Below are 124,315 nucleotides of genomic sequence, written 5' to 3' on the forward strand. Positions count from 1 at the left end.
GGCAAAGTAAGAAATGTATATTTCCACTCTGCTAGTACTTAGTGAGAATTCTATATACGTGTAATAGGATACTGATTGGATTTTTTTCTTTTTATAATTAGGTATGCATTAAGAGTGCAGTTACACTAGGTTGCACCCAATAAAAAGTTACTAACGCCGCAAGTTACTCTGTTGTAATTATCAAGTGGTTATTACTAATTTGTAACTTTATCAAATCTCTTAAAAACGAAGTTATACAAAAATAAATTACTTTATTATATACAATGAATTAATCAACATTCTGTTACACTATTATGTTATAAATGAACAAGAATGATTTGTGAACAAGAATATCAAGTACATTTATAAAATATTAAAGTAACAAGTACTTCTATATATTATGTTAATAAGTAACACAATAATGCATTTACAATTACGTATGCACGTTTTACGATTTACAACCAATATCATTAACTCTCTTTTAATGTTATAGTTTTCATTTTGATATCTAATATTTTTAATTATATGACATGAATAATTTTCTTATATTAGTACAGTTTAACTTCACTCCCAGTAGTGTCCTTTGAAGATGAGGTTTATCTATGACACTCGTTATTGTCATTCCCTGAGTTAGAAATGCATTATTATACTTATACCTATGTTATTTATCAGAGAAAAGATATACCTGCTTGGAAAGGTACTCGCAAATTTCTCCATATATTTAAGACACGCTGTAGAGGAAGAAAACTCTGAGAAATACTTATTAGTAAATGTAATAGAACGAGGACATCTATAGTACAAGCAAAAACTAAGCCATAAACCATTTAAAACTTACATGTAGTTGTTTTTAGACTAACTCTGACCATTTCTTTACTTGCCTCGAGGGCATGTCCATACATGATAAGAAGTTACAATGAAGTACACAGGCGAGAGTAAGAATAAGATATATTAAATATAAAAGAAACAGCGCAATCTCCTAGACAATTCGTTGAACTAAGGAAGCTCTAGCAAGTTGTCTTTGCAATTTAGAGTACTTAATTGTCGAAGAGAATATAGAAAGATTGAATTACGAAGGTACGATAAGTGTTTTGACAGAAATAGGATTTTCCTTTTCAAAATTTGCGTAAGTAAATATTCTGGAAACTTGAGTGTTGATAGAATACAATTTCCGTATTTGCCACCTAAGTTATTAAATATTTTTACCTATAATGCAAATTACAGTTTTTGTTTATTTCAATGTATTAAAACTAGATACTGTTATGTTTATATAATTGTTTTCCATTTTTCATGTCTACTGTTTGCAACTAATTTTGCTTACAAGAGATAGAGAATGCTATGCATTGTCAAATTTTAGTGGAATGGCGTGACTCCTTCTTACTACTTACAAAAGTAACTAATGTTACGTTATAGTTCAAATTTAATCTACTCAGAGTTTTACTTTCAAACATAATAATTGCATATAGCAATCCCAAAGCCATAAAAAAAATCGTGATAAGGGCAGGTAAGTCATTGTACAAAATTCAAGAAAACTCATGAGTGATATTTGAAATAACACTATCCAGTATAGCATAAGAATGTTGAAAGTGAGACATGCTTTTGATCTATGAGGGAAATGTACTTCTCTGGGCACAATATTGTTAGCTAGATATGTATAAATCTAAGAACGATAGAAATAAAAATTCATACTGCTATTTCGGGTACATTATACCAGAAAATTGACTCAATTACGTATATGAACATACAAATAGAGTTTACGTTTTCGCTTAATAGGTATAATGAGTTCAAAGGTGAAATACAAGTATATATGAGGTAAGAAACGTCAACGTCTTTTGTACAGTCTTTCAAAAATTGTTCTCAAAGAATTTGTCACGAATTTGAAATTCTTCAATTGAAGGTTTTACTGATTCATGATTTTCCCATATCTTCCCAGCAATTCTCCTCCCATTCCTGTTCCTCAAGGTTAGTGCCTTCAAGGTATCCGTAAGTATTCAACTCTGAAATAAGAAAATACTGTAGTTTATAACTGGTAATATTTTAACTGTTGTCAAAACATACCTAAGTAGGGATATGAGTACTTTTGTGTTTTCTTCTTTTCACAATTTTAAAAATAACAATAAGAATACTAGGATAAAGCAATAACAAAATGTTGAAATAATAACAGAGTATTATTTGGAAAGTACTGTGAGCAAAGTGGCCGGTTTGTCTATTATTTCGTCCACCTAAATTTGATTGTCAGTTGTATAGATGTTTGTACTGTCGTTGGTTCCCAAACATGAGTGATAATGAAAAGCTGCATAAGAAAATATTTTATGCAGAGAGGTTTCGTCAGAGATACAATAGTAATAAGCCGCTATATCAAATTTTACTTGGATTCTTCGGCACAAGGTTTATCTACTAACAACTAAGAGGGTAAAGTTGTAGTACGAAAAGCAGCGCAATAAGGGAGTAATCACCCATTTATGAAATTACGAACCAGACATATGAATGACACATACTCATAAAACCAAAACCCCGATCAGAAAGTTCGATAAACTGTCAGTGCACATGTAATCGAGAAGTCAAGGAGATGACTTTAAGTGACAATAGAAAAAGGACAAATTCCTGAGATTGTTGTTGAGAAACGCTAAAAAATTTCGCATGTGTGTCTGTCTGTGGAAGTTACTATTAGTAACAGAAATGTTAGAAGGCTGCTGTATAAAATAAAAATGAAGTCACACATACCGGATTTAGTACGTTCCTTGAATTAGGGAACGGACAAAATGGCGAACTTTTATGAAACAATTTTGGTCAAATTAGGTGGATGACAACTTGCCATCGAAGCTAATCAGGAGAGATTACAATGCAGTTAAACCGTCATATAAATCGCTTTATTTATATGTATTGGAGAGACTCTGTCAATCAAAATTGCATGACTTACAAATAGAATTGTGGCCTATAGGTGATGAATTTCACGGAACACCATAACATTGTGCATGAACAGAGCTCGGGCTAACCACTAAACCAGAGGGGAGAGCTAATTGTTATCATCCTTTTAATTATCGGTGATTTTCGAGTCATCGAGTAAACTCTCAAATAAATATCAATATGCTACACAAATTTTATATTTTATGACTGTCACTTACCAAATTTATTTGGAAACATTTTAAGGATATATTGTAATTGTAACCCTAACGGAAAGGAGCTGTTGATATGCTTAAGAAGGACAACAAAACTTTTTTAAAAGAAAATAACTTTTAACAAAACTAGACAATATATTGAAGAGCGAATAAAATTGTTTGAAGAATTATGTTGCGTATACAGGGTGGCCCAAAAGTAGGTATACAATACCATACATTGCATTGTATATCATTTCTCATCGTTATCCATCAGGTAAACTTAGTTTCTTTATTATTAGTTCTTAATGTGTTTTACTTACATGTTGAGCTTGGAAGAGCCGAAGCAAATAAATCCATAAACTAGAATGTTATACTTTATCAGTGTAGGGTTGTATACCTACTTTTGCATATACGGTATCTGTTGTGGGAGCTCAATACAGTATATATATTATGTTAGTTTTTCACTATCATCCACAGTTTTTTCACACATAGTATGTCTATATACAATGGTTTGAAACAACAACATAAACAAACATATACAATGCAAGTGGATGAAAATAGTATTTCACATATTGTATAGTTTTAGTTCGTATAAAATAAGTTAGTATAGATACAAAAGAATTTTACAGTTTGTAGATTATATTATTATTTCCGTTTCTCTTGATTCTCATGGTGGGAAGCCGGCTATTTCTCTTATGTGACATATCTGGAGTCCCACGGAGCAGCATCCAACAGTAATTACCTATCATGCCAGCGTTTCATCTCACCTAATATCATCGTTCCATGTAATTGATATCCTGGTGAAAGTGCTACCCTTTCTCCCACGATTATTCCCTTTTATGCTAAAGGGAACAGATAATTAATAAAAATGAATGATTACTGTTAGTGAAGATATTCAGAAAAGAACTCTAGATGTGATGTAAAAGGTGTAGTTGCAAATTAATTGAGCATCCCATGATTTTGAACATTTTCAGCATGTTCTCAACTATGTGAATACAGTCAGGATCAGTATATTGAATGTTTCCCATAAAGTTGTAAACTGCACTGTTATAGGCAGTTAAAACCTCTCATTGTACGTCTTCATTGTTTTCAGGAATTAGTTGTTCGCCACCAGTTTCCGAATATCAGGACAAGGGAAAATATCCTCTTTGCATGTGAGAGATTTGGGAACCCATCGCATAGAAAAGTGAAACAATTGGTAATGAACTGAGAAGCCAGTGATTATGCTCAGTTTAGTATGTAGAGGTAGCAGGATAATTTTCTTTCTTTTTACATGACGCTCATACTCTAATATTTCCTCTGGCACCAGCACCATCTTTCATGGGTACTTTTTCTTCCTAATACTTGTCTATCTCAAATCACGAACTAAATAATTCAGTTTCGACCGAGCAAATAATTTAAGACTTTCATCATTGTCTACTTGTTACTCTACATCTTCGTATCTTCCATTTCGTCTGTGCCAGCACTATTGTCAGTGTTTAACGCATGTGAGGGATGTGAGACAGGTGGTATCTGGTACATATAAAACAGATCAATCGATGTGCTAACGTTTGAATACACAATTGTACTTTATCAAGTTGTAATTCCTCACGCCACAGAGCAACAATAGCACTCGTCACTATGATACTAAAATTCTGCATTTCCTTCCAAAATACAGGGAACAAATTATACAGTTTTAGTTAGTACAATATTTAAATTATATACACTTTGTATCAGCGAGTTATTACTGTTCAGATTTTAAAGTATCTAACGTAATTACTGTAATCTGAGAACTCATTCTGCAATAAAACTACATAATCGTACGCCGTAATGTACAAGGAAAGCATAAAAAGATAAATCATCTTTTATTTTCCTTATAATTACTTAATAAAAACACCAAAATTGATATAGTTATTCTAAACTTTTACGCTTTAGTGGATAACTAGCGGTTAATTAGCTACGACTGGATAAAAGTATATTTTAAAAATCTGAGCAAATAGTTTTGCCAATAGCTTGGACACAACATGAAATAAATTCCTAATAATATAAAAAGTAAATATAAACTTTTACTTTAAAATTTCTAAACTGAAATAATTAATCTGAATATTTGAGTACTAAATATGGATATAATTGATAAATATTAACTTGGCAAAAATTGAGTTTCATCTTCCTAATTGTTTCATTGTTGAGTTAAAATGCCAACATCTTTTATCATCTGCCAAATTAAAGAGCATCATTGAAATCTACATTTTAAAACGATTTCAAAGAATTTAGTGAAGACTTTTATACATACCTTTGAACATTTCTTCGTCTTCCAGTAAAGTTTTATACCACTCTGAGTTATCGAACTTTCCCCTCTTTCCACCGTATTCCTCAAACAAAATATCTGGACTTATCGTCGAATGGATATTTTTCACATTCTTTCCATGAAAATGTATCTAAGAAAAGATATTAAACATTTGTTTGAATTCTAACGTAAATTAATATACCAATGTGATGTATTCATACCTATCTTTTTGTGATTTCGAAGCTTTGTGATGTAATTTAGACAATAACAAAAAGCTTCAGTGTGTAATTGATCAAGTATCTTGTAATAAAAGGAAGTCTGTTTAATGAATAATTAATAATAAATATAAATTCTTAAGATATATTTAATTTTGGTTGGTTTCTCAAAGGAAGTCGAATTCCTCGATAAGATTATAAAGGTACCTTCCATTGAAAAGTGAATTAATATATTTTATAAAATAAAAGCACAACAGATGCTGCGGAAAGAAGAATAACATTAATAATGTAGAATTACAATTTGAGTCAGTCATTAACTGGCACTGTTACTTAATCTTTGTGAAAGAAAGGAAGTGTTAATGTGATTAAAAAAAATAGAACTCGATAAATAGGAAGTCTTTTTTATAAAAAGAAATATAACTTAACAAGTCTCTAAAATTCACTCCGAAGATAATTGGATGAAAAGAAACTTTGTGAAAATATTATATAAAAATAAGAAGCACTACCGTGATGCAGCACATTTTCTCCAGCTTCGCTCTGCACTGAAGCAAAATAGAGGCAAATGAAACTTATCAGTTTGTGATGACCATTTAGCATAGGTTGGTGAGTGTTTTCTTTGCAAGTAATCTTTTTATTGGAGTAATAAGTACGTATGTCATCGCATTTAGGACACATAGTTATATAGGTATATAGCTTTGCAAGCATATTACAAATCTGTATGCAGCTCGTGGGCAGATATCAAGAAAATGAGGGTCTAGATACACTAAGGAATAATTAGCTAAATAATTGTAAATTTAGAACTGTGAGGGGGCTATTCAACTTTATCTACTGTATGTCAAGGAGATAACGAAATGCGTTCAAGAAAAGAAGAGTGTAGAATGAATTATGATAACATTTCCACGAAGAAATGTTCCACTTTAGATAATTTTGACGCCTTATTCTTAATGGATATAAAATTAAATTATCATAATATAGGCCTAAATCCACTTTTAAAAAGCTGCAGATCATAAAAATTTCCAATAGGCTTATAAACGAATTTGCTATAAATGATATGCCCAGATATTTATGTTTCATAAACAATATGCATGTACATTTAATTCGCTTTTAAAGTGATTAGTTGTGATTAAAAACGTGCATTAATTTGTGTTAATTCTCCTTTAGGGCAAGATCAAACTGCATGAAACACGAAGTAGCACAGAGATGCATCTATAGGTAGGAGCCACGTAACCGAAGTGAAATCTTTCAGTTTTACGTCCAATGCTTATGCTGTGGTGGCTAAAGAAGACGGTAATGATGAGAATGAATGATATGGTGGAATGAAGAAAGTGGGAGGAAACGGAAAAATCTACAGACATTGTGTTTGTCCACCTCAAAGTCCACTTAATGAAAGTTGGGAACTAACTAACGATCCCAAGCACTACAAATGAACACTCTACCCCTGACCCACCGCGGCCCCGGGCTATGTGCTTAAAGGAAAACATGCCAACCTGTGCTAGCAGATCACTACAAATTATCTTTTCATTACGTTTGAATAGTAACGAATCACAATTTTTAACACTGTAGTCGTGCTGACAGATCACTTATATGATATTCTCCGATATAAATAAATTCATTAAGTATTGCTGTTCCTTTGTAAATTTACTGATTTTATCTTAAATTTAAAAAAAAAACGATACAGTGTTCTTAATTTGCACCATAAATATTGCTCAAATTAATTTCGATTTATTATTATTAGAATTACACATTGCAAAATTGAATTTATTAAAGGTGACTTTAGATTGTACGAAGAAATTAGCAAAATCAAACCATTAAACTTGACGTTTATTTCGACGAAAACAATGATAGCTTATATAGAAAGAAATGAATTGAGAATTCAAGATAGTGGGGTATTCAATCCCCTGTCGCAGAGAACGATTAAGTACTCTTTTTCTCCACAACCAAAAACCGAAATATTATTTTCGAAGCCATTTAGCCAGAATTGTTTTCCATTATCTTCTGCCATGTTTCCTGGCGAATACGGGGAAAGTTTAAGAGTATAGTCTAATGCTTACAATAGCATGAATATTTTAGTCGACTCCCTCCATTATCAGGGTTTCTAGAATACAATTGCATTGAAACATGTGAAACTTTGCCGAATAAAACATACCCTTTTTCTGAGTTTTTCTGACAGAAATGGCTTCATTAAAGCGTAGACAGCTCCAAAGAAGAACGGTTCATTAACTACGTTTATTTGGCCATATCGTAGGACCGTCGTTTCCTGAAACAAGACACAGAAACATTTTGTTAGAAATAGTATTACTTTTAATGTTAACATTAACTTGTATTTACAGTGGCAATGTCATAAAACAAACTTAAACAACATATTTTTTTGGCAACAACTTCAACTGTTTGAAGCTCGAAAAGACGTTTGTTATTCACGTTTAAACTGAAACAAACACACCAGTCTGATTTCATTATGATAGTATCTCAACACTGAATACATGGCAATTCAACACTGAATATACGACAATGTCTCCCAACAATAATGCCCATCCAAAGTATTCGAGTTTTTTATTTGTACGTAAAGAATTAAACAATTTCATCAAGAGGATGTTTAACCTACTAAATTCATACTCTTCGAGGCTTTTTACATACCGTAGGCCTACACACATCCTAATATGATAAAATTATTCACTATATGTTGTTCAAGGAGGAAGGATGAAACTTGGAAACGATACAACCGTTATTTTTTGTGAAATGTTTTAAAGGCTGCAATGAAATTGCGCACACTTTTCCGGTTTTATCAGTTTTGACTGATAAGCCGTTGACAAACTGTCATAATGTACAGGATTGCGTACAAAAAATTAAGCAGTGTTGTCAGATGGAAAATATTTTCCCTTCTGTTATGTTTGTATATATATATGTGTGTTACATTATCGAGAGGTATTTACAAGAACTGACTACTGTAATTAATTAGAGATGAATGGTAGCTCAGTAGCCTCCTCTGATTGATGGAATAGAAAACAAACTTTTTCAAGTAGCTAAAGAAATTATTTTAATTATAGAGTGTTGGCTGGGATGTAATGGTCAAAAAATATTCTTATTTATACCGAAGGTGATTATCTTAATCTTGATTTAAGACTTTAATACTTCATTCTATTCTCCACTAAAAAGTATCTGCAACTCAACAAGGAAATAATTATATATGATAATTAAATTGAAATTCATGGTAATATGGCCCATGACAAACACTTTACCACTTTACATCGTAAAGGTCAGAGTCAGATCGACCGGTATTTTAACAGAGCGGTGCTTGAGCGATGAACCGTAGAAATTCAAACTCCGATTAGTGATAATTTCACAGTTTTGTTTTATTACAAGTGTAAACTCCTTAGTCAGTGGAGAGAAGGGGGTGGATCATGGGTCAAAGTTGATGACGATGGGTTTTTGGTGGACCGGAGTGGATATGGTGTCACGGAGGATGGTGGGTAACGGTGGTTCAGAGTGAGTCATGGTGGGTCGCGGGTCACAGTGCGCCAATGGGTCATAGGTCAAGTTTTCGTTAATTCACCCTTTCTCTCATCGCTAGTCTTAAAGAAAGGATACCTGATTTGCGCACAGATTTTAAAGCTACCATTGTGGCAACGCTGGACAAACATCTGTGTTTAAAAAGGCCAACAAAGATTTGTGCGCAATTTGGAATCTAGAGTGTGTGCAATCCAGTTGCTCCCGTTTTAAACACTCTTTGTCCCTAGGATACGCATTGAAAGCGAAGTGTAATGATAAAAACCCAAGATTGTTATCAATAATTGATTTTGAATGGTTAAACCTTTTCCTGGCCCTATCCATTATTGTGAATAAAAAATGAGAAACTAAATATTAGAAATTATACCGCTTCTCTCTTTAGACATGGAATTTTCGAATATGCTTCGACGCAGATCAAGTTATTTTTAATAAAGAGTTTATGAGTATATACTAAGTTTATTATGCTTAACTTGAGGAATTCGTTAAATACTTTATAATTGACATACATTTTGAATCCCTCTAGGATACCATTTTGATGATAGTGACATGATAAAAACCCAACCCTAACCAATTGCTATGTTCGACGGTTAATTTCAAATAGAGACATTGTGTAAATTTACTTTCAGAACAAGTTTACAAACATTTAACTTCATATATAAAAATCATTAACGAATCGAAAACGAATGAAAGAAACTTCAATACTATCACTTAAAAGATATCGTTTCATGTTTCCTTGGTAATGATTTTCAAAGGAATTTTTCTAGTTCGGGTAAGACAAATATATTTGTAGTCGTATGTGATAGGCCGAGATTATCACAGGCTTGAATACTTTAACCTATAGTTCAACAGCAAATAAAATGTTCAGGACCTATATTGTCCAGTTACGAATTTGTTTTGAAGGCTTGAATTTGTCTAGATTGTATATAAACAGATATGGTGTAGTGTATCTGCAAGGGACACAACTTTGTATTCAATGTCAAATAACTTTTGAACTAGTACTAATAATGGAAATCTGCTCTCACCTTTATTTTATTTCACATATTTACGTTCGTACATTTTCTACAAGGATTGTTTAATTTATAAGTACTAAAGGAATAAGAGAATAGTAATTAAATTGGAATTTGATGTTTTGAAAATTTGACTTTTATCGTTTACATAAAACCGGTAATTTCCACACGCAGTCAGTAATTAACGTGTATGTAACTAAGACTTTTTAACAATAGTTTGCAATAGTAAAAAGTATCTCATATCTAGAAAACAGAAGACACAGTAAATTAAAAGGAAAAATATGCCCGAGAATTGCAAATAAATAGAATAAATCATTATAAATACTTTCAAAATTTCAAATTTTAATAATTATGTATTCTAATCGTATCACGTACTCTGGCTATAGGAACTCTTGAATACATTTAAGTAAAATGTGGCAAAAGTTATATAGAATAAAAAAAGCAATTGTTTAAGGAAGAACCCATTAACTTGCCAATCCTGAATTTACACTCTATTGTCAGATATGAAGAAAAACAATAAAAAGTATATATCGCTTCATAAGCCTTATCATAAGGAAAGAAGCAGAAATTTCGACGTATTGGTATGTTGTCAATTGATATTCTAAATACTTGCATGTTTTGTTCTTATTTTGCTATAATTTATCATAATGTCTAGCACTGAAAATTGTGCTAAGACTGGAGACAACAACGTGCTGTTCCTTTTGCAATGTATAGTATATTCGCACAAACTCCTTCTCAAATATACAAATTGATTTTTTTCAATCACACCTGATGTTCATTTTCCAAACAAAAAGACAGAGATGCTATCCAGCCGGTTTGCACCGGTTGTTAAAATATTTCGGGTTCTCAGAACCATTTGTTAGAATACCCAGACATAACAGTAAATTTTAGTTCAACTATCTTTACTTTTAGAAATTCTTAGTTACAGAATTTACTCAAAATTTACAGAATTTACAGTTCTCTCTGAACAAGGTATAAGAGTTTATTTCTTAATCTCAAATGCTCAGATATCAAGAATGAGAATTGGGATCACACGATAGTGGTGAGGGTTATTTATATTTGAAACAGGTACATACCTTTATCAATAATTATTGATCCATTGCTAGATAAAGATCTTTCTAATCCTTTTTTACAACCATCTATCTTGGATAATTCGTTTCCAGGATATTCGCAGTGCTACCTAATTTTGCCAACCACCTTATAATATTAGGATGCTGTGCAGGGTGCTACTTGTCATTTGCGGTATCCAGTAAAAACTTTGCTTTTGTTTATCTTGTATAGTTTGCTTCCAAAGAGAGTTATACCTATCTATCTACCTATGTAACATCCATCTACTATCTCTCTCTCTCTCTCTCTCTCTCTCTCTCTCTCTCTATATATATATATATATATATATATATATATATATATATATATATATATATATATATATTAAAACATTAGAATAGCATCACTGCAAAAAGACTATATTTAATCTGTTCGTAAGTTCAGAACGGGGAGTATTCTGGAAATCGAAGTTTGGGCCTTCAATACCAGGATTTAGAAATGTCTTTAGGATAAGTACTATTCTCTATTTCCGTGAATATCTGTCCGACATTTGTTCCATGGAAGTGGAATACCAATGCACACAATTTGTGATATGTCACGTAAAGGACTTTCCTTATTGCTATTGTTCAGGATATAACATAACCTGATTGTGTGAAGTGTGTTCACTTCTCTCTGAGGTGAAGACTTATTTCCAATCCAACGACCGTTCTCACATTGCTTCAATTATCAGAGTATATAAGTATGTGTATATTTATTTTATTTATTTATTGAACAAATTCCCAGATACAACATATATATAGTATATGCTGTATCTGGGAACATAGCATATATATAGTACTGCAGATATATACAGCAGATAGCAGATATATAGTACTGTTGAATTTACTGTGCTACGAACCCTTATCTCGATTAAGAACCTCTACATTAAAATACAAGAAAGTAATTTTCAGTATTTTTTTTTTATAAATTCATGGATCCCAAATAAATATAAATCTTTGTCAAACCGCTCGTTGTCAAAAACAAATTTTCCCTACAAACTGTCTTTATCGATGCCAGAGTATAACCAGAGTGGTGTTGCATATCACCTAATACTTACATATATTTATTAAAATTTCGGGAAAAATATTTATTTCGTCTTATGTTTTCCTTAAAATAATTATAATTTTTCTGTCCAGAGTATGCATTTCTTTATTAAAAATAAATTATTTCGTAACAGTTTCCATAACGAAACGTTTTCTTCAGATGTATGTTCATGTTAATGTAGGTAATAGAGATATATTCTAGGCCTACTCATTGATTATGATATCTCTATTACCTACATTAATATGAACATACATATTAACATCTGAAGAAGATAACGTTACATTACGGAAACTGTTACGAAATAATTTATTTTTACTAAAGAAATACATACTCTGGTCAGAAAAATAATTATTATTTAAATAATAATTCCAGAGTGAACATGGAAGAAGTTACGCGACGTTTCCCTCTAGGTCAAAACTTTTTGCGTTTAATTTCGCTTACCCTCTATTGTCTATATATTAGATTCTTGATAGTATTACAAATTCTGGTGTATAGATGCCCTCAATACATACGCATTTATTAAAATGTACATAATGCAACTGAGGATGGTATCGAGTTTTATATGACCGAGAAAGGTCCTTTTCAAATAATAAAATTACGATTTGCAGTTTTCATGAGATATTGTCTTATCTATAAATTAAAGTAGCAGTTCATACAATATATAGATGCATAATGTAACATTAAAGGAATCGTAGAACTACACTATTGAACGGCTTCAAATCTATTGGATGTTGGTATCCGGATTGTGTGACTTCTCGAGCATCACATAATCAGTTTAACTCACGATAGCGAAACCATAAATTTGTGTTCACTTAATATTACAATTTCATATAATGTTTATGTTTCGCAAAATCAAGACCGCAACCTAAAGTAAGAATTAAATTGAAATTGAAATTTTGCTTCTTATGTTTTAACTTATTATTATTATTATTATTATTATTATTATTATTATTATTATTATTATTATTATTATTCAAGTACGATGAATAAATTTTCTTTGTCGATAATCTGCCTCTCTTTGCGAAAACATCACATGAAAGAACACTGTACAAGCCAGGGGTGGACTGGCCCATCGGAGAATTGGGAAAATGTACAGTGCCTCTTCCATCAAAAGCTATATAATAACAAAACTTAATGCATTGATAAATTTTACTGAAATATTTAAATTACTTTTCTGGAATAATACGCAAAGTGTTATCTGTTAGTAATAACTTTCCAAGATGCATGTGAGGTTAACTAACATAAAGTTATAGCTACCGACACTAGGTATATTGCCGTGGCTCTGCGGCTATCTTGTAATTAAACATTAAACTACCAAAGTAACCAAAATGTTGGGCCCAACATTCTGTATGATTTAGTTAAATTTTTCGTGTGTAAAACAACTTTGGAATTCAAACATTTTATTGTATTCAAAACCATTGATTTCAACTAACGAATTTTCAATTTTAATTCAACTATAACTTGTGGTTACTAGATTGGTTTAATTCAACTAACCAATATCCATGAGTAGTAGAAAATGGATCGATCTGGGCCAGACCTGGAACAGCGTTTAACAACTCACAAGCCACTGGGAAAATGACCACCGTGCACCGTGAGCCCACGGTCTTTTACGACCTCCATTTTAGGGGTGAATTTATTCCCTTTTATGAGCACTTTTAAGGGGATGTATTCGTTCTCTTTTACGAGCACATTTTAGGGGGTGAACTCGTTCCCTTTTATGAGCATATTTTTCAACCCCTATGAACAAACAGCAGAACATCAGACTACGTAACATAACGAACATACAGAAGAGCAAATTGAACTCGTTCCCTTTTATGAGCACATTTTAAGGGGTGAACTCGTTCCCTTTTTCAACCCCTATTTTAACATAGCAGAAATTACATAGCACAGCTAATAAAAGAACATGGTTTATTTCAGAAATTACACTGAGACTACGTAACTCACAACATCCTCCATTTTAAGGGGTGTACTCGTTTTCAACCCCTACGAACATATAACACACAGCAGAATAGATAACAGATAAGAATATGAAACATAGAAGGGGTGTGTACCCTTATTTTAACATAGTAGAAAGTACACTGAGACTATGAACAGATAATACTTAAGAATACGTAACATAGCAAGGGTGTATTCATTCCAACCCCTATGTATGTTAATTACGAACAGATAGAAGAGCACATAAAACTACAACCTCCATTTTAAGGGGTGTATTCATTCTCCAACCCTTACGAACACACAGAAAATCAGATAATACATAAGACTACGTAACATTTCAAGGGTGAACTCGTTCCCTTTTCCAACCCCTATTTTAACATAGCAGATAGCACAGCTAATAAAAGAGCATGGCTTATTTTAACATAGCAGGCCTCCATTTTTAGGGGTGAACTCGTTCTCTTTTATGAGCATATTTTTCAACCCCTATTTTAACATAACAGAAATGACATAAGAATACGTAACATAGCAGGGTAAACTCGTTCCCTTTTATGAGCACTGTTTAAGGATGAACTCGTTTTCCAACCCTTATTTTAACAGAGCATAGAATACACTGAGACTATGAACATACAGCAGAACAGATAATACATAGCACAGCTAATAAAAGAGCATGGCATATTTTCCAACCCCTATTTTAACATAGCAGAAATTACACTGAGACTATGAACACACAGCAGAGCATAAGAGTACGTAACACACACAGGGGTGTATTCATTCTCTTTTATGAGCATATTTTCCAATCCCTATTTCAACATGACAGAGACTACGAAACATGGCGGGCTAGCAGAGATGATTATTTAAAGAATGCGAAAATTCCGTGTTTTGTTATCAGTTACATAATAACTTCCGCCATATGTAGATAATTCTCATTACGTCATTCATCCGGATTTTAAAAAACATTGACCTAGTTTTCTCTTTAACAGACAATAACTTGTCATTCAACGATAGGAATCCCTGAACGTAATGTAATCAATCACAAAGGTATAAAAAAAGAGGGGAATTCCCGAGGATGACTCATACTATTGCGCAATATTACGCAATGCAGTCAGACAGGTATAAAAGACTGACCGACATGTTTTTTTGTAATCACTTCATGTTTACCGTGTGAAGCGTAAAGTTCAGATATTTTTTGTGTGTGTGCGTTTATATTATTAGTGTGGTTTATTAATAGTGTGGTTTTGTTTTCTTTTGTAAGTAAGACATTTTATAATAATAATATTAATATTATATTATAAAAACTCAGTTCAAAATTATTATAGTAACTTTGAAGAGTTAGTTGAAGAGTTTTAAAAAAATGGCAACAAAAAGGTCAAATTAAATACTATCAATTCTGATACTCTATTTAATAATAATTTTTAAAAAATTATTTTAAAATGTGATACTGATTTAATTAATGATAATAGTGGATGTTTTTTAAAGAATAAAAGAAAAGACTGTTTAGATATATTAAAACAGGAACAAGATAATTCAGCATTTAAAGTAAATTTTTCGTTGGCTACAACTTTTGTAAAACCAGTAGATTTAGAAACATGTCGATTCTTTGTAAATAGTGGTAACGAAATTATTTTACCGAGTACAGATGTGAATTCTATAATAGAAAAACTATTTAATAAAATTTTAGTTGAACAAGAAAATAGAGCAATTAAGAAATCAGGGTGGTCTTTATGTTCTGAACCAAACCATCACTTAGAAATTAAAATCAGTAAATATGATCCTCTTTCCGCTTCTTCTTTTATAAAATTACCTCAATGGATTTTATCCAAAAAGAATTGTGTTTTAAATATTCAAAATAACGATAATATATGTTTTATGTACTGCATTCTAGCTGCGTTGCATCCCGCAAAAGATAATCCATATCGTGTGAATAATTACATACAATATAGTAATACTTTATTACCATTATTTGAAAAAACCAATATAAGATTTCCCGTCGAAGTAGAACACATAAGCAAATTTGAACATATGTATAATTCTGTATTTCCTAAGGAACAAATTTCCGTTAATATATATGGCATTGATTATGATCATGAAACTATTTTCCCGTTACGTATAAGCGAAAACACATGTGTAGATAAACGTATAGATTTACTGTATTGTGAAGAAAATTGCAACAGTCATTATTGTTTAATAAAAAATCTCAATGCGTTATTGAAGAGTCATAAAGAGAAAACTTATGTTAAATTGCCTCAATGGATTTTATCCACAAAATGTGTTTTAAATATTCAAAATAACGATAATAGAAGTTTTATGTATAGTATTCTAGCTGCGTTGCATCCCACAAAAGATAATTCACATCGTGTGAATAATTACATACAATATAGTAATACTTTATTACCATTATTTGAAAAAAACAATATAAAATTTCCCGTCGAAGTAGAACACATAAGCAAATTTGAACATATGTATAATTCCGTATTTCCTAAGGAACAAATTTCCGTTAATATATATGGCATTGATTATGATCATGAAACTATTTTCCCGTTACGTATAAGCGAAAACACATGTGTAGATAAACGTATAGATTTACTGTATTGTGAAGAAAATTGCAACAGTCATTATTGTTTAATAAAAAATCTCAATGCGTTATTGAAGAGTCATATAAAATTGCCTCAATGGATTTTATCCACAAAATGTGTTTTAAATATTCAAAATAATGATAATAGAAGTTTTATGTATAGTATTCTAGCTGCGTTGCATCCCGCAAAAGAACATCCACATCGTGTGAATAATTACATACAATATATTAATACTTTATTACCGTTATTTGAAAAATTTCCAGTCGAAATAGCACACATAAGCAAATTTGAACATATGTATAATTCTGTATTTACTAAGGAGCAAATTTCTATTAATATATATGGCAATAATTATGATAATGAAACTATTTTTCCGTTACGTATAAGCGAAAATACAGGTGTATTTAAACATATAGATTTATATTTAAACTCTCATTATTGTTTAATTACAAATTTAAATGGTTTAGTCAGACATCAGTTAGGTAGTCATCAAACATTTATTTGTAGACGATGTTTAATATCTTTTTATAACAAATCAAAATTAGATGAACATGACAAATTATGTAAAGTACACACTCCAACCAAAATTAACATGCCGAAACAAGGAGAAGTTTTAAAATTTCGAAAATTGAAATTGTTATTACAGAATGATGTGATAATAATTGCAGATATGGAAAGTTTATTAAAACCTATAAATAAACAAAGTGGATCTCATACAATACAAATTCACCAACATATACCATGCAGTTTTGGTTATATTGTATGTTGGAGTAACAACTATATGAAATCAGATTTAGTTATTTATCGGGGAGAAAATGTATCGATGAAGTTTATGTCTGCTATGGAGAATGAATTAAGAAAAATCATAAACATATTAGATCAAGAAAAACCATTAATACCATTAAATAGTTCTCAGTTACAGGAGTTTAACCTATCCACTGAATGCTCAGTTTGTGATAGTAAATATACGAGTAACAATAGAAAAGTGAAACATCATAACCATTTAACTGGTCAATTTATTGCCACGGTGTGCAACAAGTGTAATTTACAAATTAAGCGTCAAAGTAATTTTATCCCTGTCTTCTTCCATAATTTGTCTGGGTATGATGCACATTTATTTGTGAAAGAATTAGGTTGCACCCCTGGAAATATTTTTGTAATTGCTGAAAGCACTGAGAAATACATAACATTCTCTAAGCACTTTAATTTTAATGGTAGACCTATCGAGTTACGTTTTGTAGACTTATTTAAATTCCTACCGTATAGTCTTGAAAATTTGGTGTCAAAATTAAAACCTGAGCAATTTGTCTATACAAAGCAATATTTTTCTGATGAAAAGTTTCCTTTAATTCTCCGTAAGGGAATTTATTTTTATGAATACATAACAAATTTAGATACATTTAAAGAAACTGAATTTCCTGGAAGAGAAGCGTTTAGTAGCAAATTGAATGGAACACAAATTTCCGAGACTGATTATCAATATGCAAAACTGATTTGGCGTGTGTTTAAATGTGAAAATTTAGGGGACTACCACGATCTATATTTAAAATGTGATGTACTTCTCACAGCAGATGTGTTGGAGAATTTTAGAAAGACATGTTTAAATGCTTTTTGTATTGATCCGATTAATTGTTTTACTGCACCTGGGTTGGCATGGCAAGCCATGTTATATAGAACAAAAATTGAACTTGAACTTTTATCAGATATCAATATGTATATGTTTGTAGAAAAATCGATTCGCGGAGGTATTACTCAAGCTGTGTTAAGATATGCCAAAGCTAATAATCCTTACGTACATGATTTTGATGCGGAAAAAGAAAAATCTTATTTACTGTATATTGACATGAACAATCTGTACGGACTATCAATGATTGACTATTTACCATATGGTGGTTTTCGGTGCGAGGATAAAATTGACAATTGGCAAGACAAACATAAAATTATCAATTGGCCCACGGATAGTGAATGGGGATTTTTTCTAGAAGTGGATTTAGAGTATCCAAATTATTTACACGAATACCATTCTGATTTTCCGTGTGCTCCAACTAATGAAGTTCCACCGAATGGTAAATATTCAAAATTACTATTGACACTTAAATCGAAATCGAATTATATCTTGCATTATAGAGTATTACAATTTTATCTAAAACAAGGTTTAATATTGGTAAAAGTACATAAAATATTATGGTTTCGTCAATCTAAATGGCTTGCATCTTTTATTCAAGAAAATACTCAACGCCGTGCACATGCTACAATTGAATTTGAAAAAGATTTCTGTAAGTTATTAAATAATTCTGTATACGGAAAGACAATGGAGAATGTACGAAAACGAATTGATATAAAATTAATTAACAATGAAAAAAAGTGTAAAAAATTAGTAGCGCAAAATCAGTTTGAAAATTGGGTAAAATTGGCTGATAATTTGGCATTGTTTCATATGGTAAAAAAATCGGTAACCCTTAATAAACCAATTTACGTAGGAGCGACAGTTTTAGAATTATCAAAATTAGCTATATATAACTTCCATTATAATATAATGAAACCGCGATATGGAGATAAAATTAGAATTGCATATATGGATACTGACTCTTTCATTTACCAAATTAAAACTAACAATATTTATAACGATATAAAAGATATGATTGAGTATTTTGACACCTCAAATTATCCTGAAAATAATTCTTTATATAGCACACAAAATAAACACGTTTTGGGTAAAATGAAAGACGAATTAGGTGGAGTTCCTATGATTGAATATGTTGGGTTACGAGCAAAAAATTATGCTATAAAAACTGGTGAAAATAAAGAATTGAAAAAATGTAAAGGGATTAAGAAAAATATAGTTAAAGAACAAATTACGTTTGACGATTATAAATCATGTATATTTAAAAACGAAACGATCTATAAAACACAATTTGAAATTAAAAGTAAATACCATAATTTAACAACAAATCAGGTAAGAAAACTAGCGTTAGATCCGTATGATGACAAAAGAAAAATTTAAATTGTAATATACACACTGTTCCTTGGGGTATTATAATAATAAAGATGTAAAATGTACGATTTGTATATTGTAAATACGATATAATTTTTTTGGATATATTAGTATTAAAAAAATATGTCACAATCAGTTCGAGAACAAATAGTTGCAGAATTACATAAAAGTGCAAGACTAAACTATCCTCGAATACCCGTTATAACGAAAGGGATTCATGATTTATGGCAAGCTGATTTAGTTGAAATGAATAGTGGAAAATTGAAAGGTCTAGCAAAAATTAATCGAAATTTCAAATATTTATTAACTGTGATAGATACATTCTCGAAATATGCTTGGGCTATTCCTGTGAAAAATAAAACTGGGAAAGAAATTACACAAGCATTTATAATAGTACTGAGAAAAGCAAACAAAAGCCCTAAATTTTTACAAACTGACAGGGGTCGAGAATTTTATAACTCAGAGTTTCAGAAGGCGATGAACCAAAATAACATTAAACATTATTCCACGTACAGTGATGTGAAAGCAAGTATTATTGAAAGATTTAATAGATCATTACGTAATTTAATGTGGAGAAAATTTACACTGCAGGGAAATTATAAATGGGTTGGCATTCTGCCGGAATTACTACATAAATATAATAATACTATTCATTCCACTATTAAAATGAAACCTATCGACGCTATTAAAAAGAAAATGAAAAACATCTATTGACAAACATCTATTGCAAAAAGTTTTCTGTGATAAAAAGAAAAAGTAAATTTAAGATAGGTGAATATGTAAGAATTAGTAAACTTAAGCGTCCTGGTTTTGATAGAGGTTTTACACGCAATTGGAGTACAGAAATTTTTCTAATTGCTAAAGTTTTCTTCACTAATCCTCCGACATATCACTTAGTAGACTCAAATAATAAACCTATTGAAGGAAGATTTTACGGACACGAATTACAATTAACGAAATTTCCAAAAACATATTTAATTGAAAAAGTTTTGCGAAAGTAAAATAATAAGGCCTATGTGAAATGGTTAGGTCTGCCAAAAAGTGAAAATTCTTGGATTGATTTAAAACATACTATATTGTAAAAAAAAGAGAAGTCAAGAATTTATAGGTGAAGCATGTAGTCACAAGTATTCTGGACTAGAGATGGAATGGAAAATTCCTTTTACATGTATGATAGCAGGTCCTACAGGATGTGGAAAATCATATTTTGTTAAAACATTTCTTGACCATTATAGTAAGTTATTTAAAAATATTGTATGGTGTTATGGTGAATGGCAGCCGTTGTATGATACTGTTTCAGACTGCACGTTTAAAAAAGGTTTACCTCAAAATAACGAATTTCAAGCACACGAAGGTCCACATCTTGTCATTATTGATGATTTAATGCGTGAGTGTGACCATCGGATTGTAGATATTTTTACTAAGGGTAGCCATCATAGAAATATAAGTGTAATATTTATCACACAGAATATTTTCCATCAACAAAAAGGAATGCGGGATATTTCGTTAAATTGTCATTATATTGTTTGTTTTAAAAATCCTAGAGACCAAGCTCAAATTAATTATCTCGCACGACAATTGTATCCAGGTAATACAAAATTTATTCAAGAAGCATATCAAGATGCAACTCGAATTGCACATGGTTATTTACTCTTTGATTTAAAACAAAATACTCCTGATGAGCAGCGAGTTCGAACAAATATCTTTCCAACAGATTCTTTTAATTATGTTTATGTACCTGTAAAAAATAATAATTGTAATATGGTTTATATTCTAACAACTATTTGTGCTTTAATAGCCGTAAAAAAATGATTAGTAAGGAAAATGCACATTTGTTAAAACTTTTAGCAAAGTGAAAACCGAAAGCACGTAAGGCAATTTTACAAAATGCAGATCCTGATTTAATTCGCTCTATTTGTGAATGTTCCTATAACGTATTACAGGGAAATGTTCCATTAAATAAAACAGAGATAAATAAGCTAAAAAAATATAAAAAGGAACTGAGATATTTGGTGAAAAAAGGTCCGTCATTAAAACAAAAGAAAAAACGAATAATTATACAAAAAGGTGGTTTTCTTACTGCTTTGCTTGCACCTATTATTGGAGGTATACTATCTAGTTTAATTAAATAATTATGCAAAACGCACAAAAACTTATTTTAATCGCACCAGAAAAATTACATCTTTATCAAACGATATCTAATCTTGATGATGAAATGAAACAAATTTTAAATAATAAAAGTTTAAATGCAGAAGAAAAATGGACAAAATATAGAGAAGTCTTACAAAAATATTTAAATATAATTCAAAAACCGGCAGCAGTTACAACAACAGCAACAACTACTACGGAGGAAGAAGAACAAGAGGACGAGGAGGAGGAAGAGGAGGATGATGAAATAATATCTACTCTCCCTGAAATTTGTAAACGTAAAGCGAGACCTTTATTACGTAAATTGAAACAAAATCCAAATATTCAATGGGACGATAATGGAAATGTGAATATTAATAATAAATTAATTCCAGGTGCAAATATAGTGGATTTGATATCCGATTTTGTTAGATGTCGTAAGAAAAATATTTCAGTTGCCGGCTGGAAACCTTTTGCTAATAATGTAGCAAAAGCCAATATACCCTTAGAGTACATTGGTAATCCTCAACGAATAGATTATATTAGAAAACTAACAGAAGACGAAGAGGACGAAGAGGATGGTCCTCCACCCCGTAAACGCAAATGGTGTACTTATAAGCAATAATAATAATATTCTATTGTAATTTATTGATATTTTTAAGTATATAGAAAGAAAGAAAGGTGAATGAGCCCTACCTCAATTATTACATATATCAAGCAGGAGGTAATTATAACGTGTATAGAAGTACAGCATATCAAGAAGGTTATGGCATTGGTAGTTTTCTAGGAGGTTTATTTCGTACTGTATTTCCTTTATTAAAACAAGGTGCAAAAACTGTTGGTAAAGAATTGATACGTACAGGAATTAATGTAGCAGGAGATGTACTAGATAATAATAGACCTATTGAAGAGTCTTTGCATGATCGATGGCAAGAAGCTAAAACAAATTTAAAAAATAAAGCTCAAAATAAATTAAATCAAGTGTTGGAAGGATCTGGAAGAAGAAAAAGAAAGAAAGTTCATTTTAGTGGTGGTGCTGGTGTGAAACGGATAAAAAGATCCAAAGATATTTTTGATTAATTAATTATGGAGCAAAGTGATAGTTTTTATCTCACACTTCCTAGCAATAGTTCTATGGAATATTTTCCTCAAAATACTCTTGCTTGTTATACTACTAAATTATATCAACCTATTGTACTGGAGAAAGGAGTGTGAGAAACAGCTGTTGTTGAAGTACATTATACAAGTTCATTTCAGAATGTTTCAAAATATACAAATAATATTTATTATCGTCTCATGAATACAAAAAACTGGAACATAACTCAAATCTTACCAGGCCACTATTATCATGTTGATGATATTCTATCTCAAATTAATCATAAAAGTGATATATTAAATTTACAATTAAAAGTCAAAGCATCAGTGAAACGAATTGAGGTTAATAGAGTAATAAAAGATCAAGAGAAGCATATAGAAGTACGCCTATCTCCTGAACTAGCCAGAATACTAGGCTTTGATCATATTCAACAAGAAGATATTGCAGTTGTTCATCATGCTCGTTATCCACCTGATTTACAAAAAGCGCTACCTACACTTATGTATATTTACAGTGATATTGTAGAACCACAAATGGTGGGTGACACCGTAGCTCCATTGTTACGTATTATAAATACAAATATTACAGAGCATGGTATTAATAATGTACATATTTTTGATAATCCTCATTATGTCACTGTGCAACGTAAATAATTTGATCAAATTATTATTGATTTAAGAGATAGTACAGGTAATCCACTTCCTTTCCAATATGGCAGTGTATGTGTAAAATTACATTTTCGTAGACGTAATATGGTATTGTAAATTTTACCATGTGTGAATATTAATAGTAAGAGAAAAATGCAGTGTGAGTGTATGAAATCAGAATTAGATTTATTTGCTGGTTTACCCACTCAAACCAGTATTATAGGTAATAAAATAGTTCCATATAAACCTGTGGCTTCAATAGCTGATAATGCACCAATAGAATTTGTAGTCCCCGGTCATGGGGATGACTATATTGACTTACCGCACACAATGTTATATGTTAAAGGTAAAATTACTAAATCAGATGGTTCTAATTTAACTTCTGCCGATAAGAAAATCGGCCCTGTAAATGATTTTCTCAATGCAATGTTCAGTGAAGTGCAATTATATTTAAATAATCAAATTATTTCCTACTCTTCACATACATATCCATATCGATCGTATATTGAAAAACTACTAAATTATAATGCTGAAGCTAAGACAACGCATCTTCAAACATCAATGTGGTTTAAAGATACTGCAGGGCATATGGACAGTGTGACCGATGCTAATGTAGGATTTAAACAACGTTTTCTTCTCACTGCTTTAAGTCAGTCATTTGAATTATTGGGTTATATTCATGCTGATATTTTCAATCAGGAGAAATTTTTACTGAATGGTGTACAATTGCGTATTAAACTAATTCCAGCTAAACCTACATTTTGTCTAATGGGTGACGCAGATGCTGATGGAAAAGTTGTAATTACAGATGCAACATTGCTTGTGAAAAAGGTTGATGTATCACCAGCAGTTAAAATAGCACAAAATAAAGTATTACAAAATCCTAAATTTAGAATAAAATATCCTATAACAAAAGTGCAGGTGAAGACAGAAACTCTGCCACAAGGAATTATGGATAGTACACTTCCAGATCTGTTTTCAGGCATAGTGCCTAAACGTATTATTATTGGTTTTGTTACTAATGCTGCTTTCAATGGTACTTATCAAACAAATCCATTCAATTTTCAACATTTTAGTATGTCATTTTTTACATTGTATGTTGATGGAAATCCAATGCCCTTCAAACCTTTACAACCAGATTTTGATAATAAGCTATATGTACAAGCATATTCTACGTTATTTACAGGTTCAGGTATTTATTATTCTAATCAAGGTAATAATATTTCACTCGCTGAATATCCTAATGGTTATACTCTACTGGTGTTTGATTTAACTCCTGATTCAAGCGCAAGTGCTGCATTTCACACTAGTCCACAACGGCAAGGAAGTGTACGTTTAGAGGTTCATTTTAAAGAAGCACTGCCATCTCCTGTAACAACAATTATTTATGGTGAATTCTCTTCAGAATTAGAAATTGATTTCCAGAGAAAAATATATATTAATTAAAGAAAATGTTAAATACAATTGAGCTTTATGAAGCATTACAACAAAATTTGCCTAAAGATCATTTTATTGGTGTATATGCTGCTGATGAGTTACCTTTGTTCATTCATACATTTCCAGCCGCCATAATTATAAACACTGATTCTAGTGATAAGCCTGGTGAACATTGGGTTGCTTTTTATATATCTAATATGTGTGTGGGAGAGTATTTCGATAGCTATGATATACCTCCCTATATACAACATCATATAAGGTTTTTAAAACGAAACTGTCTGTATTATACATGGAATTATAGACGTATTCAAGGTGATTTATCTCAATTTTGTGGACATTACTGTTTCCTATATTTAGCATGTCGTGCATCTGGTTATTCGATGCAGGATTTTTTAAACAAATTCTCACTCACTACTATTGATGCTAATGATATTATGCTTTATTCATTTATGAGAGTATGATGATGTTATTTTTTTAAACTCCGCCATTGCCGGTCCCAAGCCCTGGATGAGAAAGGAGGAGGGTTGGGGGTGTTCCTACCCCCGTAAAAGAAAATAATGTTGGGTTGGAAACGAGTACACTTCTATTCTCTGCTATGTTCAAATAAGGGTGGAATCCAAAACGAATACACCCCTATTCTCTGCTATGTTAAAATAAGGGTTAGAAAACGAGTTCACCCTTAAACAGTGCTCATAAAAGGGAACGAGTTCACCCTGCTATGTTACGTATTCTTATGTCATTTCTGTTATGTTAAAATAGGGGTTGAAAAATATGCTCATAAAAGAGAACGAGTTCACCCCTAAAAATGGAGGCCTGCTATGTTAAAATAAGCCATGCTCTTTTATTAGCTGTGCTATCTGCTATGTTAAAATAGGGGTTGGAAAAGGGAACGAGTTCACCCTTGAAATGTTACGTAGTCTTATGTATTATCTGATCTTCTGTGTGTTCGTAAGGGTTGGAGAATGAATACACCCCTTAAAATGGAGGTTGTAGTTTTATGTGCTCTTCTATCTGTTCGTAATTAACATACATAGGGGTTGGAATGAATACACCCTTGCTATGTTACGTATTCTTAAGTATTATCTGTTCATAGTCTCAGTGTACTTTCTACTATGTTAAAATAAGGGTACACACCCCTTCTATGTTTCATATTCTTATCTGTTATCTGTTCTGCTGTGTGTTATATGTTCGTAGGGGTTGAAAACGAGTACACCCCCTTAAAATGGAGGATGTTGTGTGTTACGTAGTCTCAGTGTAATTTCTGAAATAAACCATGTTCTTTTATTAGCTGTGCTATGTAATTTCTACTATGTTAAAATAGGGGTTGAAAAAGGGAACGAGTTCACCCCTTAAAATGTGCTCATAAAAGAGAACGAGTTCACCCCTGAAAGAGTGTTCATAAATGGGAACGAATCTGTTCTGCTGTTTGTTCATAGGGGTTGGAAAATATGCTCATAAAAGGGAACGAGTTCACCCCCTAAAATGTGCTCGTAAAAGAGAACGAATACACCCCCTAAAAAGTGCTCATAAAAGGGAATAAATTCACCCCTAAAATGGAGGTCGTAAAAGACCGTGGGCTCACGGTGCACGGTGGTCATTTTCCCAGGGGCTTGTGAGTTGTTAAACGCTGTTCCAGGTCTGAGCCAGATCGATCCATTTCGTACTACTTCCATGGTGTGAGCAACATTTATCTTTGGTGGTCAAGTTGAAAACTAGTTGACAATTAGGCTACTTTTTCATTGAAAATTGGTTAGTTAAAAAAAGAAGACGAAAAGTGAATATAATCAACGTACTAATACTGTTGAAAAACGGTGAAAATGAAATGAAATCTTTAAGTTTTACGTCCCATGGTTATGCCGGTTAGGCTAAAGGAGACGGTGATGATGAGAGATGAGTGAAATGGTGGAATGAAGAAAGTGGGAGGAAACGGGAGAACCCCGAGAAAACCCACGAGCACGGTGTTTGTCCACCACGAAGTCCATACGGCGCGAGCTGGGATCGAACCAGGGACCCCAAGCACCGGAGGTGAGCGCTCTACCACTGAGCCACCGCGCCCCCTTGAAAAACGGTGATCAGTATCAAAAATCAACCGTTGGCCAACAATCATTCGGCTATTTGGGTACCGCGACCGGTAGTTTGAAACAAGACTTACTAGATTGTAATGTTAAGGCGACTCACCACCCGGAAGTCAGTACATATTTTAGATCGTCCCTTAACTACTGTGCAATGAAACATTACATATTATAAATATTGTACTATAAGATAGAGTTATGTTTCAGCTACAACACAAGACACTGATTCATTTGGTTGTGTCTTCTGATATCGAAAAAGATAGCAAATAAAAGAAAATATTTGATTCGATTTACAATGAGCACACAAGATGGCACTTGCTGGTAGATCTTAGTGGAAGTGCTCAGTTTTATGAAATTTTTATTTGTACGTGTAAAGTATTTAAAAGTAACAATCTTATAATGAAATAGATATGTTGTTTAACTGTTTCTCCTGTTATGTTTCACATTATTTTTAAATATTAATTTACATTTAAGGAAATAGATTTTGAGAAGAAACTTGCGCAGAACGCCATAATGCATTGTTGCCAAATTTGTACCTTTACTGTGACAGTCACAATAAGAAAATCCCTGAATTCTAGCGTTGCAGATCAAGAAGCGAACTTAGCTGTGAATCCCGGTAAGGATCGAAAATTAATTTCTCCAGTAAGTATCCAAGCGGAATTCCATGATTGCTTTATTATCTGGCATCAGTAAACACTCGACACTATATGGCAACGTCGCACTATTCAAGTAGCGTTTAGCATAGGTCACAGAACGTCTAGTGATCCACTTTAATTCGCATGTCTACCCACGTGTGTTACTTCACATGATAAGTCTTGAAGGAAAGCGATATTTTAAATTCTGTTTTTTTTTTTTTTTTTTTTTAGTATATAGCTAGAGCAATTTTCTCGGGCGAATTATTTAATGGAGTTAATCAGTTAATATTTTCGTAGGTAATGGTTATTTTAGCGGTAACTGTTTATATTCCATTTCCAACTATTGAAACAAATGTAACAGAAGCTGATTATCGTGCAACTAGATGACAGCGGTTGACATCTACTGGACGAAATTGAAACTTCTAGCGCTTTGACATATTTTTACTACCTACCAGAGTTTATTTCAAACTTGTGTCGTATGTTGTTTTCAATCATGTGTAGTTATAGGCATAATATAATACCCTTCTGCAATCAATTATTAATGACACTCTCTCAATGTCTGCACCTCAGTGTTGTCTTCAAACCAGTCACCACCCGGAATTGACGTTTCCAATTTTTGATATTTTTACCGATTGTTAATCGATTTTATCATCACTTGAGCTAATTGGCTATCTTGGCTATCAACATGTCCAGTGGATTTGAATAGGATATGCGTCTTCAAATGGTGGGACATATATGAAAAGATAAGCTTTTATAAATAAGCACAAAATGTTTGTTTGTGTCCCTGAACATTCTTCAATACAATGGTTTTATAAAACATATACGTTGTCAGTGCCGTGCCTTGAGAGTGGGGACCGGGCGACCGGCGTAAGAGGACGCAAAGGTCGAAGTAAGGGGACGCAAAATTCGGGAGAAAAAAGAAAAGGAAACAAGAAAAGGAAAAAAAAAGAGTGAAAAAATTACTCGAAATATTTTAGATCAACAACAGTATTTTTCAATCTAATATTTAATTTGACAAGGGTTAGATTTATACTTTTTCGTCCCTAGACACTTTCTAAAAGCGTCCACCCGTCTATTTATTTAAGATAAAAAATTATTGAAGATCCTGCATGTCGCAGGAAGGGTTTGTCAAATTTAGCCATACTCTCCATCGGAAAACAAAGAGCGTTGTTACTGAAATTTGACCAGTTAATCAATGACTTCGCATCGAAGAAAGCCAAAAGGATCAGTTTATAGTTATGTAATTTTTTGACAAATGCATTAGCAATGGACTTACTTGTGGTCTCACATAAAGGTATTAATTTAAATAGTTTTAAGTACAAAGTAGTATGTACTTATATTCTTTTCCTGCTTTAGTAAGTGCTCCTATAATGTTACTCATGATAGGAAAATGCATGTGAACATATATAAAAATGGAAGGAAAAAAGTAATAAAAGGTGCTCAAAATCAAGGAAAAGCAGGGTTTATTTTTGAAAATTTCCTTATTCTTTGCGACAACCATGGTGGATCTTCGCGGCTGGTCTGTCGACCTAATTCATATGAACGGGGACGGTGTCGTATACTTTCGTCCCGTTCTCTGATTTTCCTTGGCACGCCACTGTATGTTGTTAATTTAATCCACGATTCCCGCACTCTGAACTCGCAATGCTGATGTTTCATTGAAACTCAGTTAAAATAATAAGTAAATTATATGTACTGTAACACCAACAAATAAAAATATTATAAGTTTAATGGGTGGATGATTAGAATTGAATGGCGACGTCAGCAGCAAGGCGTGAATGAGGACATCCATGTCACAATATTTTTAGTTTAATTTATAGCCGTGAAAGCGTCTGACAAATGTCATAAATGAATTGTACACTATAACAATAAAGTTATTCACCTGTCAGTGTTACATGTAGTAGGAATATATGTTGTGTAACGTTTGCTACGGAAATTTAGTATTTTGTATTATAATTAAAAACTAGTTTTACATATTCTAATGAAACTTTACCTTATCTAACACCTTAACGAAATGCTGGCTCTAGAAGTATAAACCAGTCAAGTCAAAAAGTCAGAATGAAATCACGTAACAAACATTATATTATGTACTGTAGCAAATGTTACACTTCACGTATTAAACGTTGAAAATAAGCAAAAAGTTATAGAACATTTATACTTTGAAATTCCTTGCTGTTCCATTAGCAAGGATGTAGGCTGGAAAAGCCTATACCATTCATGCAGGTCTTAGCCACTTGGAGCACTATGAATCAATATCTCTCATCAGGTCTGTCTGACAGTACGTTCGTCTGATTCAGAGCTGAGGCGTTTATACAATCTCTGTAAGCGATACTTACAATTTGGAATTATGGAAACACTAAACTTCTTTGCAAAATTTATAAATCTTTTGAATAAAGATTGTAAGCGTATTCTTGTTTTTCATTGTATTCTTTGAAGTAGCAAACTTTTCCCTCCCTCCGTTAAGAGAAGTTTAAAATCCGAAGCACTTTTCTTCTACTACAATAAAGTGATCCGCGTGTTAGCTTGCAAGTCCCTTTAGCTTACATTCGCTCTGAACGAAAGATAAACACAGACCCGTAGCCAGGAAAAGGCTAGAGGGGGCACTGCCCTCTAAATTATTTCCCCCCCTCTAAAAATAACGTTAAAGAGAATTTTCAAACTGTCTGAAAACCAATGAAATTCTTGCAATTATATTTACCAAATTAAATTCAACTTTGCGACTTCTACTCATTTCTGTGTAAAATTATATGTTTCTCGGTAGATGCACCAAACATTTTCCATTGCCTTTATCCATTTCAAGAATTTCAAACTGTACCCTATTACAACAACCATGACAAGCATCCAAGAATACCAGGTTCATTTCCAAACAACAGTATCATAGTCCACAACATTAGGTGTGAATGTTAATAAATTGTAGTGTCTCGCTTATTTCGAAAGGTAGAAAATTGAGTGCAAACGTCGAATATATTTCTATTTTGTATCGATATAATTTAAAATTGTTATAATATAATTTTCTTCTAATGTTTTAAAAATAAATACTTCAATTCTAATTATTAATATGAAACAAAGTAGCTCGCAAAGAGCTTTCATTAAGCACACAAACATGAAACAAAACTTTACGGTTTAGATATTTCAACAATAAAATAAAGATTCTTTAAATAATAAATAAGTATGCAATTTTATGGTGTTCTTTGATGTCTTGGCCATTGCCCCTCAGTCTTCATCTTTACCCCCCCCCCTTCAATAAATCAGGCTGGTTACAGGCCTGGACGGAGCAGTCACGTTGCGAAAGACAGTCATGCAAGCATATAAATTAACAGCCTTCTTGAAGGTGGCTTTTCTGTTGGTATCTTTCTTTATATGTGCGAGATGTGTGTTTCTCATTTCGTGTGTGCGTATTTCTCGGTATATGTAGCTGCTACTCAGCTAGTCGAAGGCTGGAATGACGAGAGTAATTGCACTATTGATTGTCTTAAGATTCTTTTTCGGTGCAAGATCATCTACGAATAGTTTGGCAGTAACTTACAAATAAAAACCTACATCTTTAATTCCTAATTCAACAACTAAAGGCAATAATTTTACTCACCACCTAACATAACAAACTATAATTCCTTTAAGTAGTTGTCCACTTGTTAAAAATAAAATAAAATATTAAACTATATGGTTGACCATGACTTTTTTCGTATGAAAAGTTTTCTGTCTGAACTCTCGAGTAAGATTTACTTTAGCAACTAGAAAAAGAATATGATAATATCTTCTGGACTATGTAGTGACACTCATAACGATCTAATTAATAATTGTCTTTCGTACAGGTTATTGTCTGAAATTTTAGAAACGACATTTTCAGCCCTTATAATAAATTAAATCTTGTCGGGAAATCCAGATCCGGTTTTCGGTAGGATCTCATATTAAATTGTAGGTCTACATCTCATATAGCCTCGGTGCTGAAAGGGATGCTAACAAATACCAAATTTCCTTTTTTTTTTCTTTCTTGTATTTACCGGTTTCAGTAGTGACCACAAGGCAAATGTATTAACGAAACATGCTTTCAAAATCTTCAAAGCTTACCAATGAGAGGAAATGTTGATGACGCAGACTTATGATCAAAAGCTAGAGTCAAAGTTCAGTATAAAAGTGCACCGATGTTTGCTTATTGGCATTCGCATAAAATGGCAAGGAGCGACATGGTTTTAGAAGAATTACAAAAGAAAACGTCAGACATAGATTACTATCGGAAGAAAACGGAGTTTTTTTTTTTTTTTTTAAGTTTAACGTTGTACGCATTTGGCCTTCATGCTAAAGGAGACAGGCAATTCATGAAAAAGAAAGATTGTGCAAGTAAATTTTTAGTGCTCTCCTGGACCATGTACACCAAAGGTGCACGCACTAACCAGTGAACCATTGAGAAGAGATTTAATAAAGTAGCAAATGATTTTGATACAACTTGGTTACATATTAAAAAGTGAAGACCTTCCTACTGCAGTGGAAAATTAGAACTGAAAATGTGTCTGAAAAACTTTTACTAAAAATCCTACAATGAAATCATTGACATATAATAACAATAAAAGAGAGATTTTCTGATTTTGGTAAAATTTATTTATTGCTCTACTTGAACAAAAACGTTTGCTTATTTTTCGTTCTCCTTTACTGAACACTATTTTACAAGTTTGAAAATTTATTTGGATAATCTAATTATCTTCTCAGCTGTGAAATGAGCTTTCTATTGCTTATTCAGATGAAAATTTCTTAAGGAAAGTGTCAGAGATACTTAAATGTTTAAATTAGTTAAACTATTGTGATATAGTCCGAAAATGACTAACCTTGTTAAGTTGGAGGTTACAGGGTCTATACTTATAATACTTTCTATTGAAAACAAACTTCTTTCCTTTATGAAACATCAATCGACCTTCTGTGACAACGTGATTTGTTTACTTTGGTACCATGATATTTGGAGCTGTTACAAGCAGTAAAATGTATTCTTAAAATCAGAACTTATATGTAGTAAAATGGATCATATTATGAAAAATAATATCCTGAATATTCTGAACCTATATTTAAAGGTGGGATTGAGGCACTGTGATGTACTCAATGTTTTCCTTTCAGAAATCAGATCTGAGATCACGTATAACGACGGTGCGCTTGCTTGCTTGCTACTTGACCATTAGTAAGTGAATATTCTGTCAGTATCAAACAGCGCGTTACGCTTATAGTAACATTTTCCGTTAAATAATAGACGATCTTCTTGATTTAAGGTTCATTATAATGATATTATTCGATTCGCATTTTCATGAAACTGATTTATAAGGGAAAAATAGTAATATAAGGAAAGTAAAGATAGCCTCCCCCTGTGTCCTCATTTCAGGACCATCAACACACCACATGGACGGTCATAAAGTAAGGATAAGGCTACACACTTCCATAATATTGAACATACAGGAAATGATGTGCATGATACGGACATGTGAGTGGCACCGTTCGAAAGGGCTAGTTATACTAAAGAAAATAACATTTGAACCATGACTCTAGGCCAAATAGTAATGACGCAGTATTTTTTATAATACATATACACAATATATATATATATATATGTGTGTGTGTGTATGTGTGTGTGTGTGTGTGTGTGTATAGAGAGAGAGTGTCTAAATTTAGACTTTCAATAATTTTTTCGGACCTCAGTTTTCAAAATCCAATAATGAAATTTTGAACACCTATTATGTATGCACAATGTACGTATTTTTTGTTTTTTTTTTTAAAGAAACTAGATCCCTACGTCAACCCAGGCCTCGGCCAGAGAGGTAAAGTGTTTTCGTGGGGTTTCCAAAAAAACTTTCGGATTCTTCCCTAATTTTCCGGTTCAGGTGTACGTTACGGACATATGAGTGATACCGTTGGAAAGATCTCGTTATTCTGAAGAAAATGGCGCTTGAACCGTGACTTAAGTCAAATAGTAATGACACAGTACATTTTTGAAGTATTTTTTTATATATATATTTGTATATACATATATGAAAAAATGAGTCACCTTCAGACTTTCAAAAATTTTTCCCGACCTCAGTTTTCAAGATACAATAACGAAATTTTGCACACCTATTATGTACATAACGTATTTTTTGCAAAAAAAAAAAAAATCTTATCCCTATGTGAACTCAGGCCGGTCCAGAAGAACACAAAAGTTCGAAAAATCTTTTTTATTTTCAAGGTTTTGATGTATAATACGGACAAGCGAGTGATACCTGACAAACAGGTATGATCTATCCTGAAGAAAATTAGGTATGAACTGCAAGGAAAAGCGATAAATAGTAAGGAAGCAGTAGCTGTTTGAGTGAAAGTATAAAATTTGTTTGAGTGAAAGTATAAAATTTACCTCAAAAAGTGGAAATTCTAAAAGCGTTAAGGGATAATTTAGGAAAAAAGTATAATAAAGCATAATGTAAGGAAAAATAAAGCATAATATACAGTTATATAAAGCATAAAGTTGGTTTCCCTAGTCATGAGGAAACACGCTGAGTTTAGGAATTCACAGATAAAGCATGAGAAGGCACGTATGACATTTTCAAAGGCTGTAGGATTTACATGCCAAGGATTCAAGCTGTAAACGTGAAATGTTCTGGAATTATATATTGCTTTGTAAATAGTAGAATCCAATATAAGTATATATCACAAAGGAATGACTTTTATACATTTTATTCTGGTGCAAAATTTCACACAATTTCCTGAATCTTGTTGTTGTCAACGTCGCGGTGGAAATTTGCGCAATTTCAGCACTTTCGGCTCCTCGTTAATAAGTCAGATTGCAGAGATTATTAACGATCTAATCCTTAGAAAAATTTGCACAATGTCGTTGCACCGGCCATCGGGGCGTTAAGAAAGAAAAGTAAGTCTAGTTTGATATAAAGAGGCTATAAACAACCAACAACTACGTTGATCTATCATTTATTATTTAAGAAAAACGGATTTAAATCTGAACATATCTGGTAACCGTAGCTGAATTAGTTTTAATGCGCTTGTGCCAGAAAATGAGGACTGTAATGCAAAGTCATACCTTACCGCTTACACCCGGCGAAGAAGCATGCTTCTCCAACAGTCTATGTTTCAGTGTGAAGTAGCAAACAAAAAATCAGAGTATATAATACGTATGAACAATTTGAGAAATCAAGATAGTTGATAAGGGTCGGGACATCATGAGAAGACTTTCAAGTATCCGAAATTTGCACTGATACTGCTGCTCATCATTCAAGAAACCGAAAGCCTGCGTCATACCTCAGTACACTTTCAAACATACTAGGATGCAGGATTGTTTTGTTTGAAACAAAATGTTTCAAACAAATTATTAAAACTTATTTTAAACAATTGATTTTCTTTAAAACAAATTTTATATACGTTTTACACATTTTATTTTAAACACGTACATTTTTAAGACTTGTTTTAAACACATGTTTATTTTTATTATATTTTATTTTTGTAAAAAAAAATCTGCCAGAGGAAAAAACTGTCGAAAAGTGTTTTCCATTCAGAAGACTATTTCCTTCCCATGTGAACGTTTTGATTTCTCGTGGCTACAGTAGGTCAATGTGATGATCTACAATTTATTTTGTTATTTACCTCCATTGTTTTTGGTATTTATTGTGATGTTTAAATGCTTATCAGTTGACTTGCGAGAAAGTGTCGTAATCAAAGGTTGGACTACTTGTAGAACTGATATTAAAAAGTCAATAAAAGAATTACCATAGAAACAAGTTTTTGTGTTGTATTCAGAAAACAAACAAAGGGTTCTTTGCCAAATTGTGGTTTTCAGATTAAAATATCGCAGGCATTCATTGATACAGTACATGTTGGTTCTCAGTTTCATACATACATACTTTAGAGAAAGAAAGAACCCGAAATGCAGAGAAGAAAAACTACGTGACAAGGTGCAATCTAAGTAGTGTTTTATATGATTGCCGCTAGAGAGGGGTGTTCGTTTAGAGGTCATCCGCCCTAGCCTGAATTTCAGATTTTGGGGGCAAAAATGCAGATTTAGAAACCTTTTGCTGAGCAAAGTCCACAGAAAAAAATTGAAATCCTTACACCAAATAAATAATGACTTTAATCAGTTATCATTTTCATTGGCCATAGGGAGCTATAGGCCTATATTGCTCTCTTATATGTTTTTTTGGCCCAAGGATTCCAAAGGTGGCTCTACGTAGTTTCGGGCCTGCTTAAAATTCTGGTAAGAAAATTTCCAGTTTTGATCAACTATTTTTCCTCCGTATTTATTCGGTGTAAGGACCTCAAACTTGTTCTATTAGACTTTGCTTATCAAATGGTTTCTAAAACTGCCTTACTGCCCCCCTCCCCTCCAAAAAAACATCTGAAATTCATTGTAGGGTGGAGGCGGCCGCCCTCCTGACCCACTGACGCCTCTGTCTAGCTGTTGTCATGTGAAATTATCCTACACCCTTTTACGTGATTGTAGTTATATTTATTTCGGACTCTTGACTGCGAAGATATTACGTTTTGAAATAGAATTCATTTGCTGAGCAAAACTGAACCTTATTGAAAATGGACTTGGATCCATTGTGCTCTGAACGCCCCAAATATTACTTTTCTTCAACAAATTATCGAGTTAAAAAAAAAAAAACAATTACATAGAAAATATAAAATATTTTGTAGAAATTGTAAAGTTAGCACTACATGAAGTGTGCTTCAAACGTTACTTTTCCAAAATTTATTATTTTAAAATAATTTTAAAATATTTTAAAATATTTTTACAACCAAGAAAGTACTTATGAGAGTCACTGGCAACAGGGTATAATAAAAGGGGGGTCACGATATGAAATACGTTGAGAATTACTAATCTACACTGAAATATTCTGTACCCAATACAGTGTAGTCTTAACCAGGATAAAATAAATGATAAAGTCAGTTGCAAGTAAAGAACAAAAAGTCTTAAAAAGTAAGTTATTACACGATTTTGAAATATATGTTTAAAATAATGTTTTAAACTGTTCAAAATGTTTAAAACATGTTTGTTTTTCGTATGTATTTCCAAACATGTTTAAAATATTTTGAACATCTTTTTCATATTTTAAACACATGTTTTATTATTTTTTTTTAAAAAAAATCTGTATTTTTTCCAACCCTTCTAGGATGTGGTATTAAATGGGATCATGAATCGTAACACCTAAGGGCCCAGATGACAAATTCGGTGCTATACCTAAAACTAATGTATGGAAGCAGAGTTTACAGAGTTGTGCTAGTATACAAAAAGCAGAGCTGTTTTATAATGTTCCAAAAATTGGCACTCATAATATTCATTGTTAAAAGTGAAGTCTCATTTTAGATACATTACGGTTGCTAGTTACATCTTTCTTCTTGGAAAAGATACTTGGTTCTTGAAGACCTGAACTCGATTTCTGTGGAAACTCCTATATTTCTAAATCAAGATTCTAAGTCAAGATTTATGCCCATTTATAATACAGTCCTTTTTTTTGGTCGATGATTGTATCAATTATTGCAATCAATTTAGAAACATTATTATTCGGTGAAGCAAAAGTGTGTACGCACTTATTTCGAAAAGAGTATTTTGAAATGGAAATGAAATGTTTAAGCAAGTTCTCATGTTCCAATGCTCGCAACCAGTATGTATACCTCATCAAGTCAGATATTTTAATTTTGGTAAGCACTGGAGCTTATACATACTTACAAGAAAATTCTTTAGAAATAATGGCAATGTTGTTAAAAACTTGCACATATAAAAAAAGCCCTGTATTTTATTATTGTTTTTCTATTGGGATGTTCCAAACTAGTACAATAAACTGTTTTGTATTTTAATAGTAGTGAAGAGTAGCGATCTGCAAATATACAGTCTCAAAGTTCCTTGATGATAAGTTCTACCATAGACTAAAAATTAACGGTTGATTTTGTGGGGTCTTTCCTGGTTGGAATGACGCTAGTTCTTTGTTCATGCCTTAGGATTTTTAATATTCAGTTTTTTTTCTTTTTCTTTTTTTTTTTAACGGAAAGTCCACAATTGTTTCTTATATGTTGTTGGAAACTGAATTCTCGCATGATTTTATATAGGTTATATCTACGAGTATTAACCGACTTTCTTTTAAAATATGAATGGTTCTTGCACTATATTGTCATTCTTCTTTAACATACTATTTGTCTGATGTGTAATTTTCGTCCTATATTGATTTAGCTTGATAAAAAATATGCCGATAATTTATGATAGAAAATATTAAACTAATTCATGTAAACATGAGCAAATAAGTATTCCTAAATTTGATCTTTTTTTTAAAAGCAAATAACGTCCTAGGTAAGCTATTATAACTTTATATATATTTTATCTTTACTGAAATACGTCTTGTAGAATCATATTTTCAGTAAGATATAGGAACATTCCATGTCAAATCAACAAGTCATCAGACTTGACCATCTCAGATTTTTGTAAAAATTAGTGTACAGCTTTATTACAGTGGGAGATGGAAAAATCCCAAATATTACTCTACCCCCTGAAAGTGTCTCCATGCAAGGTGTTCAAAAATGTCAAGAAATTGCATTTTTTCAGTTACAGTGATTATTAAAATTGTCATAAAATGGTTAACATGTGCACTAGAGAAGTAAAGAAACCCTAGGAAAGCTTAAAGATTGCTCGACAAGTTGTACTATATTGAAAAGAACCTGTAAAATAAAAAATAACACTTCAAAAATTCAAATTAAGATTTGAATTTTGAATTTCGCATAGAAATGTCCCTCTGAATTGTTCAAAATTGTTCAGATTGTAGTCTCATATGTGTATTAAAACACCACAAAGTTGTATTTTGGGCACTCAATGGGATCCGATTCAAAATTCAACGTAAACCAAGCATTGCACGATATTGACCATGTGAATATTTGGGTTCAGATCGATAACTATTTGCCTGGAGCTATTTACCTGCAGCATCAAAGGAATTTATATTCAATTTCATTTGTTTCTTGATGTATTCATTTGAATTTACACTATTATCCACCTATCGAGTTATTTAGAGAGGTATTACGTTTCCGAACAGTATTCAATACAAGTCATTATTCTTGTTAGTTAGTATGGATGTTTCTAAATTTATATTGGCTACATTGATACATGTTATTTTCATTTCTTTGTTTCAGGATTGCTGTCACAGATATGTGGAAGTGGACAATTGAAATAAGAAAAAAGAATTTATTGACTAATTTTTTGTGCTGAAAGTGTGTGAAGTGATTGTGACCAGTGTCACTGTGTCTCAAAACACATTTGATACAAATATTGTGAAAGGGAGGAAAATATATTCCTCCCTTTCATAATATGTTCTGTAATAGCAATCCTGAAACAAAGGATTGAAAATAACATGTATCAATGTAGCCAACATAAATTTAGAAACATCCATTGTATAAATTCAGATGAATGCACCAAGAAACAAATTAAATTGAATATAAGTTCTTTGATGTTGCAGGTAAATAGCTTCAGGCAAATGGTTATCGATCTGAACCCATATATTCGCATAGTCAATATCGTGCAATGCTTGATTATATTGAATTTTGAGTCAGATCCCATCGAGTGCCCAAAATTCAACTTTGTTGTGTTTTAGTACGCATATGAGACTACAATCTGGATAATTTTGAACAAATTTATGCGAAATTCAAAATTCAAATCTTAATTTGAATTTTTGAAGTGTTATTTTTTATTTTACAGGTTTCTTTCAATATAGTACAACTTGTAGAGCAATCTTTAAGCTTTCGAATGGTGTTTGTTCCACGTCTCTAGTGCACATATTAACAATTTTATGACAATTTTTAATAATCACTGTAACTGAAAAACTGCCGTTTTTTGGTGTTTTTGAACACCCTGTATGGGGACACTTACAGGAGGACAGAGGTAATATTTGTTTTTTCATCTCCCACTGTAGTAAAGCTGTGCACCAATTTTTACAAAAATCTAAGATCGTCAGGTCAGATTTTGCCATTTCATTGGTTGATTTTACATGGAATGTCCCTAACTTACTTGTTAGATTTTCAAATCGAAACATGAATACTTACCTGTAATATACAGACGAGAACCCAAATAATTTTTGGCGTTGCGAGTTTGAAATGTCTGAATCCGAAGTCTGTGAAATCCGCTATCATATTCACCCCCATCACTTGAGACATTTGATCTTGTTGAACTTTTTCCACAGTTGTCATAAGAGAAGAAATTATTTTCTCTAAGCAGAAATCATGAACTGGAACTTTTCCTATCAAAACAAATATCATTTTCTATTACTGTTACTTAATTAGGTTCTTGCCTTCTTGCATAAAAAATAAATGTCTATTTAAATACTGTGCGTAAATAAGTTATACGACACTCATAATTCTCACAGGCGCTATAGGAGCCTATCTTTTTTCTCATTAGGAAAGCGACTGAGTTCCATGCGAATAGAGAATGTATTTGCAACAATGTTTGGTAAAGTATACTAGGAATATTGTTTGTCTTCAATTATGGTTGTGTATTTATTTTTTTTTAAAAAAAGCAAACTTTCTCAGTCATTTTTTATACAATGTGATCGATAATATTGGGCCAAAAATAAGCATAAATATTGAATAAACTACGTTTGGTGTCGAATCTCCTAGTGATTCATAAAAATATTTGCAGAAAAAGTTATAGCTATGAATTCAATGCCTTAAGGAAGGTTGTACGTTAACTTTCCAAATAAAAGATGAAACAAGTTATTAGTGACATCCGTTAAGTCTGATTACTTACTTACCACTTACCATCATGCTACGAATTTGCAAAATATTCATTTATCAGAGAGGTGTTCGTAATGGTGTTGTCTCCATGCAAGTCTCCGTGCAAGTTACAATAAAAGTGAACATGATTGATTAATGAAATTTTCATATTTGTCCTTTCTTTATGTACCAAAACTTTTATTGCCTACCATTACAGTGATTTATCAGATTACGTGCTCGTTAAAAAGTTTCACATTCCTGGGCTTATCTTTCACATTCAGCCTTCCTGTCAGTTTAGTGCCTGTATCGGGTAGTAGAAAATAGATAGGCATGCGAAATATGTGGCAAATAAAACTTTAAACAGTCTACCTTAAGGCAAGTTCAATATGTATTAGTATTATTGGGTGGAATTATTACAAAACAGTATTTCAAGCTCGTCCGTTTGCATTTATAAGTTTCTGAGTTCTGCTCGGGCTCCGGACCGAAAGTCTTAAAATCAAATGGACGAACATAAAAGAAACCAGTGAGAATCATTGCTTTTCATGTGTTCTTTATTATAATAATTGATATTCTCTAGTATGCTTTTCTGTTTCATCCACGCTTTAGTAGTTTTTAAATCCAATCCACTTACATTTCCTGAAGAAGTTCCTGAACATCAGAACTTACATAACTAATTAAATTACTTAAACAAAGATCGTACAATACGCTGGATGCTTATTTTTTTTATTCCATTGACTTTATTAATTGTAGTTTTTCAAATAGAGTTATATATCCTTTCATTAACATTGTTTCCCTGTTTCATGTATTTCTCCCAGTGCTAAACTAGATCTTAATTTGTTCAGGTCATCCTACAATATGTTTTATATAATTTAAGTTTGGTAATTGCGCACCTTGCAAAAGTTTCTTCTGTTGTGGAATTATTATGGTCACTTGATGCTAGATCAGACGAATAGAATGGATGTGGGAGTATTTGCCATAGAATGTCTTTGAAAATCTCTTTCGTCAAGTAGTTTGTTGTCTCGCATGATCATGTTGCAACACTATCCAGTATGGATTATTCCAGATAAATGATTGATAACTTTAATCGCAATGGACCATTAAAAGCTTAGAATAATATTCTTCGTTAATTGCGGTCCCCATTGACAAACAATTCATGAATGTTATAACCTCACAATCTTAAAATGTGTTAGTAATTCCCTTAACAACAGAAGGAATAGAGCATATTTTATGTGGAGATCCTACTTCTGGTCTCAACTACACTACAGACTCACTCTTAGTTCCCAGGTAAAGAATGAGATTAAATTTCATAAGTTGTTATGATTTTCTGCATAACAAGTCTGTGCAAACTGGTAATAGTTGAAGAAATTAATGATACACTGAGCGACGATGAAAATTGCCGCAAAACAAACACCTTTAATTCCTATGAAGTTCAGTGCCCTGATGACGATAGAAAAACAGTTTGTACCTATCGCATAAACTTTTTCTCTAGAAACGCGTTTATCAGCGTAAACTTTATGCTTTCCGTGTTTTGTATGAGAGCGAAAAGCAGACGGATGAGAACATGATGCGCGTTCTAAGTATACTAGGGTGTTTGTTAGTGACATTGCTTGGAAGGAGGGAACGGAGAGGGAAGATGTACAGTAGGTAGCAGATAGTTACTTGGTAAAGGTGTGGTTTAATAGCAGTGATTTGTGTCACTCGGTTGCTAGTGGAATCACGCAATGTATATGCCTGTAGTGTGTCATCAATATTTTAGACCTTGAAACTATTGTTTATACAGTATGTGACTGCGTGTTTCTTGTGTTCAGCAATATATAGAAAATGTGTTAATTCACCATACAGTTTCTGTTATGTGTGTGGTGAGTTTATGACGAAGTCCCAATGACATCCCATTCCCCGCTCTTCAATAGGGTGTTCGAGTTGTATTTTGAGTCAAAGGAAGATGAAGATAAGTGTTGGGCACCTCAAAACTGTTGGTCACGTTGCTCCCACTATTTAAGAGACCGGTTGCAGGGAACCCACCCATCCATGCCATTTGCTGTACTGTCATGTTTATTAATTTATTGAAATATTAAAAACGAAACTTTTGTATATGAGAGTACAATTAAGAACATTTCATCAGTGCTATACGGAAGAACATAACGTTAGACGTCATAAGACAAACAACTTTCAAAGAAAAAACCCACAACAAAAATAAGTAACAAGGACTGCTTACGTACAAGTTGTTTGTCACTCTCTCAGACCAGTATAAAAGCTTAAAATTTTGGAACTATTTATCTTCTCAATCTTCATCATTCTTTGTCTTCGCTACTCCGTCTTTGAAGCTTCGACGATGATGGTCAACATCGAGCTGAGAGAGAGACCTCCTAACGTTGTGTGTAAGTTAAATACCTTTTGAATAATTCAAGTCTCTTGGAAGAAGTAATTTCTTCAGGCAGTCTCCTGCTATGGCCTCAAGTATAACAGCTCTTAAAGCTAAATTCATCATTTGTTAATGAATTAATATTGTAATATTTGCAGACCTTTGAGCTCACTTAATATTTGGTATTTGATAATATCACGTCTGCACATTTGTAATAGATGATATAGAAATCTCTTGTAATAAACATATACATTGAATTTCTCTTCTTTCGTATACTACCAATTTATCATTTAGCTGTTAACTTGAGTAATAAGATACTAACCACTATACTCAACCAAGGTTCAATCTTTAAATTAAACATGGCTTTCCCTAGCGAACAATAGAGACTAATCATTCAAAAGGCGTATTAGCATTTGCTATGCCGATAATAAGAGGCCTACATTATGAAAATACTTCTTCATGAGCATTGAAATACTACATGTATACATATCTCTGCATGTCTTAATGGTTTCTGGCTTACATTTCTATTTTGGGCTTTAAAACTTAGTGCAAGAAATATTTACAAAATGGCTCGCAGACAGCACAACAATAGTACATCGTCCAATACTCCTTCTGTTACTTTCCCTACGTTTATAGATACCTTTTCAAATTCTGACGGTCAAGACGCGGAAACATTCATACAGAATTTTGAAAGATTTTCCTTATTACATAAATTGAATGAAGACACCCAGAAACAGGTCTTCAAACTTTCGTTGACACAGTTTCCAGCGCTTTGGCTTAATAGAAATGAACAGTATTTAAGTTTGTCGTGGTCTGTATTGAAGGACAAATTCTTGGAATAGTTTTCTCCCTCCTCCTCTTCCCTCGAGGCTACACTCTTATTTCAGAAACGACAACAAAACAAAGATGAGAAGCTCCTTCCGTTTCTATATGAGAAGTATGATCTATCTCAGCGCATTTCTCCCCCCATGCCTTTCAAATCGTTTTTGCTGCAAACGATCATATCCCTTCAACCACGTTTTGTACCGCTATTTGCTCAACATCAATTTGATAACTTTTCGCAATTAATAGCAAAAGCACAAATAATAGAACATTCTGATGCATTGTTAAGATATAGAACTGAGCAGGAAAATAAACATGTAAAATTCCAAGATACTGCTACCTCCACTCCCTCCCCTTCTCTTTCGTCCGAAGTACAGCTAGACAAGATTTCTAAACAGCTCGAGGCGTTACAAGTAAGTTTAACAACGCGAGCTGAAGCAACACAGGTCATTGCAACTGTTTCAAAACAACAACTTGAGGACAATAAGCAAAATCAGTATCAAAAGAAATCTAGACGTGCTTCTCCTCACAGGTATAATAATAAACAAAACGGTGAAACTAGACAAGCTTCTTCTCAAGGTAATAATAAGAAGAAAAATAAGTTTTCAAATGGAAAGCAAAATTCTAAACGATTTTATCAACAGTATTATGCTGTTCCCCCTTTTCCGTATAACATGCCACCATTTGGGCAGCCTTATGGCTCTTTCTTTCCCCACAACGCCTTTCCAGCTTTAGAATATGCAAGGATGTGTTTTTATGCAAACTGCAGTAAACTCAAATAATATGTATTTGCCAATAGTAAATCCCGGAAATTCTAAACGTTATTTGCAGAAAGGTACTCACATTGCTCAGGGCGCTTTGTTACCAAAAGATACACAATCTGCTCATATGTATCTTATCCGTAAAATTTATGAGCCCACAAAAAAGCAAACACGAGATAGGGTTGCCAAACGCCTAGAGAAAATTAAACCTTATATTGATTACAGTAAATTTAATATAAACCCAGATTTAACACAGGAACAGAAAGACAAATTACTTGCAGTATTGAAACGACACCCTACATGTTTTTCTTGGCACAACAAAGATTTTCAGATAATAGATTGTTATTCAGCCACACTCAATGTGGTTGATAGAGAACCATGGACGGTTCCCACCTACACAATACCGTTTAGACTGCGTGCTAGAGTCAAAGAAAAAATACAAGAGATGATTGATAATGGTATCATCTCAAAATCGGATAGCTTTTATAGAAACAATCTGATTGCTATTCCCAAACGGGACTCAAACCAAGTCCGATTAGTTCTAGATCTTAGAGAACTGTCGTCTCGTTCCAAACCTGTAAGTGAATTATCTCCAGGTGTACAAGATATATTAGACCAATTAGCACAGGCTAAGTATAGTATAAAAACTGACATGGAGCAAAGTTTTCATCAGATAAAATTAGATGAAGCAGATCAAGAATTAACTAGCTTCAGTGTTCATCAATTAGGATTTCCACATAGTCTTTTTAAAATGAATACGCTACCACAAGGTTTTCGTACATCCACATTAATTCTACATAGAATTGTCAAAGATATGTTTCGAGACTTTTCCCCCAAAGAATTTCTTTCGTATGTAGATGACTTAATATTTTTTAATAGTACATTTGAAGGTATGCTTAGAGTTCTAGAAAAAGCCTTACAAACAGCCGAGAAATTTGGTCTTTTATTTAGTCTCAATAAAACACAATTTGGTGTTCAGAAATTCAAATTTTTAGGCTATATAGTGGATCAGGGCCATATCTCACAGGACCCTGACAAAGTTAAAGCCTTAACTTCCCTCGAACAACCCCGCACCCCGAAACAATTAAAAGCATTCTTAGCAGCTTTACAATACAATAGAATGTTTTATAATAAACTATCAATAGTTGCTGCTCCTTTACATAAATTTGCTGCATCGAAAGACAAAAATTTAAAGTGGACTCCTGAACTAACTGAAACTTTTGAGAAATTAAAACAAATGGTAACATCTGCTCCAATATTACAAATTTATAATCCCTCAGCTGAACACATGTTAGTCACAGATGCTAGTTCTGTCGGCTGTGCGGCTGCGCTCCTACAAAAATTACCAAATGAAAAACATTGGTCTATTGTACAATTTGCTAGTGCTACTCTCCCACCTAGAGTAAAAGCATATCCTATATATTATGCAGAATTGTTTGCTGTTTTCTTTGCGCTCCGTAAATTTTACAGATACTTAATAGGAGGACATTTTACCATCTTAACAGACAATTTAGCATTAGTAGCTGTTAAGAAAACCACTAATCTTACTGCGCAAATGGTCCGATGGCTAAGTTATATTCAAATCTTTGATTTTACTATTAGGCACATCAAATCAAAACAAAATTCTCTTTGTGACTATCTCTCCAGACATCCTTTGGAATTATCTCCGGAAGAATATGAAGAGATAGAACCGGAAGAACACCCGTATGCTTTTTTGGTTTTAGATAGCAACACCGACATAGCGGAATTGCAACGTTTAGATCCCAAATTTTCTAAGATATACAGGGTGTTACAAAATCAAGACACTAATCATCCCAAGTATGCATTTTGGTCCAAACAATATGTCATACAAAATCATAAGTTATATAGGATAATTTATACACCAGCAGGAAACAAATTACGCTTATGCATTCCTGATTCATTGAAGGACACAGTCTTTCAAGAGTTTCACTCAGACACCCATCCTGGCTTTCATAAAATAAAATTTCTCATTAAAGATAGATATTATATTCCTAACCTTCAAAATTGGCTAAGGACAAAGATAAATGGATGCATTGAATGCAATAAGTTTAAACGTAATTATCGCTCAAATGAAATCCATATACAAACCCATCCCCCGTCGGCACTTTTTGATACTTGGTTTGTAGACGCCATAGGCAAGCTACCAACTTCTAATGGTTACAATTATATTTACGTTGCAACAGAGGCTGTAACCTCCTTTGCGGTAGCACAACCTGTCAAAGATATGACCACAGATACATTCCTACAATTTATTTATGACAATATCATTTTGCGATATGGCACACCAAAAGTTATACATATGGATAAGGCTCCAAACCACACTGCTATCAAAGTACAAGAATTTTTCAAATCCCTCAATATTCAAGCCAAATATGCATTACCAGCATCACATCGCTCAATAGGCTCTGTTGAAGCAACAATTTCAAAAATTCAATCGGCTATTCGCTTTCTTTCAAAATTAAATCATTCATCCTGGTCCCAATACGTAACACAAGCAGTAAGCGTCTGTAATAATACGCCACTGACACAATCAGGCACAGCTCCATTTACGTTACTTTATGGGCAACAATTTAGGTTTCCAATAGACAATATCTTACAAATTCCTTCACAGAAAATGGATCAAGATAATAGATTGTTGCAAATAGATGAACTTAGATCCTTGGTCCAATTTCATAGGAATAGAGTATTTCAACAATTGAAATCGAAAGCGCAAACTAAGCCCCGAGATTATCCTTTAGGTAGTCAGGTGATGGTAAAGAAACTATACACGAAAAAGGGTAAATCGCCATCAATGTCTGAGTTATATACTGGCCCACATACAGTTAAAGCCAAATCATATCACAATAATGAATATATCATAGACATCAATGGCACACTACAGCCCGTAGCAATAGATCGTTTAAAGATCTACATCCCAGACACATCACCAGATCCTGCCTTTCAGGCCAAATATCGTAAATATATGGCTACCAATGCTCCAAAATAATATCATATCTATATATTAGAGATATTTCTCATTTACTACGAATAGTTCTTATATATATATACAAAGTAATTGCTTTCTTTATCATAGAAATGTTTTACATTTCCTTCAGGTAGAGATGAGAGAATTTAAAATAAATAAATAAATATATATATATATATAGTAGTTGCTTTAATATTTAGCATAATTTCTTTCAAGCATGATAGTTAACCATAATTTCTTTGATATTTAGTGTATACTTATTAGAATATGCATTATATTTGTATATAGATAATATATATATCTGTTAATAGATAGCTATTTCAATTTTATTTACTTTGGATTAAGTTAATATATATGTCACCCACCCACCTATTCTTTCCCTTCCCCTCTTCATTCTGTTAATTAATACCACCCGAATATCGAGATAGTACTCACTCCCTCTCTGCGTCTGATTCACACTCGCTAATACTCAGGCAACAGAGTTTGACTGGCAAGTTTATGGGTGTTAAGTTGAAAACGAATTTCGCTCAAGGATTTATACAATATTCTTGACACAAAGAACTTTGAAAGGTATTACTTTCTTTTCTTACAATATTTCAGTGCTTACTTCGGAACACAATAATAGTGTTCAAATCTCTTACGAATTTCCAAAATTTACTTAAATATTAAAATTTTCAACAGCCCATAATTCAGAATTTCAGAATTTAATTTATCCATAATTTTCTTCTTCCTTTTCTTTCTTTATAACCGAAAAAAAAGGTTTCAAATCAGTCATAAGTCACTTCAATTCTGTTACTTCTATATTTCGAAAAAAAAAAAGCATTTCCTGTTCTCTACATACTTCTATCAAAATCTCTCTAAGAAGTGTACGTAGTTTATTATTTTTAAGCCAGCCACTATGGGATATGTTGAATATATGTATATGTGTAAGAAAACACAAACCCATTTTCCATTATCCCATTAAAATTCGCGTTTCTTCCCACCCTATATACCATTTCTTCCCGTTTATATATATAATTTTGATATTAGATATTAATCTCTCTCTCATCTCTCCTCATCCTACACGGTACCACGCCATCATGTCGTCATCAGCGGCATTCAGCTGACTTCAGCCTCCTGGATGATCTCGTCTCCAGAGATCACAGATGTCTTCATCACATGGACATTCAGTCAAGTTTAACCGCAGACAGCAGTCAACACAGCATTCCTGATTCTTCAATTGTCATCAGCAGCATCCCATGCAGTCAACGTTCCAGTTTCCAGAAGGTGTTTTCAGTGGTTCTCCAGCAGATGCCTCATCGAAGTGGACTCAGCATGGACACGAACCAGTCACCTCCAGTGATCCAGTCTTCCCTGATGGACCCCAGTTCACTTTCCCACCCCACACCATGTGTATCACTTATTATATTCACAACAAGACGCCACAAACTATCGTCTTTGACTATCGTTTGTGTTACATCTTGTGTTCATCTTCGCTCTCAAGCATCACTATTTTGGTTACTAGTGCCCAAAATAGACTTGCAGATGACCAGCGGCAGTATTGACATCTTATGACATCAGTTCGCAGCCAGGGTTTCCGTCATCCGACATGATGTTCAGTGCAGTCATCCCACGAAGAGCTGGCCTCTCAAAAAGGATGCTCCCTGTTACGTCGCCCCTGCCTGATCCAGATCAGTGTGATTCTGTGGAATGCGCACCCATATGAATCAGTACACTCCTGCCCATGGTTTCGTCTCATAAGATGCTCCATCTTCTCACGTCATCGCTCATCGCAGTTCATCATTCAAGGAAGACGTTCCTTCTCCTTTGACCCACTTGCTGTATCTACACTGTCAAGGTTAACTTTCTCTATGACAATGAACTTGGTTTCATGACACAGTAAACCACCACGCTACTATGTTTACAAACACTTGTGTAGTGATTCACAAAAGTGAAAGTGATACTAAATCCACCCAATATCAGTGTCTCTGTTTCAAGTTACAATAACTATATACAGTGAACACTCGCTACTTCGTACTATTTACTGAAATATTAAAAAATTTTTGCTCTCTTTTTAAATTTGATGCCTCTGCATACAAATAAGAGAACAATCATAGCAGAAGAGGCTATGTCATGTTTATTAATTTATTGAAATATTAAAAACGAAACTTTTGTATATGAGAGTACAATTAAGAACATTTCATCAGTGCTATACGGAAGAACATAACGTTAGACGTCATAAGACAAACAACTTTCAAAGAAAAAACCCACAACAAAAATAAGTAACAAGGACTGCTTACGTACAAGTTGTTTGTCACTCTCTCAGACCAGTATAAAAGCTTAAAATTTTGGAACTATTTATCTTCTCAATCTTCATCATTCTTTGTCTTCGCTACTCCGTCTTTGAAGCTTCGACGATGATGGTCAACATCGAGCTGAGAGAGAGACCTCCTAACGTTGTGTGTAAGTTAAATACCTTTTGAATAATTCAAGTCTCTTGGAAGAAGTAATTTCTTCAGGCAGTCTCCTGCTATGGCCTCAAGTATAACAGCTCTTAAAGCTAAATTCATCATTTGTTAATGAATTAATATTGTAATATTTGCAGACCTTTGAGCTCACTTAATATTTGGTATTTGATAATATCACGTCTGCACATTTGTAATAGATGATATAGAAATCTCTTGTAATAAACATATACATTGAATTTCTCTTCTTTCGTATACTACCAATTTATCATTTAGCTGTTAACTTGAGTAATAAGATACTAACCACTATACTCAACCAAGGTTCAATCTTTAAATTAAACAGTACCACAGTTTTGGAGGAAAGCGAAAGATCACATAACAGATTGCTACTTTTGTTTAACAAAAGTGAAAGAAATTATAAGTAAATCAAAACAAAGAGTTTCATATCCAAATTTCGAATCAGCAATCCGCCCAGTTTCGGACTGATTCTCTTCCAGTTCCAAAACCACCAGCCACATGGACATTTAAAGATCAAACAGACGATGCTAGTGACAAGCAAACAGATTACGAAGTTCCTGAGTACGTGCCCTCTACATCATAGTTCCAACCACAGCCATTGTTACAAGCAGAATTTAATGATCTTGTAACAATGATCTAAATCTTGTGAATGATCCAAATCTTTCAAAAAGGAAAGCAGAATTACTTCGTTCTTATCTTCAAGAAAAAAGCTTGCTACAACCAAACACTAAGATATTATTCTGTAAACTACAACTTGGTCTTGTTACCTTTGTTTCCAATGAGTGAGAACCTGGTGTATTGTAAAGACATAAATGGGCTATTTGCAGAATTTGGATTAATTTCACTATCCAGACGAATGACCCCTATTCACAGATTCCTCAAAACTGTGCTCTTGCATAACTGTAACGATAAACTTTTGATACTAGTGGTCCATTCCGTTCAGTTAAAAGAAATCTACAACATAAGACTACTTCTAAACTATATTGGCCCTTCGAATTAAAAATGGAAAGTCTGTGGTGATCTCAAAGTTCTGGGCTTCTACTGGGAATGCAAACTGGTTACACAAAATATTGCTGTTTTTCTGTCACTGGGGCAGCAGAGCAAAGAAAGACTACATTACATAGTCAAACATTGACCTAATAGAGAAAGCTTCAACTCTGATGAAAAAATGTGGCGCATGAACACTTTGTTGACAAAGACAATGTACTGTTAATGCCGTTACATCTGAAATTGGGCTTCATGAAAAATATTGTGAAAGCAAAGGACAAAGATGGTGGAAGTTTTCAATTTCTAATGTTCGAATTTATTGCAGCATATATTTTCATTGGGTCACAGATTCGTGAGCTGATAAAAGACAGTAGCTTTGAAGAGTTGCTGACAAATACTGAAAAGGCATCTTGGCTTGCCGTCAAAGATGTGTGCAACAATTTCTTGGATAATGCCAAGTCTGAAAACTACGGAGAACTGATAGGACACATGCTGGTTTGTTACAAACCTATGGGGTGCAACATGTCCCTCAAAATACATTTCCTACATTCTCATTTACATGAATCATCTCCCTTCTAATCTCGGAGATTCAGTGGTGAACATGGTGAGCGATTTCACCAAGATATTTGCCCCAGGGGAAGATGATATAAGGGAAGATTACCCTTTTGGCAGATTACTGCCGGACTCTCCTACAAGAAGTTTCACCATTCACCCACAAACGGAAAGTTTCCAGGAAAAGTTTCTAGCTTTTAAGTACATTTCACGCTGTTCTGTAGCTTTCCTGTTTTGTTCGTTTTTCCTCATGTTTTGTACATGATCTGTACTTTATCCATCTATATCTTCCTTCTACTGCAATCGAGTCTTTTTCACGTATCGGATACGTTGCTACTTAGTTTTTTTTTTTTTTTTTTTTTTTTTTAATAAATTACAATGTAACGCTGTCTGCAATATAGGCTAAGTGGTATATGTGACATATCTTATCCAGGAACATTGGTACTGATGGAACATTTCTGATTTCATTTTCGTAATCAGAGTGTGTGAATTAGTAAAGAATACTTTCTATCTCCCAGCAAGACACAAAGTTTCAATTTGTTACACTGTGAATTGTTGGATCTGTGCATTTTTTTTTTCTCTGATTCCAACAGACAGAGGTACAAATTTAGCTGAAGCCTGGTTTTGTGTAGTATCTCGTGAACTTGCCGGGTATCAATATCCATATTGGTACTAGTTTCTTGAGCAGTTATTCGTCTGCTTTTTTCAATAAGAAGTACTGCACAGCAGTAATGCTTATTTCATTTACACTTGTGTTTAGTTGTTACAGCATGTTCTGTGAGATTCTAAAGAACCAAACGTTAAGTTGTTTTATTTTTGTTTTCATTTTGTAAGTTCACAAAACACTTGTAATTGTTCAACACTTTCAAATAATTTCTTTCCGCAAAAATGAAAGCACAGAAACCTTTTGTGCTTGCAGTGAGGCAGCATCCTACTGGCCATCCTCGACTATATTGTTTGCAACTTCTTTATGTAGTCAGCCTTGCATTATTCAAGACAAAAATTCCTACATCTTTAAAAATGTTCATCCCATAATTCGATCTGTTTGTTGAATAAATCTTTAAACTCCAAGCCACAACTTCGGCCATGAACGCCATGAACGCCAAATTTTTGGTGCAACTTATAACCAATGTTCCATAAGTCCAAACTAAAATTGTAATATTGAATATTGCATTAAAAAATTAACAATAAGTTAAAAAAAATGAAACTGCAAATAGTGGTCATAAATTTAATACGAATATACCACAGTAGAACGGAAAGTTTTTCAAGTATTTCACTCTGAAACTGTAAGTATAATTTAACCGCCTCACACCAGTTCGTCCGAACCGGTCGTTAAAATTGTCTCTATATCTTCTCGATCTATTATTTACCACAAAAAATTCTCTAATCCTAATTTTGAAAATCAATTACAAAATATCGCTATAAAGATGTTGCGTGAGTTGATGCTAGTCACTACTACTAGTATTATTAGAATAAATAATCGTATACAAATTTATAATAATACAATTATTATTAGTATCATTGGAATAAATAATCATATGCAAATACATGACAATACAATTATATAGTATTAATATTACTAGTAAGCCAATTTGCTGTGCTAATTATAGAAACGATAATTAAACAATTGGAACGACACCACTACCTAACACTATAATAAATTATTTTTGTAGCATAAATTGCAATCCCTCTCTGTTTCCAATATTTCATTGTTTGAGAGTAGATTTAGCTTGTTTCGCAGCAAATTTACAATGCTTGTACGAAAATAGCGAAGAACTCTTCTGCAATATTACAGGAAAAATATACTGTTTTCTGAAACTATTATACCCAAAAATATAATGCTCCTGCAGATAATATCTTTGATAAAATGTAAAGGTTTATACAATTCTCAAACTCTAAATAAGCAAAGTGATAATTGTCTATCAGTAGTACAATCATAAAATCTCTACATCATTAACAATTAATTCAGTATTTGAAATATTTATTAGCATGTGATATGAATGTTTCTCTGTTCACTACTTTATGCTTTACAATTAATACAAGTTAATATTTTCTTTAAGGTTCATTGAAGGTGAAGAGAAACTTTAGTTTTGTTAGTGACTTCTTGGATGATATCTTCTGTTGATTGGTTAATTTATCTTTTAATAAAATAAATGATTTTCTTATATTTCAATTAGTCTTATTAAATTTAAGGATATATGTATGCTCTAGCATAGCTCTCGAACGCCTGGAGCAATTTCAACCGAACTCAAACGCACATATTACTTATATTCCGAAAGAGATTACTACGAGGTAGGACCTCGTGGGACACCAAGGAGAAAGTGAGAGAGGATGAAATGTAAAAACGATCAGAAATGACCATTAGTAGTGTTGAATCCATAGTTTTCGGCGTTTCTGAGATGAACAGTTTCAATTTCGATGCCTTTTAAGCCCAAGTTCAGCCCTAAATCCATAGTTTTTGGGAACACTGGGAATAATAGTCATAATTCCGATACAGTTCAAGTTCAAATTCAGCACTAATTGGCATGAGGGGGCGAGAGAAGAAGTGAAAAATAAAATGTCTCAAATGATTTATGAAATTCATCATAGGAAAAAGAATGATTAAGAGTAAATTCTAAATCTTAGTTCACATGTCTAGAGATGAGGTTACTGTATTACTAAGAGTATAGGAATAAACATCAATTAGAAAGAATGAAAGGCTGTGCTTACTAGATAGAAATATGAACAAGGGAAAAGACAATGGAATCATATAAGATCTTGCCACAATCAAGACGTATAGTTGATAGGATGGCATAAGTCTCCTGGCACTGACAAGATAATATCCTATATTAATCACAAAGAAAGGAGAGACTTCTAGACATTTTCTGAAAATAGTGTCTTAGCTCACTCAGTCTTCAAAATTTCCCAATCTAATGTAATTGAACATGCATAGGACAATTTTCTAACCACAGGTAAATATTTGGTTCCAACATTGTCAAATTGGCAAATGAGCTACTTACAACATGGAATAAAATCAGTAAATAGAGTAAGGATGTTTTCAAAATATCATTGGGACTCATAGTGTCATGGATTTCAACAGAGTTGATTCAAAGTGAAATACGTATAACATTAAAAATATTCTTTGAACACAAAATTCTGACAGTGATATACAGCTATTTAATGTCATAATAGGTGTGCTTCTCTTGTCTACATTTCTGCAATTTCCAAAACATGCTTCTTTTTTAGAAACCATTCTACACACACACAGAGAGAGAGAGAGAGAGAGAGAGAGACAGACAGACACACACACACACAAAGCAAAAAGGTGAAGAACAATAAATTTAGACATTTTGACAACCAAGAAATAGGTACTTTGCAAACAATACACCTTTTACGAAATTCTTCGTCAACATCACACTTGAAGAGTGAAGTGAACGCATGCTTTTTGTTTCGAATATAAGGAATGTTATGTAGAACATGCTTAATCCTTGAATTATAAATGTTTGTAATATTTGCAAATGCACATTTCCCGTAATAATGCCGTCTTAAAAAAAAATCTGGTATATGAAGGTTAAAACACAAAGACACGCCACACATTTTTCTTGGGACTGTCTCTTTCGTGTGAAGAATGAATATCACATTTCTAATTCCTGTGGAACTTTCTTTAAAAATTTCATGCTCATTGCAAAATACAAATTGATCTAAGTACAGCAAAACATAACACATTATGCCTTTTCCCGAATGTTTCCATCTTGCAATAAACTGGCTGCTTGTTCTTCTTGAAATGTTGTCACAATGTTGTCAATTATATTATTAAAAATGTAATTATCAGGTCCATTTAGCAAGTTATTTCATCTTAATGTAACTCTATGTTTGAAATTTATGAGGCTTTAAATCCGGCTGGACTTTAAAAACATCCTGTTAAACGTTTGTAAGTAATACCCTTTTAAGGTAAGAAAATGATTCAACATTAACAGAGATACACTGTAATAGGATCTAGGAAACTTGTGATTTTTAGCTTCAGAAAAATGTGCTTTTCTGTATAGTTCGTACGAGGGCTATTTGAAACATTTCCAACTGCCTTTATATTCCAACGAAAGGAACTTCTGGCAACAATTTTATCACTATATACGTGGGTCAACTTTGTATTTATTCTATTAAATAGGTTATCCAAAGTTTATACTAGACGAAAATGTGGCAGTAGTACTAGCAATTGGTGAGATCAATAGTCTAGTGTTATAGAGTGGTCCCGGGTTCGATCCCCAGCGGGGAAATTCAGTGTTTGGTGTCCACCTAGCGTTGTGAGGCAAACTGGGGAGTCATAAATAAATGACATGGCGGTCACTCATGGTGTAGAAAGTTCCCAATATGCATGTTAAAGGCAGAGCGGCGTAACGAACTAACCATATGTTCGTCGGTAGTTAGGATGTAGTCATACCACTCGATAACAAATTGCATTAGAGCAGGCTCAAGTCTGCGAAGGACTGGTACGCTGGTGGTTAGTTACTTACTACTTACAAATGCAGGTATGGAGTTTCAAGATCTTAAGATTGGTATTTACGTCATTATTGATATATTTAATCAGTCGTGGTTCGAATAAATTAAAATTATATTTAACCGCTAATTTAAGATCTCCTATTATGATGTCTTAAACTTTTGCTCGATCCTTTGCATACTATCGTGATATATAGTATTTACATATAAATATATTTGTATTATTTATAGATGACTTACTTCAAATAATTAGACCTTGAATAATCGAGCCTTTATCATTGATATATTCTAAATCAGTAAATGATTTTTTCTCCATTGTATTTACTCAATTCAACATTAGTAAATGCACTGCTTGTAATAAATTTTAAAGGATAATATTAATTAAAATTTAAAAAAAAAAAACACTTTACCTAGTCTTACTATGGAGATAGTTCTATTTTCTTTATCCTTCTCAGGAAGTATGCAAAGACATTGTTTTGCATATTCCTCTTCGGCTACTGAAGGAAGCATAGAATTAAACAGTTCTGGATACTTGTACTTAACTTCATAATACTTCTTTATCTGTAAAAATAAATATTATTATTATTATTTCTAAATGTATAATAATTGGAAATCTTATTTTATATTACAATGCAATTCACTCTATAAGATATTTCTTACGCAATTTTCAAGATAAGTCTTGTTACACGAGGACGTAGAATTTAGTGAATCACCTTAATCACAGAAAGCATATGTGCTAATCGCTCGGAAGAAGAGGGAGCAAACTCGTAATAAATAATAAATTTATGATGAATCAATCTATTAAATATATTTCAGCGTGATATATAAGTGTAGATGGTCATCAAGGTCATAAATGGAATTGGGAACATGTCAGATGATTGGATTAACAATGACCAGGCACCTAATGCAGCACCGGGTTGTTGGTCGTGGTGTGTTAGGACAAACTCTCCGTATCATGTGAGGATCAATAGAATAGTAGTGTTCAGTGAAGTTAGCAGACATTGATAATATAAAATGAGCAACCTCTCTGATTTCCAAAGAGGGTAAACTGTAGGCGCTCGGGGCGAGCATGATGAAAGTGGTAAGTGCGTTGGATGTGTTGCAAAGGATCCGGCCTACAAAACATATAGCAAAACTACATCTGCGAAGAAGAACAGTAGTCGGAAGAAAAGTCTCTGTGACCGATTCTGCCGATGTCACATTAAATCGGGTTGTTACTGAGAACGATCGTGTGATTGCGGTGCAACTGACGGAAGAACTCGAGCAGCATTACCCATATCTTGTGTCAGCACAGTCCACTGCAACTTGCATGACATGGAGATATGAACTAGAGTTGCTCAGGCGAAACCGCTGATAACGAATTACAACGTTTTAGCACGACGTTAATGGTGTCTCAAATATTTAACATGGACCACCGATGATTGGAAAACTTGTAAGATGATCCACGAACTCATCGTTTACTTCATTTTTTTACTATGGTCCGTGTTTATGTGGTCTCAGTTTTGAGTGGATCCTATGCTGACGCTTACCGACTGCACCACTTTCGATGATTATGTGATCATTTTAGAGGATAATATGCGTCCTATAATCAAAATGTTTCCAGGTGATGATGTCACATTTCAGAATGAGAATGCTCTCTTTAACACAAGAGTAGTTATTGATGCGTAGATTGAGAAACAACGAGATGAAGTTGAACATCTTTCCTGGTCCATCAACTCTCTAGAAATTAACATAATTGAACATCGGTGATCCATTTTGAAGACATGAATCCGTCAGGTTTATGCCTCTACCCTTTCTCACGGAACTGAGCAATGCACCACAAGAAATAGTATAATATTCCACTTGCTATCACCACGATTTTTATACCTCTATACCAAGTTTCATCAGAGCTACTCTTGAGAGTGAAAACCATTCATCTTTTTTGATAACAATATGTAGTTATTTCCCTGCACATATCTGCTTACTACAATGAAAATATGCTATGCACAGACATTTCATCACATATTATCCACGTACGAAAACATGGTCTTTTATCAATTAAATAAGAAGAGAAATTTGATGAATGTGTTTGAATTGTAGATTATTTTATGTTATTCTATAATAATTTATCTCATATATTGTAGATTATTTTATGTTATTCTAATTTATCTCATATATTGTAGATTATTTTATGTTATTCTAATTTATCTCATATACTAGCGTTGTTAAAATATTTCCAATTATTATTACAGATTTTCTCGTAAGTGATTATTTTAATAATTTTAACTTCGAATATTAAATGTAAGTCTATTTTTAACATCACTGCTGCAGAAACTTTTGGGAAGGAGCATACAATTTCTTCACATAGATGAGTAACAAGAAATAATTTTGTACATGCGATAACCAATATATAGATCACTGAAACGGCAATTGATGCTCTTAAACAAAAATTGATAAAACTGCTTTCATACCACTAATTATTAAATTAATTGATATATTATATTTGATATATTAATTTATTAGTATAATTTACTTATTCCAAACGTACATACTTGAGAGTATTATTTCTCGAGTTCATTCATACCATAGATGGTACTAAAGAATAAAAAGCTAATTAACTTATTATAAGTATCAGTGATTTATTTATTTCGTTCATCATAAAAGGTTTATTTTAGTGTGTGTGTAGACATAATAACTCGAGGATATTGAACAATTTTATACTGTCTTGTCTGAATGAAAGTAATAATAAAGAGTAATATGCTTTGTTTTTCTAAATAACTACGGTTAGAAATAGTATAAACCGCATATATTGCTTTTCGGGAATAAACCGACAAACTTCCCATACATGTTCAGGACCTCAACATATTTTTTTAAAATAATCTGCAAGTTTGAAAATGACTAAATACAGAGATGTAGTCATTCTAAGATAATTAGTGGAATAAGTAGTTGGGTGGCTGCAGTAAATAAACAATCTACAAATTACGAATACGAATTGAGAACATCAATACAAGAAAAAAGTTCCCTGTAATTTAGTCGGGATGCCTAAACTGTTATTCGATTCTACTACCAATTCTACTAATTATCTTCCCCTCTCCGTAATTAGGTGTTTTCGACCGAAGTCGCAGATAAACTTCTTTCCCCTTGTATTGATGTTCTGAATACGTATGTGAATTTTGTCAGTTTATTCCCAGAACTTCCTGTATATTATATATCTGCATAATCAGTTATTCTTTAAGCAAATTATAATTGGATATCGTCAAATTCTATATCAATTATTATTTGATGTACCATAGAAATTATGCATATACTAAATTTATTATTAATACAGTATATGATTTTTTTGCAATATATTACAAGCAGTAAGTCTCTATTAGGAGTACGCGTATCACTGTTAAATATATGTGTGTGTCAGCGTTAAAGGAAGACATGCAATAGTAGATGCAATCGGCTGCTTAACAATGTATTTTTACATATACGTACAGTATATATCAAGTAAGCAAATAAACAAGTGCTCCAGCAAAATAAAAATGATCAGTTATTGAATCTTTAGTTATAGACCAGAAAATGAGTGCGCAGATTATGAAATTTTGACTATCAGGGCAACTGAAATTCTGCACCATAATAAATATATCGAAAATAACTTTCAGTTCATTTAATAACACTTTTTAGATACTTTCAGACTCATTTTCTAAAAATTTAGATGCTCTTCAGTATCTTTGTGATCCACTAAAATAAAAAAAAATGGCTCACCCTAAAAAGTATTTTTTACCTCAATAGTACCTACTATGTTCCTGAAATAAAATTTTAAAATTTGCGTAAAGTTTTAAAATTTGTTTACATACTTTCGAATAAAGTAATTGGCTGAAATGCCTACCCAGTATGCGGTTGCAACTATATGCAAGGTGTTACAACTTCTCATCTCTTGTCTCTTGAATTAGCTACTTTATTACATTATAAACGAAAACATATAGTAAATGAGAAATACAAATTAAAATAACTATAGATGTGTTATTGAGTTACTTTACATTAATATGTTACGAAACGTCTAACGACACATCAAATCATATCACATCAAACGATAGTTATGAAAGCGATTCGTTTTCAACAAATGAAAGTGAAACATAAGATGTTGCCATGATTGAACAATATTACAAAATAATTGTATGCTCAATTTCACACTATATATATATATAATAGACTGGGTTATTTTACAAGCCTATTCTACCATGAACAGCTATATGTATGTTGTTACTTTTCTGCTTTTAAAAATTTCGTAATTTTGGCTTGAGTTACCTTTCTTTGTTTTGCGTAACATAGGCTTATCTAGTTTCGCAACATTATCTTTCTGTTACTGATTTTACTATATAGGCTATTTTATGTTTTATATGTCTAACACAACTAGTTATGGATTTATTATATGTGTAGAATGGTTTCCAGACGTGTCGGTTTAACCCGAGCAGTCCCGGGTTATATTTTCTGTCCCTCTCAAAAATTGTTCAAAATTGCAAATGTCTTGATTTTTGTATAACACATAAGTTAATACCATTCATGCGATATTTAAAAACTATCGCTTTTATACTCAACTAACAGGAATAAACTCCTCTCTATTACTCACACCAATTATTTAATTAATTCTGATATTTCTTCAAAAAGTAAATTCATAACTATTACTATACTGTAAACTTTCATACGATGTTACTTTTTATTGTAAATTTAAATAGGATTACTTCTTAATCTGAAACTCTGGGAGATCTATACATGTGTGATCAATTGGACATTTTATACATCATACATTTTTTATTACACATTACTATTAAATGAATACAACTAAACATATTTAAATTAGCTAATGTAAACAAAATATTGCTGCAGAAGATAAACTGATCACAAGTAACCCTCATGAAATACACAATGAACAATAAGCATAAAAGAGAATTTTTACAGTTAATGAAATAAATAATGTAGACCTAATAGAAACAGAACCTAATCTACGTGACAGACCAATTGAGAAAAGAACAGATTCTCTAACATAAATTTCTGTCTTTCTCATTGGCCTGTCTGTCACCTTCACCTCTTAAAACTCTTAAATGCTATAGTTATGAAGATACAATAAAAATACAAGAATTATTTGAAGTCTGACTAATTGAGCATTCAATGATCACCACTGACTTCTTCCACAGACTACATCACGTAGCAGAACTGTAAAATGTCGTAATAATAATTTTAAATATGTACAGGGGTCCCACAAAAAAAGATCCAATGTACGTGTTATCTTTCACAACGTTACATGCGGAAGAGCTTTTTGCCTGCTTTTACTTTTATTAGTAACGGGAACGTATGTCATTTGCAGAAGACACAAATGATCTCCCCCCTCGAGTTTGAAAAATATTTTTAATCAGTTTTGTAGTAATGTACTAATAAAAGAACTGAAACTCTTACCCCTTTTAAGCGAAATCTCAAAAGATGCCCCTATCTGGGGCTAGAAGACAAAACGAAATTAAGCCTGAAACTGGCTTTCAACTATGTCTCAGTAATCTTCAATATACCATTACTCCTTGTTATTCCTCCTTTAATTTACCTGCAGATGATTTAATAGACTCTAAAATATTGTTATAAACATCTGGTAAAATAATTAGCTGCTTTTCAGGTCCTAACATGACAGAAAAATGACACTACTTGTTATATTTCATCTGAAGGAAAATATTGCTTGGTATAACGGAATACCTCTCCTCATTTATCAGCAATGAAAACTATAACTTATTTGCAATTTCCACAAGTTTGTGTTATTTTATTTCCCGAGTACTGCAAAATGGAGGATGATGCAAAATTGTGCATACTTACTCTACTGATACGAACTTTAAGTCTTTTTTTTTTAAATGAAAAGAAAAGATTGTGAAGAAGACAGTAAAACTTATAATCAAACACTTTTGTGTGAGATCAATATAGTCTTACGACATGTTCTGTATTAAAATTAACTTTGTAAATCAAATACATACCAATTTGAATGCTTTCTCGTGATCATATTTCTTTGCTCTTAAAAATGACAAATAAAATACGTCGTCTGTTCTGGCTTTGAGATTTTTAATACCTGAAACAGACACAAAATATTTAGTAATTTTCAATGATAAACTAATTGAAGTAATTTAAAATGTATAGTAATCAATAAGAAACACTTCCATAGGTCTATTGTATTTGAAATGTATAATGTTGAATTTGTAGTGACTAAATTTATTTTATTTTCTCATAACTCTAAGAAGCAATAGTATATATTTTGTTTGGTTCAATAACAAATAAAAAGTACTCTTTGAACCATTTACAATAAAATTTTCATCCACGTGATCTCAGATTTGATTCCCAGTTTAAGAATATTAGAATGTACTTAAACTTATTACGGTGGTACGGATTTCACCTCAAACTACAGATCCATATCTCATATATGGATCTGTATTTTAGAGATGCTAAGCTTCAATAAACGAAACAAATAGCAACACAATACCATTTAAGAATCCAATAATCAATTAAATTCAATCAGATGCATGATATATCCGAAACTATATACGCAAATAAAGATATACATATATGTTTATACCTGAGTTATAGAATTTGTTTCGAACTCTATAAATATTTTAGAAAAAAACTTCTTTGACGATATCCTAGTACAGAACCTATGTAGCAGTATATTATGTGCTGCTGTACAAAATTGTAAAACGTGGTATAAATTAACTGGAGTAACAGTGCCATAAACTCAGAAGCGAGCCATTTTTTTTAAGAGAGAAATTTTCTCAAAATTACTTTTGATTGATTTCAACAATAACCATTTTGATTATTGTTAAGCCTTCAACAAAACACAAGTCGTGCTTCATAAAAGTGTTGTCATCATCCTTCTTTTCGATGGAAATTACTCTCAAATATATTTCAAAGTAGGAGTTATATTGAAAAGCCTCAAAAGTAGCACATATTGGCAATTTCTGCCCCAAAAATAGTTAAAAGTTTTTTTTTATTTTTTTTTACACGGTGTGAGTTCTCCACAGAGGAACAACGATCGAAGTCCATTTTTAAACTTTGCGATAAAAAGAGATTTAAAAGTCTAAGGACCATTTTCAGTTTGTTCTCGATACCTCTGTTTTTCTGTTCTTAAGTAATACATATTTTTATTGACTTCTACAGTCATTTAGATTACAATTATTAATTATTACAATTTTTTAAAAAAATACTGTTTCAGATCTAAAATACAGAAACTTTCTTGAATAAACAATACATGCATAGAGAGATATTTCACCTTGTATCTTCTTTGTAGGGGTGTCTTTACTGAAACTTACTCACTGTCTTCGCCCACTTCACTTTTGCGTATTCTCAGTGAACTGAATACTGGTGCACTTCTGGGCCACAGAATTGCTTCAAGAATTGCAAGTCTTCAAATTTTGCACAGGAAATTCCAATCGGCTGTCCCTGCTTTATTGGAGGCAATAGATCTACTTTGGGTTCTCGAAGTTGAGAGGCTTCTATGATTTCGTATGCTTCATACGGACCAAAGTATGACTTTCGAAGGTGAACCAGTGTACCCATCCACTTCACAAGGAATTGTGAGATTGTCCTTTGTGCGAAAGGCATTTTTTCTTGTATCTCTTGCCAAGAAATGCTGTCCATTGCCGAAAAATTCCGGCTTACAGTCTAACACAATGAAAGGTTGTTTTTTCTCTCTTTTTTCGTGCGTGTTCAATGATCTCACACCAGTCATTAGGTGTTTCACATTTGGATCGGGTATTTACTATGCCCATGTTTTTGTCACATTCTAAGTATGAAATGTACTGGAAATGTACTCTGAATGCTCCGAAACCATTTCGTTTTGTGGACCAGAAGATGAAAAAATCGGAATATTGTGTAGTTCTTATTCTACTCTGGGTAGAAATCGAAGAATATGTGCAAGTTTAGTAACAGTGTTGATACAGCTTGCTTGCAGTAATGCCACAATATGGAGAAACCTTCATCCGGATTTCATCATCAAACTTCTCCAGTGATGTGACGCATGGCTCGAATTCGTTTAGATGCATCCAAAACTCCCCTATATCATTTTCTTTTATTCCCATGGGCTCAGCTTTTGGTGCAGACTGTTCATCAAAACTAGCGTTGTCCATTGCAAAGCACAGCACGCTAGCAGAACAGGAGTCAAGTGACAAAACCAACGTATACCAATGTTACGCGCACAAACATGAAAACACACAACAGACACGAAAACTCAACTCGTCTTTGCATTGTATCAGTGGGACTATGGAACTGAGGACTTCGATCGTCTTTCCGTTGGGCCTGTGAATTTTGATCGTTTTTCCAAAGTACATGATCCTTCCAAAGCTAAATTCCAGAGGCGTTGGTCACGTTTTCGAAATACGTAGTTTACTATATATATAAAATGTGTTTGAAAACAATACCGACAACGTTTGGAAGGGGATTTCTGACACCAAGATAAGACAAAAAGTATAGGGCGAACTGGGTGCACAAATGCTTCCTTTCGGAGTTATAGGCTCCCGAACACATGAAAAAAAGGCCCATAGCTCCGATGCTATGGGCATATAACTTGAATTACTCACCTGGGCGCAGTTTACCTACGGGCATATAACTTGAATTACTCACCAACTACCTCTATAAAATTGTTGCGGAAGTAGCGCAGGATTCTGAAACATGGATATTTGGATAGCGCACATACTAGTTTCTAAGTGAAGTCTTGAACCGACTACGGTAGGTCCCATAGTTTTGGAGCTATGGGCCCTTAAAGTTCATTTTTTTTTCAAGTTTTCGACAGCCTGTAACTCCGAAAGGAAGCATTTGTGCACCCAAGTTTGTCTATACTTTTTTGTTTTACCTTGGTGTCAGGAATCACCTCCCAAACGTTGTCGGGGTTGTTTTTAAACACCCTGTATATACAGAGAGAGAGAGAGAGATGAGGCGATTTCACCAACTTATGTTTAATTAACTTCCCTAAAAGAATATTGAAAATCCTTAAACCACAAATGAAAAGTACTCTGTATTTGATAAAATTATGACTAACGAAATTTAATGCACAATATATATATATATATATATATATATATATATATATATATATATATATATATTTAATGAGAAATCAATTATTCCTCTACTTTTGACTCATCAATTTGAGGGAATGATTCGAAAGTCTTAAAAAAAATATACACGACACTGTTTCAAAATAAAATAACTTTTACGAAAGTTACATTAGAAAATAGTTTTGCTGCCATTCTATGTGTACACACAAACTTATTGAGTTGATTTTTATTCTATTCCTTTATATCAACACATTTCAACACCACATAGATGGTTTATTTTAGCAAGATCAGATTTAATATTTTCTGCCTTTAATCCGAAAAAGTATTTGCTGCTCCTCACTCGGATGTTCAAAAATTTTAACACAGTAGAAATATAAATAATAAACTTATGTAATATTATGCATACTTTTATTCCAACGTATTTGTATAACTTTTAATGTTGCGTAAATCACTTACGAACATATTTCAGTTTTCTCCTTTTTTATTTAATATAGCTAAATCTTCAAAGTGCAACTTTTCGTGCGATTTTGCTTACATTCTTATATTTTCACACAATTCTTCAATTATCTTTTTTCTTTCTTTCTTTCCTTTTACAGTTTTTCAATTCGTTCTTCGAATATCTTGCTATACAAATTGCTTAGCTTCTTTAGAATCGTTTAATTTGCAGTAACATAAACTAGAATTAGATTGGCAACACCGAACTAAAAACAATGTTTGAACTTGCTATTTGCAGTAGATTAAGTAAATTGTAGTAGAGTGGAAAATTTTGTTTGACATATTTAATATGCCAATTTTAGAATAATCTATGTTTCCAATGTATTTTATTCTGATTGTTCAAGTTTTTGTCTTTTAACTTAGTGCACAATAATCTTACAACTTCATATTGAGCATTTATTAATATTCAATTTTTATTTCAGAACGACCCGTATTTCAGAATATTCATGATTGATAGTTGAATAGATACTACTCTCAAACTTGGTGCAAATGGTATCAGATTCGATTCTTAGTTGAGGCCTAATCTCTATTATCCTATAAACATCTCAGTAAGAGTGAGAACTAAAGAATCGAAAACAAGGGAAGTAAGACATGAATTGGATCTACAATTCTCAGTAAAATGTGGAATATGGACTCAGAATCCACTCAAAACAAAATGTTTGGAATGAATTTTAAATTTAGGAACTTTTGGACATAAGTAAGGAACAGCGTACTCAATATTCAGAACGGCATTGATAAAAATTCGTGAATCAAGTATTTTTTTTCTTTAAATTTATATCGCATTTCTATGTTTAAAAACCTATTGTTATTCTTAATCGAAAATAGCTAAATGAAGCTAAATACTTAACTTTTATTTCAACTTAGAATATTAAATTTTTCTAGTATAATTTCGAAAAATCAGTCGTTTAAACAAATACAGGATGGTAAGAAACTACTTGAACAAACTTCGGGAGCTGATTCCTGATACCGAAACCAGCAAAAAAAAGTTCTATGGAACTTTGGTCAGTGAGGGATAGTTTCGGCAATATAAGGTGCCGAAAGCGTAGGAAAATGAACTTCAGAGGGCTGTAATTCAAAACCAACGCAAAGCAGAGAGTGTGGTTTAGAACATGACACTCAAAGTCACATCTGTTCGATTGAAAATTTATGTTTCAAACCTCCGCATGATGTGTGCGAGGGATTCCCCAAAAGAACGTAGCGATTCCCTATAACTTGGCAAGTAATCCCTACGTTCCACAGGACTTTTTTGCTGGTTTCGGTGTCGGGAATCAGTTCCCGAAATTTGTTCCAATACTTTCATATCATCCTGTATAGATGACCAGTTTTCCATACAATTGCGCACTTCTATACAACAAGTTTTGGAAAGGTAACTTTGTAATTTTCCCCATTGTTTTCCCCTTAAATAGTTAAGTATATTGCAACCTGAATAAAATACAGATATAGGAATACCATATTTTCTACCCCATAATTTCGTATAAATACAACATGTAAATTTATTTATAATGTGTTGGTAAATAAATGTATGTCACCGTTAGAAAAAGACAAGCGCACACCCATAAATTTTTGTTAGGAGTGCTCCAAGTTTTGGGGAAGGGAGTTTAATACTACAACCTACTACCTCTATACCTAGGTATGGTATTGAACGGGTATTAAGTTATTCTGCACCCGAAAGGACGACAAGCAATAGTAAAGTACTTCTATCTATATTTTCAGAAAAAAAAAAATAGAACTCGATCGTGTTTATAGGAGAAAGAGTACAGACGAAGTGTAAGATCAAATTTTCAAGATACATTAATCATGTTGGGTTAGAAGTTTTCGGGGGGAACCAGACCCGATGGACCTCCCCGTGGTTGTGCTCCTGGGAAAAGACAATGTAGGATCTGCTAGTTGACAGTGTATTTTACTATGTCATGAGAATAATTTATCCCCAAACACGCTATCTTGTTTGACTTGATGTAATCTATCAGCTGACAAATGGGACGATTGGATGCCAAATTTTTAGGACAGAAGTTTGAAGTTGAATGTCTCACGAAAAATTTATATTTCTTTGATTGTTGTAACCAAAAACAAAACATAAACACAAAGTTGATTTTCTAATACTGATACTGAACAATATTAGCCTCATGTGATTTACGCCAGGTGTTGAAATTCAAATTTCTTTACTGAAAAATTTCAATGTCCATATGTCTTGTGTTTACGGTACTTACAAAAGAATTACAATTTAAAAGTTAATAACAATTTCAGTTTACATCTATTATCCATAATATTATTTACCGTCATCCTGGTAGTGTGATAATAAAGAGCTTAATGACGGTGTATTTCAGTGCCAGCTTCACCTTAATAAGCGGCATGGGTCTCACACACACCCTTATATTTTAAGTTTACAAAGAAATTCATTTTCCTCCATTTTCTTGATGATGAGCTTATACACTCAAGTATATCAGTTTGTTTAGCTTAATAAGATTTATCAATTTGTATGTGTCTCACCCTTGGACCTTTTCCATTAAACGCTAGTAGGGATGACCACTTTCTTTCGGGAAATACCATACCGAGAAATGAATTTTTCGAAGACGCAAAACGAAAAGCGAATTTTTTTTTCGAAAAAGGAAAAAATCGAAAAACGAAAAATTATTCGAAAAACGGAAAACAAAAAAGAGAAAATTTTTCAAAAGAGGAAAAATTAAAAATTGTTCAAAAACGAATAACGAAAAGTTGTTCGAAAAATGAAAAATTAGAAAAACGAATTTTTTCGAAAAACCGAAAAATGAAAATTCGAAAACAGAATTTTCTGACAATTGGAAAAATATTTTTTTGTAAAAGGTCGTCTCTAAACGCTAGTAATATAAAGAATTTACCAAAACTATATTGTATAAAATCTAGAAATAATTATTAAATTTTGTTTGCATGGCACAAATTCACTAAATGTAACCTAACATGTTTAAGCAATTCAATCTTAACCTCAATAAGCTGAAGTATGTTTTATGTTGGTCAATACATAAAAACATCAAACCAAAGTCCAGATTTTTTCGTAATTTTCTTTTGCTTGAAAACCGTCTTTGAGTACGTGGAATGAAAGTAATAAACCAGCGTCAGACTACTTAAGAATAAAGGAAAAGGGCGTAACCAAACATATAACATTATACTGTACATCCACAGATGCATATATTATCGTATTGAATAAAAAATAGGCCGTATATTTTATCCAAATGTAAGATGAGAAAGTTTAAAGCACGTTTGAAACTCTCGACTTTACGGAAATTGATTTTTACGGGATCTCATCATATTGTATGTTGCTTAAAACGACACTAATTTCTAATTTTCATTCTACGTTGTTCGTGCTCAGATATGAAACACAAATTATTATGCACCTTAATAATATTGTAGAACTCAAAGTAATTTATTTTAAATTCTTTTGTCTACATTTTCTTTGTGTTTTCTGATCTACAGGTTAACTTTGATTCTTTCACTGTTTTATGATCTGAAGGATTGCTGACTTAGAGATGTTATTTCATTTGAGTTTTTAAAAACAATCTTTATTTGTAATAATTTCTAAAGGAAAATTCAACATTTCTGTTTCTTCAGAAGATAAAATTAATTAGTTCAATGAGCACTAGCAGCAGTTTACTTTTAGGTCAAGCAAAGGGATTTCTTAAATGACGTGAGTAGTTTTACCTATTAAATAAAATACGTCGAAAAAAAAACACCATTGCGTAATGCAACATCTTGCATCATTCAAACTTCTATCTTTAATCCTTCATATGTGACTTGGTTATCATTAATGAAACCAAACTTCCTGAAACATTTATTTTTATACTTATTGTAAGAAAGAAGGAAAATATTATGCTGACCTTGGACTCGTTTCTTCAGCTTCTCTATTTCCTTGTGTACGGTCTCTGGGTGCTCTCCCAGCTCTTTTCTTGCCTTCTCCACGTACTCTGGAGCCATGTGGTATTGGTATTTCTTAGATGCAAACACAGAGGGCTTCTTCTCTGTTCTACAAGGCATCGGTATATCTTCCTCACCTCTCGGTGCCATCTCTAAACCCTTTCCGTACCCTAATAAAAATCATTATTATCAAACAAAAATAATTAGGTCATGACTAAAATATATCGACTTGCTAAAATATATAACTTATATTGCTATCGAAACATATAGGTGCTGACAACAGTGCCATCCCGTTGGGGAGTGACCGGGGTGCTGAAGTAATAGGACGTAAAATAGGGAGGAAAAAAGAAATGAAATGAAGGAACGAAAAAAGGGAGAGGAAAAATTACTTGGAATATTTTAGATCAGCAGCGTTATTTTTTGAATTTAATATTTAATGTTTGTTATGTTAGGAAACTGCATGTGCACATATATATAAAATGGAAGGAAAAATGTATTTAAAAATGTTATCAAAATCAAGGAAAAGCATGGTTTATTTTTGAAAATTTTCTTATGCTTCGCTGCAACCACTGTTGCTTTTCCCGGCTCGTCTGTTGACCTCACTCATATGTACGGGGGCGCAGTCGTATACTCTCGCTCCGGGCGCTGATTTCCCACGGCACGGCACTGGCTGACAGATACATTTCTAGAAACTTTTTTTTAAAAAAATCTTGATTGGATTAAACCATTGAGCCTAATGATATTGAGTACCTATTTCTATTGATTTGTACGGGGAATAATTTCTCTCTTTTCAAGTCTAGCCCTTCCTGCTGGATTAGTAGCTAGAGCACACGACTTTGATACATGGGGCTTCATGTTCGATTCCTGGGGAAAAGAGTTTGAAATTTGAACGCAATACAGTGGTTCGGATTCCAGCTTAAACTTTAAGCTCATGTCTCACAAAGTCTCGGTGGTGAAATGACAAGCTAAACTATAACGAACAACAATAATTCTTTAAGTATAACAGTTGAAACTTCCTTACTCTTTTTCAAAATGGATTTGTTTTATACGTACATATAATTTAACATCAACTAAATTAAATGTGGTTTTTAAATATTTCAATGTTATATAACAAAATGAAATAAATTATATTTAATTAAATTTAAAGAAGAAACTAATAAGATCAAATCATTAAAACTTCAGTTTATTTTACAGAAAACAGAGAAATAATTTACCACATAAATCAATAAGCTTTTAAATGAAAAAGCGTAGGAATTTAACAATGTTAGTAACCAATACAAGTTCTTTCCTTTTAATATTCTATGGTTGTGTATCCTTTTTCAAGGTTTGTAGTAAAATACGAGGAGCAGACAAAAGATTCTCAAAATTCTGTTGTAGTTCTTCATTACCACTATATAAGTATACATTTACTTAATCACGGTCTAAATTAGCATTTTCGTAACATACATACACACTTGTTTCACCACTCCTGGCGACGAAAAGCCTCTTTTGATATATTCGGAAGTTCAGCCACCACTTTGGTTTTGATCTCTTCTACGTTGGCGAAACGGAAAAGAACCATTTTTAGCTTCGGGAAGAGCCAAACTTCCGATGACGCTAAACTGCTTTTCAGGCTCTTAAGTCTGTGAAGCAGATTTTCCTCAATTTGCACATGAACGTTGCTCGATCTGTGTGTGCCAACTGAGCACTACACTCCTCCAATCAGCTACACTTTTCGTACGCTGCCTGTTATGACCTATTTTTTACACTTGTCAAATTCATAACTAGGAAACCTAAGGACTGTTCTGTACAAGGTTCATTGAGATTGTGTCACAAATGCCAACATTACAACAACATGCCGGGAATTTTCTGACTGCTCCTCGTATATGGTCTTTCATAGACTAGATTTTTCGTAAAGTGTCTTTAAGCCGAAATTCATTGAAAATTAGCCAAAAACAACCACAAATAAAATAATTTTTACGTAAACCATAGAATAACTTAAAATTAAGCTTAGGAATGATGCGGGGAAAGGTTCAGCTAGTTAATGAAAGTCATCAAAAAAGTAGTGACAAAATTTCATAGTGGGAGAAATATAAGCATAGTCCACATTTGAACTAAGTTTGTGGCGTAATAGCATCGTTATTTGTTAATACTTTCTCTTACACAAGAACCTTCTATACTGATTGAAATTTTAAGTTGTATTAAATAACAAATATTGGACTGTTGCATTAGTTCGTAGTGTTTGCCTGTTATGGTAGCATTGTGGCGTTAGAATTTTAATTAATTATTGTTCATCATTCGGAGTAGCATTGTTTGCTTCTAAACAAACTTTGACGTTTAGAGATTTGAAGGAGGTTAGCAACGTTTGTGAACAAGCAACGTGAAATGTTCAGTTAAAAAACACAGAAAAGAGAACAGGACACTTCCAACATATTATGATGTTAGTGTCTGACAGGCAAGGAAACCAGTTGATCTGTATCATGTAAAGGGAACAGCATTGGCTAAAGTATTGAAAATAAACGGTTTCCAAAGAGCGATATTTCCTGTCAAGGAAAGCCACTAGACTTTGAAGAAGGCTGTTTAAACGTTTTAGTTTCTAGTGATCAATTTAAATTTAAACAACAGTTGGCAAATATGATGAATATGACCAGTTAACCATTGAAGGACAATTAGTTGCATTCCATTGGAAGTTATAAATATTGAATATGCCTTAAGTAGAAATCTGTTGGTGGTTAATGGTGCTTCATTGCTTGGTCATAGTTGACTTCTGTAAATATTGATCATTTCTAAGATTGTTGCTGGTGACCAGATGCTTTCCTTATGCCATTATGAAAAAAAAGAAAAAAGAAAAAGAAAAAGAGAGAGATAGTTGAGTACTAACAAAAAAGATAAAACGAAAGAAATCAGCTCCCCTGATAAAGATATGGTCTATCCAAGTTATTATTTTGCGCCTAGTGGAATAAAGAAGACATTCTATACTACGAATTGCTCCCTAGAAATGTCACTACCGCTTGTGTCATAAACAAACAGAAATATTGTTGCAAGTGCTGCTGAAAAACGATAATGCACCTCGCACGATGGTACAAACAGTGCTGCCAACAAGTTCTTACAAAAGTCACTAAATAGAAGATGACTCCAACATTGGGTAAAAAGTCGCAAAAATATATATATATATATATATATATATATATATATATATATATATATATATATATATATATATATATATATATATATATATATATATATATATATATATATATATTACTGGAAATTTGTCTTTCTCTGTTATCGGTAATGTATTATTTGTGCTTCTAAATGGAAGCTCTACAAAGTAAAGGGTATTGAAGGTTAGAATTGGTCTCCGCTAGAGGGAAGAGGTAACAGCAATTAAAGCGGAAATGTGGAGATAAATGCTCTTACTTTTCCAGCTCGTTAAGGTTTGCGCTGACTCAAATAAACCAAAGAAAAACTGATTCGGGCTAATTGTGTTTGATTACAGAAGGACAAGAACTTCACAGTATAAAATTCGCTAGATTTGTAAGTAAGTCGCCAAAGTGTCATTGAAAAATCACAAAAAAGTCGCTAATCGGAAAAATTATTTTCTGTCGCTATCCTGGAAGTCTAATCCCCTAGATTTAGCGACTTTTCAGTGGTAGAACGTTCACCTCTGGTGCGCGGGGTCCCTGATTCGATTCCAGATCACGCCAAGTGCACTTTATAGTGAACAAAAACTGTATGTGTGGGTTTCCTCGGGGTTCTCCCGTTTCCTTCCACTTTATTCATTTATCCATTTCTCATCATCATCGTTCCTTTTAGCCTAGTCGGAATAACCGTGGAACGTAATACTGAAATGTTTCATTTTTATTTTTAAATAATTTGAAACACATTGATGATTGGTAAGCAACTTCGAAAAAGTTTGCAAACAGAATAATACGTAGTAGAAAAATTTAAGAAGTACCTTAGAATATCACAAGTTTCAACAACTGTTAAACTTTAAACTATTAATAATAGAATAGATTATGATTGATCCTTTTATTGTAGAGTAGTAAATGAAGCAACTATGCTATGATTGACTAAAATAATTTATGTAACATTATTTCTTGTTATCAAAAACAGCTACGATTTTAGCCGATAGTAGAATGTAGGTTAATGATTATTGATGTCAACAGGTAAATTAATTTAAAATTAATTTTCGTTCCGAAGATTTTGCCTACAGCAAGTCTGATTTGTTTATAATTAATATCAGAACTTACCAAACTTTTTATAACTATAATACTGTTGTTAAAATTTTTCCTGAGACTTCGAAAATAAAAATTACACACTTCTCAACGTTACACTCTGTTTCCTGGTCTAGTCTAGTCTACCAAACAACTGCGAATATCACTTAATTCCAATTGAGATGAATCAGCGTAACGAAAATTATAAGCACAGAAAAATACAAGAGGTTATCATCATGAAAAATCACGTGTTTCCTACGAATTTCGTCACTAGATCAAATCACTTTAAATAAAAAAAAGCCAGATACCTAACCTTGACCCTTAACCAGCTTGCGGTTTCCCAAGAAATAAAACTGAGAATTATTCAAAATTACTATTTGCAAAAGAAAAAAATGTAGTAAACAAATAATTAGACATAAATAAAAAGACATTAAATAAGTATTCAACGTGATTTTTTTTCTTGCATTATTTTCGTTTAGATATATTATCTTCGTATCCTCTGAAGACGTTATAGTAGATTGACCACAGAAAATCCTCTTGTTCTATTCACACACACACTCACACTCCTTACTTAAAACAATGTTACTATATAAAACATAATTTTGTTACAAATACCATATATGGTTATTTATTTTTTTGATATTATTAAAACCTGTAAACTGATACGCTATTTAAGGTAAAACTAACACAGTATATACAAGTACACTAGTGCACAAAACTTAAGGACGAAAATACGTCTCGCATGCCGTATCATTTCCAAGTGGTATAAATGGAATAAACTTGAACCATACATAGAAAGTAGTGCTACAATACGATACGGGAAATAACAGCAAGGAACTCGTGAAAAGAACAAGAATGACACTTTTATACGGAAAAAATAAATTTACCGAACTCACTGAGTCTCATGATGGGCCCCTGATATTACAAAAGGAATGAAATGGTTCTTGGAAGAATGTGTGACCATCACGAACAGCTATGAATGCTCTGCAACGTGATCCGATGCTGCTTACAAAGTTGATGTTACGTTATTGTGATATGGAATCCATTCCTCCACCAGCACTGTAGACAGCTGCTGGATGATCCTTGAAACATCTGGAGTGCTGCATAGGGGTGGACGGTTCCTGGAAACGTAAACCGCGGTTTCGGTTTGTTACTTAAACTGGTTTGGAACGGTTAACCGAAACCGAACCGAACCGTCTCTAAACCGAACCGAACCGTTCCCAAACCGAACCGTTCCCAAACCGAACCGTTCCCAAACCGAACTGAACCGTTCCCAAACCGAACCGAACCGTTCAGACTGAACCGAAACCGAACCGAACTGTAATACAAATTGTTAAATTTCTGGTAGTTTTAGTACTCATAAAATACTATAACTGTAATATTTCCATTGTGCGACTCTTCACACTGGTTCTCATACTAAAATATCAACAAATAAGAAACGAGTCAGTCTTTACTCGAAAATATTTATCTTTCTTTTCCTTGTATTATAATATAGCACCACGATATATTTTTTCATAGTACAGTAACATTCGCCATCATGAATATTTACAAGTTACATATTATCATTTAACATTTATAATTTTGAATACTTAAGGATACCTTGAGTTCTCTCGGATTTCAGGTAAGGGCAAAGTCGATTCACTGAACTATGGAATACAATTGTATACGATATTTACCAAGACTGAGATACTTCATCCTTTCTAATTCTAGTATATATCTTTTACATCAAAATTCTTTCCACTATACGACTTTTATTTCTATCTTTCCTTTCTTAATTAACTTTCCCACATAAGAACTTTTAGCCCCAGACAATTTTTTACACAGATTCCATATTCATTATACAGTACAGTAAAACCTGTCAACTTGGCCACCTGCTTATCTTGGCCTGGTTCGTCTTGAACCTGCATTTTCCCATAAGACATTCGTTACTTATTACTCTGTAAGTTGGCCATCTGTCTATCTTGGAAGTTGGCCGCATTAAAGCAATATTTATCCTATTTTGATAATGATAAATTTACCTGCGTATCTTGGCCATGCAAATACGTTTTGTTATTATTATTATTATTATTTTTTTAAAACTCTTTCGTATTCCCGTATGAGAGCCAAATGTTCTGTATTTGTTACTGGAGACAGAGAAGCATAGATTCCTACGATTTGTTCTTGGAGGTCAATGGCCAGAATACTACCCTGACAAAGGGGTGTTGAAGGAAGATACGAATAAGGAAAAGCACGTACAGGAATTCAGGAAATGGTTGTAAGTATTTGTTTACACTGTCTGTTTTTTGGTAAAACCATTAGCTATATCGGCTTCTTTCATCACTGGGGAGCTTTAGTAACTGCGAAAATTCAAGGTTAAAGCTAACCATCTCAATTGTCATTTATTGGCACGTGACTGCTTGTCGAAAGGTAGCGGAAGTTTCGAAATTCGAATTCCCTTAACCCTTTTAAATTATGTCTTTTTTTGAGGTATTTTGTAGACTTTCACTCAATCATCTATTGCGTCAAGACTATTTATCGTAGGATCATGGTTCATAACCCGTTTTCTTTCTAGTAAACCAGTGTGTCAAACTGCGTCCGTAAAATTTCCCTAAAGTGTACCAAATGCGGTAAATTTCCGCTCAAAGTGGGAAAAGGGGGTTTTCTTTTTTAAAAAATCCCTTTTTTTATCGCGAATATCTCCCCTTTGGTATAGGATACGATCATGCGAATGCTACTTAAAAAAAAAACTTTGCTTTATGGTGAAGAGAATGAGATACAGGGAGTGGCTTTGGGATGAATAGTTTTGATGCTACAGCCAATTTACACATTTCCCTTGATAATACCTTTTTATTGAATTTCTATACTATCATCATCATCATCAAGACTGTTCATTGTGGGAACATAAATTGTACCTCGTTTTCTTTGCCATGAACCACTCTTTCAAACGAAACCACTCGCATGTCTCTAGCATGTACCATAGTGGAGAAAATTCTCAAAAAAGGGAAATTTTTGTCAAAAAATCCCTTTCCCCCCGATTTTGGGTCCCTCTGGCCGGTCCCTGTGTCAACCCATACAGCCCCAAAAAATCTCAAACATACTACATACTATGTGTAATAACTGTACGAAGTTTCAATGTTATATCTTGAAAAATAAGAGAGGAAAAAAATATTGCCCCATGTGCAAAATGGGTTATCCATTGCTCACATAGGGGAAAGCTGGTATTTTTTGCATATGGGGCAATATATTTTCCTCCCTTATTTTTCAAGATATAACATTGAAACTTCGTACAGCTATTACACATTGTATGTAGTATGTTTGAGATTTTTTGGGGCTCTGTGGGTTGACACAAGGGCCGGCCAGAGGGGCCCAAACTCGGGGGAAAAGGGATTTTTTAACAAAAATTTCCCTTTTTTGAGAATTTTCTCCACTATGGTACATGCTAGAGACATGCGAGTGGTTCCGTTTGAAAGACTGGTTCATGCCAAAGAAAACGAGGTACGTATCATGACCTTAGAATAAATAGTGATAATACTGTAGATACTTTACTAAAGTAATTGACTAAAAATGTGTAAAAAATGAAAAAAAAAAAAAGAAATCGAGATTTTTTGACACATGTCTGTTAACTCTTGCAACATGAATCATACCTCGTTTTCTTCAGCGTAAGGCAGCCTTTCAAATGGTACTAAACAAATTTCGGTATCGTGTACCTGTGAAGAGAAAAATGGGGAAAAGGGAAATTTTTCTTTAAAAATTCTCCTTTTATCCATTTTGGACGAGATTTTCCCGCTTCTGGTACACGGAGTGGTACATTTCGAAAGCCTGTCTCATAACGAAACCAACGAGGTACAAACCATGATTCTAGGGTAAACAGTAATGTGTCAGAGATTTTTTGAAAAAACTTCTCAAATATATCCTTTTTTAAACCATCGTCCATGTTTGTGACGTCACAGCCCCCAGACAGAGCACGCAAGGCTGCAAAATGCCCATAAAATATGTTCTATGATGCTTTCATATTTGAATGAATGCAAAAAAAAAAAAAAAAAAAAAATACCGGTCTAAAAAGCTTTACTAGAGACTTATAAAGCAAATTCCGAAGGTCGACGCCATGGCACAGGTGGTTGAGCCATTATAATTTTAAAGGGTTAAGACTTTCTCAAAACGTCTTTCGCTCCAAGGGAAACACTTGTAGCTCATTATGAAGAGGTAGTTACTACAAAATTAGAATGTTCATATATGCAAAAAAAAAAAAAAAAGACATACGTCTAGAATGAATCACAATGAATAAATTAATCACAATGATGAATCACAATGTTATTAATAATTGATCTGCTACTTTTCGAAAGGTATCTGTAGAAAATATTTGTCACCGCCGAAAAAAAAAAATCATATAAACCGCACATAAATTATTGAATTTATAATTTTCCTTTTCTTGTTTTCAATCTGAATAACTCAGTGTGCTACAATACCAATTTCAATAAACTGCGTGCATATGTTTCAATTTTATGGTTGTTTGTGTGATTGTCTTTTCCATCCGAATAATTCAGTGTACCAGACTAGTTTTCAGGAAGAAAAAAAATGTATATATTAAATATACTGTAGTATTTTTTCTAGTGCTGTATATTGTTATGATTACTCAATATACATTATTTAAAAGCAGATGTCGTGGTATTGCTTATTAAAATTTTACAATCAAATAATACTAGAAATTTTATTCTAAAAATACACCGATCACACTTATTTTCTGTAAGTTGACCACCTGTCTAAGTTGGCCACTTTTCAATTGAACGGATGATGGCCAACATAGGTTTCACTGTAATATACACAAATTATTCAGAAAACAAATATCAGAACTGTATAAATCTACATCATATAATAAAGTAGTTTATATCACGGACAAAATACGTACAATAAACGGTATAAGGCATAACCTATCCAACCAAGGAAACTGGAAACACAGAATGAATAAAAAATTGAAGCCACAACCCCGAAAAAAAGTCAAACATCCCAACCAGAAACCACAAAAGAGAGAAAGAAGCAAACCCTCCCCCCCCCACACACACACAGAAAAAGGCTTTAATACAGACCGAAAGATCGAACCAAAAGATCAAACAAACAAGAATTAAAAGCAAGTGAAACAACAATTATAACAGAAGAAAATACCGAGACACGGAAGACGAAACATAATAAAGAAAACAGAAAGAAGAACAACAAAATAACGAAACAACAGAAACAATAACCACATTTATAGTGAAACAACCACACGTGTGGCCACATCGGCATAAACCAAACTATTTAACGAATAATAATAATAATAATAATAATAATAATAATAATAATAATAATAATAATAATAATAATAATAATAATAATAATAATACCAATAATAACGAGAAACAGAAGGAAAAAGGGCAAGAAAAAAGGACGATATACTGGAGAAAACTAAAGCCTCCTCTGATTTTATATACATCTCACATAAATATATGTATATATAAATCTTTGCACACAAACGCTGGTATAAAGGAGAAACCAAGCTCTCTTGAAGCAAAGGAAAAGAATGCTAGGTGTAAATAGAGGAACTCTATGTCCCGCCTGCACACTTGTATATAAAGAGAGAAAGTCGAGTCTAGACGATACATCTACAAAAATTACGAGACGAGACGAGAAATAAGGTTTTCTCGACAATGAGTAATATTAAGATACAAAGTATTTAGATATGAACCAAATACATTTTTTAGAAATTAATACTATGAATGTCGCGAAGTGCAATTATAACATCATTAGGTACATTAAACATAAACCTGTGGAAGATAGCCTACGTGACGTTTAACATGGAAGGATTACATTTTATAAAATTCACGTGGAATAGGTATAAATTTCCAGATTTTAAACTTCACGTCTGAATGTCCTATATTCAATAACATAAAACTCTGGGTGTCAAATTGCTACTACAACTAAATGCACCAATAATAATAATAATAATAATAATAATAATAATAATAATAATAATAATAATAATAATAATAATAATAATAATAATAATAATAATAATAATAATAATAATAATTTCCAATTGTTTTAAATATTTAATGAAATATCCCTATCAATGATCACAAAGTAATTTCTTCATGCTTGGCGTGGAACTCACCTCATCATTGGTTCAGAAATTTACTTTATCTCCAGGCCCAGCACTTTGCAGGAATTGCTCTGGTAGCACAGATATTTATCTGTAACTTTACATACATACATTCACAGTAGCACTTCAAATATAAATTAATTTAAAATATACTTGAGATACAAAAATTACCTAGCTCATTGAAAAATAAATAACTGATCATACAATATACATTGTTAATTTTCCATGATGGAAATTACATTAAAATATGTTTTCTTTGTTGCTGACTTATTTATTTATTTACTTATTTATTCGTAGTTTGTAAGGAGAGACTCGCGATAGGAAAAATGTTATGCATAAAGAAATAAAAAAAGACATATTTTGCCTGCTTCGTACGTTTGAATACATACTTGCATCTCGCAAAACGAAGAGCGAGGCGTTTGCGCGTATAGCCCAACCTTTCTTTTAAGTAACCTTGGCTTAAACTTCAATTATTTACCAGCCTACAACAATGCTTATTGCTCTGGCGCCTTTGTTCAAGTATAAAAAATACAGTTTGTTGTTATGTTGTATCTCCTTCTTGAAGATGAAGGGCCAAGTGAAAACTTCTTTCTTTGTTTTTAAGAACAAAAGACAATGTCAATTGTTTTAATTATTCTTAAGTTAAAGGCTAATATAACTAATATATGTTCACCTCTACTTTTTCGTTGCAAGAATTAATAATAGACCCCCTATTAATTTAATAACAGCAAAAGTTGCCGAAGATATTTTATTTTGCCCATTTTATACAAAAGCAACGTCTGGCCGGAAACAACGTATCAAAACAGGCACGAGAAAAATCAGGCATGTGCACTGCTCTGTATTTGATTTCACCATACAGGTCGTAAACCATTGGCCACTCAGTCATTTCAGGATGTATTTAATTTTCATTCTAAACGAAGCTTCCCCTGGAATAACATCCATCTTTCAAGTAATTGTCCCCCCTTCCAGGGTATCTATTCTAAATCTGCATAAGCTGTAAAGTTGTCTTCCAACTGATACTAAGAGTTTTATTTCAATTTCCAAAGCATCAGTAAAAGTATCCCCACAGTATAAACCCTCAATTGTTTCAGTAATATCGAAATAATTTTACATCTGAATAAAGTTATACTGAAAACATAACATTACACACTTATTGTAATCTCAGGTTGGACGATTCCTAATAACGCAAACTGCATTTCCGTCGATTTCGAATATTGAACTGAAACTGAACAAAATAGTCCACAAACAGGCTCCAACAGTTCTTAAACCGAACCGAACCATTCTACAAACCGAACCGAACCATTCTACAAACCGAACCGAACCGAACTGTTCCCAAACCGAACCAAACCGAACCGTTCCCAAACCGAACCGAACCGAACCGTTCCCAAACCGAACCGAACCGAACCATTCCCAAACCGAACCGAAACGGTTTGAAGTCCAAACCGACTGATTCGGTTTAAGCTACAAACCGAACCGAAACCGGTCAACCGGTTTTTGGAACACCCCTAGTGCTGCAAGACATCTCTTTATAAGATCCCACAAGTGCGCAAGATAATTCAAGTCGGCAAACGGGTAGTCCATTCTCCGAATATCCTCTAGTTTCAGAAGATTCGCCACGCACTTTGTTCAATGCGGCCGCGTATTATCATACATAAAGATCAAGTTTGGGCCGACCGCATCTCTGAATAGACTCACGTGTAGAAGAAGTACAATGTCACTATAACGTTGACCGGTAAATGTACTTCGTTCGAAAATTTGGAAGCTTGTGTGTCGGTACAAAATGCATCCCCACACAAGGACACCAGGACCACCAAAATGATCATGTCCGACAATGTTCCTAGATTCATTGCGTGTTTCCACCTCTTGTCACAAAAGTGTACGTCCAAAATCAGTACTCACACTGATTCTGCTCTTATCTGAGAAGGGAACTCGACCTTCTCCTCCTCCTCGGTCCAGTTCTGACGTTCCTGGCATCATCGCATTAAGAAAATCTAGATATTAGCCTATCAAATAAGAAATGGATTGTTGCTGGTCCCGATTTCTCACATCAAGGTCAAATCGAAGGTCAAATATTTAAAATCTCTCAATTCAAATTTCGAGCTTGTGCTTCTACTTCCCGCTAAAGCTGTGCTCATCACGACTTTTTTTTCTCCAAATATCGATTCCGTGACGGGCACGGAAAGTCAACACTTAAAAATTACTTTACTGTTAGGTTGAAGATGAGTTGATTCACTATGGGCTACGTTATTCAAATAAAGTAAAACATTACACTGAAGTTTTTCAGACAACATTAATTGCGTGGACAGCAAATTGTACAGCGAAAAGATGGAAAAATGAATGGTTAAATTTAAAAAAAAAAAAAAAAACCGCTCCAGTTGAAATGCTTATACAGACACGGACAATGACACGGAGAACCAGTCGTATTAACAAATGCTGAAACAAATCTTGAATTATTCGCTTATTCACCTAAAAGCACCTTCATTAACATGTCTGCTCACTAGGAGCGTATCCCCCAGCGTGTACGTTAACATATACTTACGAGAGAATACCTATATCTCAGATTTTGAGTACAGTTTCAAAAGTTCATTTCCGTAAACTGTAAAAGCAGTGATTACTATGCTAATTATCACAAATTAAATGCAACTTTTGAGTTGCATACACACAACCTACTAGGGAATGAAGACCATGTGCTAACAAAGAGTACACTGGAAACAGTGACGACGCCAAAGGGGGGGCAAGGGGGCGAGCGCCCCCGTGGAGGCTACTCCTGCCCCCCTGACTGCCATCCAGACTGCCCCCCCAGACTGCCCCCCCAGACTCCTACAATCATAAAACATTCTACATATAGTATTTTATATCAGTATCATAACCAATCTCATTGTCAAATTGTAGTCCACTCTCCATGCATTTACTATGTGACAGATTAGTCCTCAAGCTTTCTTCTTAGAGCGTCTGGGTATGCACGCATATTTCTGTTTTCTAATTTAGCGCCTTTTCCGGTAAATTTTAGTTACAGTTCTTTCTTATGAATTTTAATTACTGTGCCTAGCGAACAATAGTAAATTTGGTCGACTTGTTTTGTTCTCATTGGATCAACTTCGATTAGAAACAAAAGAAAGGCAAAACCAATTACATAACTTGTTTGTACTTATCCAGTTTTGAAGTTTTCAGTTTCACATTTTGTTTTATTTAAAGGTCTTATATTTCTATTTCCTGAAACATTATTCTCGGCTTTCAATATTCGGAGGATGGGCTTATAACAGCTTAATTTGCGACCACCAGGGATTAATTTTTTTAAGGAAGAAAAGTTGTTTTCCTTTCCTGCAAATGATAATAATAATAAATGTATGGAATTAAATCGATTATTTATTTAGCTCCCAATAAAACTTATTGTCAGAGTGTTGATCTTTAGTTAGTAATTGGTATGCACTAGTGCTCTCTTAATTATTTTGTTTCAAAGTACTGACATGACGTCCACCATATTAACTAGAAATGTACATGGAACTGCTGAAAAATTCGTAGCCCAACCCAGGAATGCACTTTAGAATGGTGAAGTTTTACTTCTTCTATTCCCCCGAGAGTCAATATACTACCTTGTACAGTGTTCCAGTTTTGCAGAAGTTAAAAAAATCTGGAGACTTCCTTGCACCACTGTTCGAAACACTACCCTTATCAGATCTAAAGTTCAATCAGATCTAAGTTTGGGAAATAAATACAGGCAATAGTTAGACGGAGTTAAATCTGGGGAATAAGGATGATGATCTAGACATTGAAATTCTAGATTATGCAATGCTAATTGTGTTCGCAGGGGTTCGATGGACAGGTGTATTCTGTTAAAGGAACACAATTCCTTTCTTTTCATTTTCCGCGGTGTTGAACTTTGAATTTTTCTTTCAGTTTTGTGAATAATGTAGAGATTCTGAATTAAATATTTGACCGTTGCGGAGATAGTCTATGAGTACGACTAGAGATGCGCACGAGACGAGTCGAAACAGGATTTTCCTGACAAAATTCGAGTCGAGACATGGCTCTTCCAATAAAGAAATACACATTTTTCGAGTCGAGACATCACTTTTGCAGCACATTTTCGAGACGAGACCGCCATAAATCTTGTCTCGTGCGCATCCCTAAGTACGACTCCATACTTATCCCAGAAGAATATTGCAAACAGTTTTTCAACCTACTTCTGTGTCCTGAACTTCTTGGGGCGAGGGAGAAATGAGTGCTACTACTCCATTGACTGTTGTTTCTTTTCAGGATCATAGTGGTACAACCATATTTCGTTCATGGTTACTATTCGTGAGCGAAATGATCAGCATTACATTCAAATTGGAAGAAGACTTCTCTTAATGCCATCACTCTTTTATTCTCCTGACAGATTTCTTTGGGGATCCATTGTGTCAAGAACTTGCGCATATCCAAGCCATTCTGAATTATACTACCGACGCGTTCCAAAGCAATGCCCACAATCTCTGATAAGTTTTACTGAGACGGTAAAAACTGGGGAAGGGGGTTACAGCCAGACCTCAGACTATAATAAGTATATCGTGAGTTTACTATACACTTTAAAAAGTGTATAAATAATAATTTAAATTCTTTTTGTCAGTCAAAAACTGGGGTGGCGTAGGAACCCCGGCCCCAGGTTATATCTACCACTGGCTGAAATGTTGCAATTTTCAAGAATAATGTCACAAATTGCATCCATGATTTCGGGAACAGTCACTGGATGTAAAGCATAATTTGTTGAAAAACCGCCACGTTTGAACTAGCCATCACTTCTTCACCACTGTATATAATGGAGGAGAGTCCCGTAGTGTTTCGCTGATTTTCTCATTAATTTACTTTGGTGACTATCCTTGGTGGAACAAAAATGTTACAATAGTTGTGATCTGGATGTTCGTGAAAGTGGCTGTTTGGGCACACATAATCACTTCAAAGGCGTGAGAAAGCAATAAAAATTTCATTATTAATATGAAAATTTGTTGAAAACATGTTTTTCAAAACTACAGTTTCATCTTTCTACGTAGTACCTACACTCCTTCTGGGTTGGATTACGAGATTTTCAGCAGCCCCTCGTAAATTTATATATATATAAATATATAAATTTACGCTGCTGAAAATCTCGTAATCCAACCCATATATATATATATATATATATATATATATATATATATATATATATATATATATATGTATATATATATATATATATATATATATATATATATATATACGTAGCATATAGTACTAGACGAATTTGTTACTTGTAGCAAACGCGAAAGTAATTCAATTTACGTTTCAAAAGTTGCATTGAAAAGTATTTTATGTGCAGACGTTACTTATTTGTTAATTACAAATTTTACTTGAAATAAGTTTATCATATAGGCCTAATATAAAAACAACAACAAAATACACAATGTAAAGTAAGTCAAACATAATAAATGTCATTTTTGGTGTGGAAAATAGCCGCCCCCCCGAAAATGTATCTGCCCCTGCTTTGCCCCCTAGGAACTTACAGCTAGCGTCGTCACTGACTGGAAAATGAAATAACATGTTATAACAAAAATTAAAATAAGATGATAATCGATACAAGTATAGAGGATGAATATGACATATCCGAACTTCGCCAAGTATGATAGAAGAAGCTATTTGTTTACGTCTTCTTGGCCAACCGCTAAGAACATTTATAAATCTATATGTGGCTTTGTTATACGCAATTAGTACATTCAAATTCACAAACGATGACGAACTGAAGGGTACGAAGGTACAGTTGCAAGTAACAACCGTAGTCATAATAATATAATTCTACTAAACAACGTTGAAAATAGTGGGTAATTAGGTGGTAAGTAGAAATAACCAAAACTGAACAGTTTACATCGATCATTTCGAAATACAGCTAGAAGATTAAATTTACAAGAAATAACAAAAATCAGTTAAATTTGGAGTTATACTAAGCATAGTTTGAGGGGGAAAGCGAGCATCCCCGGTGGGGATACTTCAGCTGACTTCTTTGGGGGGGGACAAAATGTGATTGAGGGGGAAAATCCCCCTCATCCCCCGGTAATTCGCACCCTGGTCAGCTTTGTTTTATTATTACTTTAAGGTTAAAAACTGCCAATAAATGAATAGAAATTGAGTGAAATGAGTAATTGATTTAGATATCCTTACTACAGTATATAAGTTACCCTTATATACTTGACGTAATTGATTAATTGATTGTAATTGATGTTACCCTTCTGTAATTGATTTAGATATCCTTACAGTACATAAGTTACTTTTATATACTTGACATAATTGATGAATTGATTGTAATTGATGTTATCCTTCTGTAATTGATTTAGATATCCTTATAGTACATAAGTTACCCTTATATTTCGGCAAAGATACTATGATCAAATAAAAATATGCCGATGAAATATATTGAGTAATTACTTTATAGATTAGTCACTTCATTTCGTAAAAAAAAAAAAAAAAAAAAATCAACAAATGATAACATATCCAATTGTCGCTTGTACAAATATTGCTTGACTACTTCACCAGGGTGGCTCAGTGACGGAATATCAGCTCTAGTGCGCGGTTCTTTGTTCTATACCAGCTCGAGGTAGGTAGAGTTCGTGGTTGACAAACACTGGTGTGTGGGTTTTCTCTCGGTTTCTTCTTTCCTCTCACTTTCTTCATTCCACCATTTTGTTCATTCTTATCATCACCTTCTCCTTTAGTCTACTCGGCATAATCGTAGGACGTAAAACTGAAATATTTCATTTGATTATTTCACGTATACCTAAAGTGCCATTAATTGTTTTCACACAAAAAAGAATTAATTTTCACAAGTGCTGTGCTAAGGATTCAGAACGGTGTTTTCCTTCTTAATCTTATACTCGCTTACATGTTTGTATATTTTCCTTTCTTTTCTTTCCTTTCCTTTTTTTGTGTGTGTGCGTGCACGTGTTTAACCTTCAACGATTGTGTACCGGGCGCTAAGTGAGACGGTGATTAAAACATGGATGATAATGGTGGAATGAGGAAAGTGAAAGAAAATGACAGAATCCCCCCAAAAACCGTGCACCCGGTGTTTGTTCACCACAAAGCTTACTTGAGTGGAGCTGGAATTAAACCAGGAACCGCACGCGCTACAGGTGAGCGCCCAACTACTAAGTCACCTTGCTCCACTTTCTCTATTTCTTCTAATTTTACGAACGTGAATATATTAAGAATTTCATACAGATAACTGAAACCTTAGAATATATATATCAGGGATGCAAATAAGCACTCGCCCACTTGCCCGGGGCGAGTGGTTCATCGGTGCGGGCGAGTATTTGATATCCTACCGAAGGTAAGTAAATAATTTCTATTGTGAGATGTAGGCTGGTAGCTTTTTTTGGGGCTATTGTTGCTTATTTGCATCCCTGATATATATATATATATATATATATATGAGAAAATTGTGGACACTAATCGCTACTACTGTTACAATGCTACTACACAAAGTTAATAAAAAAAAACTACTTCAATTCGTAAATGTACAAAAATGTATGAAGGTTTCGCATGTATTTCAGATGCAAAGAGAACTAAACTATAAATAGTACAAACAGTGTTCTCAGCAACTTTGTGTGTGAAAGAATTACATTTTTATTGCGTGCTCCAAACTGTCATCTTAATTAAGAAAACCATCATCGGCTTCGACATAGTCACCACAAATTGAGGACAATCTGCTCCAGTACTCATCAGGTGGATTCAGTTGATACATGCACTCTGGTTACTTTTCCTGAAGAGTCTATGTCTTGAATGAGACGGAGGCTCTCGAGCGTATTGCTTCGAACGATTGCCTCACTTGTTCTACCTTCCCGTATGGCAGCCTTGATACGACTTGATCCTAAACGGATTATTCAGAAGTCGAAGTCGGAAGATGTTCCCCATTTTTGCAAAACACTCTTGGTCGATTACAATCTGCCTCACTTGTGAGGGGACAACCCCATGCCGTAGGCGTCGGTGGACCACCGTTAGGCAACTAGCGACATGTCTCCGAAAATTGGCGGTCCCGCAGCGACGATCGGCGGTGGTCCCACTTCCGTTTTGAAAATTATACCGCCAGCGGCAGAGAAGCGACGGAACGCCAACGAACCACAAAATTATTCCCTTAATATACGTTAAATCGCCTATATGCGTAATTTGTTTTCATTAAGGTGTCTAAAAACATTTTTAAAAACAAGTTGATTTTTCTCAGAATATTGCGAGAGATAGAGACAAACATGGATTGAAGAAAATAGGAAACGATAATTGATTGATAAAGAGGTTTTAATTACATTGCTCGTTCTTATGATGAGAATAACGGCTGTGCTTGAGATACGAATCAGGGAATCTGAAAATATCAGATAAGGTAATATGAAAAGGCACTTACATTATGATCTTTGAGATAGTTGTAGGAACTTCGAAGACTCCGCCTCCTCTGTAGGTTATGTACTGTAACTCCTAAGGCGAATGGCAAGTCTAGAACTGAAGTATAGACTTGAACTGACGTCAAGCGAACGTTGGTGGTCCTTTATGTAAAAGTGCGGAATGCAATCCGCATGCCTTTCATATTTTCTTGTCTGGGAGTTCCACGTGTATGTCTGATAGAATAAAATAAGTTTTTGGCTTATTTCAATAAAGAAGAGGAGATCCTGGAAACAACCCTGACTTAATTCATTCAATTCCGACAGTTAATATTTTATACTCAAGCCAGCTTTGAATTATTTACATAGATTTTTACAAAAGTTTAAATATTTACAGTAATTTTTGTTTTTTAAATTTGGTATACGACATTTCCCCGCTTTAATTTGTTTCCGTGTTGAAACAAAATAAACAAAAATGTATCAGTTGCAATATTCAGTAGGCCACTGTTCACATAATAGTTTCATATAAGAAATGAAATCAAACATGAAAATTCTACTATATAAAAATAATTATTTTGCCCTGTTGAAATATTTGCAGCGTTCACTTAAAAGAATATACTTTACTATTTATACTGTATTATTGTAACTGAACACTGTCACTCAAAGCACTGTTTCGCTGAGGTGTTTGAAGTTCGTAGCTCATAATATTAATTGGTAGATTCTTGTAGTATAACACTTTTAAATTTGGTTGAAATCCACTTTTAATATATATATATATATATATATATATATATATATATATATATATATATATAGCTGATGATATTTATGCTTATTAGTGTCAAAACTAAAGTTGCACTTGTAAAGTTGAACACTTGCGCAGTTGTTTCAATGTTCTGGGTGTTCCATATTCCAGTAAAGTCAATTTATCCATGTCTTTTCTCAATGAAGGAAAAATTCACAGGGTATGATGTCGATTCGTGCCTTTCCGGGGTAGTGAATGGTATAGAGAATTTTTGTTTATTGAAATTTCGATGGTATAAATAGGTCAACTCGTGATGAAATTGTTAAAAATTGAGAGTCAGGAAAGGTAAAATTTTGATTCGAAAATGAATCTGAAAAATTCCGTTGAACCTGTTAACTAATCTCACTACATGAAGCGTGAGAGTTGACAAAATTAATTTTAGGAAAAGAGATGGCAGATTCTGGTACGTTGGTATAACTTAACTTACTAGAATAAGTTTTCCAGTTTCCTTTGAGATAGACAGTAATAATGATAATGATGGAAAGAAATAAAATAATACACAGAATTGATAAGGGAATAACTAAAGCTAAAAATCTCTCCATGCCTTCTTGTTGTCTGAAATGAGAAAGAGAAAGAATCTAATGGTTTTAGCTTCAAAAACTCTAGAATAACAAAGCTTAAATGCGTGATAGCATGGCTATGACTGCGATATGTTATTCTAATTTATTACTAATACCCGATATAATTGCTTTAGGCTATAAAATACTATCGAATGCCAGGTAAATATACATTACTTGAAGTACTCTTTTATGTACATTCCATGTACTTAGGGTACTAAAGAAAACTTGAAAGTGCAAATGAACAGAATAGTTCTTAATACATTTTTTTAAAAAATAGAATCTATATTCAGTAGTATTAAGCAATATAGCTTGCAACGTAATATGCAATGCATTGCTATCAAAATTGGATTTTTAACTTTCTTTTCTATCATATGAGTAACATCGTACCAAAATATTTAAAGTTTGGTGTATGCTCTTTCTCTTAATCTAAGCTTCATTAGATTCAGTTAAACGAATCTGTCGTTTAAGTTACGAATCTGGAAAAATTGAATTATCATGGCAATAAATAAAACTACCAATATAATTGGAATTATAATTAGATATGTCGTATGCAAGTTTCAAAACGTTTAAAGTATAAATCATTTTGGGTCAATTTTAGATTTTGCAATTCCATATTTAAATCAGTTATGGTCTTAAGTGAAGTTGATAAGTTTAGATGGAATTGAGAAAAATTTAAATTTATCCCTACATTTTCATTTTCAATATTAATAGTTTTACGTGTTGATAAAACTGTGTTTTGAATAAGTACAGTTTCAAATTTATCATAAGCTAGAAATTGTATTATGTTTCGGCCAAACTTTATACGCATATTATTTAAAATGTCATGTGACGTTTTCAAAGTAATATGTCCTCTAACTAATGATGTAAAAAGTAAACCTACTGGTGTATATTGGTGGGCAAAATTAGCATTGGTGGGAATGATTTCAATATCGCAAAATGATAAATTTCGGTTAAAGTATATATTTGTTAAACATTTAGGCTTATTATTTGTGTGAAGTCCTGAACTTTCGCAAAAATAAAGAAACTTTTTCCATTCACACTGTTGACCGTTTATTTCCACAAAGTGGTTATCTGTTAAATAAGCTTCTTTTGGTAAGGAATGTTTAACAAATTTATTTGTCATTAAAATACCTAAATTACTAATTTCAAATCGTTTATAAATTTTATCTGGTGTCACTACTGGTGTCTTCAGCATTAAGTCAAGGTTTTTGGAATCAAAATTAAAATTTATTAGGAAAACAGAAGAAACTGTATAAAACAATCCTACATCATGAAGAAAGAGTGTGTTTTTTTCAAGATTGGGTGATTTTCAATTAGAGCGAGTACCTGAATTGTATTTAAAATTCTATAAGTTACTTGATTTTGTAAAATGTCCGTTAACATATCTACAAATTTTCTCCGTGATTCATGATTATTATAGTTAAAAATCATTTCTCATTTGTTATTATTCCACAAAGAAGTTCAAAAGTTTGAGTTTGCACCTGTAACAGAGCATGTTTAACAGCAAGAACTACTCCATGAACAATTTTGACTTGGTGATTAAAAGCTTTCTTATATTATTTAGTTCGGAGTTCAGATAATCGTCGTATTCTTGAAGAATGTTCAAATAATTCTTTATCTTTTGGATTTCAAAAAAGTTATAGGTCGAGAAGCCAAAGGAAGAAATTCCTAAAAGCCAAGAAACAATTGATCGAGTAGAGCGGTGTTGGTGTAAACAATGAAGAGAATTGTTGGACTATTGAAATGCACAAGGAATAATAGTTTGTAATTGTGAATAAAATTCTCGTTCTTTCGAAATTATTTCATCAATAAAATTGTCTTCAGTAACACATTTGTTGTTAATCAAATTCGTGTGATGAGTGCCTAGATGGATTCTTAAGATGGTATAGACTGTGTCAGTATTGTGAACTGCATATACTGATTCTGAAATAGCAATTCCCAATTTTGCTAAAGTAGATTGTTTCTTGTTTTCAATAATCCAATCCGACGAGATGTATTTGACTTGGAATAGAAGAGTGATTAGAAGCAAAAACATCTGAAAGGAAAAAATGAAACTCTTCAATACATGCTGTACTACAGTGATAAGAATAAATTTATTTAATATAAATGAATAAAATCACCTTAAGTGTAATTTTACTCTAATTTTGGGGATTTCCCTACTTTCACGAAAAAGAAGAAAAGATTCCTATTATACCCGTAGGATAGAAAAAGATAAATAATACAGAAGGCATTGGTTCCTATGTTGCTATTGAAAGGAAGTGACAAATCATATTTTCATGATTGTCTGTAAACGTGTTTGGTAGAGTATCAGCGCACAAACTCGCTGAATAATATCAACACAAGAAACAATGAATAGTCCCATCACCTTGTTAGTAGTCTCCTGTTCTAATTCTAAAATGGGTTACACTAATGTGCTTATTTTTTTCGTCACTGTCTGTATTTTCATAAAATGGCTTGATTCTACTGATGTCAAATGAATCAACTTTCCAACCATCGCGAAGGGTTTTGTATTCAATTTCATACGAATTTTCATTAAGCTTCGACAAAATTACTCCTTGAATACTGAATTTATGTCCAAAGCTAGCTGGAATTTCTGGTTTCGGATTCACTTCTTGTATTAAAACTTTCTGTCCAACTTTGTATTGAGGGTTTGCAAACTTCCGTTCAAAATAGGCTTGTTTTGTACTAAATCTCTTCTGTAAATTGCGATATGTTAATTGTCGCGCATTCTGAACACTTCTGACACGAATTTCATTGTCAACCTTTTGACATGGTATGTCTAATTCATGATCGAGCGGTGTTCTGGCATTCCAACCAAAAAATAAGTAGTCTGGTGAATATCTTGTTCCCTCATGGATATGAGAATTTATTGAAAATACTACATTTTGTAGTTTTGTATCCCACGACGTCATTTTACGATCAGCATAATGTCGTAAAAAATTCTGTATGATTCCATTAGTTCGTTCTGCTGCTCCCACAGTGTAATGAGTGGCTGTATTTGCAAAATTTAAGTAAATGCCAAATTTATTCACAAACTCTTGCATAATTTTAAATTCGTGTGCGGGTAATCTGTCTAACACAATCTTGCCATGGTACTCCAAATAACTGTATGATTTCATACAACACTTGCACTATTGTCTCAGTTGATACATCTGTAATGCTGCGTGCTATGTCATATCTTGTGCAGGCGTCGACGGCTGTTAACACATGTTTGTGTCAGTATGTACTTGATAAAGGCATAGGGCCAAATTCATCCAAAATGATTGTTTCCATTGAATTATATCATGGAAATGTTTTTGCACGTGCAATGGAGTTCTGCCTGTACGTCTTTTGTTTACTTGACAGGAAATACACTGTTGATACTTCTGTTGAATAAATTGCTTAAAGTTAGGCATATGAATCTTGTTAACTGCGGCTGAATAACATTTTGAGAATGAAAAGTGTGCACCTCCTAATTTAGTATTATGTAGCTGGTCAAAGACGTAATTTCTCAAAGAGAATGGTATGCACAATAGGTATTCGCTATCCTCTTGGGTATTTTTGCTTTCGAAATAATTTACCATTTCTAATTTCCTAGTAAAATGACTGACGTTCCAGTTTTGGGTCTTCTGCTGGCTGTCCCTCCAAGGTAGCAAATATAGGAGAAAAAATTGTTTTCTCTTTGCAGTTTTGCCACATCTATCTCATCTGTAAATGCAATGAATATATCTAGTTCGTCAATTTTGAAATCCCCTCAAGTAGGAGGATTATTAGTTTTCCCTTCACAAACAATCCGCCATGTTTTTGTCACTTTTAAACATCAACTGGTATATACGAAAATTTCGCCATCTGTAACTGCCAACGTGCTAGTTTTGACGGTAAATTTGGTGTATTCTTTAAATACGAAATCGCTTTATTATCCGTAAAAAGAAAAAAACTCTCTGACAAGCAGAAAGACTGAGCGCTTTGAAAGCACTGAGAACAGCTTCAGAGAAGACTGTGCTTGAGATGCAAATCAGGGAATCTGAAAATATCAGATAAGGTAATATGAAAAGACACTTACATTATGATCCTTGAGGCAGCTGTAGGAAATCTTGAAGACTCCGCCTCCTCTGCGGCTTATGTAACTCCTAAGGGGAATGGCTAGTCTAAAACTGAAGTATAGACTTGAACTGATGTCAAGTGAACGTTGGTGGTCCTTTTATATAAAAGTGCGGAATGCAATCCGCATGCCTTTCATATTTCCTTGTCTGGGAGTTCCACGTGTATGTCTGATAGAATAAAATAAAGTTTTTGGCTTATTTCAATAAAGAAGAGGAGATGCTGGAAACAACCCTGACTGAATTCATTCAATTCAGACAGTTAATATTTTGTACTCTAGCGAGCTTTGAATTATTTACATAGAATTTTACAAAAAAAAAAAAAAATAAATAAATAAAATAAATATTTACAATAATTTGGGGTTTTAAAAATTTGGTATACGACAATATATATAATGAACATGAAAGTGACTGTGTTTGTGACTTAATAGCTCTTAAACCACAAGACCGATCTCGACCAAATGTTTAATATAGATGAGGTTTGGATTTGGGATAAGTATTATCATATCAGTTTTATGTTAGAGCTTAGGGGAGGGGGAGGGAGAGATATTAAAAATGATCGAGAATGGCCGATATTAGTATTGAATCCATAGATTTTACGGTTGTTGAGGTGAACAGTGACACTTCTGATACCGTTTAAATCCAAATTTTGCCTTGGAACTTGGGAAAGCGGGAGATATATAAAAATAATCGAAAATGACCGATATTAGTGTCGAATCCACTCTGAGTCCGTGATATGAATAGTGACACTTTCGATGCCATTTAAGTCAAAATTAAGCCACCATTGTATTTTATGTCCAAAATGAAACGTGTACAAACGTGTCCAGACACAAAAATATTTTATGATCATTTAGGTGCGAAAAACTTCGAGCTCGTTGGATCCCACACGATTTAAATCAAGCAGAAAAAGAGCCCGTGTGAAATGGTGCAACGCTACGACGAAACGGTTCAAGTCTGGTTTATCTAATTTGATATTTAACATCGTAGCAGGTGATGAAACGTGAACGTATGTATATCAACTCGACACAAAGTGACAATCTGCTGTGTGGGTGTTCCGCGATGAACCTAAACCAACCAAAGTTATTCGCGCTTGCAATTTCTCCAAACAAATTATTACGTCATTTTTTGGTTGGAACGGTCCCTCTGGAGAATCGTAGAACAGACAATGCAGAATACTACACAACCATATGTCATCCAGAAGTACTGAATATGAGCAGACAGTCCAACCTCAACCGTCGAATTATTCTGCATCATGACAATGCCAACTCGCGCACAGTAGCTGCCGCAAGTGATCTTCAATACCAGGAAATCACGACACATCCGGCATGTTTCACTGATTTAGCCCCCAGTAATTTATATTTGTTCCCAACAATCAAGTACATGTTGCGTAAGAGGCACTTTTGCACTCCAGAAGAAGCCATCGAGGCAAGCAAATTACGTGTTTCACAGGTATCAACTTCGGAGTGGTATAACTGTTTCAAGATGTTATTCTATCGCATAAAAAATTACTGTACTTTGATATTCTTGTGCTCTATCATTTTCCCAAAACTTCCATTACAACCCTCGTACATAAAGAAACATTCAATTATGATGTATTAATACTCTGTAGCCCATTTAGAAACTAACCCGAATTTCATATGTAGTTGCAGAAGACAATTTGTTATTTCAAAATTCTTACACTGTATACAGGTGACGCCATGTTTGAATAATGTACAACATTTTTATATTTTTCCTTCTTCTTTCTAGATTACCGGTTCATGCACAATTTCGTTACATAGTCTCAAACTATTAGGATTAAAAATTTGAAACTTGTTGGTGTTAGACATCCATCTCTGCAGTACTTTGGAACACTTAATTGACCAATTTATTGGATAGGACCAGTAGTGGCGGTAGGACGTTAAAAGTGATCTGAACAATTGTATATTAATGTTAGATTTTCTGGTTGTTTCTAACACTGTTTGATGAAAGGTTGTATAACTAATAGGATACTATCTTTTTTCACTTAAAATGCCATATATCGTATTTCTATTTTATTAAGTAAATTCATAAGAGCAATACAGGTAGGTACTAGCCCTTTATACTCTTAAACAACGAAAGTGTAAGAAGAGATTTGAGTTCTTGGTTATGAACATATAAAAATTATGTCTGGAAAAGTGTGAGATCAGATTATTTAATAAATTTGCAAAACAAATAAATAGACGGGGATAATATTAATCATAGTAATGAATAATGATGCTTGTTTTGCAGAAGTTATATTGAAACTGGAAATTAATGAACAACTTATACTTTTAATTCCACACATGCCATTAAATGAATGTTTTTACTCTTAGAAAATAAAATACAGTAAGTACTGCAAACATATGCTATGACATTTAAAGAAATATGCAATTGCAATATTAATTGCTTTGAATTGCAATTAAAACGCAATTCCTGTAGCATTCTTAACTCCACGAGAAGACAAATAACCAATACGTACTCACGAAACGGCAAATATCATGTGGCACTATTTTTTCTATGAAACAGTAATACATACAAAACCTTTACCAGGGTGCCCACATTCTGGAAAATAAGTGAACATAAGGGAAAGGTCAGGGAAGTAAAAATGTATCAGATGAAGTCAGGGAAGTGGCAGATTTGTCACGGAAAGTCAGGAAAAAATCAATTAGGTCCATTGTTCAATTACTGAATTTATGAAATGGGGTTGATTTCTTTACTGTTACTGGATGCAAAATATGGCGTTCTCAATAAATGATATTCAGGGAGGCAGTGTTCTCTGATATAGTTGTTGAAACTAATTTTCTGCGAAAAACACATATCTAACTGCATCCTGGCATATTTGCTCAAAACGGTAGACGCATGGTGCCAAGAGGATATCTGGACAAGTGGCTGAGAACGCGAAGAAATAGTATCTCCAGCTCACAGTGAAAGCTCAGACTGAAGAATTTAAGGAACACTCGAATGAATTCATAGCCAATGATAGAGATGGTATTGGACTTGATGAGTTTTTTCACTTAGTCTTAGGAAATGGGAAGAACTTCGTTGACTTATGGTCAGTTATGAAATTGTGTTTTATTTTTTTCACGGAAACGCATTTTCTGAAAGTGGTTTCACAATAAATAAAATTCTCATTGTTGACAACTTACAAGAAGAATCTCTGATGGCTCAACGGATCATATATGATTCTGTGATGAGAATAGGTGGATCATCAGAATTAATAATTACAAGAGGTATGATAAATTAAGTGAAAAGTTCAATGAGACAATATCAGGTGTATTAGGAAAAGAAAAGAGAAATAAATGCTGGAGACGAGAAGAGGAGAGAGAAACGGAAGATTCAGCAACAACTAAAGGAGCTGGAGGAAGAAGAAAAGAAAATTAAACTACGGAGACAGCAAAAAGGATATTCAGATCAATGAGAAGAAAACTACACGAGAAAGGATGAAAACAAATTTCTAAATAGGTTGCATTTAACAACTGCTCCAGCAAAAGCATGTGTTACATAATGTGTGTGTATTTTTTTAAAATAATCAGTAAAATCATGTATTACTATAGGCAATATTATGATGCTGGGTAATTGGTGTTATAATGTGTAAGCATATATTGTGTAATTTTTTTTTTCATATCTTAAGTACTCTGTATACTGCACACTTTCCTTTGTAACTTTACATTTTGTGTAATATGTAGGCCTAATCAATATCGGCCTAATGCATATGTTTGTAAATTTATATTCCTTTGGAAAGAAAATTGAAAAAAGAAAGAAACAGAAGCGGAAGAGAACAAGGCTAACTATACTATGGGGAGTGTGGATAGTGATGGGCAATATTCCCGGTGGGAAGAAATTTAAAAATGGGAATATTCCCGGGTTTTTTCCCTGATCTATAAATTCCCGGGAAGGAATTTATTTCCAACTTTTTACTTCATCTTCCAAATTATAAGAACCATGTGACTAATTACTTCATTTTAATATATTATTATTTACTTCTAGGTTTTAAAAAAATTTGAGGTTAAAAATTTTAAATTCTTTGATTGTACTTTATATAACTAATAATATGATTTTTTAAGTTCCATTTTCGTTTGCACTAAAAACTAAGCTAGTTGTTTAGAATTGGGGGCCAAAACTAGCAAAAAGTAGGATGATTTACTGAAGAAATGAGTTGATAGTGATGTTCAAGTAGTCATGAAAGTATCGAACACAATCTTTTAGTGCAGTAAGGGATTTGTACAAACCGTAAAGACAAGAGGAAGTGATTTATGTGAGAAAAGAAAGTGAATTGTTGGTAACGAAGATATAAAACAACGTTCCATGCGGGGCTCTAACCCGCATTCACTCACTAACGATCGCTCTGCAATGCTGTCTGAATTTAATGTTGGTAACGTAATTTAACGTATGAAACCATAAAACAACCGCATCGGCATAGAATATCGCAAAAAAGTAGGTGCAAAAGCTGGCCCCCAATGCTAAACAACAGCCAAAATTAGCAAAGTACTAATTTACAAATGATGAAAAGGAACCATTTTGTAAAGTAATTTAGAATTAAGTAAACTTATGTAGAAACAGAGATGAAGTACTATTAATAAACCCTGTACCACCGTTAGTAATAGACGCCGGTCTGTCTCCTCTCTCTGACTCGAATTTCTGAAGAGGTACTCGGACTTCTCTTACATGTGAATTAACGCACGAAATTTCGAGAAATGGGCAGGAGGAAAGGTCGTGTGTGGCAATGTAACATTCAAAATTATAAAGATAAGAAAGTATCTTGCGAATATTGTGAACATACATATTTGTGTGCAAATGTTGACAAAATTGTTTATAACATTTAAAAATTTAATATGCTTATAATATCAGTAGTAGAGTCAAGTTTAGGAAAGCCGTTTAGCGGTTTAAAAGTATGTGGACTTACTATACCATTTTTAAAATATATTTACTTTCATAGGAGCCTATTGTAAATAAATATCTATATATGAGTACTCTCTAAATATAATAGAATATTAATAAAATAACGTAACATCGTTCAAAATATACATTTTGAAGACTCCTCTGGGGACAACAGTAATAACATACTGCGATTTAAAAACGAATTTATATTAGGAATCATAATATAGTAATAGAAAGTAATTTTCTTTGTAATTGTACATAAATTCCCGGATAAATTCCCATTTTGGGAATCTTCCCGGGAATATTCCCAGGGAATATTCCCGAAAAATATCTTCCCGGGAATTTACCCATCACTAAGTGTGGAGGCTGCAGTTTCTTTCTTTTTTTTCTATATTTTAGTTATTCAGGGGTCAGGAAAATGGAAAGACAGGGAAAAGTCTGAGATCTTTTCTTCAAATTGTGTTTACACCCTGTTTACATTTCCAAATGAAATTATATAAATTAGGGTGTCACTTCAAAAAAGTGGGGGGGCAACTGCCCCCTCTTGCCCCCCCTAATCGCCGCCCATGGATAGGATATAGAAGGATCTGCACCAAATTTGTGAAAGGGAGCATTATTTAGTGCTCAGTAAATGAACATTATTTACTCAATGCTATACTTTCTTCATCTAGCCTTTCATTCTTTAACTTAACATATTTTGCTCCAAAAAATAAAGATGAAAACAGACAATCGCCTTCCATGTGCAAATTAATAAATAACTTGTTTGTTTCCTTTCTTTACATGAGTATAGTGGAATGAAGAAATGCAAAATTATAAGCAAGGATATGGCCTTGAAGAAGGTGAATGTTAGTTCCGTTTCTGCAATTGATATGATATCAATTATTCCTCATTTATCTGTTTCTTTAAAATTTAGGCCATTGCCACCAACTCTCTTCCGCAAACATTTAAAGTTTATTAACATGGTTTACATGAAGATGTGCGAATGTCACGAGATTTCTATAACATTGATAATACTTAATGAAATATAGTTATTATGTATAGGAAGAGTCCTTCAATTGCTTCTTAACAATACTTGCGTAGAAGATTCAATAACATGAACAAATGGACTTAACTCTAAAAAAAATCGCTACTTTTATATACAAAGTGTATCTTTATTGGTGGGTCAAACTTCAAGGGATGATGGACAATGACAAAAGAAGTGATTTAAGATAAGAAGTTGTTATCCGAAAATGTGTCACTTCTGACAAGGGAACATGTTATATTGATAGTAGCATTACCCAATTCAGCCATATGCAATCGATAGAGGAGTGAAGAGAGGTGAGAAACCCGAAGTTTTACCGGCCGACACTGAGAAACACAGGAGATAGAGAGAAAAGAAGGATCTAGAATCATGTGAAAATAGCAATTCAAAAGGTACCCCGACACAGAAAGAACTTCAAAATAATTAAAGTGATCAAAATGACATTTACACAACAGTATAATAAGCAAACTTTGTACCCACAGATATGCTCAATAACATCATATATAATGCAGTGTGGCCAACTGAGCATAAAATGAAGTTTTGTTAAATGGCATGGAACACAAAGTGTAACATCTAGAAAATCTAATTATGAGTAGAACCATACATGTGAAGTCGTGCTGTGCAGTGTTGCCAACGTTTGAGGATAGACCTATATGAATCTCGGATGTAAAAGAGTACATACAGAACACGATTCGAACTAGTTGAAATCAAAATATGAGACTACTATAGTCACTGAAGTACAAAAATAACGGCCGAAGCACAGTGTTTTGGTTTTAACTAGTTCGAATCGTTCTACATCCGAGATTCATATAGGAATTAATATAGGCATATCTGCAAACGTCGGCAACACTGTACATCACGACTTCACAGTTGTGGTTCTACTCATAATTAGATTTTCTAGGTGTTATATTTTGTGTTCCATACCATTTAACAAAAATTCACTTTGCGCTTAGTTGGCAACACCGCATTACATGTGATGTTATTGAGCATGTCTGTGGGTACAATGTTTGCTTACTGTACTGTTGTGTAAATATCATTTTGATTACTTTAATCATTTTGAAGTTCTTTCTGTGTCAGAGTATCTTTTGAATTGCTATCTTCACATGATTTTAGACCCTTCTTTCCTCTGTATCTCCTGTGTTTCTGGGTGTCGGCCCGTAAAACTTTGGATTTCTCACTTCTGTCCATTCCTCTATCTATTGCGTATGGTTTGATTGGGCAATGCTACTATCAATATAAGATGTTCCCTTGTGAGCTATAGCCTGCTGAAAATGCACTAAAATATAATAAAAATGAATAGAACTAGAGAACGAATTGTCGCAGAAAGGTCGGGTCAAAGCAAATGGTGCATTACGAGACCTGGAGATCCGATTCATGTACAAATCGATAAGGAACAGTGGTGGTGCAAGGGAGGCTCATATGACAGCACTGTTTCGAATCGGAAACATTGGGTAAAATTTACCAGGAAAATGGAAAAGGACACAGAAAGCAATTTGAGAGACGGATCCCTGTTTCGGAAATGCAGCAGTCTCGAGCTACGGCCCGCCAAAACTGGGATTGACTAATACAAACGAGCGAGAACGAGAGAATAAATTGTCGGAGAAGGGTCGGGTGAAAGGAAATAATGCATTATTGGACCTGGATATTCGATTCAGGTACAAACCGATGAGGAACCGTGGCGGCGTAAGGGTATGTTCACAGAAAATGGACATACTATTCGTGCCGAAGGCAAATATCCGACTTGGAAGCTTTGTAATTCTCGTACGTAGAACCGTTTGAAATATCGGGAACGAACAACATAAATACAGGATGTACACAGTGGTATTTTTTGGAAAAGATATGACTGCACTATTATCGAAGTAGGTTGCACTAGCTATCGATAGTACAAATGGAGATGAATTAACATCATCATAAGTGGTTTACTAGAGTTGGAGCCTACTAGTCACAAGAGAATGTCTACACCCCACAGTTCGAAAATTGTTGGTATGTAAACATTGCCTTTTAATTTGATCCTTGATGCATCGTGATTGCGTAGTAAAACACTCAGATCTGAACCCAGGAGTCCTGGAGTCGAACCCAAATCATGTAAGGTTTCGTGTTCGACAATATTGCTGTACTTCTGTCTCTGGGTTTCTCTTAGTTCCGTATTCCACCAATTATTGTATATAATAGCAGACTCGTCTTTGAATAGCCTCAAGTTAAGTTTTCTTCCCCTTTCTCGACGCTGTGGCATGTACAATGTTCCACAAGCAATCTTGAATAAATTTTTTATTGAAATCCCTATTTAGTAAGCCACAACAAAACACGTTTCGTATTGTTGAAAACGTCATTCGACACCTGCAAACCAACAGAGGAAATAACAAGAGTCTCTGTAGCTGTAGGTCCGCTGTATTACAATACTCGGAGGTCATGGACATCATCGTTTGGCAGAGTATGAGTTTCGTTCACTAAACTGAAGAAGGTGTGTTGAAGAGACGTGGATAGTCTCTCAGTATCTGTACCTGTGCGTTGTCTGTGCTCTTGGTTCACGTTTCAAGAACTTGTAGATATGGTGTTTGTGTATGGGCTAGCTAATGGAAACAGTGGTGCAGCTGCAAAGTTGTATCACAAGAGGCATCCAGACAGGTGACATCCAAAGTACTCCATGTTCCCGTGGCTATTTCTGCGTTTACAGGAAATGGGACACTTGCGCCCATTACGTCACGACCTTGGAAGGAGACGAACAACCATCACTCCAGACCTTGAGGAAGAGATTCTTGATCGTGTGACAGAACAACCTTCGGTAAAGAGTAGAACATTAGCACATGAAGTAGAGGTTGATCACAGTACTGCTTTGAGTGTATTCCGTGAACAACAACTACACCGGTATCATCCACAGAAAGTTCAATACTGCATCCTACAGACTTCACACCCCGTGTGGTGTTTAGTGAACGGCTATTACAGCATTGTTTGTTATATGCCGCGATATTTTCCACAGATGAAGCCTGTTTTACGAGAAAGGATGTATGCAATAGCCAGAATAGTCATGTATGGGCCGACAAAAATCCCCACGGTACCATTGTGCATGAACATCAACAGAGATTTGGGGTGAATATCTGAGCAGGCATCGTCCGTGACAAGCTTATAGGACCATATCTCTTAACATCTCGCTTAACTGCACCAGTGTACGCATTGTTCGTGCAAGAAACACTCCCTGAATTATTAGATGTAATTCTTGATGTTCGTCAACGTATATGTGTTCAGCATAAGGGGCCCAGCACACTTTGAAACAGCTGCTCGTCAGTGCTTTGACTATTCCTTCCCGCATAGGTGGATTGGAAGAAGGGATCCTATTTCTTGGCCGGCACGATAACCCGATCTAACCTCAATTGCTTTCTTCTTATGGGGTTATGTAAAAGCTCTTGTCTGGGACACAACTCTACAGAACGAAGAAACACTTCTTGCACGAATCCTTACTACCTGTTTTATCAATAGCACGAAACCAAGCATCTTCGGGAGGATGAAACAAAACTTATTACGGCGATGCCATGCCTACATCGAAAACAGGACACTTCATTTTGAGCATCTGCTGTAAATGTAAGTACATTTGCTCTTCCTACCAGTATAATTTTCAGTCTTGTCTAGCCTTAGTATGTGTCGTCCTCCATTACTATACACTAACTCTACGATTGTTGCATCCGAGCTCCTACATCACTACGTTGTCGTTTATGCCTTACGTATTTCTCGCTCCAAGAATCCTGCTTCCTAGAATCGCTCTCAACCTTCGGTGATATCGAGCTTTGAGATCCCACATTTTGCCACAATTTATACCGCTTTCGTGACCCCGGAAAATAGCCTACTGTTTTGTTATGGCCTCTTGAATCAATTTCAATTTTCCCTGGCCCTTTTCTCAACGCTCCGATAGTAATATTTGGTCTAGGAATTAATTCGTGTGGTTGGTACGCACACATTGAAGCTGTAGTAAAAACACAAAATACATAAATACCTTAAGAAAAATATTGTCCATCGCTAGCCACCACTTTCGCCCATCTGTCAGGCAATGTACGGATTCCGTGGCGAAAGAAGTCCTCATCCTTGGAAGCGATCCAGTCAGAGACCCATGTTTCGATATCTTCTGAAGAAGTAAACCGCTGTCCAATCAAATCGTTGTTCATGCAATCGAACAAGTAGTAGTCCGAAGGACCAACGTCTGGTGAATACGGCGGGTGGGGTAAAACTTCCCATCCGACATTTTCTAAATAGGTTTTGACCGGTTTTGCGACATGTGGGCGAGCGTTATCATGTTGAACAATAAGTTTATCATGTCTGTTCTCCCATTCTGGTCGTATTCTGGCCAGAGCTTGCTTCAAACGCATTAATTGTCGTCGATAACGTTCTCCATTCATAGTTTCACCCGGTTGCAGCAGCTCATAGTACACCACACCTTTCATATCCCACCATATGCACAGCATAACCTTTGCACAGTGAATATCTCGTTTTGATTGTGATGGACCTGGTTCACCTGGTTTCACCCAGGCCTTTTTTCGTTTAGGGTTCTCGTAATGGATCCACTTCTCATCACCCATAATAATTCGATGCAGAAACCCCTTTCTGCTCTGTCGTTGAAGCAGCAATTCGCAAATGGTTTTTCGTCTTTCAACGTCTCTGTCTTTCAATTCATGTGGAACCCAATGTGACATCTTTTGAATCATTCCCATGGCTTTCAAGCGTTTGGAGACTGTTGTTTGATCAACGCCTAATGCTGCTGCAAGTTGTTCCCGTTTGACACGAATCCTGCTCGAGCAATGCTGTCAATTCTTCGTCTTGAAATTTTTTTGGCTGTCCAGCTCGCTCTTGGTCTGCCAAGCCGAAATCACCACTTCTAAACCGTGCAAACCACTTCTGACACGTTCGTTCAGCTAGAGCATGGTCACCATACACTTCCACCAAAATACGATGAATTTCAGTCGCATTTTTCTGCATGTTAAAGTAATGCAGCAGGACACCCCGCAAAAACACTTTATCAGACACAAATTGCGCCATGTTCACTTAACTACAAACTGGTGTTGTTGACGCTTTAATCCACTGCCCTATACTACGAACGATACGCGATGACAGGGGTTTGCAACACATGTGTGGATACACGGAACTGTGGGACGCTCCGTTCGTTGCGCCATCTCTTGTCCACCCGCACGAATTAATTCCTAGACCAAATACAATACATTTATGTGATTCTTCTCTTGCGCCGCCACTGTTCCTCATCGATTTGTACATGAATCGAATATCCATTTCCAATAATGCACTGTTTTCTTTGACCCGATCCTTCTCCGATAATTTGTTCTCTCGTTTTCGCTCGTGTGTTAGTCAGTTGCAATTTCGGCGGGCTATAGCTCGGGATTGCTGCATTTCCGAAATAGGGATCCGTCTTTCAAATTGCTTTCTGTGTCCTTTTCCATTCTTCTGGTAAGTTTTACCCAATGTTTCCGATCCGAACCAGTGCTGTCATATGAGCCTCCCTTGCACCGCCACTGTTCCTTATCGATTTGTACATGAATCGGATCTCCAGATCAAGTAATGCACCTTTTTGCTTTCACCCGACCTTTCTCTGACAATTCGTTCTCTAGTTCTATTCATTTTTATCTTATTTTGCTATATTTTAGACGGGCTATAGCTCAGAACTCACGCATTTTTGGATGACAACTTCTTATCTTAAATCATTTCTATTGTCATTCCCCGTCATCCCTTGAAGCTTGACCCATCATTAAAGATACACCCTGTATATAATGCAACTTAAATTTATATTTTATGGATAATGATATGAATTTAGCATACGCTGCCCTCTCATCAGAACTCTTTCTTCGTATAATCAGGATGTTTCGGGGTCCAAGTCAAAGATCGGCCAGGTTAAATGGATTTTCGATGCTTTTCCTCAGTTTCGTCAGGCAAGTAACGAGAAGGTTCTCTTAAATATACTGTATTCCCTTCCCCATTGTTGTTGTCATTTGTTAATGATTTCATATAAATTGCATTTGGAAGTTTAAATATTTTTTATAGTGATAAATCATGCATAAATGCAACAAACTGCCGATCTTGTTATTTTTGCTGAAATAGTAACGAGTGCTACATATTATGAAGAAAACTTTATCAAACCTTTAAACAAATGAATGAAATATTAATGTTTTGAACAAGCTTTACTAACAAAGAACCCGCTGAGTGCGAGGTCTCAAACAGTCAATGATGTTTACGGCATTCGACGCCCCACATATTGTCTACTCTGCAATCACAATATTGGCTGCTTGCTACTCATAGGCGGCACCACAATGGGTGTAGTGAGTGCAGCTGCACCCACATTAAGTTCGATTTTCAGATTTCCTACAATAATCCTTTCTGTTTTGTATATTTCTTGTTTCTTATGTTTGGATATATTTGAGTGACTTCTTAAGTCTCTCATAATTTACTTGCTATCATACAGTGTTTTTCTAGTTTTGTTTAAGTAAAACTTAGGGATTATTTTTGAGATCTTACGGGTCAATAGTGCAGGGCGCTCTGGCAACAATGTTAGGATGTATTGGCAGAACATCTTCGGTTACTAGTTCCTCATGCGAACGGAGTTTCTCCAAAATGAATTTTGGTCAAGTCCAAACTAAGATCGACTATGCTTCAACAGAGACTCACCTCCATAATCACTGTTGCCAACTCGCCAGTGTGAAATGTCGCTAGTTTAGTGCTCTAAAGTCGCTAGAAATCGCTAAACGCCTCCTGTCAAGTTGCTAAAGAAGTCGCTATACAATATTACAAAGGAATTAAAATAATTTAAATATTTTTCATGTATTTTTCATGAAGACTGGAGTATTTTTTTCTTTAAAAAATGACCATCTTGACAAAACCACTGCACTATGCGCTTTCAAGAATACAAAATTAATAAATAAAGCATTAAAAGTTTGCAAATACAGTACTTGAAATTTTGGATCACTTTTTCCCATTTCTTCTTATAGAGCACAATTATATTTGTTGGAGGGGTTGGGAAATTCATGTTGCTTTCGTATTGGAACAATTCACCGAATTTACCCCACGAAATTTCTGTATAATTTATATTAAGAACAACCGCAGTTAAATTAATATATAAATTACACGCACTACACTGAACCAGAAAAGCACAACGTTCTCCAACGTCACTGTCACTGTATGCACTGTGCAATGGAAGAGGTTACCAGCTTTTACGCAACTAGTTAGATACGGGAAATTCCCGGATTTCCGAACCGCAGTGAAGAAGGGCATAATCCTCATAGCAGCGATGAATCCAACGAAGTAAGTTGCTCATAGCAGTAGTGCAACCGAGTGTGTAAAAGTAATTATTAGTATCAGAAACTGCAAAATTTGAAAACTTTAATATAAATATAGAACAAAATATTTGAATTCCTAAATGTCGCTAGATTTGTCGCTAGGCGCTAAATTAAAAAAATTGTCGTTAGACACTTCCAAAAGTCGTTAGTTCTAGCGACAAAGTCGCTAAATTGGCAACATTGTCCATAATGTTACTTTCTATTGAAAGGTTGATTTCAGTGGGCATAGATATTGAAGATGTCACTGAAGAATTTAAAGCCATGGTTCTATTCAACAGAAAAATGTCTTTATAAAATATCTTGTAATAGATACCATTACAAAAAATAAATAAATAAAATAAGTACCCTTATACACTTAAAAATTCTAATATGTCTTTGATAAATTCATAACTCACGTGCACGTGTATCCATGTACGAAGTTTCTTTTAATATGTACATACATAAAAGTTTTTATTGCGTACCATGTTAATATTTTTTTTTTACTATGTCTTATCCCTTCCCAGCCTGCATCCACATTACCAAAATCCTGACGCCATCTATGCTGCTACTGGCAACAGGGGGCGGGATTGGAGGTGTCCGATGGTTAGCACAGGTTTTGCTTGATTCCTGGTCTGCGTATAAAAATCATACCCCTTTAGAGCAAACTATCCCTCTTGACAAGTGTGTGACATTGCAATTCATACCACCTAGAACCACTGGACAAATTCAGCCTTTGGATGTTTGTTTTTCTGCGTGACTATAAAACATATTATCGCACTATCTGCAGCTACGCCTTAAAAACAGCGCTCCACGACAGACTGTATCGCATTCGGTTGCATGCCATAAGATTTTATCAGTTCTTATCGCCCCGTTACACCAATATGATTCTATATGCATTCTTTAAGAGTGGGTACCTAGCTGAACGTCCTAAACGATTTGTAACTCCCAAGGAGTTTACCTTCGATGTTGGTGGTGCGAACATTAATGATCACCGTGGCGCAACATTTTTCATTCGGTGTTCATGGTGTAAGTTAATGGTTTGTTTTGAAAATTAATAGCATTCTGCATAACAAGCCGCTAGAAAACATTAATAGCGCATTTAGATCACTAATGGCGATTTAACGTAGTCTTCGCTGTTGGTTTGTTCAACTTCGTTCCGGTGACACAGCATTCCAAAATTCTCCCCGTGGGTATATTCGGATGAGCTTCTCAGGAAAACCGTGAAAGCGGACCATTAGATAAGTGTTCCTGCCATTACAGACGAGTTAGGCATACGCCATACAAGTATCATTCAGCCGCTCCGCTCAATCGTAAGGTAGTAATGTGGGATTCATGGGTGTTATATGAGTTGACATCTACCGAGAGGAAACTGTTTGGAGGTGTGCTGCACTCTCAGTGTTGGGAATAACCGGAAAGATTTTCTGTATCAGTTTATCACTTCTGATGAAAAATGGATCTGCTACTCCAATTGCAAACAGTCAGAACAAATATTGGATAATGATTAGCAACCAGGATAGTTTCTAAAACTGCCTCTCCACTCGAAGAAGGTGTAGTTCCTGATATCGTAGTCAATGGTAGGGATCATCTATAATATCTTTCTTCGTCCAGGCGACACCATCACTGACAATCTTTATAATACTGAACTCTATGCACCGCCTCACGCAAAAGACGATGCAGTCTGTCCACAAGTCATACTCAAAAACAACCATTAGGGAAGCTTCTACCATTCGACTTGATTGGATTTGTGTGTCTGTCCATCTGTCCATCCATCTGTTGCACGATAATACTCCTATAACATGCCCAATTTTAACAATACTTGGTTTGTGACTTGTTTCAATATGTAGAAATAATTCTATTGTTCGCGGTTACAATCCATAAAGAATAAGGGGCTCGAAGAGGACTAAAAGCAATTCCGTGTTGCAAGTTCGAACCTTTGCATAAAGAACAACATTGCAGAATAATGAATGCAGAAATTATTTAATTTCCACGAAACGTATAGTACAGTTCTTTTTAGGAAATTCTAATTATTCTCACAACTTGGTGTTAAATTTTGCTAATAATAAAATGGTAAATCTCCCCTCCCAACTCCAAGCTTAAGAAATATCTTCCGCAATAATTTAATTTATTTTTAAAAAAATAAAATGCAAAAAAGTATATTTTTAAGGTTTCCGAAACATTCCCTCTGGATGGACCTAAGATCGCGGTGGAGAAAAAGGTGATTAGCTCCCTGTCTCAATTTAAAAGAATAACTTTCATAAAAGATATTCGATTTTTTAAAAGAAAATGTAAACATTTTCTTGAGGCTTGCAATTAAGATCTATAAAGAATGAACAATGAATTTATCTCCCTTATGGAAACTGAACATCCCTTCTTCAATTTAGAAAATATATATGCTATATAAAATATAGAACCATCTTTAAAATAATAGATTTACATGCAATAAGTTGCCCTTTTTTTTAGGCTTCGGAATCATCTTTACTACTTTGATTTTAAATAAATCGACATGAAAAAAATATGTTCCGCGATTTCCTATTCCATTTCGATGCAATATTTTGTGTATCTTTACTGAGTCTCTCACACGATTCCCAGTGCTCAGAGTTGAAGTCAGTAAAAATTAGCAGTCTGCTCCTGTTCTGTTCTGTTTGTATATAATGTAACTTGACTCGATAAGAAATATATCTACCACAGCTTTCGTAAAATAAAATCATTCCATCTGGTAGAATATGGCGTAAATTTTTCTGACAAGAGAATCACAATCGTCTTTTCTGATGGAGTTGAGATAGATCAATAACACTACATACGAAATCTGTTATTTAAATAGAAATATGATTTTCTGATGTAATTTTGCATGAAAAATACTAATTACTTTTTATGTAGTATATGTAGTGATGTGAGGTGGAAAATTTTCCGCTATATTTTTCCGGAAAATTTTCCGTTCTAAAAAATATCAGTAATCAAGTAACAATTCCTTAGCAATCATAAAATTGGTTGAATTCATGTACAGAAATGCTAAAAAGTGAAAGGTCGTTTAAAGAATCTGAAAATTTTCATGGCTCAGAAAATTTTCAGTACTATGTAGAAACAAGTTAAACAATTTTTCATGAATCGATATATTCTCCGTCTTATATGGAAAAATTGAAGAACTTTTCATGAGTTGGAAAATTTTCCTCATTTTGAAGCAAAAAGTAAAACAACTTTTTGTGAATCGGAAAGTTTTATTGCTCTGTAGAAACAAGTGAAAGGAATTTTCATAGATCGGAAAATTTTAACGACGATGTAGAAACAAGTGGAAAAAACTTTTCACAAGCCGGACAATTTTAGATATTACGTAAAGTGATGTTGGGTGGAAAATTTTCCACTATATTTAACTGCACATTCAGCTACAAAATTGAATTTCTGTAGAGAAACGTTAAAATTATGATTTTCGAATTAGCTTCCGGGAACCGGAAAATTTTCTAATCTTTCAAGTTCAGAAGTAAAATTTTACACAGTGTTTCTCTCTCTCTCTCTCTTCATCTGCGAGCTCCTTCGTTGCTAAGCGGTTAGCATACGCGCCTTTGGCATGGAAAACCTCACTTCGATTACCAGCGGGAGCTCATGTAATTCGGATTCCACTTTAATCAGTTGGTCCCGTCTTACATAGTCTCGCTGCTGAAAGGGAAGTTAAAATCAACTCAATTCAACTCCTCTCTCTCTCTCTCTCTCTCTCGCTCGCTCGCTCTGTCTCTCTGTGTGTATGCAAATTGCAGAGAACATACATTGAGTTCGTAGAGTACAAATATCCCATTCTAGTATTTAAAATTTCAATTTATCAAAAGTCATGAATATTTACGATTCATAAAAACATACTCCACTTATTCCTACATCGTTGTTTAGCCGTAAAATTTATTGGTAATAAATATTGTCTTAAAAAGTTCCATGAACTGAAAATCTAACGATTCTTCAATTCAAAAATGTTTCAAAAACTTCAATGCGTTCTTCCCTCAGAATCCACCTATGATCTTACAATATTACATTTCGTCAGTATAATACGCATAAGCTCATAGCTTTACTACTGTTATAGATTTACATATTGTAACATTTATAAATAAATAGATATAATATAAAGTGCCTACTATAAATTTTTGATTACCCGAAATTCGAGTTTAAGTAACTCATGGAAGCAAATACTGACCATTTTCTGGAAATAAACATTTATTTATTCATATATTCATTCAGAAGAGAAAATGAAATATAACTAATAAGGAAGCTGATTTGTGTAGTTATTCTTCCAATAAAATTAAAGAAACATAAAAAACAGCACTATTACACTGAGAAAAATCCATTATCCGGACAGCGGTATATTGTACAAATACAAGGATTCGTTATGTTTACTAAGGAAATCTGTACGGAGCGTACTTTATCCATATACTACATAGGTACTGCCTTTTACCCGCTTAGATATTACATCATGTCGCTGCAGGATGTCTGACATCTAACAATCTTCTGTATTTTACATACGTATACGTATGTTAAATACTTCAGCTATATGCTATATACGTCCATCTGTGTGTGAGATCCAGACCGCCTATAGACACTCTTTCTTTCTCCATGGCTGACGTCATTGAACTACCGTCTTTTGCTTGCGAAACGAGGTTGTTTACAAACGGAAAAGAAGAGAGGAAGGAAACAAAAGCCTGGGTAAGTACAATAGTTAACTATTACTTTAGTTAAATATTCCATTAACTATATATTCTTTTAGAGTAACTTGCTTTAATATAGTACTAAGTGAGTAATGTAGTTTATGATTACAATTCTTACTATTGTAACTCGTTAATGATTGAGGAAAATGGAATGGGTGAATCTGAATTTTGAGAAATCTTTGAATATTAATGTTTTGAAACATTTTACGTTACAAGGTAGCAAAATGATGTTATGTGTTTATTCATTCCGTTTTATATGTGACGATTTATTACCTGGTGCAGAGTTACTACAGGACTGCTTAACATAATTGCTAAGAAACCGTTTTCAGCGCGAAAATTCCCTTGTGTAGTGAAGATTTAGGATTTAGATTTCTGGGCTTTCGGCATCAATGGCCTTGTTAGCCCGTCACTTATGAGGGATGACGTCCCTCGGTGAGCACACTATCCGGGGAAAGAAAGGGAAGAAAGGATTGGGGAAGGAAGAAAACAGCCTGGGACCTATATGTTAGGTACCACTCCGGCATTTTCCTGCTGTGAATGAGGAAAACCCAAGGAAACCTCATTCAGGATGGCTGGACTTAAAATCTTTTGATACTTTTTCGACTGAGGGAATCGATCCCCAACGGGATCGAACCCGGGACCGTTCGCACCGAAGGCGAGAGCGTTAGCAACTACGCTACGCGGGGCCACTTGTGTAGTCTAGAAAACTCATTTTTATTAGGATATTTGCAAGTTTTTTTTTTTTTTTTGCTTTTAGTTTAACGCCCCATGATTGTACATAAATGTGAGAAGGTGACGATGAGATACATGATAATGGTGGAATCAAGAAAATGTAAGGAAACTGGAAAGTCTTAAGAATAACCACACCTACAGTGTTCACCAAAAGCCTATTTATCGGGAGCAGGAATCGAACCAGAGACCTAACGGGTCAGAGGTAAGCGCTCTACTACAGAGCTTTCTTTTGTTTAAATAACTTGTTTACATTGAAATATATATATTTGACGAAGATATTGATATATTTTACAGCCTCACTGAAATTTTTTTAAAAAAGTAGTCAGGGAGAGCTTACTTGTCAGGTTTTTATTTTTTAAATTTAATTTGATTTGATTTTTATTTATTTATTTTTGCTTGTTATGTTCCCTAGTTAATTAATGTTTGGGTTACTGAGAATTAAAACCTTTTTAGTATTATTGTTATGTCATCACTTTGGAACCAAAAAGTTAGAATTTTTTTTTTCTTGTGTTTTCATATAGAAAGTTGGTAAGTTTGTGCCTTAGCATTGGTTTGGTTTCTAGAACGTAATTGAACGTCATGTTGAGTTGAGTCTTGGCGGGTTTGAGTTCGTGAAGTGTCAGGCACTGCTTGTGCCCCCTGTCTTCTGTCTGTGATGTTTCCTGGTTTTGGGCAGTGACGTATTTATGTTGAGGAGTACCAACGCAGGCCGCGTGATATAACTACAACACAGCTTCAACAGCTACGAGTGCCAGGCGTTTGAATTTCACCTTTCGTTCCGGCGTGACTAATGCAGTATAGTACTAAATTCAAATTCTATGGCTGGTAAAAACGGTATATTACTTTCGTGGTGTGGTAAGAAATACAACGTAATAGTAATTAGTTTAATTAGTGTTTCTTCATAGTATTGTTTCACTATTTCTAGAAGGAATTAAGTATTAACGAAGTAATGAATAAGCAAAAACACACTTTGATTGACGTTTACGATTTCTCATACTCCATTGAGAATGTTTTGATCCTCAGTTGCGCAAACATCCAGTGTGAGTTTTTTTGTTGTTGTTTACACTGCCTTACAGATGAGTTCCCTCGTGGCTAAGTGGTTAGTGTACACGCCTTTGGCGTAGGCCACCCGGGTTCGATTCCCGGCCGGAGCTTATGTGATTCGGATTCCACGTTAATCTGTAGATCCACGTCTCATACAGCCTTGCTGCTGAAAGGAACGTTAAAATCAACTCAGCACTGCTTTACAGATGCAATTGTTCGATTCCGAGTTCGAATGAAGCTTTTTACGGGCAGGGGGCGACTTTTATATATACAATCCAAGCAGTCAGTGATGTAATATATATACAGTAATATATATACAGTATATATAGATTACAAAATTGAAAGTGACTAAGTTTATGACTCTCAAACTCTTAGGGCCGCGGTGGCTCAATGGTAGAGCGTTCACCTCTGGTGCTTGGAGTCCCGGGTTCGACCCCAGCCTCCACCAAATGAACTTTGTGGTGAACAAACACCGCGTGCGTGGGTTTCCTCGGGATTCTCCCGTTTCCTCCCACTTTCTTCATTTCACCATTTCATTCATTGCTCATCATCACCGTCTCCTTTAGGTAACCGGTATAACCGTGGGACGTAAAACTCTAAGGTTTCATTTCATTTTTTCTTAATCTCTTGAACGGCCCGACCGATCTCGATCAAATTTCCAACGTAGATTCGGTTCTGGCCTGGGAGTGTTTTTAACTATTTCCTTTGACAGTAGAACTTAGGGGTGGGGGAGGAGGGGCCAGAAAAATAAATAAGACTTAATTTACTTTGAAGTGTAAAAGTGCGAGCATTTTCTTCTCTCTCTCTCTCTCTCTTTCTTTCTTTCTTTCTTTCTTCACTCCTCCAGTCTTCTCTCACTTTGATTTCATGATTTCGCACTCTGATGAAAAGTATTAAATACCGCCAGGAAAAGCACTAATATATAACCTCTCTTTTAGGCGTTCCTCCAACCACGCGCCCGGGGCACATGCTTTGCTTGCTCGTCCATAGCTGCGGCTCTGTGAGCTACATAAGCAACATACAATGCTTACGTAATACTTTGACTTATAAATACTATTAAGAAAGGAAGAATTGCATTTTTTTTAACTTTCGGAAAGAAGCTACTATGGGATTAAATATAAGGTAGGAAAGGCAACACATTTTCATGCAAATGAAGTGAAACACATTCCAGTGTATGCTTTCACCCAGCAGACATATTATTTGGAACAAAAAAAAATGTGACTTTTGGAATCTTGTACTTAGGTTCACAGCGGAAGTGACGAAATAACTTGACTCATCCATTGTAGCTCTCGGGGCCGCGGTGGCTCAGTGGTAGAGCGTTCAACTCTGGTGCTTGGGGTCCTGGGTTCAATCCCAGCCCCTGCCAACTGAACTTAGTGGTGGACAAACACCCTGTGCGTGGGTTTTCCCGGGGTTCTCCCGTTTCCTCCCACTTTCTTCATTCCACCATTTCATTCATTGCTCATCATCCCGTCTCCTTTAGCCTAACCGGCATAAAAGTGAGACATAAAACTCAAAGATTTCATTTCATTTTCATTTCCATTGTAGCTCTCCCCGCAACCAGTGTTGCCAAAATGTTGACAATAAGTTTGCGAAACGAGAGGTGGCGACCCCAATTTTGGGTGAAAAGTCGCTATAAAAATTAATCGAGAAATTCATTGTCTATAAGGATTGTTTTAAAGTTGTAGATGTAAACTAAACAATGTGTTCTACTCACTGGCGCAAATCCCGGGGGGGATGACCGATACATGTCCCCTCCAATCTTGGAACTGAGGGGGAGTTCTCCCCAATAATCCGATTTGAAATGTGTTTTTTGGGAGAAATTTGATGATTTTTGTCCGATTGCTACAAACGAACGTGAGATAAAATAGACGTCTCCCAGAATAAGCCTCAAATCTTCAGCTTCCCAACGCTCAAGACAACTCTGATCCTCCACAACATTGTTTTTCAACTTCATAACTATTTTGGACATCGCAAAATAAAAAGTATGGTAACGGTCTTACCCTTCCCCCCCCCCCCAATGTTGAAGACAGATTTGCGCCGCTGGTTCTACTCACATCTTTGTAAACAGGGCGCAACCAATCCTTTAATTCAGGAATCATTTCAGATTGTTTCGGGTACTTTTGTTCATATTGTGGAGTCAAAATAGTTCCGAAATAATTAACACTACAGTACTTACGTTAAGCAATTTTTTGTAAAAGAAAACGTGCAGAATAATTAAAAGACCCAAAGAACAAATATAACAAACACTCACTTCGCCTTTATTCACGCATCTATAGATAATCTTTTTGCTATCGGTAAAGATGTATTACGTGTGTGTCTCAACGGAAACTGCGAACTAAAGGACATCAAGTTTGTAGTTCTTCTTCGTTAGAGGACAAGGGCAACATAACAATGCAGGATTGTGGGGCAGTGGGTACGCTGTATTTCCAAACTCTTCATCACTTGCGCTGATTGAAACAAACAAACAGAAAAAAGAACAAACAGAAGCATTATTAGTTCAAAAACTGTTTTGAACTAATAATGCTTCTCTACAGATGAAAATTTTGTTTGCAGCAAAAAGTCGCTACCCACACAGCAATGAAATATTTTCAAAACGTTTCTAAAACGTGCCATCATTTTCCTTCAGAAAATGTATCCTACTTCCCTTAAGGAAATATATTCCATATGTTGTTGAAAACATTTTCCACATAATACTGTAAACATTCTCTGAATATACTCAGAAACGTTATAGAAATATTTTATACGCCGTTAGAGAAGTTTTCCAAAAAATATTTCCCGTACGATTTCCAAACATTACTGAAAATGTATTTGAAACCTTTTATACAATGTTAACGGAATGGTTTTTAAAATGTTTCTCATGGAATATTTTTAAATTATTTACCAGTAACACAGACAATATTTTCCTACATATGCCAAAATATATTTAGTGAATATTTTTTGTACATCTCAGAAAATATTTAGAGAATAGTTTCTGTGCATGACAAAATATTTAGGGAATATTTTCTGTACATGATACAACCCGAAGCCCATAGGCCAACTCGGTTACTATTGCAGATACGGAAACAAGGTAAGATAAAGAAGGAAATTTTTAAAATGCAGCAAGTTTTGTATTCATATTAGTATACCGCCCAATAGTAACCAGAAGTACAACGCTGCCACTGTTGGATAACACTGAATGAAAGAAAGTGTGGTTTGAAATTATTTGGACCAAAGGGAACGGAAAGACACAATGAAAAATATAGTGCAAGACCCAATTTCGCTTCCTTTGTATCTGCTCTCCCCCCCCCAACACCGTGGTTGCTACGCCACTGGCGTAGATATTGCATTTGCATGCTTATCCTTCACTGTGTCTCCTTTCAATTCTTCTCGGTGTAGCTAATTTTAAACCACACATTCTTTTATTCGTGTAGCCCAACATGATGTATGGTAACGCATTTTCTTTATTGAGCGGTACACTAGTACAAAAACAAAAGTGTTGCTGGAATTTAAAAATGTCCTTACATATCTTACCTTGTTTTCACATCTGCAATAGTAACCGAGTTGGCCTATGGGCTTCGGCCTTTTGCGTCACTCTATATATATAATGGCTTCTTGCTGGGAACAAATAACGGGTCGAAAACAAGGCGGCCAAATTGTGACATAGCAGCTGGAAGAAAACATAATATTCTTCTGTCCAATTTTACCTGCTTAGACGCCTTTGCCTCACTCTGTCTTCATGACGAGAAACCATTGCGGCCCACAGACTCAGACAAAAAATAAATAAATAAATAAATAAAAATAAATAAATAAATAATAATCAGTGTAAATTGTAACTACATAATGTTAGCTTGTTCTCATAATTTTAAGCATTATTTTTACTCAAAATCTTATTTACACAAATGGTTTCTGGGTGTTCCACTGGTGCTACTGGTATGTGGCCACGCCGTGCATATACGTTGGGGTGTCTTATGTGACTTACGAGATTCAAACTGGATATCAGTGTGTTCACAATCGTCGCCTGCCAGTTTTGAAAGCGGTTGTATTGGATCCATTAAAAGAAAGAGAAAAAAAAAACGAAAGGGATTGAGGTTTAGACATCCAATTCAAGAAACAATTGTTGGCAATCCTTTTCCTATCTTAAAAATAATAAATCCAATATAGCCGCTTTGAAAACTGGCACGCGATGATTGTGAAGACTAATTTGCAGTCTGAACCTCGCAATATGATATAAGACACCCCAACATACATACACGGCGTGGCCACATACCAGTAGTAGCAGTGGAACACCCAGAAACATTCTGTGCATAAATAACATTTTGAGGGAAAAAAATTAAAATTATGAGAGCAAGCTAACATTATGTAGTTATAATTTACACTGTCCACTATAATAAATATACATATATATCGGTTAGTAGTTAAATAAAAATATAAATGTACACTATTCTGGCTTTATTTATTTAAATTCTCTTCATCAGAATCTTCATGCTGCTCGTATTATTTGTTTTTATACATTAAGAACAATCTTCTTAAATATCAGAAATTCATATTTTAACTTGATAAACTTGTTCTAGAAAATTATGTCACTGACACGCTAATACTTATTTGCTTCTGTATAAGCTCACTTTTAATTACCACAACTAACTCTAATTTCGACGCTGCGAATTGTCAGTTCAAGTTCTGTAAAACTGCAGCTGAATTCTTAACTGATCTTCTTGTTCGTCTCTGCATGGTATGTTGAAGCTAAATCCCAATAATCTACGCGATCTCATCGTTAGTTACGTTTCTCTCGTGTTGCAGTTTCTGAAAATAAAAATAATAGGCAGTGTTTAATAACATAATAACAGCAGGGAATGATTAGAGATCAATTATTACATCTTAAACTTACAAAAATATTTAAAATGTTTGTGTAGGACCTACAGCAGCTTGTGAAGACAATAATGTGTTACAAAAGTAACATCCTGAAGAAAATGTAAAGGGCAAGGAAGACAACAGCTAAAGCTGAAAGTGACATACCTCAGACTGTAGCTTAATTACGGACGTTGTAACATGTTGAAGCAGTCGCACTTTTATTTTTAAAAAGTATAGCATCTTATAAATATTAAACCTAATATTAAAAATAATAATAATTTGAAAACATGTGGCAGCATTTGAGTTGATGAAGAACTAGCGTCTCATTCCGAAGGCTCCGATCTCAAATCTGGGCCCGATCATTCTTTCTCCCTCAGTTGCACCAGATGAATGCCGAGATGGTCACTAAGGCTTTGATGACCGCTACCTTGCTCGATTTCTTTGCCACGGAGCAGGCCATGCATATTACTTTGCCTTATACAAATGAATAATTTTGATAATGTACGAATTAATCGTGAAATGCTCAAGAAAACTACCAACATGACAGAACAATTCAGTAAAAGGATGAACTATATTTTATACATATTCAGCTCTCTCTTCTACGGACACTTAAATGTAACGTGTCACTTGAGAACAGGAAAATTGCACATTTTGCTAAAATAAGGATTTCCAAAGCCTTTTAAATGTTATAACCGCGATTGCAGTATATGCTTTTGGGAAATAAAGTTTACAGGAAGATGATTCTGAGAAGTATTCATAGCACAATAGTAAGTATTTAAAGCGAAGAAAATAAAAAGGGCACCAGAATGTTTTCCTTTCCTTTTTTTTTTAACAATATTTTAAACATAGTGTATCCCTCTTCAAATGACAACTTCTATATTTTTTTTCCACTCTGAAAATGAGATTAAAGAACAGTAGGGAGAGTTTCTTACCTATTATTGCGTTGGTGATTAACGAGGAAAGCTCTTTCCTTTTGCACCGTGCCAACTAAATTGCTCAGCTATTGCACTTGTCTTTTTCATGATGTTTCTTGTGATGGCTTCTAAGCTGTGACCTCCCAGTTTTTCATTTCTTAGACCTGTAATGAAATACACATTAAGCACTCAAGTAATAGTAATGGAAATTTAGAGCATACAACTGATGCCCTTAAACAATTTACATTGATTTTAGACGACAGTCTCACCGAGTCAGTTGCAATTGGCGCATCCTCAAAAATTAATATTTGCACTGAAGTTTTATTTTTCCAATAAAAGAAAAGTTGCATACTAATTTTCAAGCAGTTGTACAGGGTTGGCAAAAACCATGGTTTTTATTGAAAAAAAAAACAGTTTTTTGTTTAAATAATTTACTCTATGTATTTGTATTAAATATGGACAGAAATTAATTTGTTTCGTCTTGGTGTTATTATGCTGAAAGGGAATCCAAACCGCTTCTCGGCTTACATCCAAGAGAAATTGTCCATTTCGACACGAAACCGGGACTAATTGGTCAGAAGTGAGATTGTCGACTCACTCACGAAGGACTCCTGATAAAAATACGTTATACTGATCTTTACATAGGCCTAGTTGTTCATATAATTGTCAAGAGTCATTTCAGAAGGACAAAAAGATAAGTAGTTACAGTAGTAAAAACATTACAGAATTACATATAAATCGTGAAACTTCCGCCTTAGCCATTGGGAAAATCCTATTATTAGTTTAAATGTATTTGTATGTAAAATTTTAAGGTCAACGTATCATATTAAATGACAAATCTGTTATGTAGATAACATTCAACAAAATTAAAACAAAGTCGAATCCAAGCTGATGTTGGAAGCTACGTAGGCAGTTGATACATTTTGCCGATTTCTATCAATGTATTTAAGCAACCTTGGCTTCTTTATAAAACAACAGGCATTCAGGCAAGTAGAAATATACAATTTGGTTTCGTTTCGTATGTTTAGGCTTATCCTTATGAAATATCAAAGTTATCACGGAGAAGATTTTCGCTTAAAGGGACACCTCGAATCGCTACTTGGTTTACACTTGAAAGATGGGTTGTGGTTCGACCGAGAATTGAACACGGGACCCCTTGATTAAAAGGTGAGAAGTAGATAAATGTAATGCAGATGGTGTGATATGTGGAGACGTCACCATGAAGTTCACACGATTTAAAGCATTTTTCGTTCTTTTTTCTTTTTTGGTTTAAACCTGTTGGTTTTTTGAAGAAAAGAAAAAAACAGCTGTTTAAACCAGCCAACCCTGCCGTTGTAAATTAGAAATTGATGAAAGCAACGTATCTATAAAAAATAGCAGGAAGACGAGGAATAATTTAACAGTTTCAGAATATACACGGTGGTTGTAAAGTCAATACCTATTTTTAATCTGGATTATCCTAGAAACTAGCATCAGCTTAGCTGGCGTGTGATACTGTTAACATTTTAGAAGTTGTGGAAAATGCGGGTGCATAGGTTGAAATGTAACTTAATAACCAAATGGTGCACTCTAATAATGTATTCGATGAAAATAAGACTGTGATAGTTTGTTTAGTTTTAGAAATATTCATTGTTAAAAATAAGAACTGACTTTACACCCACGCTGTATTCTGGGAGTAGTAATGCAGAAAACAAACTATTCGCGAACATGGATGAGAGATACTTTCCAGCATGCATTGTTTAACAAGTCACGTATTTCCAAATTACTTCCAAAGCAAAGCCTACACGAAGTTGTTCTATCAAAATTCATAAATATCAAATTCTGCGGAGAATTGTAGGCACTATAACGTCAGCAACCTATATTAATACACTAGTTTAGCATTGTTCACAGATTGAAAATATTATGTATAACTCAAGAAGCAGGTACTTGTACATGGAAATTAAGATGAAATGAAACATTTAGTTTAACGTCCCACGTTTATGCATCCAGGGTGAGAAGACGCTGATGATGAGAAATGAATGAAATAGTGGAATAAAGTAAGTGGGAGGAAACGGGACAGCCCCGAGAAAACACATGCACACGGTTTGTCTACCACAAAGCCCGCTTGGCGCTAGCTGGGATCGAACCAAGGACCCCATGCAGCAGAGATGAACTACGTACTTTCTAAACGTTTCAACTAGTTCTAAACGTACTCGCTTCACTGTCAGACCAACAATTGAGCCTCTTTGACTCTAATATACGGAATTTTCAAAAACTCTCGGACACGTGTCTCAAAAACTTTCACCACCAATCTCCCTTAGCCTTATAGACATAATCGTGGGACGTTAAACTGAAAGATTTCATTTTCATTTCATTTCATAAATTTTACCACCTCCATTCTCCCTCCATCGCCGTCAGCACCCTTCTTCTTCCCTTCTAGGACATATATTTAAATAAGTAAGCTTAATTATTTATCTAATTATTTTAAATTAGAAGTTCATGTTTCTAACCTTCAAACCAAAACTCTTTTTCCTTTGCCCCTCTTTTCTTCAAATTTTTACTAAAATATCAAAAATCAATGAAACACGTGCAAATTATTTTGAATGAGGAGCCTAAATACAAAGCATCAAGTTTCTAAGCTTAAGGGATTCGGTGATGTGGCCATCTTATTAAAATGCTTTTCACCTCTTTCCGCGTATCCGCCCTATTTCTTCCATTCTAAGTTGTGTCAAAATAATAATAATAATAATTAAAAACTGAAATACGTGTCTAATTATGTTAAATGATGAGTCCGAATTCCAAACTCCATGTTCCTAACCTTCAAATCTTCCGGGATATCGACATTTGATTATAATAATTGCAAACCCATCCCCTGTTTTTCATTTTCCCCTCTTATCTTCCCATTTTTACTAAAATATCAAAAAACCCTTAAAAACGTATCAAATTATTTTAAATGAGAAGTCCAAATAAAACTTCAAGCATCTAAGCCTAAGACATTCAGAGATATAGCCACTTTATTAAAGTACTTCCCGCCCCTTTCACGTAGAATTTCCAAAAAATCTTCCTTAGTGGTACCATACATCACAAATCCTAAGTACTGTCGAAATTTCAAGTTTTTTAATTAATCGGCTTGTCTTGTGCGAGGATCAGTCAGTCGTCACTCAGACCTTTAAATTTTAGGTGCTGGATTACTTTCGGCGCACCACATTTTGGAAGATGTGCAGGTAAAATTCAAAACTATGCATGAAAAGACACATTTATAAAAAATAAATTTCTGCAGGCGATAGAATTAAATTCAAAGTAATATACATGTATTTTAGGTTTATAAGTGAAGCGTTACAAGTGTAAAATAATTATAAATGCTTTACGATGGATAAAATACGTAAGTGCATATGAAAGACAACTGTATAAGATACTATTTTCCACCGGCGCCATATTCCTACACATTGTACAGAAGCTGTATTTTACATTTACAAGAGAAGCACTACTAGTATGACTTTTGGTTGTTTTTTATTCTTGGCACTGTAGTTCTTCTCGAACTTTTTTTAAACCTCTATTTAAATTTCTTGAAATCTTATCTCTTCCATGTTTATATATATATATGAACTTCTAAAATTTGTAAAAAAGATATATAGATAGGTATAACAAGCAATTTCTGGTTGAACTCAGATATTCATATGCATAATACAAGACAAGCGTCGGATCTTAATGAGGTCTTCACGTTTAAAAGTGCACAAGAATAGTACATTTCCTATGGCAGTGAATATTTATAACAAGTTTCCTTCCACTTTAAAAAACAAAACATCCGGCTTCAATAAAGCAATCAAGTACTAACTATTCGAGCACTGCTTCTATTCTGTAGGAGAATATCTCGCAAATCTATAATCACTTATATTAAAATGTCTGTAGTAAATAAGGATTAAGGTGTATATATATTTTTGCATATGTATAATGTAATGCTTTATTAACTGTTATATTGTTTTATATCGTTGTATGTAAATTAGAATAATGAAAAATTGTACCTCTTTTACTTAAATTGACGCTATTTTACTATTGGATGTAGATTTAAATGTATAAATATGTACACATTCAATGTTCTTGTGACGTGTCCAACTCATACGTTCACGTTGTGAAAAATTTGTATGAAAACGTGTGAAAATAAATACAATACAATCAGGGTTTGAAAAACCCTGACTTTTTTGAAAAAGCCCAACACACCTGGACCCATATGCACTGAGAAAAATCCATTATCCGGACAGCGGTATATTGTACAAATACAAGGATTCGTTATGTTTACTAAGGAAATCTGTACGGAGCGTACTTTATCCATATACTACAGAGGTACTGCCTTTTACCCGCTTAGATGTTACATCATGTCGCTGCAGGATGTCTGACATCTAACAATTTTCCGTATTTTACATACGTATACGTATGTTAAATACTTCAGCTATACGTTATATACGTCCATCTGTGTGTAAGATCCAGACCGCCTATAGACACTCTTTCTTTCGCCATGGCTGACGTCATTGAACTACCGTCTTTTGCTTGCGAAACGAGGTTGTGTACAAACGGAACAGAAGAGAGGAAGGAAACAAAAGCCTGGGTAAGTACAATAGTTAACTATTACTTTAGTTAAATATTCCATTAATTATATATTCTTTTAGTGTAACTTGCTTTAATATAGTACTAAGTAAGTAATGTAGTTTATGACTACAATTCTTACTATTGTAACTCGTAAATGATTGAGGAGAATGGAATGGGTGAATCTGAATTTTGAAAAAACTTTGAATATTAATGTTTTGAAACATATTATGTTTCAAGGTAGCAAAATGAATGTTATGTGTTTATTCATTCCATTTTATATGTGACGATTTATTACTTGGTGCAGATTTACTACAGGACTGCTTAACATAATTGCTAATAAACCGTTTTCAGCGCGGAAATTTCCTTGTGTAGTGAAGATTTAGGATTTAGATTTCTGGGCTTTCGGCATCAATGGCCTTGTTACCCCATATGAGGGATGACTTTCCTCGGCGAGTACACTATCCGGGGAAAGGAAGGGAAGAAAGGATTGGGGAAGGAAGAAAACGGCCTGGGACCTATATGTTAGGTACCACTCCGGCATTTGCCTGCTGTGAATGAGGAAAACCCAAGGAAACCTCATTCAGGATGGCTGGACTTAAAATCTTTTGATACTTTTTCGACCGAGTTCTCCCCCGGGATCGAACCCAGAACCGTTCGCACCGAAGGCGAGAGCGCTAGCGACTACCCTACGCGGGGCCACTTGTGTAGTCTAGAAAACTCATTTTTACTAGGATATTTGCAATTTTTTTTTTTTTTTTTTTTTTTTTTGCTTTTAGTTTAACGCCCCATGATTGTACATCAATGTAAGAGAGAAGGTGACAATGAGATACATGATAATGGTGGAATCAAGAAAATGTAAGGAAACTGGAAAGTCTTAAGAATAACCACACCTACAGTGTTCACCAAAAGGCTATTTGTCGGGAGCAGGAATCGAACCAGGGACCTAACGCGTCAGAGGTAAGCGCTCTACTACAAAGCTTTCTTT

At 34.0% G+C, this 124,315-nt stretch overlaps 1 protein-coding gene across 1 annotated transcript; it reads right to left on the reverse strand.

Annotated features, from left to right (window-relative positions):
• Positions 1-231: 231 nt before the first annotated feature.
• LOC145693298 (clavesin-2-like) lies at positions 232-73,627 on the reverse strand. The gene is made up of 8 exons (XM_081769157.1): positions 73,477-73,627; positions 69,205-69,411; positions 61,796-61,887; positions 56,231-56,381; positions 39,750-39,943; positions 7,702-7,812; positions 5,347-5,491; positions 232-1,973 (listed from the first exon to the last, which is right to left on the reverse strand). Exons 2-8 carry the CDS (start codon positions 69,389-69,391, stop codon positions 1,885-1,887), a joined length of 969 nt encoding a protein of 322 aa, XP_081625283.1. The 5' UTR covers positions 69,392-69,411; positions 73,477-73,627; the 3' UTR covers positions 232-1,884.
• Positions 73,628-124,315: the final 50,688 nt, after the last annotated feature.

This window comes from Thermobia domestica, chromosome 8 (assembly GCF_964235325.1).
Source record: "Thermobia domestica chromosome 8, izTheDome1.hap1.1, whole genome shotgun sequence".
NCBI lineage: Eukaryota > Metazoa > Arthropoda > Insecta > Zygentoma > Lepismatidae > Thermobia > Thermobia domestica.

What these genes read in the sequence shown, in the direction of transcription:
- LOC145693298 (XM_081769157.1), bottom strand. Translation starts at nt 69,391, where the DNA reads ATGGCACCGAGAGGTGAGGAAGATATACCGATGCCTTGTAGAACAGAG. An exon ending in ACGAGAAAGCATTCAAATTG is followed by an intron (nt 56,382 to 61,795) that starts GTATGTATTTGA and finishes TTATTTTTACAG; the next exon opens with ATAAAGAAGTATTATGAAGT. An exon ending in TATCTCCATAGTAAGACTAG is followed by an intron (nt 39,944 to 56,230) that starts GTAAAGTGTTTT and finishes TTGTTTTGATAG; the next exon opens with GAAAAGTTCCAGTTCATGAT.